Source organism: Brassica napus, chromosome A10 (assembly GCF_020379485.1).
Source record: "Brassica napus cultivar Da-Ae chromosome A10, Da-Ae, whole genome shotgun sequence".
Lineage (NCBI taxonomy): Eukaryota > Viridiplantae > Streptophyta > Magnoliopsida > Brassicales > Brassicaceae > Brassica > Brassica napus.
Genome location: NC_063443.1, coordinates 7,788,529 through 7,931,383, shown reverse-complemented (window position 1 = coordinate 7,931,383; position 142,855 = coordinate 7,788,529). Strand labels below are relative to the sequence as shown.

Below are 142,855 nucleotides of genomic sequence, written 5' to 3'. Positions count from 1 at the left end.
ACAATTGCAGTGAAGACATATATGTCTAAAGCCTATGACAGAGAGTGGAGTTTTATTGAAATGGTATTTGAACGTCTAGGTTTCAGCTCAACATGGATAGGATGGATCATGCAATGCATAACTACGGTGTCCTATTCATATCTCATTAATGACGTGGTGTATGGAGAAGTGAAACCATACTGAGGGATCAGACATGGAGATCCTCTTTCTCCTTATGTCTTCATTCTTTGCAGTGAACTCCTCTATGGTTTGTGTGATAAAGCTGGCAAAACGGGGGCACTCCAAGGAATCAGAGTCGCGAGAGGCAGCTCAAGAGTAAATCATCTGCGAAAAGATGATACAATGTTATTCATTATGGCTTCCCAAAAGAGCTGTGAGACCCTAGTCAACATCCTCCACGACTATGAGAAAGCTTCAGGTCAGATGATCAACAAAGGAAAATCCTCCATCATTTTCTCTTGTAAGACCCCACCTGAAATTAGAGAAATGGCAAAGTCAATATTGGGAATTCAGAAAGAAGGAGGCTTGGGGAAATATCTAGGCATGCCTGAGCATTTTGGCCGTAGAAAGAAGGATCTGTTCACTTCTATTATTGATAGGATAAGGCAAAAGTATATAAGCTGGTCAACCAAACGGGTCTCCAGAGCAGGGAAATTAACAATGTTCAAATCAGTGCTCAGCGCAATTCCTACATACACGATATCTTGTTTCCTCCTCTCCGTAGGCCTGTGCAAAAGAATCCAATCAATATTGACAAGATTTTGGTGGGACAACAGAGATGAAAAAAAAAAAAAATATGTTGTGTTGCGTGGAACAAACTGACAAAACCAAAAGCTCTAGAAGGTTTGAGAATTAGGGATATTCAGCTCTTTAATCGGCTCTCCTAGCTAAACTGGTGTGGCGTATCATCACGGTACCAAACAGCCTACTTGCTCGAATCCTGATGGGAAAATATTGTCATCGTAAAAATTTCCTAGAAGAAGAAGCCCCTCAAAGCAGTTCACATGGATGGAGGATCATAATACACGGGAGGGGCTTACTCATGACTAGCTTAGGAAAGGCTATTGGATCTCCCTAAAAAAACTATAAAACCGATGGGTCCTATCAAAGAATCAGCCCTTGATCTAACAGTAACAGACCTACTTACATCAGAGCTAAAATGGAATAAAGCAAGAATTGAGAAATTGTTACCTGAGTTTATCGACCAGATCCGTTGTATTCAACCAAGTTCCTTGGGCGCACAAGACACGGTGATCTGGAATAGAACCAAGTTTGGAGTTTATTCCACAAATTCAGGGTACTTTATTGCTTCCCTCTCCCCGTCTGATATAACACAAACAAGATCAAATACATATTTTCACTGGATCAAAGAAGTGTGGGCAGGGAATTTCTCACCAAAAATGAGGACGTTCTTATGGGCTGTCTTAAAAGACTCGCTTCCTCTGGGAGCTAACCTACACAGTAGAGGCGGAATCTCAGCATCATCATGTATGAGATGCCAACAAACAGAGACATCAAATCATTGTTTCTTCAGATGCCCTTTTGCTAAAAAAAAAAGTGTTGGAACATATACCTTTAAAGCAAACAGTTCACATAGCTGCAAACGCCTCAATACAGGAAGTACTAGTATCGTTTCAGAAAGCAGTGTGTCTTCTCCCGTCGGGGATCTCCTCCAATGTCTTACCATGGGTCCTCTGGGCCATCAGGACATCAAGAAACACAAGGATGTTTGAGAATCGAACCATAACAAAGGAAGATACAGCTCTTAAAAGTCTGTGACTAGCGAAGGAATGGGTACAAGCACAAGGAAAAGCAAAGGAATCAACACCCTACATTCATACACCTATAGATGGTCACGACAAGAGGAGGAAAGCGAATAAGACGGTGAATTTATAACATGTAAGAAAAATGCAGCTAGGGATAAGCTGAGTGGAAAAGCCGGCTTTGGATGGGTATTCTCAGGACACAGCCTTGAATCTCCAGTACACGGATCGATGAACCAAAGCTTCATCGGATCACCCCTCATTGCAGAAGCAGTTGTGATGCGAACGGCACTATTCTTGGTGATCTCTCTCGAGTTCTCAGCACTCAGAGTCTTCTCCGACAATTCAACGCTCATCAGAGCTATCACCGGCGACATCCAGTCTAAAGAAATCATCGGAATCATCTCAGATATCCGATCGATCTCCTCTGGTTTTGCATCAATCGTTTTCTCTCATTTCTCTGGATCAAAGAACATGGTTGCGGATAACCTAGCAAAAAGGCCCTTCAGGACCTTTCTTCTTCTACATTGTTGTAAACTTATTGAGTTGGGCCACCGTTTTGGGTCTTCCTCTATTTTTTCTTAATTAAAAGTTTTCTGTGACAAAAAAAAAGATGATATAGCTAATGTTGTCATTTTGTGTAGGATTGTGTTGGCGTTATTGATAGCACACACATTGATTCAATAGTGTCTGCTTCTAATGCACCGAGCTACCTTAATCGGAAAATAAAAATATCACAAAATTTATTAATTGCTTGTAATTTTAATCTCGAATTTTTATATGTTCTTAGTGGATGAGAAGGTAGTGCTCACGATTCAAAAGTACTATATATATATATATATATATATGCATTTTAAATAAATAATTATTACTTTTGTATTTTATATATTTATGTGATGTATAACTTTCAGGGAAATTTTATCTTGTTGATTGTGGATTTGCAAATCGTCGCAATTTTTTAGCACCATTCAAAGGTACAAAGTATCACCTGCAAGAGTTTAAAGGGCAAGGACGTGATCATAGTAATCAGAATGAATTGTTCAACCTATGACATGCATCCTTGAGAAATGTAGTCAAGCCGATTTTTGGTATTTTCCAATCTCAGTTTTCTGATTTTTAAATCTGCACCACCATTTCTTTTTAAAGTACAAGCAGAACTTGTATTAGCTTATGCTGAATTACATAACTTTCTTCGTACACACTGCCGGTCCGATGAATTTCCTCTTGAAAAGAAAAATGTGAACTCTTCGATCTCAGCAAAGAGAATATGCTAATAATTGAAGCGGCACACTAGCTGCTAATATGTGGGCAGATGCTACCCAGACAGGAAGTCAACAATGAAGCATAGTAGATTTTTTTTTTCTAATTATTAAACTGCATTTTTGTATGTTCATGTTATTTTGAGCGTTGTTACTTTTTAGAGTGTTACAACATTGGAGTTCTGAATCTGTGAGATGACTTTTGGAATATTTGGTCTCATGCGATGTTACTGCGTTGGCCTAGTTTATTTTTCATTATCGGAAGCTTTTCGTTTAGGCTTTGTGTTAAAATTTCGATTTACCACTTTGACTGAGTTTGGTGTTATTTATGTTTGGTGTTTTTACTAGTTGTGCAAATCGTTTTCCTTTCTTGCAAGAACCACCACCGATGGTGACATTACGGAGAGTGCGACAGAATCTTTGCAAAATTGACTGAGTCTGAATGAATATGATACATTTAAACCACCATCGATGGATATGTTACGATAGCAACCTCTAAAGTTCACTACTCCAATCGTTTTGCTTTCTAAACTACGACCACCCGACGGAGATCTTACGGAGAGATTCACAGCAGGTTTTGCAAAAGTGACGGCTTAGACAGGTTGTGAAAGAGAGACAGAAAGAAACAAAAGAGACCGAAGAGAAACAGAAAGAAACTTGATCTACTTGCAATACTTTAGTAAGCATATTTTATGAAGAAAGTTTTCATAAATCAATAATCTAATAACAACAGACTTTAAAAGATGACAAAATCAGTTACTTTAATTTTTTATTAAATAACATAAGATTTTTATGGACATAGTAAAATAATAAATCCAATAGCTAGATTTTTATAAGCTTCTAACTACTTATGGCCCATTTGTTTCTCTGTCTAGATGAGTCATCTGGATGAAGATGAGAGTTTTGTTTGTTTAGCCACTAAAAGTGCAACTCATTTAGACGAATCATCCAGATGACTTTCGAAAATTTAGGTTTAATTTTAAAGTCCATTCAGCTGAACCAATTTGGATCATTTGAATGAAGATCGTTCATTCAAAATGGTATAATGTATATTATGCTCCTGGTGTAATTCACAAATTACAAACCTAAACATGTTATCATTTTTGTCACATACGAAAAATTACAAAACTACAAAAACACGTTTTTCAGCAAAAACCTAAAAACTATTTTTTCACGCCAAAACCCCTCAAAAAGGCATTTTCCCGCCAAAATCGCAAAAATGTGTTTTCCCGTCAAAATTGCAAAAACGTGTTTTTCCGCAAAAACCGAAAAACGTGTTTTCATGCCAAAATCACAAAAAACATGTTTTCACGCCAACACCCCAAAACACATTTTTCTGCCAAAACACAAAAATACGTTTTTCCGCCAAAATTGCAAAAACGTGTTTTTCTGCCAAAACAAAAAAAATGTGTTTTCCTGCTAAACCGAAAATCTTGTTTTCCCGCCGAAACCAAAAAAAATCTCGTTTTCCCGCCAAAACCGAAAAATCTCATTTTCCCGCGAAAACCGCCAAAAACGTGTTTCCTCGCAAAAACCGTAAAAAAAAACACGTTTTCCCGTCAAAAAGTGTTTTCCCGCCAAAACCGCAAAAACATGTTTCCAGTCAAAACCGCATTTTCCCGCCAAAACCGCAAAAACGCACTTTCCCACCAAAACTGTAAAAACGCGTTTTCCCGCCAAAACCGCAAAAACGCGTTTTTCCGCCAATAACGAAAGTTCTTGTTTTCTCGCCAAAACCAAAAAAAATTGTTTTCCCGCGAAAATCGCAAAAACTTGTTTCCCTCCAAAACCGCAAAAACGTATTTTCCCGCCAAAAACGTGTTTTTCCGCCAAAATCGCAAAAACGTGTTTTCTCGCCAAAACCGAAAATTTGTATTTTCCCGCCAAAACCAAAAAATCTTGTTTTCATGCCAGAACCGAAAAATCTTGTTTTCCCGCCAAAACCGAAAAATGTGTTTCTCGCTAAAACCGAAAAATCGTTTTTTCCCACCCAGACCGCAAAAAGAAAACTCGTTAATTTTGAAATTCTAATTTAAATATATTGAACTAAATAATTAAATGCAATATAGTTAAAATTAATATCAAACATATGATTAAATCAACACAAGAGTATTTTGCTAATTTGTTTACTAAACCAATTTGAATGGAAATGAAAATAAAGAAACAAACATAAGATCCATTTAGATGATTCATCTAGCTGAGCTATGTGGATGGACAAACAAACAATTACAAAAATCTGAATGGATATCTGAATAGATCATACAAATGAATCATTTGGATGAAAATGACAGATGGTGAAACAAACAGCCCCTTATTAAAAATTCATAAACCAATAACATCAAACTTTAACATACTTTTGAAAAGCCTTAATTGAATAACACAAAAGTTGTTATAAAATCCAAATCCAGAAAACTCTTTAAAAATTCACAATCTAATAACACCCCCTAAACCCTTATAAAGTCTAAACGGATGTGAAACTTCTCACAATAATCACAAACTAAAGTAAAGAGACTTGATTGGCTAATGTAGTAGTAGTAGTAGTAGTAGGCAGCTTTCTGCTTATACCAACAACATAAGCATGGTCATGCGTAAGCGTAAGGCTCAAGAGTCACTTGCTCTGATGGTCTCAACTCATCCTCTAGCAGCTTCTTCCTTTCGTTCGAATACACTTCTTCTGGTTGCATTGTTAAGTGATGTATATCGGCCTGTATGAAGAATTAAAAACACTTAAATACTGACCAAAACTAAAAGAGAATTATTTGATTTGAATCAAGGGTCTCGAAGTGTTATTACTTACATTTATTATCAACGAAAAGTGACCTCTAGTTTTGAGGAAGAAAGATGCATTAAGAGCTAATATCATAGCCTGCATAGTATAGGTAACATACTACCACATATAAGTCTCGCATAGACATGAATCTTGGAAAAATGACTTACGACACGAAAATTCTTTGCTTATAAAGAGATTTAAAGTAGCATTATGGAGTATATAGAATTCAAATCGAATTTTATGATGTTTGTCTGCTAGTTTTGGATGAATACTTTTCAATGCAAGCATTATATAATATACTATACACAATGCAGTATGGTGATGATATTAGTAAATAGTTTGTGTAAGGTAAGATAAAACCTCATCTGGCTGAGCAAGATCAGCGCATATGACACATCAACCATGCTCACAAGCATTTTGTATTTAGCAGGATTTCGAGCATCTTCAATGACTGGAATCACATTAGGTCTCGTCTTTGCCATGTTCACCAACTCTCTTCCACTTTTCTCAGAAATCTCGATAGCATAAACACATCCCTCCTACCAACCAGAAAAGCAAGTATAAAGCAAACAATACAAAGAAATATAAAATCAAGGGTTAGGTTTAAGGGTTCACTTACGGTCCAACAATATCAGAAACATGAGAGACAATGGTTCCAGAAGCAGCACCAAGGTAAAGAACTTTAGCACCAGGTTTCTACAATTTTAAGAACCAAAGTCTTTATAAATAATATGTCAGAAAAACGATTATTGTTACTTGATGTTTCTTGATGAAATAAAAAAGGTATGGGACTTGCGATCCAAATGTTGTCAGCACCACCAACAACTGCAGCAGCTAAATCAGAGCGGAAAGGGTCCCAAACTCTGTATTCAACCTCAGTTCCATCTTCGTTCTACAAAATTCAAAGGGCTTAAACTATAAGAATACAACAAGAAAAATGCAACTTTTACAGCGGTGTCATGGAGAAATATATGAACAAGAACAAGAAATAAATCATCTGGTTCTAACACATGTTTCCATCAAAGACCCATTAGAGAGCAAATCATACCTGCACAGAGAGTCTCTCCTCGTTGTAAAGGGCTTTTCCAGGGACCAAGTTCTTAGTGAGAATAGTACAATCTCTACCCTTAGCAATCATGAACACTCCTGCGTGCCTGTGAGGAGTTACTATCCCTTCGTTCCCTCCCTCCGTTCTTCCACTGCCTCTAATGACACTCCTGAGCATAAACCATATACATAAACCGATATTAAACTAATCAGAGGAGAGTATTTTAAACCTTGCTCCCATTAGACTATTGGATTGAAGCAGTGAAGACTCAGAACAGTCTAACCCTAAGGATCAATTCAGCTAGAGATATTGCGATAACTAAAGCGAGTTTAGATAACGAGTATAGGTGTTGTTCAAAAAAGAAAGAAAGATAACGAATATTATTGGAGTATAAGTATGAAGTCGGTTTAGATTGGTTATGTTGTTAATTCATTTCCGGTTTAGGACCGTTGATTCGGTTTACTTTGTTCTATAAAAGTCAAACCTTGTAACTGAATCTGTAACAGAAAATGAATGAAGATTACTTTTTCATTCGATCATTCTCAAAACAGTAATATGGTATCAGAGCCAGGTTACTACAATCAACGATACGATCCTCCGCCATCTCCGCCGTTATATCTCTGATCGGAATCCTTTTTCCGATCAAACTGTCGTCCCTGAGCTTCTCCGGTTATTCCGCCGTTCTTGAGCTCAAATATGGTTACTCTACGCCGATCAACGAGACGAACAGCTCGTGGTGCTTCATCTGCAGCTCGTGGTTCGACTCGATCTCCTCCCGTACAAGATTCACCCGTTCCGGTGACTTTTGCGGCGAATCCGTCTTCTTCACAAGTTCCGATCTCATCTCGCGAAGCGTTCAACTTCGACGGGGTTCAATACTCACCATATTTTCTCACAAGTGGTGACAATCCAGGAACATCTCTCATATCTGAGGTACTTGATGGATCAAACTATAACACTTGGATCATAGCTATTACGATTGCGTTAGAGGCGAAAAACAAGATAGCATTTGTTGATGGATCTTTGCCTCGACCTATTGAAACGCATCCTCATTATCGTATATGGTCAAGATGCAATAGTATGGTCAAAGCTTGGATATTAAACTCTGTCACAAAGCAGATCTATGGCAGTATCTTGCGATTTCAGGATGCGTCTGAGATTTGGAAAGACTTAACAGTCAGATTCCACATCACAAACATGCCAAGATCCTATCAATTGACGCAACAAATCTGGTCTCTCCAACAAGGCAATACAGATCTTTCAACATACTACACAAAGTTGAAGACACTGTGGGATGATCTTGATGGAGCAGATTGTGTTAAAACGTGTCAAAGCTGTAATTGTTGCAAAGCTATGGCTACGAAGACAGAGCATTCTAAGATCATCAAGTTCCTTGCTGGTCTCAATGAGTCATATTCTAATGCTCGAAGTCAGATCATCATGAAGAAGAACGTCCCCAATCTTGGTGAAGTATATAATCTGCTTGATCAAGACCATAGTCAACGAAGCATTACTCCGATTCAGAATGCTACTGCGTTCCAAATAACTGCACCGGACAATGCTCAGCCTTTGATCAACGCAGCTTGCAACACTCAGAAACAGCGTCCTATATGCTCTCACTGTGGATATACAGGTCACACCGTCGACAAATGCTATAAGATTCACGGCTATCCACCTGGTTTCAAGCACAAATTCAAGCAATCTGAGAAATCTTCTCACTCTGACACACAAGTCAAACCTGTGGTTGCTCAGCTCGCTTTACAGCATTCTACAGTCTCAGAGATCAGTGTTCCAGAGATGATAAACACTTTGTCTAAAGATCAGATACAGAGTGTTATTGCTTACTTCAATAATCAGCTGAATGTGACTTCTGGATCTACTTCTGAACCTTCGACATCAATGGGAACAATCACAGCATTACCGGGTATGGCTTTCTCCAATTCTACATTATGTTTTGTGGGAATATTGAGAGCTACCAGTAACTGTTTGACATCTCAATCCTGGATCATTGATAGTGGGGCAACTCATCATGTCTCACATGATCGAAACCAGTTTTTAAGTTTAACTGATACTCTTGACAAATCAGTTACTCTTCCTACTGGTATAGGGGTTCAGATAAGAGGCATTGGACAGATACGTCTGAATGAGTATCTTATATTGAACAACGTTTTATTCATTCCTGATTTCCGTCTGAATCTTCTGAGTATTAGTCAACTCACAAAAGATTTGGGTTGCCGTGTCAGTTTTGATCAATCAACTTGTCTGATACAGGATCCTATCAGGGGATTGATGATTGGTCAAGGTGAAGAGATCTCAAACCTGTACGTCTTGGAAGCTTCATCGATAACAGAAACCTGCTCTCAAGATTTGAAATTTTCTGTCAATGTTATTCTTGATACTCCTCTTTGGCACAATAGGCTAGGCCATCCATCTGTAGAACGGATTACTGCAATAACAGATGTACTTGGTCTTAAGCAAAAGAATAAAGAACCTTTCCATTGTGTCATCTGCCCCTTAGCAAAACAAAAGCATCTTCCTTATGTTTCTCCAAATCACATGCGAGACAATGCTTTTGATTTGCTTCATATTGATCTTTGGGGACCCTTCTCAGTACCAACTTCAGAAGGATACAAACATTTTCTGACTATAGTGGATGACCACACGAGAGTAACTTGGGTGTATCTCTTACGTACTAAGTCTGAAGTGTTGCAGGTCTTTCCTGACTTCTTGAAGATGGTTGAAAACCAGTATCAAACCACAGTGAAAGCGGTGAGATCAGACAACGCTCAGGAATTAAAGTTCACTGACTTGTTTCGATCCAAAGGAATCCAGTCATTTCACTCATGTCCTGAGACACCACAGCAGAACTCAGTTGTGGAACGCAAGCATCAACACATCCTTAATGTGGCCAGAGCGTTAATGTTTCAATCACATCTCCCTCTTGAGTTTTGGGGTGACTGTGTTCTTACAGCGGTGTTCTTGATTAATAGGATTCCTACTCCCTTGTTACACAATAAATCACCGTTTCAGATATTGACCTCAAAGGTGCCTGATTACAGAGGTCTACGGGTGTTTGGTTGTCTAGTTTACTGCTCTACTAGCTCCAAGAACCGTCATAAGTTTCAACCGAGAGCAAAGCCTTGTGTCATGATTGGTTATCCTGCAGGATACAAAGGTTATAAACTCTTGGATCTTGAAACAAATAATATCCATATCTCACGAAATGTGGTCTTTCATGAAGATATATTCCCATTTGCTTCTTCTGATAAGGATTCTGCTTTGGATTTCTTCTCCCTAATGGATCATTCAAAGAAGATTCCGGATGTTGTGCGTACTGATTCCCTTAATGTGAAAGAACCTTCACAGGACAGTTCTTCAACGTCAACACAATCCAGTTCAGAAGATACTAAAAGGGTGACTAAACCTCCTTCATACTTACATGATTACTACTGTAATATGACTGAGACAAACATCCCGTATCCGTTGGCTTCTTATCTTTCATATAACCAGCTTTCTGATGGATATAAAGCCTATATCTGCTCTGTATCTCTATTCCCAGAGCCATCCTCCTTCACTCAAGCAAAGAAGTTTGATGAATGGATCAAGGCAATGAATGAAGAACTGCTTGCGTTAGAAGCAAATGATACATGGGAAATATGCTCTCTTCCATCTGGTAAACATGCCATTGGTTGTAAATGGGTTTACAAAGTGAAATTGAATGCAGATGGGACTCTTGAGAGATACAAGGCATGGCTCGTGGCCAAAGGATATACTCAGCAGGAAGGAATAGATTTTGTTGAAACCTTCTCGCCGGTTGCTAAAATGACTACTGTCAAGACTATTCTTGCAGTTGCAGCAGCTAAATCTTGGAGCCTCACGCAATTGGATATCTCAAATGCCTTTCTTAATGGGGATCTAACAGAGGAGATATATATGCGATTGCCTCTGGGATATACACCTAAAGACGGCGTTGTTTTACCTCCTAATCCGGTGTGTAAACTACGCAAATCTCTTTATGGTTTAAAACAAGCATCACGCCAATGGTTTCTCAAGTTTAGCTCAACATTGATGAGTCTTGGTTTTGAGAAATCATACACGGATCACACTCTATTCATCAGGAACATCAATGGAAAGTACATTGCCGTGCTTGTTTACGTTGATGATATTATCATCACGGCCAATGATGATGATGAAGTTACAAAACTGAAGACAGATCTTCAACAGTTCTTTAAACTTCGAGATCTTGGACCTTTGAAATATTTTCTAGGCCTTGAGATCGCTCGTTCGAGTTCTGGAATATCTGTTTGCCAGAGGAAATATACCATGGAGTTACTTGAGGATGCTGGTCTTCTTGATTGTAAACCTTCGAGTATTCCTATGGATCCTCATGTTAAACTGAGATCAGATGGTGATGAACCACTTCTTGAAGAACCTGAAGCTTACAGAAGATTGATAGGGCGACTGATGTATCTGACTATCACTAGACCAGACATCACATTCGCTATCAACAAGCTTTGTCAGTTCACATCTGCTCCGAGACAATCTCATCTCAAAGCAGCTCACAAGGTTCTTCACTATCTAAAAGGTACTATAGGACTGGGATTATTCTATTCTACAACGAATGATCTAGTTCTCAAGGCCTTCACAGATGCTGATTGGGGTTCTTGTAAAGATACAAGACGTTCCACTTCAGGTTTCTGCATGTTTCTTGGTGACTCTATGATCTCCTGGAAATCAAAGAAACAAGATACAGTCTCCTGTTCCTCTGCAGAATCGGAATATAGAGCAATGAGTTTTGCGGTAAAAGAAGTTGAGTGGTTGGTTAATCTTCTGGCTGAGTTTGGATGTCCTCAACATCAGTCTGTTGCTTTCTACTGCGACTCAACTGCTGCGATTCATATTGCCAATAACCATGTATTTCATGAGAGAACGAAACATCTTGAACGTGACTGTCACAAGGTTCGTGACAAAGTCATTGCAGGTTTGATCAAAACTCTTCATGTGCGTACGATGGATCAGCTCGCCGATGTGTTCACAAAAGCTCTACATCCGGGTCACTTTCATTCCATTATCAGCAAGATGTCATTACTTTCAATATACATGCCATCTTGAGGGGGGCTATTGGAGTATAAGTATGAAGTCGGTTTAGATTGGTTATGTTGTTAATTCATTTCCGGTTTAGGACCGTTGATTCGGTTTACTTTGTTCTATAAAAGTCAAACCTTGTAACTGAATCTGTAACAAAAAAATGAATGAAGATTACTTTTTCATTCGATCATTCTCAAAACAGTAATAAATATAGGTCAAAAGGAGCTACTGTGGATTAAGAAACAAGGAGAAACGGCGTTTACGGGTTCTTACTTCTTACACAAAGACAAGACAGAGGAGATCAGTGGCTATGTATGTTGCTGCTTCTGTAATTAGTTTTTCAAATTTTCACATATATCAAAAAATATTTTAAATTTTGATGATGAATGCATTGTTTTTTGGTGATTAATTGTTTCTCTTAACTTTTAACTAATCAAAATTCAATAAACAAAATTTATCAGTATTATCTAATAAAAACGCATTGAAAATATAAATATATATATTTTTGAAATAATTTTATAAAACATATTTTTCTGGGATGGAAGGAGTAGTCTTTATCTTCGTTATCCATGAAAAATAATCATCTTTCTTATTAAAACAGAAACATTATGTTAGATCCAACCCTTTTTAAGTAAGTTTTTAGATTAAATACACTTTTCTATTATAAAGTTAAACCACCCGAAATAATTAATACTCATTTCCTTATACTATTGATTGTTTAGTAACTACTCTCTACTTTATACAATGTTAATACTCGATGCACAAAGAAAAGATTAATACAATATTAATACTCATTTTATTATATAATGCTTGGTTTTTCAAAATTGATAATTAACATGATCGTGACATATGTCAATTATATATTTAAGATTGTGACATGTGTTAATCTATCTCATAATTAAATATATATACTAAGATATTAACAAAAATGAATTTTATTAAAAACTAATTATAAATATTATTTAATAGTAGTTTTCTTTTTTTTTTTAATTCTAAACAAAAATAATTGCAAAAGATTATTTGATAATATTGTTACATGTGTTTTAATGTATAAGACAAAATATATAAATATTTTAACAGAATTTTTTCTAATAACAATAAAATAGCTGTATAAAAATATAAAAGAAAAACTAATTATCAAATAATTAGTTTCCCTTTTGAAAGTCTAAATAAAATGAAAATGTAAAAGTAGTCTTCTTTTTCTTATAATTAACTAACTTTACTTTTTAATAATTTTGTGTTGAAAAAAATATAAACCAAAATTAACTTCAAATATTTCACCTGATATGATTGTGACATGTGTCAACTAAAAAATATATATTATGATTGTGTTAATAAAAACTATCATTATGTGAAAATAACCTCTTATTTTCCTAAAATCTTAAATAAAAGATATTTCTAAAATAACAAATTTCTAATCTTAACAAATTAAGATTTTTTTCTTTTTTTCTTACATCCTGACAAGAGAGAATTGTAAAATTTTATTTAATAGTAAGTTTTACTTAAAAAATTAATGATAAACATAATACTAACAATAATATAACAAAAATATTAAAAAGTAAAGTTAGTTAATATCTTAGTATATATATTTTTAATTATGGGATAGATTAACACATGTCACAATCTTAAAATATATAATTGTCATGTGTCACAATCATGTTAATTAGCAACTTAGAAGAACCAAGCTTTGTATAATAACGCAACGGGTTTCGTTTGATTTTTTAATTTAAAAAAAAAACATAAAATAATAAAATAATATATATACTAAAATAATAAAAACAATTTTTGTTAAAAATTAATTAGAAATATTATTAATAGTCTTCTTATTATTATTATTATTTATTATATTGTTTGTTTTATAAGATACTAAAGATAGAAATTATAAAAGATAAATATTAACTTTTAGGAAACAAATGTTAAACAGAAAACGAATTGTAAAATCCTAAAAGTACAATAAATTATTAATAAAAAACATGAAGAAAAACTAAATTTTAAATAAATAATTTTACCTTTTTTAAAGCCTAATTAAAAGAAAATTATAAAAGAACTCTTATTATTTTCTTATAAGTAACTAACTAACTTTCTTTTTTAATAGATAATTTGTACGTTAAAAACTTATGACCAAAAATAGCTACAAATATTTCACATCTATATTTAGGTTTAAGCTTTTACATATTATTTTTACAAAACACAATAGTATTTACATGAAAAGTATTACTTGAGTATTTTCTTTTAATTTCTTGATACAACTCAACTTCTTAGTATCTTTCTTATATCTTCTAATGCTAACATAATTTTTAATTTTGATGTTGTTGTCGTACATGAGTATGTGTATAAATATGATGAATATGTGTTTGTATGTATAAGACAAAATATATAAATATATAAACATAATTTTTTCTACTAAAAAATAAAATAGTTGTATATAAATCTAAATGGAAAACTAATTATAAAATAATTAATTTCCATTTTAAAAGGCTACGTAAAATAAAAATGTACAAATAATTTTATTTTTCTTATAATTAACTAACTTTACTTTTTAATAGTTTTGTGTTAAAAAAAATATAAACAAAAATTAACTTCAAATATTTCACCTGATATGATTGTGACATGTGTCAACTAAAAGAGTATATTGTGAATGTATCAATAAAAACTGTCAATTATGTGAAAATAGCCTCTTATTTTCCTAAAATCTTAAATAAAAGAGATTTCTAAGAAAAAAAACATTTCTAATCTTAACAAATTAAGATTTTTTTACTTTTTTCTTACATCCTGACCAGAGAAAATTGTAAATTTTTATTTAATAGTAGGTTTTACTTAAAAAATCAATGATAAACACGATACTAACAATTATATAATTAACAAGAAAAATTGTTTAAATATTAATGATATTGAAAAAACGAATATTTTGAATGGAAACTCTTAAAAAAATTAATATTAAATGGAAATAATTATTTGATAGTTTTTTTTTAAATCCTAGACAAAATATAATTGTAAAAGATTATATAATATTAATTTTCTTTTCTAATATCCTAAAAACCTGAAAAAGAATATTTGATTGTTGTTTTTATTTTTTTTTTTATAAAAGAAATCCTAGACAAAATAAATCTGTATCATATTTTTAAGTCTTAACCAAAAGAGAATTTTAAATTTTTATTTGATAATATTTTTAAGAGAGTATTTGATGATGAAAATTATACAAAAAAATTATTTAATTAACAAAAAAGTGTAAAATTATTATTAATACGAATTGTAAAAATAGTAATTTTAAAATTATATATTAATAACTAAAAATAATTATTTCATAGCAATTTTGTTTTTGAAATTCTAAAGAGAAGATAATCTTAATAGGTTATATGACAGTAATTTCCTTTTCTAAAATCTTAGAGAAATGTAAAATAGTTTTTTTTTTTTATTTTTTTTTGTAAATAAAAAAGAGATTTATAAAATATAATGTTTCCCTTTTAAAAAAAATCCTATCAAAATAAAACTTAAACACTTATTTAATAATACATTAAATTAGTACATAAGAACATGTATAATGTTGTCATTGACTCGATTGGTGTATTTGACTTTATTTCTTTTTACTTTTCACTCAATTTCTTATTTCAATTTCTTATTTCGGGTTGTGTTCAGTTTAAACGTTTAGGTATAATATTTTCTCTAATCCTATGTACAAAGTTTATAACAATTCATCTATGCACCCTGATTATAAAATACAAATATTAACTTGAAATTATATGTGAAAACGAGTTTTAATTATAAAATAAATCTCAAACAACATATGAAAAAAAACAATCATAAAACTATAATTTTATTTGCAACCTTATTATTAGTTGCAACCTTATTATTTTATGATTTATATTAAATTAAAGTGTTAAACAAAACTCGTTGCAACGCAACATGCTCATATCTTGTTCCTTATAAAACATTAATACTCTCTCCCGTATACTATTGATGATTTAGTAAATATTTGGTCTAAAAAAGTTTATATCGTTTGAATACTGGATTATATTTTATACTTTCCAAAACCCTAGCACCTATTCATATTTGGCCGGTCCACTTTCTTTTTCTCGTGCTCAGATCATTGAGTTTACTGGTTTAACTACGAATCCGGATCGAATATGAAAAAACTGAATAAAATCAAAGACGCATATAAAAATTATTTTTGATCATCCAGGTATCAAAAATAAATATTAAAATAAAATCCAAAATAGTACTTAATACCAACTAACATATTCTATCCAAAAATCAGATCCGTGCTATTAAGGGCGGGTCAAAATCTAGTTAGTATTACAAAAAAATAATTAATATCAGCTCAACATAATTATCATGGTATATATATATATAATATTAACTGGTGAAATTGGGAGAAATTTTAGTTGTTTACTACTCCCGTACCTTGAACTCTGTATTTTAATATTAACTAGATTTTGATCCGCGCTTATAAAATGCAGAATAATTTTTTAACTAAATCTAATTTACAAAATCAATATCTTGTAATATTTTTATAAGTAATTTTTTAACATTTTTTGTATTTTAAAACAATGCAATTATATTATTTTTATTTGTATTAAATATGAAATTATATAAGATATTACTTAATAAAATCTTTGTATTTGTTTGAATAATAATGTGATACTTATTTGATAAACTTTTAATTATAAAATTATTTGATGTCAACTTACCAAGCATAATCTTTCACATATATTCATATGCTCTTAAGAGTAAAAAAAAAGGCTTTTTGCAAAATTGACTTACAACTCAAAGTCAAACACAAAACTAACCTCTTTTTTTTTGGAAATGAGTTTTGTCCTATTCACCCCACAAGTTCATATAATTCACGAAAATGCCATCAAATTTTTTTTTTTTTTGAAAATGACATTTTTACTCTCTCACCCTCATCATCTTCAAGTAATTACAACATTGTCATTGTCATCAATACCATAACCACCATGAACAACCAATTTGAAGCTCTTAATGCTCCCAAAATCGATTTACCCTTCTTCTTTCTCCATTCTTATGAACTAAACACAACATCTCTCTCACTTTCTCTCCACATTAAGCTAAAAAACCCCAAGATTTTGATTCAACATTTTTATGGTTCATAGTGTCATAGAAGCTAATGATTCTGGGTGGGTCATTTTCGTTTGAGATTTTGTGTTCTTGGAGAAGCCTTATTTGTGCTAAAGTAGTTATCTCACCAATTTAAGGTATGAAATCGAGTTTTTTCCTAGATCTGGCTATAGACGACTTACCTAGAAGTCGCATGGTCAATGCAGAGGTTATTTTTGGAATTGACTTTGAAATCTGTTTTCTGAGACGAATGAAATATAAGTCGTCTGCTTTTGTTTGGTTACAAAATAATCTCCAAAGAACCTAGACGACTTACATGTAAGTCATCATAGGTTAGTTTTGCATTTGACTGGATTATTTCACAAGTTTGTTTCTGGACGACTTATATTTCAGTCGTCTGGTGAAAATTGAAATATCAATATTTTATTAAAATCCGATGACTTACATGTAAGTCGTCGTATGTTAGTTTTGCAATTGAAAAAAAAAATTCAATATCTAATTATACCCAGACAACTTATAATTCAGTCGTCCGCCCGACGACTTACATGTAAGTCGTCCAGGATTTTATTCCGAGATTCTGGTCAAACCTCGTAAATCCTGGACGACTTAGATGTAAGTCGTCGGGCGGACGACTGAATTGTAAGTTGTCTATATATAATTAAATATTGAAATTTTATTTTTCAATTGCAAAACTAACCTATGACCACATAATTGTAAGTCGTCGAGTTTTAATAAATTATTGATATTTCAATTTTTCACCAGACGACTGAAATGTAAGTCGTCCAGGAAAGTCAAACTTGTAAAATAATCCAGTCAAATGCAAAACTAACCTATGACGAATGAAATTTAAGCCGTCTAGCTTTTTTGGAGTTTTTTTTTAACAAACAAAAGTAGACGACTTATTTTTCAGTCGTCTCAGATAACATATTTCAAAGTCAATTGCAAAAATAACCTCTGCGTTGACCAGACGACTTATATTTTAGTCGTCTAGAAGACTTAGATTGAAGTCGTCCGCGTCGACCTAAATGGACGACTTCTCTAGAAGTCTACTAGACGACCTCCATGGATGTCGTCTGCGTCAATGTTTGATAAACTTGCATTTTCTCTAAAACTATAAAGACTTTTAATCATTTTCTTGTTAATTCATGTTTATTAATGAATATGTGGGTTACTGAATGAAATTTATAACTTAATTGATGATATTTATGAGGTTACCAACATTCACGTTAATTAATGTTTCTATCGATCGGAGAAAACTTCCGTGGATGTCTTCTATGCTAGTTTTTAAGTCTTCTACGCTAGTTTTTGAATAACTTGTATTTTTAAGAGTGATAAGTAACTTCAAGATGTGTAAAACTCATATTTTCAAAATATGTTTTCTCCCTTAGTTTTACTAAATTTGACTAAGTTTTTCAACACAAACTTATAAAAAAAATATGATATGCTTTGACTAGTTACTATTGTTTGTTTCTATCTCTTAAGTATTATTGTTATAGACACTAATGATGATTATTGTTATGAGTTGGAAGAAGGGTTAAAATACTTCTTAAAATGTTGTATCAATATGAAGCTACCAACATTCTTGTTTATTAAGATGAGAAAAAAGTCATTGGAGTTTATTATTGCATATGAGAGATCCAAAGATAAGAAAAAGGCTATTGAAGTCTATTATTTCATTGATTTGTAAATGTGTAAACACATTGTTAGCACATGTATTACATCTTGGGACACATTATTACTGATTTTACAAAAAAAATCACAACTAAAAGAGTAGACATGCAAATCACAAAACATACCACAAACAAAACTATTATAGATCATTCCTCCACAACTAGTGCATTATATTTTAGACGACTAACAGGTAAGTCGTCCCAGAAGTCTTCCAGATCTGAAAAATCTGCATATCAAATAGAGTTTTTAATAAATAAATAAAAAAGAAAAAAGATTTACCATCAGACAACGATCGTGGAGAAAGCATAATTAAACATTTATAATAAAAAGTAAATTAAAACATATATGATACAGATTGAAATATAACTTAAAAATAAAACAGAAATATGGGCGGTTAGACCAGCCACTTAAACATAAAGCATAATACTAAAACGAGAAAATGAAACAAGAAAAATATAATTAAAACTTTATTTATTAAAAACTTACTTAAAAAGAGATTGTAGCAATGTTCTCGATTACAAGGACTGGAGAGAATGTAAGAGGAGATATGAATGAAAGAGTAGGAGAATGGGAGAATGAGAACTTGGTTTACAACTGAAGCAAAGACTCCTTTATATAGGAGTTTACAAGGGTGAAATTAAGAAAATAAAAATAAAAATAAAAGTGGCATATATGGATAACTCCACTAGCAAAAGCTTGCTCCATTAAGCTCCATAATTGTTTGCTGTCTGCTGGAAGTGGACCTTGGTCTTCATGGCTACAGGAGAAAGCACTTATTTGATGTTTTGGATTTTTATCGGGTATTGCGACAAAAGATCGTGGAAAATATTCGTAACAATGTAACCGTATCTGACAGAGTTGCAACAAAGATACGTTTTGAATTTTGAGGAGATTTGCATTTCTTGGGGAGAGAGATTTAAACTCCACTGTTGCTGAAAATTTCTTCATCGATATCTGGCACTTGGGACCCTGAATCACTCCTTGAAGTACGAGAGATTTGATCTGACATTGACGGTAGAAATTGTAAGGAGATAGCCTTAATTTCTTCTTCAGATTTTGCACCTGCCAACATTGCTAACATTTTGGATTTTTGAGCCAAGAAAAAGGTTGTCTCTGGTGTTTGGTTCTGTGTTTGGTTAAGTGTTTGGATTTTTGAGTTTTGTTCTTTTATCCAGGTAAGAATATTTGACGGGTAAAGGTTTGAGGGAATTTTGTATTTATCCCACCACTTGACTCTGAATTTTCTTCGGATAACAGGAATTGGATCAGAAGTAAATTCTAGGGTCCATGAAAAAACCCAAGGAAAATGAAATTTTGAGTGGAAGAGGGCTAGTGGGGGAAATTTCTTTTCTTCTTCAGACGAAATGAAATTTGTCTTGAAGATTTGGAATGATTTTTGGATATTGGGTTTAAATATTTCTGTGACATAACCAAAGTAGTTCCACCATGGTATGAACCAATAGGGAGATTTGGATAAGTTACAGGTGGTGTCAAAGAAGATCAACCACGTGAGTTTGTGTTTAGGAGATTGGATCAAAAAAGAATTATACCATGCTTGGCAATAATCCCAATAGTTAAAGGGGACATTGTAACAAGGGAGATTTTTAAGATCTTCTGGAAAATTTAGATTGTCGTTAAGATCATATTCTTAATCACATGGCGCAATGATTTTATGGATTTTGAATGTGGAATAAGCAGCATCAGTGTGGTTTTCGTTTAGATAAAAATGTTTGAAGGACACTGAATCTGTAATTTCCAAAATGGTTTGAAAGAATAACACAGTTTTATCTGTATTATGTGGTTTAAAGAAATTGTTTTTGCCAAAATATTTTTTGATTGTTAAAAACGGGTCATTGTTCACAAAAAATCCCTTTTCGATATTTATAATATTTTGGTATGTGTGTTTTTCAAAATACTCCGATGGAGTGGTTTGGGAAATCTGCTTCAAAATAATTTGTGAATTATTTGAAGGTTTTGAAACAATTTTTGAGGTCTGGTTTTCTCTTGAAATCATTTTTGAAGGGACCTCGTTATTTTTTGAAATAGCTTGAGAAGGAAGGTTTCTGGAAGATTCTCCCGACACTTGCTTTGAAAAACTAAGCTCGAAAGCTTTTTGCAATTGTAACATTTGATTCATGATAGCTTCTGGAGATTGAAGAGATTTTGGGGTGGTTGGTATTTCTTCCTTTTTAGCACTCTTTTTTGTTACTGAGATCCAGGGTTCTGTTTTTGGGCTAGTGTTTGTAGGTTCGGGTTTTTCTGAGATTGGTTCCAGGGAAATTCCCTTGCCTTTGTCAATTATCTCCTTCGGAGGCATTGTACCTGTTTTGGAGAAATTCTCTTGTCAAGAAATCTGGGACAAAGTTTGAATCTCCTTTTATAAATTCAATTTCAAAATCAAAAATACTCAAAATCGCCTGCCATCGCGCAAAAATTTGTTTTGATGCAAGGTTTTTCACATCCTTTTGTAAAACATCTTTAGCACTTTTGCAATCAATTCTTAAAAGAATTTTTTTACTTAAAAGATCGCTTTGAAATTTTTGAATACATAAAACTATACTCAAGATTTCCTTTTTAATTGTAGAATAGTTCTTTTGGGTGTCGTTCCAGTGTGATGACGTAAATTGCACAATACTTTCGCGACCATCTAACTTCTTTTGTTTAAGAATACCCCCATATCCTATATCAGAAGCATTTGTTTCTACGATTTTCTCTAAATCCGGATCTGCTATGTGCAGACATGGGATTTCTAAGACCTGTTTTTTAATCCTTTGAACTATTTCAGTATGTTCTTTTGTCCAAGGAACTGGATTTTTCTTTAGACGATTGTGCAACGGTTTAGCTATTCTATTTATATTAGGACAGAAATCTAAAACATAATTGAGACTTCCAAGGAACCTTTGTAATTGAATTTTATCAATAATTTTATCTGGGAATTTACTTACAAATTCTAAAGATCTTTCAATAGGGGTTATCATACCTTGTGATATGTAATGACCTAAAAATCTGATCTTTGTTTGAAATAGGGACATTTTTGTTTTGGAAACAACAAGACCATTCTTTCTAGCAACATAATAGAATGTTTTGAGATTTTTGAAATGTTCATCAATAGAATGTGAAAATATTAGTATATCATCAATGTAGACAATGCAAAATTTTGAATAATCAGAAAATATATCATTCATGATTCTTTGAAATTCAGAAGGTGCATTTTTTAAACCAAATGGCATTACATTCCATTGGTACTGACCAAAAGGGACTGTAAATGCTGTTTTATAACGATCATTCTCAGATATCTGAATTTGGCAAAATCCTGATTTTAGATCAAACTTTGAGAATATGTGGGCAGAGTAAAGTCTTTGAAGTAAATCTTTTTTATTTGGTATTGGATATCTAATCCATTTTAAAGCAGTGTTTAAAGGTTTGTAATTAATTACTAATCTTGGGGTTCCTCTTTCAATTTCAGAATTTTTATTTACATAAAAAGCAGCACAAGACCAAGGAGATCTTGATTTCGAAATCAGTCCTTTTTCTAGAAGATCCGAAATTTCTTTTCTACAATGTTTTTCTAATTCTGAGTTCATTTGAATTGGACGAGCTTTTGTGGGAATCTCTTTTTCAAGAAAATTTTCATCATAAGGTAAATCAACAATATGTTGTTTTCGATTCCAAAAAGCAGTTGGTAAATCTGAACAAATTTCTTTCTCAAATAACTTATTTAAGTTTGAAAATTTTTCTTTTATCTCTTTTGAATTTAAGGTTTCTAAGGTTTTTTGAAGTAAAACTTCTGATTTTAAATGTTCCAGGTGGAAGGTTTTACTATGGATTAAAGAGTTTAGAAAGTTTTCTTGTATAGAACAAGCTTTTATTAAGTTTAGACTTCGCTTTTTTGGTGTTTCGAGAAATTTAAAAGATAATTTTATATTTTGATTTTTGAAGGAAATTTTATCATCCATAACTTTATATGGTGTGATCAAATTAATAAATGGTGTTCCTATAATAACATTTTGATATATATCATCCGTGAGAACGAATGCAGTTTTAATAAGAATATTTTCTTTTAATATTGAAGCTTCTGCTTTAGATGTTATACGAAGTTTAGAGTTATTTGCAGCAGATAGTTTTTCTTTAGTTTCTAGATGAAAACATTTTGGAACAAGCCCAGACTTGATGCAATTAAGATCTGCACCAGTGTCGAACAAAGCAATTGTATCAATTTTGTAATTTTCAGAAAAAACAATGGTGACTCTAATTTTATATTTTCGAGAAGTTATTTCTCGTAGAACGAAAAGGAAATCATTAGGGGCCATATCTAGAGATTGAATTTGTTCTTTGAGATTTTCATCTTGATTATTTAGGCAATCATTTTCTTGTTCTTCCGAACTAGATTCTTGAGGATCTTTGATGGAAGATATGATCGAGTGAAAATATTCAGAATCTTGTCTTTGTTTTTCTTTGAGGATTTTTAGATCATTTTTTACTTCTTTGATTTCAATCCTAAGATCTTGTATTGTTGTTTTCGAGGTGTCTTTCTTTCTTTTGTTGAGAATAGTGGTGAGATCATAAGAGGATTTGGAGGAACTTGGACCATGAGATTTTGGGGAATTATCTATGTTTTTATCATCTTTTTCGTTTAAAGAGGAAATAATTTTCTCAAGAAATTTCTGTTTTAGGCTTGGATCAGAAATGGAATTTAATATTTCAAGTTGTAATTCTTGATCTTTAGTGAGGACATAGATATTCTTTTCATTTGATTCTGAACTAGATGATGAGCTATTTAGTTCATCAACCTGAAGGGCTTTTTCAGAAGCCACAGATGAGTCAGAGTCATATGACGAAGAAGAATCATTTAGTAAAAGATTAGCTATTTTATTTGAAATTTCTTCTCCGAGGTTTAGTTCCTGGATTTTGCGATTAAAACGGCAAAACTTTGAAGTGTGACCTTTCTTATTGCATTTGAAGCATGTAAGATCTTTATAGAAAGGTTTTTTGGCTGGGGTTTCCTTTGAAGGGAATTTGTTTTGGGGTTTTTTCCATGAATTTTCACGACTTCTAAAACTTTTATAGTTTTTTTTTTTTGGGCAAACTTTTATAGTTTCTAGAATGTTTTCTAGACTTATTTTTAGAGTAGTAGTTTTTGTTACAATCTCCTACACAAGATTTACTACCTTGATGGGGGTCTATTTCAAATTGTTTACAGAATGATCCTAATTCTACTTTCGTTCTTTTGAGTTCCCATTTAAGATGTTTCTGGAGTTTCAGGTCTTGGCATATCCTAAGACCTTCTTGTTGAACAATACTGACCAACTCTCCATAAGTGAAATCATCATAGTCTATTATTTGGGTTCCCATGGAATCTCTAATTTTGTTTCTAACTTTGTCTCCTAAGAGAGTAGGAAGGCCAGCTAGGAATTTTTCTTTCCAAAAAGGTTGGTTAGAATCCTGACGGAGTAAGACTCTAGTAAGAAATGTGTTTTTGTACCATTGGAAATCACTTAGTTTTTTGCATTTAAGGTTTGAAAGGAGTTCAGCATTTTTATCTCGAAGGACCGAGGGGTCTCCTATAAAATGCAAGGTTATGGCTATGACTAAAGTAGCAACAGCATCTTGTTGAGGATTTCCGAGATTATCTAGGATTGGTACATTATCTTCATCCGTTTTAATTGAATCTAGGATTTCTGTTCGTTGCTGATTGGTTAGGTAATTATCCCACCATCCTTTTAGCTGTCCCGAAAAGCCAGCTATTAGGAGTTCAGCTACGGTTTTATCCTCATTTCCTATTTGGGTTCTATAAGCGTTTGTGGCCATTGTCATTTTTTGGAGAAAACTTAAAATGTTATATTCAGATATACCATCAATATTCCAGTCATAGACTGATGATGAGTTAAATCGAGATTGCTCTATTGGTTGGATTTGTCCTAGATCAGGGGCTGAGATTAATTGACGATCTTGATGGTTTTGCCAATCAAGACGGTTTATTTTTGGGACAGAATTTTGATCAGAACATTCACTAATGTCTGAATCATTGGCTAGAGTGTTTATTTGGATTTTTGATGTAGGAGTATCGGGGAAATCAGAAATATGTGGCATGCTACTATCTCCTATTTCAGCTTTACTTAATTGACTTTGGAGGGCACGAATGAATTCAAGGTTTGTGTCTTGGTAAGTTTTGACACTTGAATTGGAAATTTGGAAAGGTTTAAACATGAGACTTTTGTTTTTCTTTTCAGAAGGAGACTCCATTGGAATGGGGTTTTGATTTTGGATTGATTTTTCAATCCTATCAAGTTGTTTGCTTATTGTACCAAGATTAGTGTTTGAAAAATTGTTTTGAACAATGATATTTTTTATATTAGCTTTATCATCTTCTTGGGGTCGTTTAAAAGGAATTGCTTCAATTGGGGTTCCTAACCAATCTAGCTTTATCCCTTGGGGAGGAGGATGATTTGAGCGAATAATTTTACCATTAGCAAGTGTTTCCCATTCAGGAGTTTTATTGCGATTGGTAATTAGATTCACTGTTTTAGAAAAAGGAAAATTTATATTGTTCTTAGAAGCATAATCTTCAAACCAATTAAAAGATAAAATTTGTACCTTATGTGTTTGAAGATAATCATAAAATTCATTCTGAATGTTATTTCTTTCTTTTAAAAAGTTTTTGAAGAACCAAAGCCTTTTTTGACTATTATTTTTAGAGTAAAATTCATCTCTTAAAAACGCTTTGTCAATTGAAAATTCTTTTTGTAAAACATTTAATTCATTTAACATGTTATCTGTAATGGCTGAAAAAGTTGGACTTGTTGGCTCAGATTTTGTAATAAATTCATTTTGTGAAAGATCGTTTTCCGCAGAGTAAACTGGTTTTGGAATCTGTGACTGAAAATTAACATTTCTTAAAACAGAATTTGGAATATCCGAGGTTGAATAACGGGGACGGAATTTCATACTCTTTTCTTCTCTAGGAAAATCATGACCTAGTTGTGAGACTCTTCCTAAATCAATAGTTTCTGGGTTAGAAGAGGATTCACACATGTTAGAAGAAGATCCACACAAATATTCATCAATCCTATCTTGGTTATTTCTGATAAAAGACAGTTTTACTTTTCCATCACGATATTGTTTAATATGTTTTAAACGTGTATTTGGTTCTATAGATTCTTGGGGTGCAGGAATTTTTGGTTGGACCGCTCCTTCGAGGACCCATTCGTCTGGAAGATTTATATCTTTCCATTGGATGGATCTCGGAATAACGGAGTTGGATCTTGAAAGATCAGTTTGAAGCAACAGGGTCTCCCCTTTTTTGCTGGAAAGTTTTACCTTTGAAGAAAATGCACTTGTCATAGCTTTGTAATGAACTCTAAAGATCAAAGCAATTGGAATTGATCCTTCAATCATTTCATAGTTGTGGGTTTTAACTTGTAACACCAAAGATTTTAAGATATTTTTGTCATTTAGAGAAACAGTAAAGTTTGGATAGCAATCAAATGAAATTGGTCCAGTACATAAACTAGATTCAACCGAGCTTAACAAAGAATCTTCAAATACTTTAAATCGTGTGTCCCTTAAAATAGCTAATATTGAAGTATTTAACCCTTCTTTTGAAAGAGGTTTTATGCCGACTTGAACCAAGCCAATATGAATATATTTAAAGTTTTTTTCTCTATTCCTTTGTAAAGCACTTTCAGAAAATAAATGAATTGTCTCAAAAGGTTTTGTAAGTTGAATATCACGTTCCTCAGTTTTAATAGAAAAATTTGTTCTCAGAAAATTCATTTTCGAGATTTGGTAAATTTGATCTTTATGAACTCTTGGAATCTCCCAATTATCAATTGATCCTTGGAAATCATCTATAGTTGTTTCTTGACTAGTTACTATCTTTTTTGAATCTTTTATAGCTTTCTTTTCCGATCTGGAAGAAGAAGAGGCGGATTGGGATTTGTATGATGAAGATCTAAAATATGATTCCATTTTTTGATAATAAAGGTGTAAATCTAAGACTCCTTACAATCCTGTCTAAAGAGAGGTTTTGTTTTCCCAACACCTACGGGACTTAGAACCTTGTCTAGACCGGCAAAAACACTCAGGAGGACTAAGATTTTAACCTATAAGAACCAAAGGGAGGAAAAAGATTAATAGATCACCAACACCCAAAACTTTAGACGCCTACCCAACCATGGCTCTGATACCATCAGACAACGCCTACCAAACTTTAATAAATCTGCATATCAAATCCAGATTTGAAAAACTTGCATATCCAAAAACGTTCAAATGGCTTGAAAACAGAAAAAATGAGTGGAAGATTAGATAAATCTACCTTTACAGAACACACAAAAATACATATCTAAAATTAATATCTCTATTCTTTAAATGATTGGAAGATGAGTACCATATGATTAAAAACCTGCAAAGATGATAGATTAGTAAGAAAGACATGAGACAAAACTGAAAAATTCATATAAAGTTTGGTGTTTTCAAGTCAAAGAGATTAGAGTGGGTTTGGAGAGTTTTAGTTTGAAAAAAAAAGAACTTTATGCAACAAGAAGTTACCAAATGAAGAAAAATCAGACATAAAAATTTACCAAAACGCTCAGATCTATTGTGAAAGAGAGACTTCGTCAGAAGACTTCCAGGAAGTCCAGACGACTTCCATGAAGTCTTCCAGACGACTTCCAGGAAGTCCAGACGACTGAAATGGAAGTCGTCTGGAAGACTTCATGGAAGTCGTCTAGAAGACTTCATGGAAGTCGTCTAGTTCATTCTATTTTAGACGACTAACAGGTAAGTCGTTCCAAAAGTCTTCCAGATCTGAAAAACCTGCATATCAAATCCAGATCTGAAAAATCTGCATATCCAAAAACGTTCAAATGGTTTAAAAACATAGAAAATGAGTGGAAGATTATATAAATCTACCTTTATAGAACACACAAAAATACATATCTAAAATTAATAGATTTACCTTTAAATGAGTGGAAGATGAGTACAAACTGATTAAAAACCTGCAAAAAAAGATAGATTAGTAAGAAAGACATGAGACAAAACTGAAAAATTCATATAAAATTTGGTGTTTTCAAGTCAAAGAGATTAGAGAGAGGTTGAAGAGTTTTAGAATAATGAACATTACATTTTTATTGCAGCCATTTGAGAGGAGAAGAGAGAATGTGTAATTTTTTCTTTATATAGGGAGACAAAAAATCCAATTAGGTTAAATATTTTTGATTCAGACGACTTCCTAGACGACTTACTTGTAAGTCGTCCAGAAGACTTTAATATTTTTAGCGGGAAATTAAAATAATTTTAGCGGAAAACTAAAATAGAAAACTTCCCAGGCGACTAACAAGTAAGTCGTCTGGTTTAAATGATTTAAGCGGGAAAATAATTTAAAAAAAAATTTTAGGCGGGAATATTTGGACGACTTACATGTAAATCGTCTGTTTTAATTTTTTCACTAGACGACTGAAATGTAAGTCGTATAGACCCTAAACATAACCCCTAAACTTAATTAACTAACTAAACACTTCATAAAATGAAATAAAACTTCAAAAGTGTTTACTATACACAAAAATAAACACGTATAGGTAAAAATTTAATTTTTCAAAAAAACGTTCAAGCTTTTCAAAATCTAATCCTAAGAATACATACAATACTACAACATATGTTGCCAAACCCTATAGCAAAGAATACCATGATTCACTACCTACACTCATCTATGTTGAAAACAATTCAATTTTGTTATATTTTAATTTATATAACTTAAAACTATTTATAGTTACATGATTTTAATTTTTCGCTTATCAAAATATTTTTTAAAAAAATTATAAATTATTTTTAAGATCAGCTTCACCAGAAGACTTATTTTGAAGTCGTCCAGACTTCCAACATCTCAGACGATTTACTGGAGATATATTCGTAAAAATAGCTTCTGTTTTTTTGTTTAGTCACAAGGGGTTGGGCTGTAATTTCACAAGGCTTTTAGGTTAGTTTTGCATTTGATTCAAGTTTGGATATGGGTTTAGGGTTAAAATCAAGTTGTGGGTTAGTATTGGCAAATTTCCCAAAAAAAAAGTCTAAAACTAAGAATCTAATATGAAAACTATATTAAGTTTAAACGAGTGGAATTTTCAATGAAATATAAATAAAAAATCCATTAAATTAGTTAATTTCATATTAAATGAAATTATTTTATAGTATCTAAACCTACGATACATAGCTATATTTATTTTCAACTTTTTCATAATTTCGTTGAGTATTTTAGTCAATTATTTGACTTATCAAATAATTTAAAAGAACATAAATAAAACTTATTAAAAAAGCAGGACCTCATATATTTCACACAATATTATTAATCTCTTATATATTAAAGGAGAAACATTGTAATAAATGCGTTCACACTAAACTGGACACATGTCATGTATAGAAGCATTGTAATAAATGCGTTTACACTAAAATTGACATATGTCACATGTAGAGAACTTCTCAGCCAAACTCTACATAAATATGTTCACACCATGTACTTTATGTTTTTTAATAAAAGACTCACATGCATGGTTCTTCTTTACGTTATTTTTACAGTTTATGAATAGAGCTGGACAAATTATTCATAAATTTTGATTCGATTCGTTATCCGTTTCGATTCGAACCGAAAAATCTGTATATCCGTTACTCTACGAAGCAAATCAAATACTAAAAATGCAATGTCCGAAAAAAGCAAATCACAAATATCAATATTTATAGGAATGGATATCCAATTTGATCCGTTATATGCATATATATATATATATATTTAAATAATTATATATAAGTTATATATTATAGTTTACATAAATTTTACAATATTTTTGTTTTTAAATAATTTCATTTTAGGAATTTTATTTTTCATGTATTATTTTGAAACAATGTCATTTAATATTAATTAACAGTATGTTTATATATTTGTCAACCATCTTTATATACTTTTACATACACATACATGTGCATATTCACGTGAGCACCTTATAACTAAGTATTTACCACAACTGAAATATCTAATTTTTTTGAAAGTTAAAATATTTTTTTTTCTTAATGCTTCTTTCACTATTGACCAAACTGTAGTAAAATTATTTATCTTAATGAGTTCTTTTCTTTTTCTTAACTATTACCCGTTTAGAAACTATAATATGAAACCATTGGTTCAACATCACGACTATTTAAGATTCATAACATGAAAATAAACAAATAGTAATAATTTTGATTATCACAGAAAAAAAAAAAACAAAAACATCAAACATTTTAACCGAACAAACCAAATAAATATTGATTTAAAATGATGGTTATATTTTAGGAGTTTAAAAACCAAAAAAACAACCTAAAACCAAACTGATATTCAGATTAAACAGATTAATGTCTCCTTATTAAAAAATAACAAAACTAATAATCACATTCCGCGTAAGGCGCGGGTTATTACCTAGTTGTTGTGTTATTTGGAAACACATTTAGTAGTATAATGGTTGTTTCCATAATTATCTTTACTATTTTTATTAATTACTAATGACATTTAAAGTAATATAATGTATGACTAAAGCTTAGGTCCTAAGGAGTGTTTCTATTTTAATAAGATAGATTTAGGTTAAGCTATTGCGGGTAATTGATTTTTATAAAGTTCAACTACAATTGTTTTGATCGGATCTTCACTGTATGTGATAAACAAGTTATCCCATATCATTGTCATTTAACTCTTCAGTCAAATTGCTTGTGAAACAAAAAATCTAGCATCTTGAATTAACACTGAACTTTTGTTTATTGAAATATATATGGTTTTAAAGAGAGGGTTTCTGCTCCCGCTCAACTCAGCAGATATGTTCAACATATGGCAAATAATCTGCTGGAGAGGGTATCGATTCTAATTGTAACCAGTGTTGATTAAGGTACTAAACTACTAACAAGGTGGGATGGAACTATAAAATTTTCTTTTAAGTAATAATATATTTTTCACAATTTGGAAGCTTAAGCGGTTTAGCCTATGTTAAAAACTTTTAAAATTTTAGGGACCAATGTTATTGTTTTACTGGATTATGCTTAGATTCGGTCTTGACTACTAACAAGAGTCGGCTAGTTATTTGGGGTAATCTAGGGTGAATTGAGTCTTAAACCTTCGTCATTGTTTTCCAAGTGTTTCTATGGATTGTGTAGAGGTATATTCTTGAATATTGAATAGATGTTGGGGGTTTACTATTTCATTGAGCTCTGTTCTTGAAGTGAGATTATCATGAGCCAAGTAGTTGATAAAATACACTCAATATTACATATGTGCTTCTTTATCAAATGATCAAATACCCACAACACTAGACATAAGAGCATATATCCATCTTTCACTTAATACAACAAACAAGAATCCAACCACACTGGTCCACAAATATACAGAGCTTCTGACTTGGATGGTCTATACACACCAAGTATCTTTCTATGCAGCTTGCAGCCTTTTGTTTCTTTGGCATGCGGTAACCGCCCACAACACATGCATGGGCACGCTCAAAACGGCTCCAAAAGTCACTTGTTCTCCTGGCTTAAACTGCACTTGCTGCAGCTTCTTCGCCTCGCTCTGAAACTCTGCTTCTGCTTGAAACGTTGAGTCAATACAGTTCACCTGAACAGAGGCAGGATACAGTTTGATTTCTCTAAGAGACATCTCCAAATGAAGTGAACTATTAAAATTTAATTTGTGGTGCGAGAAGAATAAGATGAACGATTACAGTTGAGCAAAAATGAAGCGTTCAGTGCTAAGATTCTTGCCTTCAAGAGTTCGTAAAATGGGGTTCAATTAAAGAAAAAATAAACATAAAACCCGAAAAGATACAAAATCCATTGTTTTTCCCATATCTATGACCGTCACTTCCTCTTCCTCCCTAACTAATACATAGTTACCGCCACCGTAATCACCATCATCGTCGATGCCATAACCACCATCACTGTAACAATATATTTTATTTTATTTTTCATTTAAGTGATACATGATCTTTATGTGTTATCACCGTTAACCGTTTTAGAAAAAGGAAAAAACCGGAAAAAGAGAAAAAATTATAGAAAATCTAATTATGTCAACATCATTGTCATATTCTTAATTTTCTCTTAAAATTGGCTATTACACAAATTAACCCTTGGTTATTTGGATCCAAATATATATTTATTCCGAAGCCTAAAAGAAATTCTTAAAGCTGAATTTTGAAACAAATAAAAACATAGCCTACAATATGAGTGGGTGACATACACTAATTTATAATTTAAAGCTGCATGTCCTTGTGTCAAATAGCCGGATATTACAATTGACCAATATGAAAACAAATAAAAAGTACTAGTGCCCACTCCCCACACACCACACATCAGTAGAGAGAGAGAGAGACCAAACCAAACACAATAACCCCTTAAAGCATGAAAGATCCTTGTTACTCGTCATTATCTTTTGCTATTTATTTGCCTAGATTAAAAGACAATGAGGGAAGAGAGAGAAACAGGAAATAATGTATTATCATGGCCTCTAATCGGAGAGAAAGAGAAGAAAAGTAGTGTAAAAGAAGAAGTGAAGAAGCAGCTATGGCTATCGGGTCCACTAATCGGCGTCAGTCTTCTTCAGTTTTGCCTTCAAGTCATCTCTGTCATGTTCGTCGGCCATCTTGGCTCTCTTCCTCTTTCTGCTGCCTCCATCGCCACCTCTTTTGCCTCCGTCACCGGCTTCAGTTTCCTCGTTAGTTTTTTCACTTTCACTTTACATATATCTCATATTGATTTCTACTTAAGCATGTATCTTAATTTATTGAAATTTGATCATAGGAAATTAGCGAATTCTAAACTGATTGGCTAAAGGGTAACTTTATTTCCTTTCTTATGCACCTTTGGATTTTAATCTACCTTTTAAACCATTAAAGTTATATATTATGGACATATCAGGTCACTTTGTTTGAATATTCAACTTGCGTATGCATTTTTGCTACCACTCCTTTTGAATTTTAATAACGACAAAAACAATTGTCATTTTACGGACAAAAGTAAAAACGCCAAGCTATCAAAGTCTTCTTAAAACATTGTGCATAAATTTTTTCCCCTTTTCCTACTTAAACTTGAAGCCAATATGTAACATTAAAACAGTGAAAGATGTCATTATATCAAAGTTTAATATTCACGTATTTGTTTACAAATTGCGTTAACAGAAACTTGTGAAGCAAGAAAACTACACTAAATCCACCATTTTTCATTTCCTCATGAACAGATGGGAACAGCAAGTGCGTTAGATACCCTTTGTGGCCAATCATTCGGAGCAAAGATGTATGGAATGTTGGGGATACAAATGCAAAGAGCAATGTTTGTTCTTACACTACTCTCTGTTCCTATCTCCATCATTTGGTTTAACACAGAACACCTTCTTCTCTTCGTCGGACAAGACAAATCCATTGCTACACTCGCTGGCTCCTACGCAAGATTCATGATCCCAAGCATATTTGCCTATGGTCTACTTCAATGCTTTAACAGGTTTTTGCAGGCACAAAACAATGTGTTTCCTGTGGTCATCTGCTCTGGAATCACCACCTGTCTTCATGTCCTCCTATGTTGGGTCTTGGTTTTGAAATCCGGTTTAGGTTTTAAAGGAGCTGCTGTGGCTAACACTATCTCGTATTGGCTTAATGTCGTACTCTTGTTCTGTTACGTAAAGTTATCGCCTTCTTGCTCACTGACTTGGACCGGTTTCTCTAAGGAGGCTCTACACGACATCCTCCCTTTTATGAGACTAGCTATTCCTTCTGCACTTATGGTCTGGTAAGTGGTAAGTAAAAAAAATAACAAGAGATAACAAACTTTTATAAATACTCTCAAATAATTTCTAAAATAACATTTAAAAGTTAAAAAGGCTTTTATATAATATTTGGGTTTATGTTTAGTAATCAGTGTTTATGGTTTAGTATTTATGGGATGGTGGGATTAGAGTTTATAATTAAGAGTAATTTAGTTTTTTCCCCTAAAAATGAGTGCTATTTTTGAGATTTTGTCTCTTAAATACTAAATTTATGATATTTAAAATGTATTGTATTGGAGAGTTACCCGGAATAACTAGTCTGCTTGCGGTCAACGGGTCAAGAACGCCTTTTTGTTCACAAGTTAGATTTGTTTGAGTGCAGCTTAGAGATGTGGTCCTTTGAGCTTCTGGTTCTCTTATCAGGACTGCTTCCAAACCCGGTTCTCGAAACTTCTGTTCTCTCAATCTGGTAAGAACAAAACTTATAACTGAATATATTTATCTTCCTAATCCAAGAGTATTTAGTTAAATTTTGGGAGTAACTAAATTTTGTTTACGTGCAGCCTTAATACAGCAGGAACAGTATGGATGATCCCGTTTGGGCTTAGTGGTGCTGCAAGGTAATTAAACATATATAACCCAAATCACGTAACCTTAATATCAAACTCATTATAAAACTATATCGAATTTCCTTTAAAATACTTGCAGTACGAGGGTGTCAAACGAGCTAGGAGCGGGGAATCCAAGAGTGGCTAAGCTTGCGGTGCGTGTGGTCATTTGCATCGCAATCGCAGAAAGTATAGTGATTGGATTGGTTTTGATACTGATAAGGAATATATGGGGAATGGCTTACAGTAGTGAACCGGAAGTAGTCACCTATGTAGCCTCATTGATGCCGATTCTGGCCTTAGGCAATTTTCTTGACAATCTTCAGTGTGTTCTCTCAGGTTCCTTTTTTTCTTTGCGTACAAGTAGAGACACTTGGTTAAGTATGGTTATTGCTAATTAATTTTTTTCTGGTTTAATAGGGGTTGCCAGAGGATGTGGATGGCAGAAGATAGGAGCATTCATAAATCTTGGATCATATTATTTTGTTGGAGTACCTTCAGGCTTGTTACTTGGTTTTCACTTTCACGTTGGTGGTCGGGTAAATTAAAATTAAATCAACTCAAATTTCATAACCTTTTCTCCAAAATAACCATTAATTTTAACTGTAGTAATCTAAAAGAAAATGTGATAATCATTTTGATATGAAGGGCCTTTGGCTTGGAATCATATGCGCATTGGTTGTTCAAGTTATATGTCTTTCACTTGTCACCGTCTTTACGAATTGGGATGAAGAGGTAAGAAAAAAGCTTTGTTGTTCACTTACTGTTTTACCTATAACTAATATATGATAATTCTGTAATTTTAATGGATAGGCCAAGAAAGCAACAAAAAGAGTCGAGTCTTCTTCAGGTGTGAGGGATGCTCCTCCAATGGATCCATAATTGTTGTCATTCTGCTCTTCTTTGGCTTGGCCTATCTCACTCTTCGTCACTCACGGCCAGCTTCTCTCTGTTTTGTTAACTCTCTTTGTTATTTGTGTTTCATCATCCAAAAGCACACTCACTCCCTCACTCTTTGTTCTCACTTGTGTATAATCATAACACAAGCTCACACTCTCTCTTTACTCTCTAACGTTTCATCACTCACGGCCAGCTTCTCTCTGTTTTGTTAACTCTCTTTATTACTTGTGTTTAATCATCCAAAAGCACACTCACTCCCTCACTCTTTGTTCTCACTTGTGTATAATCATAACACAAGCTCACACTCTCTCTTTACTCTCTAACATTTTTTTTTTGTTTGTATAGAGAGAAGAGAGAACACTTTGTATGTCTACATCTTTTAAGTTTTTAACTCTTTTTCATTAATTCTTCTTCAAACACAACCATACATACTTATAGTAGATTTCTCTACTAACTCCACTTACTCTCCCTTACACTTATAGCTTTACCTACTCCCACTTGTCCATGCCTCTATATTAGGCCATAGACTAGTTCCACAAGCAAACTTATCTTATTCTAACAAATTCAACTTAACTTAGTTAGCTTTGCAACTAACTAGATATCTTATTCTTCTTGTTGTGTAACTTCTAGTTACACAACCAAGTTTTCTTCCTTGACTTCTTGTTCTTCCTCCTTTCTTGCTTTTCACGTTTCTTCTTCTTCTTCCATTCCTTTGCAGCTTCTTCTAGGCTACTCTTCTTATTCTTCTTTTGTAGTATTTAATCAAAGGTTCAATCTCAATATCCCCCCCCCCCCCACACAATTTGTGATATAAATTTTATCAAGTTTGCAGTTTTGCAAATATCTTCAAAGTTTCACTTTTTTTTTTCCAAATTTCTTAGTTGTACTGACCTCGAGAATTATGTTATGGTTGTATCAGTTATATTCAGTTTTCTACAATTATTTCTCATCTAACCATGTAATAATGTAGTTAATTCATGAAATATATAATTTTTATGGATCCACAAAGCCAATATTAACAGAAAGTTAAAGGTAATACTTGTAAACAAGCATCACAATTTTTAATAGAATTATTATTTTTAATAGATTTTGTTTTGGGCACCAATTCAAAATTTTCAAACCCCCCCCCCCCCCCCCCCCCCACACACACAATTTGTGATATAAGTTTTATCAAGTTTGCAGTTTTGCAAATATCTTCAAAGTTTCACTTTTTTTTTCCAAATTTCTTAGTTGTACTGATCTCAAGAGAATTATGTTATGGTTGTATCAGTTATATTCAGTTTTCTACAATTATTTCTCATCTAACCATGTAATAATCTAGTTAATTTATGAAATATATAATTTTTATGGATCCACAAAGTCAATATTAACAGAAAGTTAAGGTAATACTTGTAAACAATCAAACAAGCATAACAATTTTTAATAGAATTATTATTTTCAATTTAAATCACAAATATTTTTAAAATTATTATAATAATATGTGCATACTTGTAAACAAGCAAACACGTTTAGAATTTTATCTCCATTACTATTCTTTTTTTTGGATTTTTAGCAGTTTTACTAAATTTCACTCAGTTATACAACCATAAAAACACAAACATTAAAATGTATATCATGAACTGCTATGTGTTTTCCTCTTGAAGCTGCAGAGGAAAACACTTATACACAAACTTTTCTTTGAACCAGAGTGATGAGAGTTTTAGCATTTTGCATTTCCATGTGGAGTTTTCTACAATCATTTCTCATCTAACCATATAATAATAGAGTTAATTTTATGAAATATACAAATTTTAAAGTATTAGAAGGACAATATTAATAATGTAATCCTCAAAGTTGTTCACAATTATTAGAATTATACATGTATACTTGTAAACAAACAAACAAGTGTATAATTTTATCTTCAAAGTTGTAGAGTACGTTATAATTGCATTAACTTGATAGAAGTTCAAATTACATGTAATACCGAATCCCTAGAACTATGACAACATGGATTAAACAACAACCTACAACTATCCTTCCATTATTGGTTCCTTCAGTTCTCATGGTCGCTTTGAGAAGTTGAAGCTCTTCTTCTAGCAAACGAACTTGGTAGTCCAACTGTTGCATCTCATACTTGAATGCCTCATGGAACCATCTGAAGACATGATTTTTGTTCATAAGCTACAAAATAGAGAAATTAATGGCGGTTTAGACAACGTGAAACACTAATAACTAAAACTGAATGTTTTTTTTCATTTGAGTCGCATGGCAACATCGATAATATCGGCAGTAAGGGTTTGGATCGGATTTGGAGATGAGCTCGATGACACCTGAACCGCAGTAACACCTAATAGGGATCCCTTGAGTTTTGACTCTTGTCCAACCACCACTCGTGGAAGAGGAACCCGATGATTGCTCATTATGTAGAGAGAGAGAGATGAGATGAGTTTATAAAATTATTATAATATTTTGAATAAATTATCTTGCGCATGATATTTGTTATACAGTCTGACTTATATCTTTACTCATAAGTTTATAAAATTATTATTATATTTTGAATAAATATATACACTTTCAACATATTTCCGCTTTTAGTTTTTTTACAAAATTTTTACTTCTATGACTTTATATGATTTCGTTTCCACGTACCCGGTTCTGATTTCATGTAATATAAATTAATACTTTAGCTCTAAAAAATAGAATTTTAGTTAGATGTAAGTCATCTAACTAAAATGTAAGAAGAACAAAAGAAAATGAGTAGATTTGTTTTCTTTATTGAGTTAAAAGGAGAAAAAAAATCAAAAATGGAAAAGGTAAGAAAAGAGAGGTACGGAGTTCTTTTTTCGCTAAATTTTTTTTAATTCAATATTGTTTATCAAACACAATAACATAAAATTTGATATGATGCACACCGTCAACAGAGCCAAAACAAATTATTGAAAAACAATCTAACCCGTTAGAAAATATGATTTGACAAATATGACAAAAAAAAATCATTGATGAAGTCCAAAACAAAATTTTTGGATGTTGCCAATACATTGATATCAAAATGATCTTGTTCCGCGCTTTTTAACAATTGAAATTGTTTCCAGCTTCACAACGGGATGCAATCACTTCCATTACCTGTTTTTAGATGAAAATAGATCTTTTTATTTGGTTTAAATGGTTTCGGAAGAGATCCCTTCCGAAACAAATTATATGGAACTCTGCGAACAATTTCGATATCCGTCGACAATCTGCGATAAACATTACAACGAAGATCAGAACAAAACGAATATATATCTGATTTAAAAAATCGTCGGAAAATAAAAATATTCCAAAAAGTTTAGAAAAACACAACCAAAATGAAGTCATAGTAATTGCTGACAAAAATAAAATGAAGTCATCCCTTATATACTAATTGAGAAATATTACACATTGTTTTGTAGCCACGTGTCACCATGAGAATGAAATTCAGAATTCTTAGATAAATAGGTTGGTCCATCTTATTTAGATTATACTTTTTATTAAACTAACTATTCAATTGATAAATAGTATACAAAAGAATATTCTCGCACTTTCCTTAAATAAAAACTACGGAATTGCCTAATATGATTAACATATATATGATAATCAATAATTATGAATAATAAATATTTGATAATAATTTTGTATCTTAGCTTTTTTTTTTGTTTAATTTTATATTATTAAAAGATATTAAACAACCACATTAATCATATAATAAAAAAATTCTTATATGTTGTATTTTGAATTTATAAAACGACTATAAATTACTAAAATCGTTAAATGCCTCACACTAAATTTTTGTGATCAATGGTTTTACTTTTGTTTTGTAATAACAAGATACAAATGATCATAAATCGTATGAATATGAAGTATCATTTACCAGATATTCATATTATATATGTTTTAAAATTAAACATATAACATAGAAAAATAATTAAATATGATAATTTCTAAATTTGTATTGAAAAATTATTGAAACCTTAGTATTTTAATTTTGAAATTTGCATTAAAAAAATCGTCATTAGAAATTTTGTGCTTATCATATGAGTATGAATTCTCAATAATAAATATTTATATTAAAATATAATATCTATGTTCATGTCATTGAAATTTAGTTATATACCTTATAAAATAAATAAAATGATTGTTTTGATTTATCAAAAAAGTATTGTAAATAACAAGATGTATTGTTTTGATTTATGAATTTACTCTAATTTAATTATATACATAATACGTAAATAAATATAAATAAATAATAGTAGATAAAAATTAGTTATATATATAAAATTTATCCTGCGCAATTGCGCGGATATTAAGTTAGTAGTAATAAAATAACAGAAAAACTATTAAGGCCAAGTCCAATCGAACGCTATAACTGTAAAATAGTGCAACATTTGCAGTTTTCTCTCTCCAACCACACGGTAAAAAGAACTGTATTTTAGTGTGATTCCCTTTTCAGCTACAGTGTCATACTATATTTGGTGTTGCACTGTAGCAACGGCAAACTTTTTTTTTTTTTCAAAACTGTTTATTTATATATTATTTACCTATAATTTATGTATCTTATTATTTTTATAACTGGATATGATATTTAAATAAAGTAAATACGTCATATTTGTTTTGTTATCTTTTAAGTTTATTTAATATAAAATATTAATTTATTAAAAACAAATAAAAACTAGTTGAAAATATATAACAAAATTTAATTTAAACACTGAAAATTAAAACTAAAAAAACAGCATAAAAGATAAAACTGCATACAATCAGATAGCATAATCTAGCTTTTGTAAAGTTTTTTTAATTCTTAAATTTTGTATAATGTACTCTAGCTTTTATTATGTGTTTTTAATTGTTAAATATAAGAGTTTGTTTTAATAATAATATTTTAAGATAAATTTTGTCATGTAATATATTTATATTTAAATTAGAAATATTTTTTAAAAAGGTGAAATTAAAATATTATTTAAATTAATATTGTTTTAGGGCCAATTTGTGAAATAACCAAAAAAAAATCAAAATTAGATTTTTAGAGAGAGGGATGAGAGCTAAAAAATTATTACTAAACAATAAAAAACTAAGAAAATCTTGTTTAATAATATAATAATAAAAAATATTCCTTTTAGTGTAATATTTGGTGTTGTGGTTGGAGAGCTAAAAATTTTTAATGCTAAAACTACATTAAAATAGTGTAATCTTGACACTAAAATAGTGTCATGGGTCGGAGATGTCCTAAACGAATTCTAGCACCGGTGCTACAAAAGCCATTGGCGCGGACACAAAATAAATCTTTCTTCTTGGTATTATTAAAAAATATATATAAAAAGAGGTTCACACACAAACATGGTTTGGTTTGATTCAAAAGCCATCACGCCCAACTCACCACACAAAATGGTGTGCGCACGTGGGCACATTTATTTATTTATTTTTTTTTATCCGGCCTTTTTCCATATATGTAAGTTATTTTTCCCATTGACTATAAACAAAAGTTCATCAAACCATAAAGACACTAATATACTGTGAACTAAAAAGTAAAGTTTAGAACCAGAAGACAAAAAAACTGCAATTCAAAATTATTTTTTTCTCCGCGTGAAATAATGCAACAGACGTTAAAATGAAGAATAAGAAACACAAATTTAGATGAATCATATGGGTTATTATGAGAACCCGATCTTGGATCCGGCGTACGGCTGAGAGAGAAAGTAGATCCGATTTTGGGTTCGGCGTACGGCCGGTGCGTGAGCGAGCGTACCGTCGCTGGAACCTTTCGTTTTCCTTTGAGAAAATTCCCCTGCTTCTCCCTCGCCTCCTTTCCCTATCGCCTTGTCGGAACTCTGGTCTAGGCCTCATCCGTCGTCGTCATCTCGGGGAGTGAACCGACATCATTGGTGGCGCTGCGTCTGGAGTAACGACGCGATCGTGTGGAGGGTGGGTGTGGTGAAGTCGGTTTGTTAGATTAGATTTCGATTCCGGGAGGTGGAGGCTTCTAAAGCTCCATCACTGCCGATCTTGTTTCCGGGAGGTGGAAGCTTTCTCAGTTCTGCGTTGGCCGGCTTTAGTCTCTAGGGGGTGAAGGTGTTCTTTGCCTTGCGTCACTGGCTCTTGGTCGCCTAGTTTCATTTTAGAGGTTTTTATCTTTGTTTTTGCGGTTTCGGGTTGGTTTTGATGGAGGAGCTTTCGTCGGAGGATGATTGACGCTCTCCAATAGTTTATGGTGATGGTTTGTGCGAAGTTTTCTTCTCAGTGTTAGTGATTAATGGTGGCGGATGAGATCTCGTCTTTGCGATTGATGCTCTCCGATAATAGAAGCACCTGATTTGAAGGCGTTTGCGGTGATGATGGGGTGGAGCTGACGAGCTCTGATGTGTCCCGGTGGATCGATCGATGGATGTTTCACCGGGGGTGGCTTGAAGGGGGGGGGGCGACGTCGTGGCTTGAAGCGATGGTTCACGGGGACGGCGGCGACCTTTCGGTTTCTAGGGTTTCTTTAGTTAGGCTTGTAGGCCTTGTGTATGTATTTTAAATTTGTTCTTAGTGATGAGTTTTGTATTTTTTAGGCTTATCCCTTTAATTAAAAAAAATATTGATGGCAAAAAAAAAGAAAGATGAGTCACATGGGATTCCAATGATGAATCAGCTATAATCGGTCCCCATCCCAAATGGCATATGCAGTTCATAAGGCTTGGTCAACTCTTGGCAAAGTCTAATATTTTCTTCTTTTTTGACTAATATTCATCCATATGAAAGGTTTACATTAAGAATTTAACTAATAAAGAAACTAAAAATAGCCACCAGACAACGTTATGAAAGTTCTAGAAATATACTTACATTTTATTTGTAATTGAACAGATACAACTAAATTATGTTGTCGTTGTTGTCAATAATTAAGATTTACTAGCGGCAATTTGTTAGTAATCTATTCTATTAAAAGAGAAGTAATCTTAATAAATCTACTTATAAAGGTTGTTTAGACTCTTTCATTTTTTAGTCCAACCTATTATATATAATTAAATCTTATAACCAACCTATTTTATAACAACCAAATAAAAATCTCCTACATTTAAATAAAACATATTACTGTTTATTGACTTTAAATATTATAATCTAAACTGTCGATTTATAGCCTTTTAAATATGTACGTAGGTTTTGTATGAACCATTGTTCTATTAGTAATGTTTATATAATATGTTTGTATCGAATGATGGTATGAAATTATTATAAACCAACATTCTACCTCATATAACAAGACTTTAATGAACCATATATTAGATATCTATTATTTAAATGAATCAGTGTTTTCATCACAAAAATATAACAAATTAGTGTTTTCATCAAAACATTTTAACAACTTACATGTTTGGTAAAATGTTCATATCTAAGAGAAAGTTATATAAGAGTGTACATATATTTGAACAAAAAAAGAATACATACAAAATCTTAAATAAATTAATTCATGAATTATATAATTTAAATAAGTTATTTTTTTGACATCATATGATTTTGTAACATAATAATTTACAATATTTTCAAAATATTAATTCACAAATTTTGTATATAATCCAAAGAAAAACCCGCGCTTTGATCTAGTTGCTAGTTATTAAAAAACGAAAATGGACCAATACTCCAATAGTTACTTGAAGGCTTGAAGCCAAAACTCAACAATACAAATTCTGCAAATTAATTTTTGTTAAATTAATACATTTATTGGTTAAATTGGACTGAGTTAAAATATGAAACAGTTCAATAAATAAAAATAATTTTTTTTAAAAGTTTTGAACATTATTAAAATATGAACTAGTGGTTAATATATACAAATTTTATGTATATTTAATTAAAATTTATTTTTTATTCTTTTATTTACATTGTATATATATATGTTTTTATTACACCAAATATTTAATTAAAAACAAAACTTTTTAAAAAAAACTTTATCTTATTATAAATATAAAGAATTTATTTAATTTTTTTGAATATATTAAATTGAATTTTTAATAAATTAATAAAAAGTAATATACCGAGATTGTGCACAATGATGGAAATGATAAATCATTTTTTACATAAAAATAAGAAAGGGAAAAAGGAAAGCGCGTGGGATCGAACTGTGTATACTGATGACGTGGCAAGGGCATGTGGAAAATTGATTGAAAGCTGGACAAGATAACGACGGGAGAGAAAGAGTGGGACCCTTTCGGGAGAGATGAGAGAGCGACTCCCAAATCTCATATCATTCATTATACACAAACACTTTGCTTTTGATTTACTTTTTTTTGTTTTTCCTTCTAAGTTTAATTTAATTTTTCTTTCGAGATCCAAGTAGAGTAGCAGCGGTGTGTGAGTAGAAAATCTTAATGTGATTGTGGGTGAATCTGTAGTCGAAGATGAGAAACAGCGTTGAGACTGTGAACGCAGCCGCTACCGCCATCGTCACCGCCGAGTCTCGTGTTCAGCCCTCGTCTGTTCAGGTATTCTTCAATTCTTTTATTGATTTTCTGAGTTCGAAATGTGTCTCTCAGATCGTGATTCCGAGATCTGTAGCTTTTTGATTGAAAATTATTTGCACAGACTAAGATCATGATTTGTAGATCAGAGCGGGTAAGATTCAGTTTGCGCGATTTACTTTTATTTTCTTGGTGTCACGACTTTGTGATGATCTTTTACTACTTTATATCCTCGTAAAGGTTAAAAAAAAAAAGACACTTGTTTGATAAAGGTAAATTATTGGCCTTTTTCAATCTGATTGGCTTTACAAGGTCATAATAGCATTCAGTTCATGATTACAAAGGTCAATAAAGAGAAGTACTTTGTAAAGTTATGTTCATAATAGTTATTTCAAACTACTTTGGTGAAACAGTAGGGGGAATCTAATTTCTTGGTGTTTTTGACTTTTACAGAAGAGAAGGTGGGGAAACTGTTGGAGCTTAAACTCCTGTTTTGGATCTCAAAAGAACAACACACGGATTGGTAACGCCGTCCTAGTACCTGAACCCATTGCATCCGGAGCTCCGGCGATTTCAATCCAAAACTCAACCACTTCGATAGCACCTCCGTCATCTCCAGCTTCGTTTCTTCACTCTGATCCCTCATCTGTCTCTCATACCCCTGTCGGTCCACTCTCTCTTACAAGCAATACATTCTCCCCTAAGGAACCTCAATCCGTCTTCTCTGCTGGACCATATGCTAACGAAACTCAACCCGTCACTCCTCCGGTCTTCTCCGCATTGATAACCGAACCATCCACTGCCTCTTTCACTCCACCTCCGGAATCTTCACTCCATATAACCACGCCTTCTTCCCCTGAAGTTCCCTTTGCTCAGTTGCTTACATCTTCCTTGGAGCTTACTCGGAGGGATAGCAGCGGGACGAATCAAAAGTTCTCGTCTTCACACTACGAGTTTCGGTCCAACCAAGTGTGTCCGGGGAGTCCTGGTGGCGGTAACTTAATCTCCCCTGGCTCCGTGGTTTCAAACTCCGGTACTTCTTCTCCTTACCCCGGTAAATCACCCATGGTTGAGTTTCGTATCGGTGAGCCTCCAAAGTTCCTTGGTTTTGAGCATTTCACTGCTCGTAAATGGGGATCCAGGTTTGGTTCTGGATCAATCACTCCTGTTGGCCACGGTTCAGGGATGGGTTCAGGGGCATTGACACCAAACGGTCCAGGGATGGTTTCTGGAAACAACACTGCTTGGCCGCAGATCTCTGAGGTCGAGTCTCTAGCTAATTCGGATCATGGGTCTGAAGTCATTGTAGCGGATCACAGAGTCTCGTTTGAGTTAACAGGCGAGGACGTTGCCCGTTGTCTTGCTAGCAAGCTGAACAGATCACATGACAGAATGAACAACAATGACCGGATTGAGAAAGATGAGAGAAGAAGCATAGAGAGATTGTCAGGTGATAGAGAGACCGAGCAGCAGAGGATTCATCAGCTTAGTTCCTCGTCGGTTGGATCTAGCAAAGAATTCAAATTTGATAACACGAAGGAAGAGAATAGTGAGAAAGTCGCAGGAAACAGCTGGAGTTTCTTCCCGGGGTTACGATCTTAAAGTCAGCTAACAAAAGTAGCTTCTTTTACATTACCAAAGACTATATATATAAAAGAACCTATATAACTAAACAAAACCATTGAACATGGCTCAGTGAGATGGTGAAGACAAAGGTAAGAGAGTGGGTTCTGACAACTTATATTATACACTGAATAAATAAGCTAGTTAGCTTTGGTTTTGCAATTGTTGTAAGAACAACCTCTGTACTGATGTAATTAGGAACCTTGGAATATTATTTCATCTCGTTACATTGATATATCGATCGTTGTGAAATAAAAATTATATTTCGTTTCTTTTATGTTAGTATCCCCCTACGTAAGTATTTTGAACTCTCTATAAAAAAGAACTCTGACAAAAACAAGAATCAACTGAAACTGCCGAATTCATAAAAGATTGTAAAAGAAGAAAGATAACAAAAGCTGGGTGATTAAACCGGCTAATACATTATTCTAAAGCTACCAGGAGATAAACCGGTATCAGATAACCAAAGAGATTGAACAACAAAACCCTTGAATTCACTTTTAGATCACGGTTAATCCTACGACCAAACCGAACTAGTTAAACAACAAAAGCTGGGATTGATCTTCAACCAGACTCAATTCTCCTTGCTGGAACCGTAATACCTCTTAAAAGCTCTGGGTAGATAAACCGGGATCAGAACACCAAAGAGATTAAACGACCAAACCCCTAAGTTCACCGCCGACAAAACTTTCCCGGCAAACATCCGCCGCTCAGAAACCGTCCCCACCCCGGTGCCAGACGCTGGAGATTCCCTTGAGAACTCGTCCATAATCCACTCCACGAGAGTAAGGACCCTCCTAGCGTTGTAAACGATGGGTACGAGGATCCGAGCCGGAGAAGAGAAGCCAAACGTGGCCGCTAATCCCTCCATGAAAACCTGACTCGCCAGAAGGAACACGTGCGGAGCAGCTGCGCTCACACCGCGTTTATCGTCCTCGAGGAGTCCTTCGAAGATGTAGCAGATGGGAAGTAAGAGCCCCACGATCCCCGCGCAAGCTACATAGAAACGGAAAAACTTGTTGGTGGAGCTTGTGAGAGGCGCGTCTCGGTTCGGATTCTCGTGTGGAGGGAAGACTACTTTGGCGATGAAGAAGAAGTAGATGAACGTGAGGAGTGCGAATAGAAAATCTATTATTGTGACGAGACCGCTTGCGGAGAGGACGAGGATTATTGCAAGGACGTTTAGTTGCCGAAACGAAAAGAATCCGGTGGTTTTTCCAACAGCGTGATGGTGTTCGTCTTTTGGCAAGGCTATGTCGTTATAAGTCGGACCGACACCTCCAGACATGGTTTCGGGGTTTGTGTAAGGTTCTTTCTGAGAAGAGAAGATGCGTTTTGGTTTTCTTTTGTTCGGGAAAATGTGGCAAGTGAACAGTTTTGAGTGTCGAGGGAAGATAAAAGAGAGGAAAGAAATGGACACGTGGAGGATGAGTGGAAGAGGTTTAGATACGTGGAGGATCGCGCGGAACCGGTGGGTTTGTTTCTCTATTGTCTATTTTGGCCCTGTTCGTTTGCTTACCTAAGTGATTCATCTGGATGAAGATGCAAATTGATGTTCGTTTTGTGTATTATAATGCTATATCAGATGGATCACTTAGCTGAATTTTTAAAAACTCATCTCAAATTCTCACCCAAATGAAGCTGAGTCTTGATAGTGCATCTGGATGTAGATATCTCCTTCTAGTTCAATTCAAAATGATAAATGACAAAAATGACCTTTTAAAATCAAAATATTATTTTCAAACCGTAAATTCTATTTTTTTTGTATATACATTTTTTCTCTATAACCAAAAAATGCATTTTCTCACAAAAACTGAAAAACACACTTTCCCGCCAAAACCACAAGATGCATTTTTCTGCAAAAAAAAACATAAAACACACATTTTTATAAAAACACATTTTTCGGCTAAACCAGTTTTTACTGCACTTTTCGACCAAAACAAAAAAAAACGCATTTTCCCGCCAAGATCCAAAAAACGCATATTCACACCAAAACTCCAAAAAACATTTTCCAGCCAAAACCGCAAAAAGCATTTTCCCGCCAAAACCGGAAAAAACGCATTTTCTCGCCAAAACTGAAAAACACAATTTTCCCGCCAAAACCGGAAAACAAAATTTTTCCGCCAAAACCGGAAAACGATTTTTTTCCCGCAAAAACCGGAAAAATGCATTTTCTCGCCAAAACTGAAAAATATAATTTCACCGCCAAAACCGAAAATGAAATTTTCCCGCTAAAAATCGGAAAACGTATTTTCCCGCTAAAACCGGAAAAATGCATTTTCCCGCCAAAATCGGAAAAACGCATTTTGCCACCAAAACCGGAAAAATGTATTTTCCCGCCAAAATCGAAAAATGTATTTTTCCGCCAAAACCGGAAAAACGCATTTTCCCGCCAAAACCGGAGAAACACATTTTCCCGCCAAAACCAGAAAAATGTATTTTTCCGCCAAAACCGGAAAAATGTATTTTCCTGCCAAAACCGGAAAAATGTATTTTCTCGCCAAAACCGGAAAAATGTATTTTCCCGCCAAAATCGCAAAAAAAAAACTTTTCCCGCCAAAATCGTGAAAAAAAACTTTTCCCGTCAAATACACTTTTCCCGCCAAAACTTCAAAACACACTTTTTCCGTCCAAACCGCAAAACATATTTTCTGCCAAAACCATAAAAATGCACTTTTTCGCGAAAAACACATATATCCTCAAAAACCACAAAAATATTTTCGGCCAAAACCGTAAAATGCTATTTTTCCACCGTAACGTAAAAAATTATATTTAGTCATTTTATTAACAAGTCCACCTGGATGCAGATGGAAGTTAAAAAATGAAAAGCAAACGAACATAGTTGCATTCAGATGATTCATCTGGATGCATGGAGAAATGAAGAAACGAACAACACCCTGATGGAGCATCTGGATAAGACATTTAGATGGACCATCTGGATGCATCTTCCAGATGTACAAACGAACAGGGCTTTTAAAATGTTAACTGATAAGAGACTAACAACATGTGCAGCATCGGCATACTATAATCAACCTCTCATCTTTATTGGCTCCGATTATAACATGTAATATTAGCTTTGAACTATCATAAATATTATAATTCAATAATATTTACGGTAAATAGGGTAGAAACTATAGATTTGTTATGAAATAACTTACAATTTTATAGTATTGAAAAATTTAAATAAAAGCGAAATTTTATATCTGCATAAAGGAAATAACACTTATATAAGATAAATATTGACAGAGACTGTGTTATAAAAAGAAGAAGGGATGATGTATTACAATTGATCGAAACGATCGTTTATATGGAAGTGAAAAAGAAAAAGTTGTTGTGCGTGTATAGTGACTGTGGGTTCTACAAAGTAAATAATAACACAAAATGTCAAGTTTCGGTGCGTATTATTTTGACGTTGTTTTTTCACGTTTATAACACTTCCCCTTGGAGACCAAAGTCACCATCGTTTCTTGCTTAACGCCTTTGTTGCCTCGTTAAAAACATTTCCAGGAAAACCCAATGGGTAAAACCATAGTAAGGTTAAAAGTGTACAACTACGTAAACTCTCCCTCGAATGAGCAGTCATAGATCCTTCTGATGACGCATTCCAATGTTATGGACATGTTTTCTGAATACCGAAGTCAGAAGTGATTTTGTGAAGAGGTCGGCTGCATTGTCGCATGATCAGACATATCTTACTTCAATCTCTTTCTTCTTCACAAGCTCTTGAGTGTATGAGAAGAATTTCGGATGAATATGCTTCGTTCTATCGCTTTGATATATCCTTTCTTTGTTTGAGCAACACATGCTAAATTATCTTCATATATAATAGTTAGCTCTGTATTTCCGTCAATCCTATTGCTTGAACAGATGTGTCGGCTTATTTATCTTAGCCATACACATTCTATACTTGTTTCATGGAGTGCAATGATCTCAGCATGATTTGAAGAAGTAGCCACGAGCGTTTGTTTCTGAGAACGTTAAGATATAGCAATGCCTCCAATCGTAAAAACATATCATGTTTGCGATCGAGCTTTGTGTGGATCTGAAAGATATCCTGCATCTGTAAAACCGACCATTTGACCTTTTGAACTTCTAGGATAAAACAAGCCTAAATCAATGGTCCATTGGAGGTAACGAAAAATATGTTTACTCTCATTCTAATGTCTTCGAGTTGGAGATGAGCTGAATCTTGCCAAAAGGTTTACAGCAAATGATATATCAGACCGTGTACAATTTGCAAGGTACATCAGCGCTCCAATTGCACTTAGATATGGTACTTCTGAACCAAGTATCTCTTCTTTTGGTATAGTTCCTTTTAAAACGAAATGAAGAAACAACGACAACAAAACAAAAATATTCCGCATGTACACGCCGTCGTATTAAAAATCTCCCAGCTCATTTTGGTGGCGACTAACGAAAATCTTATCCCTTATATATTAAAAGAGAAGCATTGTAATAAATGCATTCACACTATAATAAACACGTGGCAGTCTTACAATGATTTGATAATAAGTATGCTAACACGTTCACACTATATTCATAAATGTGTTCACACTATGTACTTTGCGATTTTTTAATATAAAACTCACATACATGGTTCCAATAAAACTCTGGATTTTTCGATTCGAATAAAAATAGATAACGAATCAAAAGTCATTCTATATATATTATTTTTATTGTTTACGGATAAATCTGAGCAAAATATTCATAAATTTTGATTCGATATGTTATCCATTTTGATTTTAACAAAAAAATCTGGATATTTATAACTTTACAAAACAAATTAAATACTAAAATACAATATCTAAAAAAGAAGCAAATCACAAAAACCAATATTGTTAGGAACATATTTCTAATTCGATCTGTTATATGTATATATATATATATATATGTTATATATATTATACTTTATATCAGTTTTACAATATTTTTATGAATTAAATTTATTATATAAGGTACTAGAATTTTAAAAGTTAAATAATGTTTTATTTTTGTAATAAAATGTTATTATAATTTTTTTCAATTACTTTTAAACTTTATTTTATTTATGGATCAAATAGGATATTCTTTAAAATTCTAAAATATTTCGGATATCTGAATCACCGATCTAGGTGGCTAAAGATCGAATCGACACGAATGCTTCCAAATACTCAGATATTCGATCTGTGCCCACCCATATTTACGGATATAATTTTATTTTTTATATGAAAAAATGACTAATGTTAAGACCTTTTTTATTTTATTTTAAATTAATTTTAATTTTATCTTTCATGTATTATTTTGAACAAAAATGATATTTAATATTAATTAACAATATCTTTATATATTTGTCAACTATTTTTATTTACTTTTTACATACACATACATGTGCACCGTGATGTGAGCACATTGTAACTAAGTATTCACCACAGCTGAAGTATCTAATTTTTTTGAAAATTGAAATATTTTTTCTTAATGCTTCTTTCACTACCGATCAAATTGTAGTGAAATGATTTGTCTTAATAATTTTTTTTTCTTTTTCTTAAACTATTATCTGTTTATAAACTATAATATGAATATCTAAAATTCATAACATAAAAATAAACAAATAATATTAATTTTTGGTTTTTACCCGGAAAAAACCAAAATATCAAACATTTTAACCGAATAAACTAAAGTGAATATTAATTTAAAATAATAGTTATATTTCAAAAGATTAAAAGCCAAAAGAAAAAAACTTAAAACCGAACCGATATCTAGATTAAAAAAATTTAATATTTTTTTGTTAAAAATAATGAAACTAATAATCATATTTCGCACGTTGGGCGGATTATTAAGTTAACTAGCTAAAAATCTAAAAGGCGTACAAATTTCTTATATGTATACGCGATATTTGGACCCATTATGATTGGGCCGGGTAAAGCTAAGAGCATGAGCATTGGTGAACCCCTCTTTGGGGTTCACCAACATTTTTTATTATTTTTTCGTGGGCCCATGAACAGTTATGAACTCGGATATGCTGTTTTCTGCATTAGTGAACCCGAAGAAGGAGTTCATAGGAATAAAATAATAATATTAATTTTTTTTTAAAAAAATGTAAAATATTCAGAAAAGATGAATAAAATATTAAAACATATTATTAAAATTATGAAAACATTTTATCCAATACATTAAAAGTACATTACATAAATTGAGAAATTTTTCTAACATACATAACTTATTTATTCATCTTCATCACCAAACATTTGCCAAATATTTTCCACTAAATCAGCTTTCAAACGATGATGCTTGTCGCCATCTCGAACTTCTCTCCGCATGGCTAACATATCAGGGGTGACATTAACACTATCTCTGCTTCTCGCCTGCGAACTTCTGCTAGACTGTCCTGTCTCAAACTCAGATGTATCAATTGGAGCGTATCCGTCTCGTTCATCCTCTACTATCATATTGTGCAATATGACACAAGCTATCATTACTTTTCCTATCCTTTCCTTGTCCCATTGTAGAGCTGGGTTCCTAACAATTGCAAACCTCGATTGCAATACTCCAAAAGCCCGTTCGACATCTTTTCTGGCGGATTCTTGCATTTCTGCAAATTTCTGTGCTTTACGACCTTGAGGAAGTGGGATGGATTGGATAAATGTTGCCCATGGAGGATAAATGCCGTCGGTAAGATAGTAGGCCATACGATAAGTGTGGTTGTTGACCTTGAACTTCACTTTAGGGGCTCGACCATGTAAGATGTCATCAAAAACTGGAGACCGATCAAGAACATTGATATCGTTTAGGGTACCTGGTAAGCCGAAAAAAGCGTGCCAAATCCAAAGATCTTGTGATGCCACGGCTTCTAAGACAATTGTCGGCTTTCCCGAACCACGTGTGAACTGACCTTTCCAAGCTGTTGGGCAGTTTTTCCACTCCCAGTGCATACAGTCGATGGAGCCTATCATCCCCGGAAATCCCCGTACCTCTCCAATATCGAGTAATCGCTGAAGATCCTCGGCTGTAGGTGTTCGTAGATACTCATCCCCAAACAATTGTATTATTGCATCAGTGAATTTTGCCAAACATAAACGTGATGTACTGTCAGCCATCCGGAGATATTCGTCATACGTATCTCCTGACTGACCATATGCGAGCATACGTATCGCTGCCGTACACTTTTGAAGTGGAGATAGCCCGTTCCTTCCGGTAGCATCTCTTCTTTGCTGAAAGTACGGAACTTCAGTACTTAGACGGTCGACAATGCGAAGGAACAATGGCTTGTTCATTCGAAACCGCCGCCTAAACATATCTTGTGTGTACGTTGGATTATTACTGAAATAGTCGTTGCATAGTCGAATGTGTCCTAGTTCTCGATCTCTTTCAATATAAGCTCGCCTCTTTGGTTTGTTGGTTTGACCATCAATTATTGTATCGATGAAATTATCAACTACTTCATCGACCAATTCATCAAAAACTTCATCCGCTTCATCACTTGATGAGGAAGACATTGTTGATGATATTTATTGTAATATTTTTCCTACAAAAGGCAATAGGGAGGAATTTTTTAATAAACTTTTGTTTTGGGTTTTAACCTTAGTTTTTTGTTTAATATTATTTTGGTTTTAACCTTAGTAAAGTTTTCCATTAAAATTATAAATCAGTATATTTCTCTATTTCTCTTCAATTTTATTTTGGGTTTTAACCTTAGTTTTTTGTTTAATATTATTTTGGTTTTAACCTTAGTAAAGTTTTCCATTAAAATTATAAATCAGTATATTTCTCTATTTCTCTTCAATTTTATTTCGGTTTTAACCTTAGTTTTTTTTTTTTATTATTTTGGTCTTAAACTTAGTAAATATTTTCATGAAAATTATAAATCGGTTTATTTCTCTTGAATCTTTTTTTTTGGGTTTTAACTTTAGTAAATTATAAACCTTTTTTTGGTTTTAAATCTGATAATATAGAATATAGAATTTCATTATTTAAGGATGTGTTCATTACTTAGAATTTTGGGTTTTCAACTTACCTCTGTTGAATGGTAGAGATGATCCGTGGGGTTGAGGAGTAGTAGAGTTGATTCCTTGTGTTGATTGGTGATTCTTGTTTGATTGTTGTTGTGATTCTCGTGGTGTTGGTTGGTGATTACGAGATGGTGAGATAGTTTAGATAAAAGTATGGCTGATGGTAAGATAGTTTTGATAAAATGCATGAATGAGATAAATAGAATGAAACACATAGTCATTTATATAGAAAAACATTGAAGCAAGTAGCATGTGGGTACATACACCCGTGAGTACAAAAGCAAAGCTGTGGGGACATACCCTTAATTTGATACATAAAACGAGTGTAGAAAGTTGAAAAACACTACACTCTCCCGTGATTCCATCTTACATAACCTACCACTACAACCACCTACTACTACATTACCACCCGTGACTTGATTTGATACATAAAGAAACAGAGACCTGCAACCATCCACGCATCCTCCTCCTTGAACCCGTGACCTACAAAGCACAACAGTTACAATATCAATATACATCAAGGAAAAGATTTAAACACAAACATCATACACTGCATTTCCTAGCAACCTACTATAAATTTCAAAAAAAAATAACCACTCACCAACTTAAAGCAATTCAGATATGAGTTTGTTTTTTAGAGCAAGCTCTTGATCTGTAAGTGTATCAGCGTTTTTTCCTAGCAACCTATCAAGTATTTTCTGTTTGGATAACATATTCTTGGCTGCTAGAATGGTTTCGATCTGATCAAACGCTGCTTCATTGCCATGCTTCTTGCGTTTTGCTGCTTTGCTAGCCTTGACTCCGGGAGGTCTAACATCTTCCTCGCGACCCACCTCATCCGCAGTTTCCTTCCTTTTCTCCTTTGCACCATTTGATGTCAGACTGTGTGATCTCTATTTTTGATCAAACCGAAGCTCCCTCCAACAATGTTCAAGAATGAACTTGGATTTGTAGTCATTAAAGAAGATGTCATGAGCCACCTTCATGACATCATTCTCATTATGTCCACTCGCCTGCTCCTTCAGAGCAGCTTCATGACATCCCACGAACTTACACACCTGCTCATTAATCCTTCCCCACCTCTGCTTACATTGACTCCACTCCCTAGGAATAGAGCCAACGAGCAGAGGGCTAGCATTCAGGTACTCCTCTATTCTCTTCCAAAATGCTCCTAGCTTCTGCTCATTACTGGTTATTGGATCTTTGCTGGTGTTCAACCAAGCACTGATCAACACCAAATCTTCTTTGGTTGTCCACTTCCTCCTTTCCGGAGGTTTAGGAACCTCAGAAGATCCTATTTCTATTGGCTGAGTGGTCTGGGAAGTAAGCAGGTTAACAAAGCCGGGAGAGTTTAGGGGAAAAGGATCCATTTTGGTTGAGTATTGAAGTTTTTAAGTTTTCGTTTCTGTTTTAAGATGTCGATTAGCTAGGTTTTTAAACTACTTTTGGGTTTGAAAGTACAAGGAAGTAAACACCTTCTAACCACTAAAAATTGATGACACTTAACTTAACTACACAACTACTTCACACAGACCATTCAATAAACATCAAATCAGGTTTTCAAATTAATTATTTCAAGTTTAAATTTAGTTCTGGTTCAGTTGAAGTTTAAATCCAAGTTCACACAGACCATTCAAAAATTGATTACACTTAACTTAACTACACAACTACTTCAGTTCTGGTTCAGTTCAAGTTTAAATTCTACTACTACTCTAACCTACTCTAGTTCAAGTTCAAATTCATTAGGCAACAACTCTAGGGATAGTGTGGTTACCTTTGTGTTTTCAGTCGAAGCAGCATTTCTCCAAGTGATCCACCTGCACGGTCAGGTTATAAACCTTCCCAGTGAGCCTATCAACCTCCACAGTGAGGGCTTTCACCTCTGCCTGTACAAGGAAATGACAATGAGATGGTGTTAGTCACGGTATAAAATATAAGAAAAAAATTACAAAACAAAATTCAAAAGTGGGAAGTCAGATTACCTCCAGACTCTTAATCTTATTATTCACTTCCGGCAGCCACTTGATCACCGCCTCCACCTCCTCCACACGACTTGTGAGCCGTTCGATATGCTCCTGCACACCAATGACCCAAGGCTGACGATAATGAAAACCATCAGCCTTGGTAACAACACATAAACTATATCAGATTGTTAATTAAGAGACAAAAACAGAAGACATAATTTAAAAGACAAGAACCCGTTTTTTACCTCGTAGTTTATGCAGGTGAAGAAACGCTTGCCGGGGAGAGTGTCGTATTCCTCCTTCCCACGAACCTCGTGAATTATACTCCCACCACAGGGACACCTCGTCGGAATCCCGTGTTCTGAATCACACACGTATGAAAGCATATCGATGTGCTCATTTCTTCTCTTTGTGTCTCTTATCTCTGCTTCGGGATCCATCTGTATCAGGAAAACAAATAATTAGAACAGAAGCAACCGAGAAACAAAAAAAAAAAAATTGAAAGACTAACTAAAAACCCCCAAATCCAATTCAAATCCACGATGAACAAACAATAAAAGAAATCCGTATGTTGATTTAAACGAAGAAATTAAAACCCCCTTTTAGATTTCAAACCCTTACACGAAACCCCCAAATTGAAATGAAATCCACGATAAACGAACCCTAAAAGGAAACCGTATGTCGATTTTAACCAAGAAATCGAAACCCCCTTCTCGATTTACAACCCTAAGACGAAACCCCCAAATCGACATCCTTAACCTAGAAACCTCTCGAGATCAAATCGAAGCTATCTCGTCCCGGAGTGATTGAGACTCACCTGAGAGCGTTTACGAGTGACTCCGACGACGAATTGATCGAGAAAATCTCCGGCTCTGGACTCCGACACGAAATCGCCTCAGAGACGGAGAAACCCTAGATTTCGAAGAGAGAAGAGAAAATGGGATCTTTCACGCGATACCCTTTTTTCTCACTCAACACGCGAGATCGCGTAGCCATTCCCTCTGCGCCGCGTGGCATGACCCCGTATCATACGGGCTCACTTGGAAGACCCGGTTCACGGGTTGAAACCCATTTATTCATTTCTTTTAATCGAAAAGGCCTATGATACCGAGCCCATGACTCTCTCATAAACCCCCGATGCGGGTGGTCTAAGCATGCGCTAGAAACCTCTGCGTCTTTCACCGACTCTATCGTCGCCGGTTGAAATTAATCGGCTTCCTCTCTCTCTCTCTCTCTCTCTCTCTCTTTCTCTGCTGAATTGAACAATGGTGAGCCAAAGGCAAAGACTTGCGCGGAAGCTCACCCGGAGCAGTTTCCAAAACCAGAACCAACGTCGCCAAAGGATCCCGACAAGAAGAAGAGCTTGTTCAAGAAAAAGAAACCTGATCCCATGAGAAAATGCTCCTCCACGAGGCATCCTCTCCGAGTTCCTGGTATGAAACCTGGCGAAGGCTGTTATATCTGCAAGTCCAAAACCCATATTGCTAAGGTCTGTTGTAACACCCGTCTCCTCCTTTCTCGAGACCGACGTGTTACTAACCGAAAAATACCAAATTAAACCGATTTATAAAACCGAATAAAATGTCAAACATTTTAATCAAATAATTTCTAAATAAAACAAGTTTGTAATTTAAAACAAAATACATTAAATCAAAAAGTTAACTAAAACCAAAATAAAATACAATGATCCCAAGACACCAATTCGTCCACATATCCAACTACTCGTCATGCTCACCTGCAAAGGGAAGAAAGAGGGGTGAATAACAGGGGAGTTACTCCGTGAGGTATGGGATGCTAAACCGCAAACCACTAACTCAGTACATAGCACTATGACCATGTAGGCATAGCTCTAGCACGAAACAAACACAGTGTCTAATACACCACATAAAACATCCAATGCGCTGATAGTACATGCTACTCTATGCACCCCGCATTTCCTCATAAGGATATATGTATATCTCTAGGCGTACAGTAGTCCATCTCTGCACTCCTACAATCTGCGCGTCGGCGACTGATACAAACGTCTTTGTACCCCCGCAATCTCACTGCTCGTCGGCGGCTTACACAAACGTCTTTGTGCACCCGCAATCACACTGCTCGTCGGCGGCTTACACAAACGTCTCTGTGCACCCGCAATCACACTGCTCGTCGGCGACTTACACAAACGTCTTTGTGTACCCGCAATCCACACAAATGGACTTATATATTTATATACATATATATAGCAGTTTTAACATCACTCAATTCATTCAATTGTTGAATCCTCTATTATCCTATTTTCAGTTTAACAATCAATAATAATAATAAACAAACAAGACTCTCAAACAGACTCAATTCACAGAGACGGATCATGTTTCGAAACTAGACTTTCCATGATAGTAGTACTAAACTAGCTCGGGATTTAACGGAATAGCCCTCACCTTTGCCATATTGGAGAAACCAAAAAAAGGATCTGAAAGCAACAGAGTCTCGGCCACATCTTGGCACATCAATAAATCAACGGAGGTCCACCATACCTCTCGGATAAATATAAAAGTGAAAATAATTAGGGCTTGCAAAACTTGCTGCGCAAGAAACAAAAAGGGCAAGGCGCTTGAACCTTCACTTCACGGATTGTATTAGAGTCCCACATCGTGTGGGATGATGGTCCTTGGGCAATATATAAGTGTATGGGTAAACCTCCACTCTTGAGCTAGTTTTTGGGTGTGAGTTAGGCCCATCACTAATATGGTATCAGAGCCCATGGTAAAAGCCCAGCAGATGATTTCCCATATAAACAGTTTCCTACTTATGTAGCATGTACAAATGGCCCATCTTGCTGTGGTATGTCCGAGATGTTGGACTTGGGCTGTTTCCGATTGGACCGTTTCCCATCCACATCTCGAGAGGGGCTATTAGAGTCCCACATCGTGTGGGATGATGGTCCTTGGGCAATATATAAGTGTATGGGTAAACCTCCACTCTTGAGCTAGCTTTTGGGTGTGAGTTAGGCCCATCACTAATATGGTATCAGAGCCCATGGTAAAAGCCCAGCAGATGATTTTCCATATAAACAGTTTCCTACTTATGTAGCCTGTACAAATGGCCCATCTTGCTGTGGTATGTCCGAGATGTTGGACTTGGACTGTTTCCGATTGGACTGTTTCCCATCCACATCTCGAGAGGGGCTATTAGAGTCCCACATCGTGTGGATGATGGTCCTTGGGCAATATATAAGTGTATGGGTAAACCTCCACTCTTGACCGTATTAGTGATGGGCCTAACTCACACCCAAAAGCTAGCTCAAGAGTGGAGGTTTACCCATACACTTATATATTGCCCAAGAACCATCATCCCACACGATGTGGGACTCTAATAGCCCCTCTACTCGCGACGGCGGATCTCTTGACTCCTGCGATAGGAGCCATGTTCATGTCTCTTCTCACGGTCTACACCTCTTGGTTCTGATGCGTGACGACCTCAAGGAAAAGGCTACGGATCTTTGATAGCGGCGTCGATGCATCACAGCTCCTTGACATAGCTCCATGGCTGGTGTGATGAGGTTTCCCTTGAGATGATCGTGCATCACTGGTGGTATATCTCTCCAACGTCACAGCGGCTCTCAAGAGAAGAAAAACATCACTTTAATTATATAATTAGGTATGAGCCCACACGACACACGGTTAAGAGACAAAGGAAGGCTTTGGTTTAATAAAAATAATTGATAAGTGGAACAAACCAGACCGGTTAAGATCAGCAAAATAATTTAATCAATTAAAATTCGGTTCAAGGTAACCGGGTCGTTACATCTGTCCTGAAAAATCTGAGTGGGAGAGAAACAAGGTTTGCTTACTCTCTTCTTGATTGTTATCTTTGGTTTATGATTAGGGGTTTTTTTAGCTTCGATAGGTTCTCGTGTGTATACGGTTCAGACAGCTCTTGTCTGAATCTGTCAAGGGTTTAGTTGAGTTTGGAGATATGGTTTTGTTGTGTTTGTGGCATAACTGCGAGTGCTTTATCACCAACTTTTGTTTAGGATAAGAGCCTTCTCATAGTATGTCTATGTCTGGTTACCATGTGTTTTTGTAACTGTGGCTCTACTATATTCAATTGTCACTAAGGTTGCTTGCTGTTTTGATTTGTAGGAGGGACAAAGTTTGCAAGTTGTTTCATATGCAAAGAACACGGGCATATAAGCAAGAACTGTCCTCAAAACAAGCATGGAGTCTACCCAATGGTACAATGCTCAGTTCATATATATATATATATATTTTTTTTGAGTTTTGACATGTTAGACTAATATTATTGGATGAACTTTCATTTAACAGGGCGGTTGTTGTAAAGTATGTGGGAGTGTGGCGCATCTCGTCAAAGACTGCCCTGATAAACTCAACAGAGATTCAGCCCCCACAAAGAGCTCAAGTAACATTTTCTGTTTTAAGCGATTAAAGAGACGGTAAATGCAAATTTCTTTGACCTTATAAAAGATTATAACTATATCTCCCTGACAGGATTCGATGCTACACCACGAGGCAAACTCACCAAGTTCAGTACGGGGATGATCTTGAGGACGATTTCTATGAAGAGCCTAAAAGTAGCAAGAAGAACAAGACTTCTGATGATGTTATTACACCTGATAATGTAGATGAGAAGCGCATCCTAAAAAAGAAACAAGGTCCAACGATTGTCAATTTCTTTGGATGATCACAAATCAGCTAAAAGGGCTCTCAGTTTTGTAGTAAAGATCTAATTTTTTTTTGTTTGTTCTCTATCTGCCTCTCACAGCCATGTAGTGACAAATTGATTGCTATTTACAAGGTTCAGAACAATGTTATGTAATGGGAACCATACAGCAGCCAATTCTGTCTTAGATCCTCTTAACCAAAGATAAATGATATGTTCGATATCTACAAAGCTGTGTGTTTGAACCTCTGAACATGATTCTGATGCACTGTTAAGACAAAACCCAAAAGAAAGAAGCAAACATAATACACTTTCATCCCATTGTTAGTTCGCAAGATCTTGAACCCCTTGACACAACTTCCAACTCCTTAAAGATTTGAAGCTTGCGCTCCCACTCGAATAAATCAGGGTAGTAGATAATTGCAGTCACTAATCGGCTCGCATTCTTCAAGATATAAATCGCCATTTCTTTCTCTACGTCTTCTGTTCCGTTATAGTCTCTCCACTCAAAGGTTTCGAGATGGTACAGCAAACACTGAGGAACACAACTTGGCTGCGTCCAGAAAACTTTACGATCCTCAGTCACCGAATGGTTCTGCAATCAATGGTAAAAGTGCATTTAGACTTTTTAAAACGGAAACCAAAACACGATTGATAGATAGATTTGGGTTAGGAAAGAAAGTACCAGTGCAAGCTTGAGAACTTTTAGTTTAGGTGAATGTTGGAGCACACTCATAAGCATATTCATCCAATTACTTTCACATGAACAAATCTTTAAAAACACAAGCTGAGATAAAACAATACCAGTAGGGTACTGCACCTAACACGACACAAGCAAACAAAAGTTTCAGATTTTTTTCGGTACCAAGAAAAATCTAAAAAAAAAAAAAGAAGAAAAGCAGACTCTACCTCTTCAGGTAAGCATAAAGATATACGCTTGAGCCGGGAGAAAGATTCAAGAACCTTAGCATGGCAGGACACAGATAAGAGATTTGCCTCGACAAGTTGTGGCATATTATTATTACCAAACAACTTTAGTTCACCGAAGTAGTCCACAATTGTTAACTGCTTCAAAGAATGGTAATGTACCACAAACACATCGTTCTCAGTCTCCAAGTCTTGCAATGTATTCCTGATGGAAAACTTCTCCAGGGAAGGCACATTAATAGTAAAAGTCACCACATTGTCATCGTGACAAGTTTCTACAACCAAGTCTTCAAGAACAGGGCAATCTGATATAAGCCTCACGAAAGATTCTTCGTCTGCATACTTGACAAACAGCAGACGAAACGTCTTAAGAGATTGAAAGCTAACTCGAGATGGAACTTCCGAAATAACCACCTTCCGAAGTTCCAAAGTCTCTAGTGTTGCGCATCTGAACAGTGTGCTAGGCAGTCTTATAATCCCGTATTCAGGGAAAAACCGTATCTTCAAATCACGCACGAAACGATCAACTGCAAGTCTAACCCATAGATCAATCTCGGAAGCACTGCATCCTGAAACACGGTTGAGATGAAAACGTTCGAGAACCGGGGCTTTATGTAGTAGTAAAGTCCCATAAACAAACTGCGAGCAGCAGTGATCATTCTCACTAGCCTCTGCATCCTCCTCTTCCCTATCATCATCTTCCTCTGGGTAATCACCAAATATTAGTCTTGGCACTAGTGTCCAAAGAGAAATCCATCGTTTAGACAAAACTCTCATGGCAACTACCTCTTTTGTTGGGACTAGTGACAATATTTTTATGAGCAAATCATCTGGTAATTGACTTATCTTGTCCATATACTATAAGAACACGTACAAACAACTCCCGAAACTTGCACTTTTTTCAACTTTCACTTGTCTTCCGGAATCACAGATCGAAAAGATCAAGACTTTTCGATCTGATGCTAACCTGGAAACAAACCCAAATACGAAAGAACTGTAAATTTCAAAAGGAAATCGATTTTTCAAGCAAATTCAAATTTCTCACGAGAGAAACACAGTAGCAATAGAAAGACGAAACGACAAAGAAAGTGAAATTAAAACATTGTAAGTGGAACTAGAACCTCTCCTCTCAACCGTTGATCATTTGAGAACTGAGATAAAAGGGATACACCCTAAACCAGAATTGTTTTTTCCTGTGAAAACGGTTACTCAATATTGGATCAAACCCTAAAGTTATGTATGGGTTAGTGAATTTAAGCGAAAAGAACACTTCTTTTTATTTGTACAGTGTCTTGTCGGAGTTTTTTTTTTTTTTTTTTTTTTTTTGTCAGCTGCCATTTACTCTAAATCAAATGACCGAAGAGCAACTCCGTCTGATCGGGTTTGATTTACAGTATATAAAAAAAATATAGTCTCTGGTTTTTGCTTATTTTGCTAATGCATTATCCGCCCGACCATTCCTATTTCGAAAAATATGAGACATGCTCACATTCTCGAAATCCTCTTGTAATTTCTGGAACACCTCAATTTTTGTCGCAAATGTTGACCAATCTATCAGAATCTTGTCAGAGTTTAAAGTTTGCGTCTTTGGCTTTGTTAACTTTTTCTATCCGTCATCTCCAAATCCAATCAAATGATCCATCCGGATATTATTGGGATTGTTCTTTTCTTAATCGAAATGGTTCATTAGATGGATTATCTGGCTTTGATAAGCTATCGAAATGGCTTAGATAGCATCGGAGCTAGTCTCCACTCCTCTCGTTCATTGTTATTATTTGGTGTTAGATGTGCATGGATCGTCTGGCTTTCATCTCTTAATAGTTAGAGTGTAGCAATTTGTTGCTCCTATGGAATTAGGAGAGGCTCAGACTCTCCGATCTGGTCATCTTCTATCTTGCACTAATGTCGGAGCTCCGGATCCTTTCGATCGACGGTAGATTTTGTTTGTTTCTCTGATTTTATGTGTTTCAAGTGGGGATGGTGTTGCTGTTCTATTTATCTGTCCATTTGGTTTGTTCGTTGGTTCGTCATGCTAGTTATCTGCAGATTTTTTTCTCGGTTTGTTCGTTGGTTCATAGTATTTTTTGTTGGGTTTACTGATGACGAAGTTTCTTTACAGTGGTTTGTTGTTTATCATGCAAGCTATTCCTCATGTGTGGTATGCTCCCAAAATTGGTGTTTTAGAGTAAATTTTGTTATTGGAGACCGATGCTTCTGCGTGGAGATTTTTAGTGTCTTTGATCTAAATGGGTAAGGATTCGTTATTTAGAGTTGGACTTTGGATCATATGACGCTCTTCTCAAGCTGCTACTGTTGACAAAAATCAGAGTTTGTAGTTCTTAGAGTTCTAATTTTGGATTTTCATTCATTCCTTAAGTTCAAATTAAGCATCTTACAGCCTCCCTTCCTCTGGTACTCTTGCTCTACAAATCCTCCAGGATCTTAAGGTCATTGAAGATTCGGTGAGAGAAGAACCTGGCTGTGTCATCTGTTTCAGCGAGTGTTAAGACTTTTGTACGCAGTTGGATGTTGCTTCAGAAGATTCTTTTTTTACTCCACCATATGGCTGTTCAGAAAGCAATGATCTAAACCCATCTCAGCTCGAAGGGATATGTGGTACCATTGCCATACTCTTACCACAGTCTGAAATGGAATGACCTACTTTCTCTCCTTTGGTGAGACGTTCTGCCATGCTGCCCATTGGTGGTGTCTTGCTTGTTTTTCCTATGTTGTTCTCGTCATGTTTTTCTCTACGAGCAATGTCTTAACCGACCTTGTTTGACCCAAAAAAGGTATATTTGCTGGTGATGTTTGTTGGAATCATACAATAAAGAATCTAAGGATAATGATTAGATTCTTGAAGTTTAGGAGAAATCTTCATAGAATCCAAAGAGAAAAAGAACATCCAAAAGACTTTATTAATCAAAGATTGCATTACAAGAATGATTTCTAGTGTAAAGTGAATCAAATAATGTATAAAATCCTTATAAAATGTGTTCTAGATCTAAATAGAAAAGAGAAGATCCTTTCTAATAAGGAGGTAGCTCATTATTTATAGAAGAAAGATGTCTAGAGTTTCATAATGAAGTGGGCCTAATTCAATGTTTAATGGGCCTTGAGGGAGGATGTAAATCCACCCCCAACATACCTTTTGGTCCGGTTTATTTGCTCCCATTATGGATTGTAAACACTGAAACTTTCTTTGAATGAATGAAAATCCAGCGTTAAAAAAATATGGATCATCAAAATGAAATTCTGTCCGTTTGTTCATATTTATTTTCAACTAGAATACTTTAGTACACAAATTACTTATTTATTTATTTTTATTTAATCCTAGTTTATCTTTATTTAACTATATTAATTATTCAAAATATAATTATTTAAATTATAATTTTTGTAGGAAATATAATTTTGAGGTTTTGCTACTAATGGGAGATAGCAGATCGAGATGAATAGCATGTTACTACTAATGGGATATACATGTATAAATCTAGATATCAAGTAGAAAGAATGTATCTAGATAGAGATATGACGTTACCAGAGTATGGTCCTTTGGTAATTCCATTGAAGGCTTACTGCTGGAAGGTACGCTCTCCACCTAAGATGAAACATTTTATGGCAGATGGTATCAGGATGTATAGCGCTTAAGAAAAAATTAAAAGCAAGAAGAATACAAGGGGATACAACCTGTGCACAATGTGGAGCACCCGAAGAATACATAAATCATATATTTTTTAATGTGCAGCGGTTCAGGCTTGGGCACTCTCACGAATTCAATAGAACTCAGACATCTTTCCCACTGAATCACTTTTTGCAAACATGGATCATTTATTTTGGAGGGTTTATCCAGAATTAGAAGATCATCAATTTGCCTGGATTTTATGGTACATATGGAAAGGAAGAAACAAGAAAGTTTTTAGAAATTTGGATATTGATCCTATATATATTCTCAAATTGGCGGAAACAGAGTCTTTACTTTGGGCTGAGGCACATAATTCACTTACACATGGAATCGATCAAACTCGATTTCCAGTAGAAGAAAGAGACCGTCTATCCCAGGTAGATGGTGTTTTACGGATGGATCATGGAAAAATCAGGAAATTTATTCAGGACAAGAGGGGGGGGGGGATATAGAACTCTGGAAGGTTTTGATGATTTAATGGGAGTGAGGAATACAAAAGCGAGTCAGTCGCCACTGCACTCGGAGATAGATGCTCTCATTTGGACAATGGAAACATTTTTTTGTTACTTTTGCAACAGATTTTTCTCAGTTGGTGAAGATGGTTTTGGAAACAGAAGAATGACCAGTCTTTGCAAGTTATTTGGAGGACATACAAATCTTGAAGAGAAGTTTCAACAGCTCAGAGCTCATCCATATACCACAAACGCAAAATTCAAGGACGGACAGTCTCGCACGCAGAAAACAACCGTCGTTTGTTGTTCATATAGATGTGGAGCTACGAGTTTGGTTTACAGAGTCTATATGAGTCTGTTTATGTTGTTGACATAATAATAATAATAATAATAATAATAATAATAATAACTATTATTATTATTATTATTATTATTATTATTATTATTTTGAGGTTTTAGAGAAAAACAAAATTTTTTATTTTGGCGAAAATAAATTTTGCAGTTTCAGTGAAAAAATATGATTTTTGTGGCTTTGATTGAAACATGATTTTTTGATTTTGGCGGGAAAAATATTTTTTTGTGGTTATAGCAGAAAATATGTTTTGCGGTGTTGAGGGGAAATGTGTTTTGCGGTTCTGCCGAAAAAATAAGTTTTGCGGTTTTGCCGGAAAATGCATTTTGGGCGGGAAAATGCATTTTTGCATTTTGGCAAAAAAAACGTTTTATGATTTTGGGAAAAATACGTTTTTGTAGTTTTAGTGGGAAAATATGTTTTGGCGGTTTTGACGAAAAAGCTTTTTTGCAGTTTTAGCGAAGAAATGCGTCCTTTTGCAGTTTTGGCAGTAATGTGTTTTGCGGGTTTGGCAGAAAAATGAGTTCGTTAATATCTCAATAAGAAAATCATATGACAGTTGACTTGTATTGTCCAAAATTTCAAAAACTAGCTTTTTTCTTTCAAGTTGTACCTCTCAGTACCAGAAACTATAAACCAATGACAGAAAGATCAAACTATCCGAATTATTTTTATCCTGGAAACGACATCATTACAAAAAGAACAGTGAAATTTCAAAAGGGCATCAGTTTAAGGGATTAAGGGCAAAGCCTGAAGCAATAGAAAACGAAAAATGCAAATCAAAGTCAGAGACATACCCTTGTAAATTATCGACACATTCTAGGAAGCAAAGTCCACTTTCACATATTTCATTTGAGAATTGAGATGATAAAATCCTATGTCTTCATGTGGATCATAACAAAACGGAATTGAACCACCACCACTATATCATTGGACCAAAGATTTTAAAATCGGACAAGTAACAAAGTCATACTTTTATCATTAACGTAGAGCATCTCGTTAGAATAGTTATTTTGTTCAAAGCACTCTTAGAAAATGAAGCAAATCATGGGGGTGATTGGTTGAGCTGTAACAGTAGAAAATTTATTTTAGAATTTAGTCTGTAGGATTTTTGATTTAACTTTAACAGATGTAGTTTTAAAATTTCCTACAGCAAAAAAAATGGAGCTTTAGAAAATAAGACTTTTATAGCTATTTTCTTTGTTTTTTTTTTGCTGTAGCTTATATCAGGTGACTTTAATGACATCCTCAAAAACTCAGAGAAAACGGGAGGACCTGCTCGCGGAAGGTTCTTTCACTGCTTTCCGGACTTTCGTATCTCAATATGGACTTTGGGATCTAAAGCACTCCGGCAATCATCTTTCCTGGAGAGGTACAAGATACACTCACTATGTAAGATCGATGCTTGATAGATCCATGGTTAACTGCTCTTGGAATGAGCTCTTTCCTTTGGGAAGATGTCGGTATTTGAGGTTCGAGGGCTCTGACCATCGCCCTCTTGTAACTTATTTCAACAAATCGGGACCACAACGAAAAGGGATGTTCAGATTCAACAGATCACTTACAGATAAGAAAGAGGTTGAGGAAGTTGTGGAGTCCGAATGGAATGGCTCTCCCTTGGCTTCGGTTATCAGCAAGCTAAACTCCTGTCGAAGGGGAATTATTCAGTGGGCTCGAGAACAAAACTTGAAGAACAACCATATCATCCTCCAGAATCAAGAGGCCCTGGAAGAAACGCTTTCTGCAGCAACTCCGAATCAGGAACTCATTGACCAACTAACCAGCTGCCTCATAACTGCATACAAGGAGGAGGAAAGCTTCTGGTTACAACGCAGTCGCATTCAATGGTTGAAAAGTGGGGATAGGAACACATGCTTCTTTCACGCTGCAACTCGCCAACGCCGTCTGATCAATTCCTTATCTGTAATAGAGGACGATGAGGGAAGGATTGTATATGAAGAAGAGCAAATATGTACTGTGAACTCAGAATATTTCAATAATATTTTTAAGACCAACAGCAACACAGATTTTGGCAATCTCTCAGGGGTTCTCAGCTGCAAAGTCTCGGAGGAAACTATCCGCCAACTAACCCTTATACCGAGTGATTCAGAGATAAAAGAAGCCGCTTTCTCCATCAATAGTGGAAAAGCACCGGGACCAGATGGATTTTCTGCTAAATTCTATCATGCTTACTGGCACATCGTCGGGAAAGATGTATGTAGAGACATCCGAGAGTTCTTCGTCTCTGGCAATCTACACCCGCAGCAAAACGAGACTCACGTCCGACTGATCCCAAAGATCACAAGCGCTAGGAAGGTAGCTGAATATCGTCCCATTGCCTTATGCAATACACATTACAAAATCATTGCGAAGATATTGACAAGAAGGCTGAAACCACTCCTGCCTGGCCTCATCTCTATATCACAGTCCGCCTTTGTCTCGGGTCGAGCAATAGGAGATAATGTGTTGATCACCCATGAGATCCTTCACTTCCTTCGCACCTCGGAAGCCAAGAAATATTGTTCTATGGCCGTAAAGACAGACATGAACAAAGCTTATGATAGAATCGAATGGGGCTTCCTTCGCGCGGTGCTGGTTCAGTTGGGTTTCGATGCGAAATGGATCTCTTGGGTCATGAGCTGTGTCGAATCAGTCTCGTATTCCTTCCTCATCAATGGTACTCCGATGGGCTCAGTTAAACCCTCCCGTGGAATACGGCAGGGGGACCCCCTATCCCCCTATCCCTTTATACTTTGCACAGAGGTCCTCTCATCTATGTGTGATAAGGCGCTACTAGACGGCTCACTCCCGGGTATTAGAGTTTCCCGTGGTTCCCCACAGATTAACCACTTATTATTTGCGGATGACACTATGTTTTTCTGTAAATCCAGCCCCTCTAGTGTCCCGACCTTACTGAAGATAATGCGCACATATGAAGGTCTCTCGGGCCAATGCATAAACTTCTCAAAGTCTGCCATTACCTTCTCTGCTAGAACTCCCTCAGAGGTTAAGCTTTGGGTAAAAGCGGCCTTAGGTATTGATGCTGAGGGTGGGCTAGGAAAGTATCTTGGACTACCTGAGCACTTCGGGAGGAAAAAACGAGACATCTTCGCATCGATTCTAGACCGCATTAGACGAAAATCCCTAAGTTGGACTTCAGTATGAATGCGTTATTCTGCGTCTGATAACGAGTTGTGCTCCGGCCCCAGATACACTAGCTTGGCTCCTGGACAAATCTGGTGTATATACCACGAAAACAGGATATGGAACGGGTTTAAACATTGACGATCGGGCCCCTCCTGAGGTTGGGTTTAATTGGACTAAAAGCATCTGGAACGTTAAAACCGCTCCAAAGCTGAAAGATTTCTTGTGGAAGGTGGTCCGTAGAGCTATCCCCGTGAGTGCCAATCTGGAAAACATGGGAATTCTACCCTTTGGCTGCAAGACGTGCAACGCAAGAGAGGATGATCTACACGTGTTCTTAAACTGCGAGGTGGCAAAACTGGTATGGGATCTGGCTCCGCTATCTACTCGACCTTCCTCGCTGACCCCCTCCATTGCATCACTGATTTCTAATGCTCCCATTCTTACGAATCTACCCCCTATTGGTCTTACGGTGCCCCTATGGCCATGGATTTTGTGGAATCTATGGAAAGCTAGGAACAAACTCTGTTTCGAAAACATGATTTTTTCTAGTATGGAAATCATTGCAAAAGCTATATCTGATGCCAAGGAGTGGCAATCTGCTCAAAGCCAGGAGACGACGCAAGAGCTTACCTCAGCCCCTCAAACTACCCGACCCAACTCTGCCTTACTAAGCGATGGCCCTCCCCGCACTGTAAGATGTAATGTTGATGCAGTGTGGGATCAGAGATCAGGAAATTGTGGCACCCGAGCAATCTTTTCAGGTGATAATACCTACCCGCTATCGAGTCCTCGCAGCAACTCACACAGTCATATCTCATCGGCGTTAATGGCTGAAGCCCTCGCCATCCGTTCTGCGGTCATGTATGCCGCATCATCAAATGTTAAAGTCCTAATGATTCTGTCTGACTCCCTCTCCCTGGTCAAGTTACTGAAGGAAAGGAGGTCCATCCCAGCGTTGTTTGGAATTGTGTTTGATATCTATCACGTTAGCTCTACCTTTGATTCTGTCTTTTTTCGATATGTTCCCCGCTTGTGTAATGTGGAGGCTTATGCTGTGGCAAAAACAGCCCTTTCATTGCTTAACGAATCCTCCGTCAATGGAGTGTAAGACCTTTTTACTTGAATGAATGAATGAATGTTTGATAAAAAAAAAGTATGATTGGTGATTTTTAAGACTGTAGATAAAAATTAAAGCTAAAGTCACTTGCTACAGCCCAACCAATCACCCCCCATGTTCTTTAATGATTTGCTTATATTTTTATTCGTAAAAGAAATATTTTAAGCATGATATCCTTTTATTTATTATTAAGAGATAATTACTCAATTAGTATAGAAAAAGTTATTATATAACTAGAATAGCATACATTTTCTGAAAATTACTCAAATGTTGGTTACCCCTAGTGAATTACAATAAACACTCTTGGTTAGTTTTTTTATACTGTGACTATTTATAGTAAAAATGATTAAAATTATTATCAAATCCACGTCACTAATAACTGTAATCCACGTCACTAATAAATGTGATCTCAATTAAAAGACGTTTAACTTAAAAATTCCATTGATAAAAAAACTTAAAATTTCTTTCGTCGATTAAACCCTCACTGCCATTTGAGTCGACACTGTCTTCTACGAAATCATCTTCTCCGCAATCGTCTTCTCCGTAAGCGTCTTCTCTGAAATAGTCTTCTCCGCAATCGTCTGAAATCGGCTTCTCCGGTATGATTTGATACTTTACTTTGAATTTTCGAGTTTGTGCCTTAGTTTTATTTATGTTGTGGCCGAGTTAGTTTTTTGTTGCGGCTGATTTATATATGCAGTTGTGGCTGAGTTACTTCCTGCCGATCTCTGAAAACTTAGCTATAAGCAGATTGCGTTCCGAGGAGAAAAGGCATTTACATTCCAAAAACACCCAAATTGGTGATTGTGGGGGTGTATTCATTGACTTTTTTCGAGTGTATGATTGACAGTCCTTACTTTGCTTGAAGAAACGAGATTATCGGTGGTGGGTTATGATGATTATTGGATATTTGATGAAGGGCTACATGAGAAGAAGGAGAAGATACGATTGAGGTATGTCTCTTACTCTCTTTCAAATTTTGTATTGTTTGTGGTTTATACCTGTTGGATCCAATTTCGGTCAGTATGTAAATGGGCCACGATCAACTAAATGGGCCACAATCAACTAAATGGGCCGTGAAGAGTTAAAGCCCACAGCGAGCACTCGAGTTCCAAACGGAGACTTCGAAGATCCAGAGATCACATAATGATTGCTGAGATCGCAGAGCAGTTGCGAAAATCACGAGAGCGGCATGCTATAAGAGGAGGTGGACATATAAGGAAGAGGACACGTTGAAAACCCTAGAGAGAGCTACACCCACACTTTGACCTTGTTTTCATCGATCTTTAGACCTTTTCCTTGAACGATCTCATTGTAACATTCGATCTCGTTTTACTCATTGTATTCACTCTCATTCATCAATAAAAGTCCATTGTTACCTACCGGAAACTGATTATATCGTTGTGTTCTAAAGATATCGTTGCCTACATAATTTATTTTCTCCTGATTAAACTCACAATCACTATCAAATTCTTAGTGTAGATTTTAGTGAAACTCATCTGCTCGTGGCTCATATATTGTTGTTTCTACTGCATACCTCTCGTGATAGTGATCATCTGCCCAACTGCCAATTGAATAGTTTCCTTCTTGTGCATGGTCGATTCCATTGTCGATCGATGTGTAGTTGGTGATGTTGGTTGATGCTCGTGTACGGTTTGTCTGGTGATGATGAGTGTCGATCGATGTGGTGTAACCTCTGTCGATCGACGTCGCATTCCTTATCCTATAAGAATTGTGGAGAAGTTTATCTTCTTTTGTAAGAAAAGCATGATACTCCATAGCTCGTTCCTCCTTGTAATCCTCATCATAATCTTATGTATGCAGATTATCTAAGTCTGAAGGTGTTGTAGTGTCTATAGCAAAAGTGGAATTGTAGTAGTCATTCTCCCAACTGTCAATAGAACCTTCTGTAAAATCTTCTATGACATCGCTTGGACTACTGTCGATCGATTCTTCGAGGTGATTGTCGATCGATTTTTGATGGTTGAAACTGTCGATCGATGTTGGGGTGTGAGTCTCGATCGATTCCGAATAGTCTGTTTCGTACTCAGCTCCACAGTGACATGCTGCTATGAGTCCTTGATCATCTTTGATTCTTCTGGAGGACGTCTTTGGCTTTATAACTGGAATTGGATCATAGTATATGTGCAAGTCTATGAGGGTCAAGCACAACTGGTTGGTTTTCATGTTGCATACTGCTCTTACTGTTGACAAGAAAGCTCTTCCAAGTAATATAGAAGAGTTCCAGTTCAGCTTGATATCCAAGACATGAAATCTACTGGAACTAGGGCATTACCAACCTGCACCTCAAGGTCTCCGATATCTTCTCCTGAGTTCGTCTGAGAACAATCCACAAAAGTGATTCCCTGAAGGCTCTACCTTCAGACCTAGCTGGCCTGCTATAACTCTAGGTAGAATGCTGACTGATGCTCATGTGTCACATAATGCATGTGGGAACTCAATACCTTACATCAGACATGGTATTGCACACTTCCCATGATCACTCTTCTTCTTCAGTGTAATCCTATTCTTCATCTTATCTCTGACCTGATGGAACATTCTCCTAATGTCCTCTTCAGTCTCCTTGGTCTCTCTGAAGAACATCCACAATATGTGGGTAAATTAAGCCTCCTCAAATGGTGTCTCCAGTGAAATCCTAAGGACTCTCTTAAGAAAACTTTTCATCTCCTTCCCATTAGCTCCCCTCTTCAGATGCTTAGGAACCTTCTCCTTTCTTCTCCTCAAGGTTCTCCCCATAGTAGCCTAATCAACTTGCATAGGCTCTGGTGCATCTTCTAAATGTGTACTGGTGTTCTCTGGTGGGTTAGCTGAAGGTTTTGGTTGTGGCCTGAGTGCATTGATTCGTACAATGCCGATCTTTGGAAACTCTACTCGGAATGTGAGAGGTGCTCGTCGATTGATGGGTTATGGAGATTGTCAATCGGTGGTGGTCACTCGTTGTCGATCGATGGCTAGGTCAGTTTTCCGATCGATGTTGGCATGAAAAGGGCTGGGCGGATGTGGGTGTCTTGCTGCGAACTCCTCGTGGGTTATGATCCTCACAGCATTGCAAGATGCAACCGACTCTGTGGGTGTCGTTAATCGATGCTCTGAAAAGCTTGTCAATCGGTTCTGGTTGAAGTCCGTCGATCAATGTTCGAAGTTTGACTTTGATCGACACCAATACGATCCGCCAAAACTCATTAAACTTTCTACTTCGAAATCTACTTCTTACAGCTTCTCATGCTTCACCACTTGCCAGAAATCATCATCTATGATGGCATTCATGTGGTGCTTCATCACATCATCTCCTCTCCCCCTTGCTAAAGCTTCTTGCCTCTTAACAACTTCTCCTATCTGAACTACCTGCATTTCCAGCTTCTTCACATGAGTGCTCAAAGTCTCAAACTTTGTGTTCAGGTTGTTGTAGACAAAATCAATATTCCCATTGAAATCCACCGTCAGGGTCTGCTGTCCTTCAAGGACCCGATCAAGCATTGCTTCTATTTTGGTCTCTTGAGTTTGTGGTGGTGGTTTCTGGTAAGATGAGTTTACATAACTCCTGATTTTGTTGTTGTTGTAGTTATGGCTGTAGGGTTTTTGGTATTGCGAACTCTGGTTGAAGTTACTACTCTGTCCATTGCCATAGAAGTTTTCATTTCCACTCTGGTTTCCAAACCTCTAGAATCCAGTTCCACTGATAAAGTTCACATCCTCCTCTACTTATGATTTATCCTTTGTATCTACAACATCTACATCCTATACTAAGCAAACCTGCTTCCTGAGAAGCTTGTGAACACTGTCCAACTTTGCCTTCACCTCGTCCATCTGCTCCTTTGCAAGGATAGCTACAGATTTCCTTCTCTCAAAATCAGTGTTCTTGGTGCTATTGCTGGATGCCAAGTTCTCAATAAGTCTCACAGCCTCTTCTGGATTCTTAGTGTTGAAGTTCCCTTCACTAGACGCATCAAGAGCCATCTGATACTGCACTGTGATGCCTCTGAAGAAAGTGCTAAGCAGCTGCAATTTATTTAATCCACGGTGTGGACAATCTCGTTGGTAAGACTTGAATCTGATCCAAAAGCTTCTGAATGACTTTCTAGGCTCATGCGTAAATGTAACAATCTTGCTCTTCAAATCTTCAGCACGTGCCTCATCAAAGAAGTTACGCAGGAATGCGTTTTTGATGTCGGCCCAGGATGTAAGAGATCCTGGTAGTAACTGCTTAAGCCAATACGAAGCATCTCCAAGTGAGTCCTTGAGAGCTTGCAGAATAGGTAGTCATGAGGGACTCCATTGACTTTGATAGTAGATATAAGATCCTCGAACCTCTCCAGATGGTCCATTTGATGCTCGTAGGATAACCCACTGTAAGGTGTCCATCCCGCCAGTGAGTAGTACTGCGGCTTCAACTCGAAACCGCCTCTCTGGATTGCTGGAGGACGAATAGCTGATCTGTTGGCATAGAACTGATATGGACGGTTGTAATCAGCCAACGTTCTGGGGCGAGCAGCCTCATCTACAGGTTGAGGAACTCCCGTAGCATCAGTATCAGGCTCAGGGATTACAGTCCCCTGAGCATCTATCCTCTGACCTGCTGCATTACGCAGATGACCCTCCTGGTCATGCAGGTCTCCATTCTCATCTCGTACAAGAACTAAAGTTGCAACCATTTCTCGCGGCTCAATATCGATCGATGTTTGGGATGAAGTATCAATCGATGTGGGATAGAAGATGTCGGTCGATGGAAGAATAGTTTCGGTCGATGGTGGTTGGCGAGTGTCGATCGACGAACTAGTGTTGTTGTCGGTCGACGAGGAGCGTCTTCCTTTGCGGATCGAACGTTCCAAGCTTGCAGGATCTGATAAAAATAGCAATGGTGTTTCCTTGTTGTTTCTGGTACTGTTGGGCATGCAACTGAAAAGACAAGAAAAATTTTATGTTAGAAAGAGGTTTAAAGAAGTAACCTAGACTAAATCAAAGTAGATCTCACTCAAATTACCCTAAGGAGTGAATTACTCTCTCAAATAAGATGTTCAATTGTAGTACTTAGGAATCGAATCCACAAGGAGCTAGGGTACCTAATAAATATAATCAGAATGATTAAGCTAGGTTGATTATGTTTAAATGTAAATAGCAAGTTGTGAGCAAGGTAGTTGCTCGGTTGGTTTGATTGGGTTTTTGATACTTAAATGAAATAACTAGACTAAGGGTTTCTATTCAGGTAATCATAATTATAATCCTACAGATGCTTAACAGTTGTATTCATGATATTATAGAGCTCAATCACTTACAAACCGATCAGCGTTCGCTTTCTAGGTTTGCTTATTGACCAGATCTAATGGTCTCAACAGTAGGTCATACAAATTAGAAAGTTTTTCTTGAATCATCGATCAATACACCTTTTGCACCGCCGATCGATTATTCTATAGGAATATTGATCGACGCGCTCTTAGTCAAACTTTATGCGCATGTTGAATGATGCTCACTAGGCTTACTAGATCAGCTTTCGCCTTACTCTAACAATCCTAGCTCAATTATGACGGATTTAGGGTGAGATTCAAGTGTTAACTTGTGCCTACAACTCCTTGGTTAAGGTTCTAGTTAGCTAAACTAGAAAAATGCATTAATGACAATCATATTGATGAATATCACAACTAGCAATCTATAGTTAGGGCTAATCTCTCATAAGCTATTTGAACTCTAAACATAACAGTAGAACTACTCATACATAGTTAAGCAATTCATAACAACAATAAGGTATAAAAATTGCATAGATATAAAAAATATAAAAATGGAGTTCCAATCACAAATCTCTCTGGATCTTCTCTCCAACTCTACTAAATCCTAGAGAACCTTTTTGCTGTGAAAGCAAGAGAACAAGAAAGAACACTTTGCCTAAAACACATGGGCAAGCTATAAATATTAGGTTAAAAACTCGTCAGAGGCAGTCTTATAATTTGGTGAAATTTTGGACTCTAAGTCGGCTGGAACCAAACAGGCTTCTGCGCGCTTCGCCGTCGATCGATGTCACAAGGCGTGCATCGATCGTTTATTTCCTCTGAATGTCGACCTCTGGTCTTGCTCGATGGTCAGCTCGGGGGTTCTCTCCTTTTATCTCCAAAATGTTCCAAAGTCATCACTTTTTTCCAAATCACTCATGAACCTATACATATACTAAATTAACTCTAAAACATAATAATTAGTTATTAAAACACTTATAAACCATGGCTAAAAGTGGGTAAAATCCATGGTCTATCAAAAAACAAATCAACTGAACAACTGCCTTGTTCGCTTTGCTTGCTATTTACTGTTTTCATAATTTACCTAGCTTAATCACTGCTGATTAGGATCTATTGTGTGCCCCATATCCTTGTGGATTCGATCCCTAAGTACTACAATTGAACCTCTTATTTGAGAGAGTAAAACCACTCCTTAAGGTAATTTGAATGATATCATCATCTATATCCTTTCATTACTGTAGCTCAAGCAAACTTAACTAATGACGTATTTTCTGGATATGTAAAAAAAAAAAATTAAATATAATTTGATGACATAGGTAGCTAAATCAATTCTACTAAAAAAATTTCTGTATATCCGAATGTTACAATAGTGTCATGTAATGAAACCACATATCCCATCAGCTGCTTCATATAATTGCTAAAATGATTCAACCGAGCAAGAACCAATTGATTAAAACCGCAAATGGTTATCTCAATTAAATGATAGACATATATAGGCATTAGCATGGATGGATAAGAAGAAAGTAAAAATATCCTAAAAATAGAATAGAAAGAAGGGATGATTAAGCGAATTTGAAGGATAGAGAGGAAGAAAGGTGTGGGTTTGATGTTTAAAAAGAAGAGGGGTTGTCCGAGTTCCTCTCCATTGGCTTATTCAAATCAAACTATAGAATCTCCCCTCCCACAAAAGAGGACAAAAACAAAAACAAAAACAAAACAAAAAGTCCCATCTCTCTTGCCTCCATCAACCAAACACAATGGTGTGTTCTCTCATTCTTATTGTGGCGAAAGTTGTGTTATAGACGTTTGAACATTGTTTCTTGTTATGCCTCATACACTAACGCAACAATATATTTTGGAACTATGACTTATCTGTCTATATTTTTTATCTTAAACTTATGTTTTATATGAATTGAAAAGGCGAACGCGGCGTCGGGAATGGCGGTGGAAGATGAATGTAAGCTCAAGTTTTTGGAGCTAAAATCGAAAAGAAACTATAGGTTCATAATATTCAGGATAGACGGACAACAAGTGGTGGTGGAAAAGCTGGGAAGTCCCGAGGAGAACTACGACGATTTCTCCAATTCCCTACCTGCCAATGAGTGTCGCTATGCTGTCTTTGACTTTGACTTCACCACTGCTGAGAATTGCCAGAAGAGCAAGATCTTCTTCATAGCATGGTATTACAAAACCCTCATGAAACATAAACCTTTTATGTTATGAAACAGTTACATATATCATGCATAGTGTGGGTCTGAACATGTGTAGCACAAATCACTTAGACTAAATGTCATGGTTACATGTTGTCAAACATATAAAAATGACTGTATTGGATTATTCATGTACGTATATGGTAGGTCACCGGATTCATCGAGGGTGAGGATGAAGATGGTGTATGCGAGTTCAAAAGACAGGTTCAAGAGAGAATTGGATGGGATTCAAGTGGAGTTACAGGCCACGGACCCGAGTGAGATGAGTTTCGACATCATCAAAAGCCGAGCTCTATAGGTTCATTTATGCCTGATTTCTTATAATATATCCATCCATAAATGATCCATCATCATCATTTAAATTAAAGAACTTCTCCATGAAATGTAGTAATTTTCTTGCATGGTCTCTTTCATCCTTCTCCATCTTGAATATTTTCTCTCTTTTTGTTTTACATTTTAATTACGTGGGTTTAGTACTTTGCCTTTCGAGAAGATTAAAACCATGTAGCTTCTTGTGTAATAGTTGCATACTTTGGTTGTAAAATAAAATATATTACTTCTCTATCGCAATTTTAAAACAAGTCGATATGTATGAGCGAGACATATCCGTTATCGCTAGTCCCAAACGAATGTGCTCAACCCGCGTAACTCAATTATAGCTATGGGTTTAATACTTTGCCTTAAGCTTAAACGATGTAGCTTCTTGTGTACTAGTTGCATACTTCCGTTTTAAAATAAAACTTGAGTTTGACATAGTCGACTGTGCGGGTGTTTTTTTTAACTTTTTTAAGTAATTGTTTGTTTTGTACAAAATAATGGTATATATTTGACATTTATATGTATAAAATAATGTTTTAAATACGGTATTTCTAAATACACTAATTATAATAGTCTATAATGAATAATTTTATTTTATATTTTTGAGCCGTCAACTGTATCACCCATATTTCTTATTATATATTTATCGTATTAGATTTGACTGGATTATTATTTATATGAAATATGAATAAAATAATATATTGACAGACTAATTTATATTATATTCATATAATATAAATTGACTATTTATATTTTACAGTTTAAATGAATATAACTTCGCTGTTCAAAAAAATGAATATAACTTCATATTTATATTTTGATCATGGGTTTTTACATGTATGTTTTTACATTTGTAAGAGTGTGTAAATATTTATTTTGATCATGGTTTTTAACCCGTATATTTTGATCATGGTTTTAAATCAGGTATTCTATTTATGGTTAAATTGGAGCGTAAAATGCAAAATTATATGAAAAATATCGTACAATAGAACCTTTATATATATTAATAACGTTGGGACTTTGAAATTTTATTAAGTCATAGAGATATTAATTTATAAAAAAATTCTTATTTAGATTTCTTATTTAAATATATATTTATTCTAAGATAAGAAAAGTATTTGATTTTAGTGTATAGAAATTAATTGTTATTTTTTGAAATTTGACATTTATACTACTTATATTATATTATTTGGTATATATATATATATATATATATATATATATATATATTGCATAGAACTTAAATGTTATTTTAGATACAATATTACTAAATCTCATCAAAAATATATTAAGTGTTATAGAAATATATAGATATTTCCATTGTGAATATAAAACAAACAATATAATACTAGGTTCTTACTTATATAAAATATGTATAAATATAAATAATAGATTTATAGTTTTAATGAGACCATATTTTACATAGAATTTTCTAAAAAAATATTATCTTATTATTTTATCGATTTATGTCAAATTTTAAACCGATCCAAGTTGGGACCGGTAAAATTATTAATTTATAGAGTATTAATTTATCGAGTATTAATTATAGAGGTTTTACTGTATATGCTAAATCAGTGGTACATTAAATCAATTATAGAATTTTATTTATAAATAAGCTAAATTGTAGGAAGTATTTATTTTTCCCTTCGAAAAAGGAATGAGCATGATTTTTAATAGCTGATTTAGTTTTTAATAGTAGAGTATATTTTTAAAATTTTGTATGTTCAAAAATAATAGTTTTTGTTAAGAATAGAAATAATGTTTATCAAAAATATACAAATACTTAACAATAACTCTCAAAAAATTAAAATAAACACACATAAATGGAACTGCCGACGAATGGGAAGAAATGGACCATAAGCTATCTAAGGGAGATATGACATAAATATAAACCAATTTTTTTTATTTTTATCTGAAACAAAGCAAGATTCTGAATTTGTTCAAGATTTTCAATCACACTTTGGATTTGATAATATAGTCACAGTAGATCCAGTGGAGAGAAGTGGTGGATTAGCGCTTTTTTACAGTAATGAGTATCATATTAAGTTTTTATACTCTAGTAACAGAATGATAGATGTGGAAGCGGTGGCTCTTGGGAAAACGGTTTATCTAACTTTTGTGTATGGTGACCCAGTTCAAAAACTGAGGGAACAAGTGTGGAAACGTTTAACTAGATATGGGCTCTCGCGATCCGAACCCCGGTTCATCATTGGTGATCTAAATGAGATCACTGGAAACCATGAAAAAGAGGGAGGATCTTTAAGAAATACAGATTCATTTATTCCTTTTAACAACATGATAAGAAATAGTGGATTATTGGAGTTCCCGGCTCGGGGATACAAAATTTCATGGCAAGGGAGAAGAGGAAAAGAGAAAGGGGCAGTGATGATTAGATGTCAACTAGATCACGCTTTAGCAAACGAAGAGTGACACACTTTATTTCCCTGTTTTTATACAATATATTTAGGGATGGTGGCATCTGATCATCGACCGGTGGTGGCATATCTAGAAGATAATGTTCCCAGGAGGGAAGAAAAATTTCGATTTGATAAGAGATGGATTAGACAATAAGGTTTTATGGAATCAATTACAATGGGCTGATCAGATTATAGCGAAGGAGGAGCAGAGGGTATAGTGGCAAAAATTAGTAATTGTCATCATGAAATTGCTAACTGGAGGAAAAATAATCCACCTTTTGAAAAGGAAAAAATAAATGAGTTACAAAAAGCCCTCGAAGAGGTACAAATAGATAACACCAGGTCTCAAGAGGAAATTGTGGAGGTATCTATGAAGTTACAAAATGCATACAAAGGATGAAGAGGATTACTGGCATCAGAAAAGCAGGAATATGTGGTATTCATCTGGAGATCTTAATACAAAATTCTATCACGCGTTAACTAAGAAAAGACGGGTCTGTAATAGGATTGTCGGGCTACATGATGCTGCGGGAAATTGGATTACAGAGAATAACAGTGTGGAAAAGGTGGCAGTAGACTCTTTTGAAGATCTATTTAGTACCACTTCACCATCGGAGTTTTATAGTTTCCTGACAGAGGTAACACAGGGTATCAGTCCTCAGATGAATCAACGTTTGTTGAGGATAGCGACCAAGGATGAGGTTAAAGAGGCTTTGTTTATGATGCATCCAGAGAAAGTGCCAGGACCGGATGTCATGACTGCTCTTTCTTTCAGCATTTCTGCCATATTATTAAGAATGATTTGGTAGAAATGGTGAATATTTTTTTTGGTTTCAAGAGAAATGGATTCAAGGTTAAATATAACTAACATCTGTATGATCCCAAAGACGGAGAGGCCTATAAGGATGACGGAACTAAGGCCAATTAGTCTTTGTAATGTAGGGTATAAAATTATCTTGAAGATTTTGTGTCAGAGATTGAAAATATGCCTTACCTCCCTCATTTCAGAAACTCAATCGGCATTTGTGGCAGGAAGGTTAATTTCTGATAATATTCTTATAGCTGAGGAAATATTTCATGGATTGTGGACCAATAAAGCATGTCAAGGAAAATCATGGCAATTAAAATGGACATGAGTAAAGCGTATGAAAGGGTGAAATGGGATTTTATCAAGGCCTTACTACAGAAGATGGGTTTTGATCTTTGTTGGATTAAACTAATGATGGAGTGTATATCATTGGTTTAATATCAGGTTCTACTAACCATGTGGCCTAATTGTTCCACATAGAGGTCTACGTCAAGGAAATCATTTATCTCCTTATTTGTTTATTCTGTGCACTGAGACTTTAATTGCAAATATAAATAAGGCGGAGAGAGGGCGACAACTAAGGGGAATATAGGTAGCCAGAGCATGTCCATCGATATCTCATTTGCTCTTTGCAGACGATAACCTCTTCTTTTGTAAAGCTCAAAAAGAAGAGTGTCAAACCATTCTCAGAATTTTTAAAGGAATATGAGGTAGTATCAGGTCAACTCATCAATTTTGATAAGTCTTCGATTCAATTTGGACACAAGATCGAAGAATCTGTCAGACAAGAGTTAAGGGATATTTTAGGCATCCAGAATTTAAGAGGAATGGGAACTTACCTACGTTTTCATAGGTTTTTTGAGAAGATTCTCATGACACATTCATTTCTGGAACGAATTGGTCAACCAGAGGTGGATCTAGCTAACCATCGGGAGGAAAGTGTTCCTTTTAATGTGCACGATGCTACATCTATTCTCGAGTTTTCTTCGTCGCAAATGTTTTCGATACTTTTCCGTGACTCACTTGGTACAACGGAAACTGAAAGAAATGCTTTTGTGATTGAAGATTTCTCGTAGAAATTTTTAAACAAAACTGGCTTTCTAAAGCCGGAAAGGGTTTCAATACTTTGGCTAATCGTCGAATTTCAGTTTGATATTAGGACAGATTTTCTGTACGCAAGATTGCGACAAGAAATGATGTATAGTCTTTGAGATTATGTTCATGATCGTCTGGATATGTTGCTAGCGTTTAAACGAATTTTAGATCGTCGTTTGCCCATTTGGGATGATTTGCTTTGACGAAATCGTTTTCTTGACGATTTGCAAAAGTTTTCGAAGTTTGGGAGTATACGAGTATAGTATACGTACCTACTCCCTTTTTTTTTACGAAAGAAAACGGTTGAACCGATACTTTGAAGGGCTGTGTACGTTTCTTCTTCTGAGGTTTGGAATGATCAATAATCCGAGACGATTTGAAGACGACGCTTGGACTGTGATTTGGTTATTTCCACGTTCACGACTTGGAATATGTCGGTTCCGAGAAAATTGTTAGAAACGAATCGGTTTTAAGACGATGTTCATGTCTCTAATTTTTTCTCTCTTTAGGAAGCGAGATTGATATGCGTGGCGATCGTTTCTCAATTTTCAGAGAGTTTAGATCGGTTTGCAAGATCTGGTTGAACAGTTATGGAACTATATATCGAGACCGGAAAAATCGCCTAAGACTTAGTTCGCTAGACTATCCACCTAGGTTTTGCGTTCCCTAAAGTTTTATGGCAGTCTCAAAGGTGTTTTTATTTCTTAGTAATTCCTACAAAAATTCGTAGTCTGATTTCAAAAATTTCAAGTCGGAAATACCTTAGTTCTCTCGAAGATGCAGTTTTGTCTCTTCTCAGTTTTGCTTGCTTATTTCCCCTTTCTCTTCTCATGTATGTTCGCTATTTTCGATATTGGCATTTATCCTTTGAAACTTGACATTTATCTTCCGAACTTGACTGTTATCTTCTCCTTAGATACGACATCAATTTTTATAAAAAGTTTCAACGTAATCGTATAGTTGAGGCGGCTAAGGTGTTATGTTAACCGTTGCCGTTTTATACGATTAATTTGAATCCATGCGAGAAAACAAGTCTTTGCGGGCTTTTTATCGTAAACTTCAATGGTAACTCCAATCGAGACGACACAAGAGATGTTTCGATCGAGATTCGAAGGAGAACGCAAAGATGGAGGTAAGGGCGAGCAAGCCAAGGAGTTTAGACGAGTCTAATTTGTTTTCGTCGTAAAATCTCAACGGAAACTCCGGCTGAGACGAAACGAAAAGCGTTTTGATGAGGACTCAAATGAGAACGTAAAGGAGGAATATTCTGAGGCCTGACAGGTCGCTATGGAGCGAGTGGAGGTCTGACAGGTCGCTACGTAGCGAGTAGAAGCAAACCAAGAAGAGTCCTACTTGTTTTCGTCGTAAAATCTCAACGGAAACTCCGATTGAGACGAGACGAAAAGCGTTTCGATGAGAGTTCAAAAAAGAACGCAGAGTAGGAACTTTCTGAGGCCTTACAGGTCGCTATGTAGCGAGTGGAGGTCTGACAGGTCGCTACGTAGCGAGTAGAAGCAAGCCCAGAAGAGTCCTACTTGTTTTCGTCGTAAAATCTCAACGAAAACTTCGATTGAGACGAAACGAAAAGCGTTTCGATGAGGATTCAAAATAGAACGCAAAGTAGGAAATTTCTGAGGCCTGAAAGGTTGCTATGTAGCGAGTGGAGAGTTGGCTTGAGCTCGGTCGCTACGTAGCGACCGAGCTGTGTGCATGCTCGGTCGCTATGTAACGACCGAGCCGTGTACTTGCTTGGTCGCTGCGTAGAGACCGAGCTTGGCTGGAGCTCGGTCGCTACGTAGCGACCGAGCTGTGTGCGTGCTCGGTCGCTACGTAGCAACCGAGCCGTGTGCGTGCTTGGCTCGAGCTCGGTCGCTACGTAGCGACCGAGCAGTGTGCATGCTTGGTTGCTGCGTAGCGACCGTGCTTGGCTTGTCCGTGTTCCGATCGTTATACTCGAACTTATCTGTGGCTGTTTTAGATACGTATCCGTTACCTTGGGACAGCCGGTGTCTGATCCAACCGAGACTCGAACAAGGTTTTAACGCGAGATCCTTTGTTGTGACATTCTTTACGAAGCATAATTGTCGCAGAATGATACTCACACTCATTTTTGCGGAGGTTTGGACATTAACTTTGTCGTAACCGTTTTCGACCCCAACAGCGACCGAGCGGTACTCGTGCTCGGCCGCTACGTAGCGACCGAGTGGTACGCATGCTCGGTCGCTACGTGTGCATGCTTGGTCGTTGCGTAGTGATCGTGCTTGGCTTGTCTGTGGTCCGATCGCCATACTCGAGCTCGTTTGTGGCTGATTTGGATACATGTCTGTTGCCTTCGGACAATCAGTATTAAGTGGTTCAATTGAGATTTGAACACAATTTTACCGCAAGGCTCTTCGTAAAGATTTCTTTACGAAGATTACATTTCGTAAAAACGTTCATGCCGATTTTTACGGACTTTCGGATATTGATTCCGTCGTGACCGATTTTGACCCCAACACCTGACAATTCAGGTCAACCATGGCTTTCCTCACAAAGAATAGTTTGGATGCAAGCCTAAGATTCTCAATTCCTTCGTTCTTCACCTTTTATCCATTTGATTATAACATTCCCAAGAACAAGTGTAACATCATTAATTAGATTCTTGTCACTAATCATGTGATGACTACCCTCTGAATCTACTGTAATTGACTTATAGATAAGAGAATGAGAACCTTACTTCTTAGAGGAGATGATGGCTTTTGCAGCTTTGATTAGTAGCTCAATCTCACTCAAGCTGATGGGACCATCATTTGTCATTGCCTTGTTCCACATTTCTCCGCAATTGGATTCACTCATGAGAGAAGAGTAGGGCTCACGGTTCTCTCTATTACGACCAAGCAAATCACTATCATGTAACTTGTTTCCAATAAATTCGGCGTCGAGCCTCTTAGGCTTCATCTTCCTAGGGGATGACTTTAGCTAAGTTCAACTGAAGCCTTTCAGAACAGCTTTTGTGACTGAAACAAAGTTATATGAAAACAATTTTCATAAGGCTAAAGGAAGGATTATACGAAACACTAATTGTATGATAAAACCTAAATTGCACCTCTTTTTATACTATATATGTAGCCCCAATACCAAAACACATGCATAATTGGCCTAAGTCCTAGAATAAACTCTTTGGCCCTGTGCGAATTACACCTTCTTAAATTTCAAGAACCCCGATCCTGATTGCCAGGGAAGGCCTGAAATTAGAGCTTAATACTAGACTTTGTTATTATAAGAGATGAATCCTTTGGATCACTCCAACTACTCCGTGTATCTAAGGTGCATGTGACGTGTCTTGCGCCAAAGATCTTGGTATGTTGTGTAACTGTTTGACCGCGGATCTTAGTTATTATTTATTAGACCTGGAGCTCGCTACCTCTAGCTGTGAAGTACCCTTTTTAGGTAAGAATAGCTAGGCTTTGTAGATGATCAAGTGGAAACTGTAAATTTAGCCCATTGCGATTGGGCCTATATCAGATTGGATTTATATATTAAATCCTTCTATAATTAACTAAGCTTCTTCACACCCAAAAATCTTTTTTCTCTTACTTATCTAACATTAAAAAAAGAAAAAATATCTCAAATAAATCATGTCAAAGACGAAGTTACAATAATCTTTCTTCCAAGATTCTTTCTTCATGAGAAACTAAATTTACTTAAAAATTATTTTCCTCTTCTCTCCTTTTTCACAAATAAAGTAATCTTAATCGCAAGAATCTCTTTCCCATTGGTCATCACAAATGGTCCCTTTTACAAGTAGTTACATGTGTTTACATATTTAAGTAGAATATATTGGATAAATAAAAATCGAAGATGAAAAAAAATTAAGATTATGTCCTCAAAATATTTAGCATTTATATATAAAAATCTACTATATCTTTGAAAAAGGACCCACATTTCATTGTATTGATTCAAGCCACATAAAATTTTGTATATTGGATTCGAATCTTGTTAATGACACGTGTATACGAAATCAAACAACATACATTGTATGAGGTCCAACCGAGAGGAGAAAATTAGAAGCAAAGAAAGAAAGTATATCCTTAAAAAATTAAAACTTAGAGATGAAAATCTACTATTCGTATGAATGTTTACCACATGTCATTATGAATTGAAAGAGAATCGAAAGCGCGTGTACAACTTTATTATATAGTCAACACGTATATATATACACAGTTGTATATATTGATTTTATGATAATTGTTAATTAAAAGTAAGGAAAATATATGACCAAATTTGGAAAAAAATAATGTTAGAACTTCCAATGACTAATTTCACTATATAAAGCCAATGCTTAACCATACTTCTTCATCCCCTCCTGCTTCTATCTAACATAAAAGAGAAAGAATGTCTCAATCAAATCGTTTCAACGATGAAGTTACAGTACCACTTCTCCCAAATATCTCTCTTCACGAGAAACTACATTTACTTAAAAATTTCTTTGCGCTTCTCTCCCTCTTTGCAATAGATGCAATCTCCATTTTAAGAATCGCTTACCCATTGATCATCACAAATGTTCTCCTTTACTTTCGCTCCTTCATATCTATGTTTTTCCTGGCCGGTCTTGGTGGCCCCACTCTTGCAGGCGGCTCCCTCGCACTTGCATTTGCCAACATCACCGCTTACTCGTTCTTCTCCGGTTTAACCATGGGTGTAGACTCAATTTGCTCACAAGCAATTGGTGCAACAAACTATAAACTCTTCCGGGCAACAATCCGTCGAGGAATCATCCTACTCCTCGTCACAACTCTCCCTGTTTTTCTTCTATGGATAAACATCAAGAGGATTCTGAAATTGTTAAAACAGGACGAGGAGCTCGCATCCATAGCTCACACCTTTCTGCTTTACTCTGTTCCAGATCTCCTTGCTCAATCTTTCTTACACCCATTAAGAGCTTATTTCAGGACACAGTCAAAGACTCTACCTTTATCAGTATGCACAGGGATTGCGAGTGTTCTCCACTTTCCGATTACATTCCTCCTAGTGTCATACCTCGGTTTTGAGATCAAAGGTATTGCTTTGAGTGGTGCTCTGTCAAATTTCAACCTTGTCGTATTTCTCTTCATCTACATAGCTTTCTTTGAAGAAAAGCTAAGTAAAGATGAGAAGGTCTCAGAGGAGTCGTATGAACAGAGTGTGAGAGAATGGAAGAAGCTGCTTGGTCTCGCGGTACCCAGTTGTGTTGCAGTTTGTCTCGAGTGGTGGTGCTACGAGATCATGATTGTGCTTTGTGGGTTACTTATAAACCCTAAAGTATCCGTTTCTTCAATGGGTATTCTCATCCAAATCACTTCCCTTGTTTATATTTTCCCTCATTCATTGGGCTCCGCAGTCTCGACTCGTGTAGGAAACGAGCTGGGTTCGAACCAGCCACAGAGAGCGAGAAGAGCCACCTTTGTCGGACTTGGTCTCAGCATCGCCCTCGGGCTCATGGCTCTCATATTCACTTTCTCAGTCAGAAAGGTATGGGCTACGTTTTTCACGGATGATGAAGAAGTCATTAATTTGACTATGATGGTTCTACCAGTCGTTGGCCTTTGCGAGCTGGGAAACTGCCCTCAGACTACTGGATGCGGCGTTCTCAGAGGGTCGGCGAGGCCGATGACGGGAGCTAATATCAATATAGCGGCATTTTATGTGATTGGTTTGCCTGTAGGAATGGTTTTAACTTTTTGGTTTGGGTTTGGATTCATGGGACTTTGGCTTGGGATGCTCGTGGCGCAGATATCATGTATGATTGGTATGATGGTGTCGATGTGTAGGATTAATTGGCCATTGGAGGCGGAAAGGGCTAGGGAGCTAACAGCGACGGAAAGGGCTAGGGAGCCAAAAACGACGGATGGCGTCATAAGCTTCAGCAATGTGGAAGATATGGAGGTTGGAAGGTTGGTGATTAGAGAGGAGTGAGTCTTTAAGAGTGATAGATAATTGCTCTTTTAATATGACCGTCTTCTTTAAAATAATAATAATAATAATAATAATAATATGACTTTCATATTTAATTGCAAGTTTGGCAGAAGATTGCACAAACACTGACAGAATAATTAGTGAGACACCGTCTCCCATGCATTGTGATCTTGATAAATCATGTGTAATCTCTTTATGCTCCAACAGCTCACAGCACCGGCTGAACCGTAGCCATCTTCTGATGTTCTGACTCAACTCGCAAGTAACCGAAACAATCACAAGACGTCATGTCAAATGCATGACTCACCTCCACTTTTTCATTATCTTGCAGCTAACATAAGTATAATCACCACCAAGTACTCTCGTATCATAGTTACTACTCGTGCAAAGAAACAAGCTTTTACTTTGAATAGGATCGGGTGGCTTGCTCTTCCTCTGTCCATAATGACAAGAAAAATAAAATTTCACTTGTTTCTCACAATTGAGAGCTCTCACCGTTCCATAATAAAGTAAAATTCCATAATAAAGTAAAACTACTAACTCTTCCTCTATCCATAATGACAAGAAAAATAAAATATCACTTGTTTCTCATAATTGAGAGCTCTCACCATGCCATAATAAAGTAAAACTACTGACTCTTCCTCTGTCCATAATGACAAGAAAAATAAAATTTCACTTGTTTCTCATAATTGAGATCTCTCACCGTGCCATAGTAAGGTAAAAAACTACTGACTCTTCCTCTTTCCACAAAACATAATTTTATTTTATTTTACAGCAAAAGGCTAAGGAACTAAAAAAATCTCTGGTCCGAGAACCATTTCGGGAGAACTGAATCAACATAAACCATAGCAGCTGGCGAAGTCCTAACACCTCGTGCCAGCTTGTCTGCCAGAGTGTTTTGCGCCCTTGGGATATGTTGGATAGTAAAGTTGAGAAAGAATTCCTTACATCGCAGAAACTCCTCCATATGTGTAGTGAACGCCGACCATTCTGTTGGTGTGGACACTATTTTCACCAATTGAGAGCAGTCAGTTGCAAACACCACTTCTGAAACTTGTAGGGTCTTCATACACTCCATCGCCCATATCAAAGCTTCACATTCAACATATAAAGGTGATAGACTTCTGCGAATAGACATTGCACCCATCATAGTATCAGTGGATTCATTTTTCCTGTAGACCCATCCTTGTCTCGTGTAAAGATCATTTTCTTTCCATGCTCCATCAATATAACACTTATCGATGCCATTTGGCAGAGCTTCTCCTATAACATCTAGGGGTCCACGATTTATAGCCGCATCTTTCTGAGCTTCAGCCCATAAAACACCTTCTATCTCCGCAGTCCTGAGAATGTCAAAAGGGGTTCTTGTCTGATTCCTAAAAACTTTAGCGTTTCGTTTCTTCCAAATATACCACAGTATCCATGGAAAATAATTCAAGTCCGGTTCCTTGGGTAACCGCCAGAAAAGATAGTCCATATTTCTGAAAAGAAACGGGGTGGGGAAAACCCCCGGACATGAGGGAATATTAGATAAAGCCCAAGTTTGTAATGCCAACGGACATTCAAACAACACATGATTAATGGATTCTTCTTCATCTCCACATACTTGACACTGCATATCACATTTTATCCCGCGGTAACGAAGATTCTTAGTTACCGGAAGACTTCCCTATAATATTTCCCAAACAAAATGTTTTAGCTTTGGAGAACATTGAAGCTTCCAAGAATGAGCCAAGAGTGGTTTAGTATTTGGTCCCGAAAAACTATCATGAGCTCCACTATCCGGAAATAATGTTTCCGTTTGATAACCTGATTTAACCGTATATCGACCATGGTCCGTAAAATGCCAGCCATATGAATCCGGTTTTGGATTACGACTAATAGCTATACTCCGTATAATATCCACATCATCCTGATGTATATAAGCTTTGAGCAAATTCAGATTCCAAGAAAGATCTTCTTGATTAATCAAATCTTCCACTTTAAGTAATGGATTTAAATATTGATTCGAAAATTTTTGTATTGCTGACCTCGGGCGAGGAGTAGGGATCCAAGGATCATTCCAGACCGAAATGCTTGAACCAGTTCCCACTCTTTTGATTAGCCCTTTATTAACCAGAGATCTAGCTGATGTAATACTTCTCTACCCGTATGAGGGAGAATATGATCTGATTGGGTCCAAAGGATCAGATTTCCTATAGTATCTTCCTTTAAAAACTCTTGCGAAAAGAGAATCAGGTTTATCTATTAACCTCCATAGCTGTTTCGCTAATAACGCCGTATTAAAATTTTGAATATCTCTAAAACTAATACCACCATTCACTTTATCTTTGCACATTTTATCCCATGAAAACCAATGCATTCCCTTTGTATTACCACTACCACTCCACCAAAAATGGGAAACTGTACTCGTAAGTTTTTTTGTAACCGTTTTTGGTAAACGAAAACATGACATAACATGAGTTGGCATAGGTGATGCCACTGCTTTGATTAAAACTTCCTTTCCTCCTTTCGTAATGAATCGTATTGTCTAATTATTAACTTTATTATTAACCCTTTCATTAAAAAAAACCAAAAATTTGTGCTTTAGATCCCCCAAGACTCTCAGGTATTCCCAAATATATTCCCCTCCCACCAATTGTAGTGATCCCCAAAATATGTTGTACCTCTAGACGAACTGCGTCTGGAACCTTGTGGCCAAACTGTAAGGACGATTTTAGGAAATTAATATGTTGCCCCGACGCTCTTTCATAGTCTTTCAAGATCTGTAGGATAGTTTCATATTCTTGCTTATTGGCTTTACAGAAAAAAAAAGACTGTCATCCGCAAATAATAGATGTGAAATCACCGGACTACCACTTGCAACTTTTAGCCCCGTTAGTAACTTTTCTTCCTCCTTTTTCCTTATATTCGCTATTAGTGCCTCAGTACATAAAATAAATAAGTAAGGTGATAACGGATCACCCTGACGAAGACCTCGATTTGGTACAATATGCCCTTTTGGTTGACCATTAATCATAACTTTATATTGTACCGATGTAATACAAGACATTTTCCGAGATACCCACCTTTGTGCAAATCCCAGCTTTAGCAGCATCGCCTCTATAAAAGGCCATTCCACTCTATCATATGTCTTGCTCATATCTGTTTTTATAGCCATAAATTTCTCCTACATGAATTATTCGTCCTTAATCCATGAAACATCTATTGCGCAATCAAAATATTATCTGAAATTAATCTCTCAGAGACAAAAGCTGATTGTGTTTCTAAGACTAATCGTGGCAATAGTCTTTTCAAACGTTGGCAAAGCACCTTCGAAATAATCTTATATCCCACATTACAAAGACTGATGGGGCGCAATTCCGTCATTCTACTCCGTCGCACCGTCTTTGGAATGGGACAAATATTGGTCATATTTATCCTCTCATCCAAATATCCAGTCCTAAAAAACTCGTTAACCATACATGTGATGTCTGATTTAATAATCGACCAGGACTGTTGGAAGAATAAAGCCGTCATTCCATCTGGTCCTGGAGCCTTTTTTGGATGCATCATAAATAAAGCAGATCGTACTTCCTCCTCTGATGCCCAAGAAGTTAGAGATCTATTTTGATCCTCCGTAATCAGGGTAGGTACCTCCTTTAAAAATTCCTCATAGCCCGAAGGTGATGACGTCGCAAACAAATCATTAAAATAATCTATCGCCACACCTTCTACTTCAGATTCTGATGTAACCCAATTATCGTCCCTATTATGCAAGCCCACAATCTTATTTTGTATCCTACTCTGTTTAGTCAAAGCATGGTAAAATTTTGTATTTCGATCGCCCTTTTGCATGCCAAGTCGTTCTACATTTTCGTTCCCAATATAATTCTTCATCCCTATACGCTTTTTGCAATTTCCTGGATACATCTAACACTTCCTCATATGTCTTAGTATTATCACACTGAACTTCCTTCAAACCTTCTGAAGGGAATTAATCTTTTCCTTCCCATATGGAGGATTATTCTTCCTCCATGCCAAAATTTCATGTCTACAATTGATAATTTTGTCAACAATTCCCGAGTTCTGTCTTCGTCTTTTTGAAGACCAACCTTTCGAAATGGAGTCCATAAGGCCATCCATTCCAATCCATCTCTTATCAAACCTAAACTGCCTTCTTGTCCTTACAAGCTTTTCATCTAGATTTGTCACTATAGGCCTATGATTCCACCATTCCCAAATACTCTACAAAGGAGGACGGAAATAAATTGTGCCATTCCACATTCCCTAAAGCCCGATCCAGTCTACATCGTACCGTTTGTTTGTTCCTCGTCCCGCTCCATGACATAGTATTCTCCAAAGACGGGAATTCCAAAAGCCCACAGTTATCAATCATATTATTAAAATCTACAAAGGTGGACGCGTGTCTCAACACTCCCCCTTCCTTCTCATGATTACATGTTATTTCGTTAAGATCTCCTATAATAAACCACGGCTCCAATCTATTTATCCCAATTCGAATAAGACGTTCCCAAACTTGGTCCCGAAGATCCTGAACATGCTCCCCATAAACAAAAGAAATAAAAATAGTTTTTCCTTTATAACTTGTTTCAACGTCTATAATCCTATTACTTGAATAGATAATAGTTACCGGTGAATCATGGTTATGATAAAGGGCTAGTCCTCCACTCCTCCCAATTGGGTCCACCGTATGTAGATGTTTATAACCAAAATGAAATTGAAAATTCTGGACAAAACTAAACTGTTGTTTTGTTTCCGACAAGAAAAGAAATGTAGGTTTATGTTTATACCATATCTCTCTCAGATAACTAATCGTATATTTACTCCCCATTCCTCTACAATTCCAACTCAATATCTTCGTAATTAATTTCCTTGCATTATTTAAAAAAACTAAAATAAACCACCTTCCGATAATTGTAACCTTTACAAAAATCACCTTCCACCCACAAGTACACCAAGCATAGGGAATTAATCTTGTATTTTGATTAAAATTCTGAATCTCTGCATATTGTGATAAACCCTTTCCAAAAACCATTGTATATGAGCCGGATTCAGCTCGGTTAAACCATCTCCTTCGCTGACCAATTGCATTAGCCCATCTCCTTAACCAATAACATATCATTAAACATGAGCGAAGCAATGATTCCGCATAACCAAGTGATACACAAACACAAATTACAATATATAAAATATTATTAGACAAAGTATTCTAGTTCCTGATATATACCTCTATATAAATCCATTACACAGACCAACTTAACGTCCATAAATTTAACTTGAGGAAGTACAAAGCCGATAGAGTTAATATTGTCAAGCCTAAAATCCCAACAAACACCAGTAACAACCGGGACGCTCGTCCTATCTTCCTGACCTCTTATAAACTTGTATCTTAGTGGGAAAACCCATCGCCTTATCACATTGTTTGCGAAAGCATCACTGCCCCTATTGCTCCGTTCCGTAACCACCCACCTCGTATGTAATCGTCTGTATAGTTCACTCCACATACCCAAACACAACACACCCGAAGCATAAACGCCAAGCCCCTGTCCAATAAAGAAACACCAATGGAACCCCACATATTGACAAGCCAAACTACCTGTTCCAAACAAAATAGGATTGCTAATCATCCTTTCTATTAGGGATAAATGTCCCACATCAGATATTGGAAGGGATACTAAGCAATATATAAGATGGATGGGCCACTCCACTTAGCACCAATTGGTTTTAGGTTGGAAGCCCATCTAGCTTAACATGGTATCAGAGCCCGATCCACACAGTCCAATCCGATCCATTATCGATCCAGCCCAAAGTCGGCCCATCGATCCTTGCCCGAGCATTCCGAGATTGACGCTCAAAGAGCCATCATCTCGAGGGGGCGTATTAGGGATAAATGTCTCACATCAGATATTGGAAGGGATCCTAAGCAATATATAAGATGGATGGGCCACTCCACTTAGCACCAATTGGTTTTAGGTTGGAAGCCCATCTAGCTTAACACTTTCTACAAGCAAACCATTACACCCACAGCTTGTGACGCTAGCAATCAGCACACAGAACTTCTCCAAATCAGTTTGTAAGAACGGTATCTCCTCAACAGACTCCATAATAACCTCGATGGCAAAATGCCGATTCCAAAAAAACACTCTCCTCATCACTTGTCCCCATTTCTATGCTCCTAATAAACAAAGACCAAGATCCCATGTATCTCTTAACCAGAGAAAAGAAGACACTCCAATAACTGACCAAATACCATAGTCCCCGAGAAGGCATAGTCCTACACAAATCTAACCACCACCCGTACTCATAAGATCTCAAAACAAAAGAAAAACACTTAAATTTATTATTCCAACTCCCTGAAAACCTCAGAGGAAACTCATAGCAAAGATTGAAAGCAAAATCAAAACGAAATTCAAAGGGAATACTAGATCTTTCCCTACACTTATTCATTAAATTTTTGAGAACTTGTTAACTCCTTAATCCTGATCAGGATCTGCCTTGACTGAAGCCTTCTTTGGGGGTAATATACCCTTCTCCCCCCATCTTACTACCCTGCTTAGCCGTATGTTTCTTCCTTGGAGAGACGACACTCTGCACCAGCCGCTTCTTGAGCGTACCTCCCATCACAGCACCACATGGTTTCCCAAGCTTCTTCTTATTATCCTGACGTTCTTTGCCTTCATTAACATTTGCAGCCTTCTGAGTTTCTGTCTCCATCAGATTCTCCTCCTCCTCCTCCTCCATCAGATTATCATCCACCTCGTAATTTATGCTTTGAGAATTATGCGTTGCTTTTCTAGCTCTTCTTTGAGATCTTACTTCACGTTGATTTTAAAAGCAGAATCCAAAAAATTGGGGCAAATTCAGCTTCTGCAAATTCTATGTTCTCGTCATCAAATTCATTGTATATTGGATCGCCGTTCCAATTAGTGAAGATGTCTTTTGATGTGTGCTCCTCCTTATCAACATCATCATCATCGTCTGTGTCGTACCTGTCATATATTGGACCATAGAAATGACATGTAAAAAATTTATCGTCTTCTTCCTCAACACCATCATCAACACCATTGTTTCTTAAAAAAGTCTGGTCAAGAGAGAGAGAGAGAAAATTATTCTCTCGAGAGTCTCTCCTTCCCACTATCAAAAACCCTAGAACCGCCGCCGGATTCCCCTCTTCTCGCGGTGGCTGGTGACGTTCCGTCTCCGGTCACCGTGGGACAACGATTTCGAGTTCTCGTTCCAGCCTCTACCCTTTGCGGTCCCTGCCTTTTCTCTTCTCCTTGCTCGGATGCTCTGGATTTCTCTTCGAGATCTAACAGAATCCATGGGAGTCCTTGGCTTCTCTGGAGCTCCGGCGAGAAGCGACGAGTTGTGGGTCTCTCTGGGGCCTTGATTTGACTTGGATGCTCCGATTGTGCTCGGATCTGGGTCAGATTCGAGACCCGAGTCTCGCCGGGATTGTGCGTCGCGTCGCTGCCAACGCTGTCCTAGCCTCTCCGTCTCGCTCCAATCGCCTTCTTCCTCAGCTCGTTTCAAGGTTTGTTTAGAGCTTCTCTTCTCAGCTCAGATCTGAGTGACATGTGGTCTCGAGGCTTGCCACAGAGAACCTCTTTCTATAGGTCGAGAGCCAACCCCATGGCGTGCTTTGGCGATCGTTGTAGTTTCCCTTCTTGCTGGTTGATGTCTAAAGGTTGGGTTTTGAGGACGACCCTCTCTGAAGGTGTCCTTGCCTGAATGTGGAGTTTTCGATCCCCTCTTTGCCCGCCTGTTGTTGTGGAGTTCTCAGTCAACTCTATATGTACTTCATGTTCCCTTATTGCATATCTCCGGTTGAAGCGTTTGTGTCTTCCCTTGATGGTTCTTGCCGCATATTGTGGTCGCGTGGCCGGTTTGAGGAGCTTGTTTGTACCGCCTACGTTTGACTGGAGCTTGCTCTTCATCTTCAGCGGTGGACTGTCGGGTTTACACTTCCACTCTCTCCCGTGTTAGCTGAAGGCTAGTTTGATCGGCGTCCTCCTCCTGTGGTGCCCCGGAGCCAGTGCCAGCCGCCTCCGTTGAAGCCGCTTGGAGCCACCTTCAGGTGAGTGTTCGTCTGAACGGCCTACAGCTATTCTCTTGGTTCCTTTCGGTGATCGAGAAGTGGTATGTTTGGGAAGTCATATGTTGTCTCTTGTCCTAGTTCACTTATTAAGTTCATGGCTTACCTTCATCGGATTGCTTTGATCTTAATCCTAGTTCTTAGGGGTTTTTTTATTTTTTTGCGGCCCTTAAGAACAGAATGGCTTTATAAGCAAATTCTGGTTCAATCACAATTGTAACCAAATCTTCATTCACTGCAATGATATTTACATTCTTAGCAAAAAAAAAAAAAAAAAAAAAAAAAAAAACACCATTGTCATTGTAATCATTGTCAGTGCATCCCCGGCGAATTGCAGCGGTCACTCGTTTCGTTAGATCAGTCACAACAGTCACAAGAGCCGTGATTTGAGCTTGAAGGTCGGCAATAGATTTTTGGGTGGTAGGGGCATCGTTATCAGCTTGTTGCTGAGAACATTTAGGGTTTTAGAAACCTGTTCTTGGATTGATCAAAAAGTTTCTCGCGATTGCTTCTTTGAAACCAACTTCTCGAGAGATGAATTTAATGGATGACACAATGAAGAAGCAAAACTTTAAGTTTCTTATCAAAAGTCTGATTAATATGAGAGCGTAAGCTCTGTTTATATAATTTGAATAATAAGCTCTGTTTATATAATTTGAATAATTATCATGTTGGCGCCAATAGTAGAGATGCTGCTGAATCACCAACCTTGACATACTTGCTCATGATTGTACTTCCAGTCCTGAAATGAATAAAGGAGAAAAACCGGAGATACATATCTCAATTACGTCAAATATTTTTCTTCATCTTTGGAAGATCACGGTTTGCATCTTTCCCTGCAAACAAAGCATATATGTCCACCACCTTGTAATTTTGCAATGCAATATTCAAACACTATGTGATCGAGCATTTTATAAATACTTTATTAACCAGCAAACTCGGTTTTTGAGGTAATGAAACAAAGATTATATCATTGAAACTTCAACATCATCAGAGTAAATAATGGAAACAGAATCTACTCGTTCTTCACATCACTCTCAGCAGGAGTCTCAAGATTCTTATCAACAACTGTCGGTTCTTGCTTGATTACATGAGCGTCTCCGTCATCAGTCTCTGCGGGTTCAGACACAGATGCAGTTTCAGCTTCTGAAACGGTCACTTTGACAGTGCCAACAGTGGCATACTTGCTCTTGAACTTGTACTCCCAGTCCTGAAGAGCTTCAAGCTCAAAGGGACCAAGACCAGAGATATCCCAAGTCAGATCTTTCTCCTCAAACGACATCTTTGCAAGCGCTCGGCTTGCGTCTTTCCCTGCAAACAAAGCATATGGCCCTCCTGGTCCATAGAACATCCTATAAACCAACACAGACATCAACAACAGTACTCTACGCAAAAACAACAATAAGAATTTAGAAAAAGGATAAATCTTTACTAACGAAACAAATCTTCAAAGTGAACAACTTTAGGGTTTAAATGTATGCAAGTCCAAGTTCTTACAGAAAGGAGAAAGGTAATGTTTGTGTTCATTAGTGAAATTTAAAGAAAGTGACCTGCTTTGAGTTACGTCATAGATCTGATGTTTGATGGCCATAAGAAGGGGCTTTTGAGGATCGGAGCCATCGTACTGCTTAAGCTCCTCCTCTGTGATCTCGCCGACCTGAACAGGCTGAGGAATCGGAGGTGCTTCCTCTGCAGCCGAGGATCTAGCCCTCTGATGTCGGCGAACATCATCGAAAGGCGAAGCGAACCAGCCTGAGACGACTTGGTAAATGGAGAGAGCGAGGGCGAGGGCGGTGAAGAAGACCACCGGGGAGAGACCTGTGTAAGCATGTATCGCTTCTTTTAGAGTTTGCCATAGTAGTAGCGCCATGGTTTTGGCTTCGAGAGAAGGAAGAAGATTGATGTTGAAAAGGTTTTCGCACTTTCGTCTTTCTATGTAAAGTCAGATTTATTTTCTCACTTTACCTTTTCTTTTTTTTTGGGACCCAACACTTTACCTCCTCGAGTTGATATATTTTTCTTTTTTTTGGCCGTAAACATAGTATACAGTGTTTTTCGTAAATATAAGCAATATTAAATTCTTTGACCAAAAAAAAAACCAATATTATATTCTTGTTTTATCTTTAAATTTTTTACAAGGTAATTTTTGGAAAAAAATCATTTTAAAAATAATAAAATAATTATAATTGATTAACTTATTACTTCTATTTATTGATAAGTTTTAAATTGTCTTGTAGTTTATACAATAGAAAGACAAATATAATATTATTTTAAAATCATTATTTCGTTATCTTAATTAAATATATGATTTAGGGTATAATAATTTGGATCGGTTAAGTTATTTTTTGGTATAATGAGTTGGTACCTATTGTCCAACTGAATTTTAATTATATTAAATCAGATTATTTATAGTTTCATTTAATTCAGTTTATTTTCATAAATTTCTAAATATGTATTTATAAATCGATATATTTTTCTGACTTAAATTTTTGAGAAAATTTTTGAAGTGTTGATATCAGAAGTTGTATAAGTGAAAAAACTTTGCAATCTTTTAAAACACATCGATTATTAGAGTTTTGGAACATAATATTAACCAAATTACTTTTTATCAAATACCGCATTCACAAGAAAACAATTTGTTAATGGAATTGGATTTGAGATAATTACTTATTTATTTGTATAGATATTGAAACATTCATGTTGTATTAGGCTTGACAATCTGTAATTAGAAACATAAAAAATTGAATAAAATTATGCGAGAATTTGTTTAAAATAAAAGATTGATTAATTATCCAAAAAATACATTTTATTTTACAAATTTATAATTATGAAAAAATAATTTTATTTAGTGTATTAAAGTAAATACTGATTTGGTAACTAAATTGAATTTTTATTAAATTGAGATTTATATAAAAGAAAATTCCTTATTTTTAAATCACATGTTTTAAATATTAAAAATCACTATTCTCTTATTTTGAAGATATTAGTTTTGATACTAAATTATTTTATAATATTGATATGATTTTATTTAATAATATTGATAAAATGAAAAGATAAATATAAATAGATAATATTAGTAATGGCAATTAGTAAAATAGTTTATGACATTGAGTTTTACATAAAAGGAAATTCCTTATTGTCAAACTACATGTTTTAAATACAAAAAATTACTATGTATTTTTACTTTTAAGATATTACCGATACTATATATATATATATATTTATATATAATGAAAGAAAATAAAAATAGATAATAGATATTTTCAAAATATAATGATATTTTCCTTTTTTATTTAAGAAAAAAGTTATTAATAAAAGTTAAATAGAAATTTTTATAACAGTAACAAATATTATTAATTCATTAAGGTTACAATGTATAAGATCTATTGTGAGAATTGACGTGAGCGCGACACGTAATAAACTGACTTCTCAAATAATATTATAGATATTAAAAATATTTTTTAGTTTTATAAAAATGTAACTCTAAGTAATGATAATCTTCAAAATATTTATAATTATATATTTTACTAGATAAATATATACAAGATTTATCGTATTTTTAAAAAAAATATTATATTTATTGAAAAAAATATTTAGAATAACAACACAGTAAATATGAATTATTTTTTCATTACTTTTTGTCATTATTTTATTACTTTCAAACAAATATCTAATAAAATATGTAAATCACAACAACCCAAGACTGCTTTAAAATCTAAAAATAAAGTTAAAACAAAACTAATAATAATGTATAAGACGAATATCAAAAGATTATAAAATTTTTCTTTATGCTTCATTTTGTTAACACCAACATTGTTACTGACATCACTCAACACCCAACCTTTTATTATAGTTTTTTTTTTCAAAAATTGAATATTACAAAACATCATTAAAATATAAAAAAGCCATCACCCGATAAATCAAAACTAACATTAATGTTCTGAAATAAAAAGACTAAAACATGTTACGGTTGTGACTTTGTAGGTACGATTAAATGACATTTTTAGAGTAAATAATTGGAGTAAATTTATTTAACTCTATATTCTGCTTAATCATTTTTTTACAACGAACCGTTATTTTATTACTCAAACTTGAAGTATTCCGGGTAACCACCCCAGAATAGGACAACTAATGTATCAAAGCTCTCGCAGTCTTAGCTAAATAGTTCAAAATTTCATTTTTCGCTCTCGGGATATGAGATATCGTGATGTTTGGAAAACATATTTGCATCGTCTTTATCGCCTCCAATTTTGTCGCAAAACTTGGCCATGCTTGAAGCTCCTTTATCATCACAATCATATCCTTGCAATTCATCTTAAAGCTATAACATGTTGAATGTTGTAGCATCCTCTCTATTGTACATCATAGTACTTCCAGTTCTGAATGTAAGGCAGTTCTCTCCGTCTTAAGTTATGCATGCCCAAGTTAAATATTTTTCAAATTATCATTCCTAACTCATCCACAACAATTAAACTATGCTGTTGAAGTACATGAACCATCCACCATGCAGATATTATTCAAGCTCTTGTAGAATAGGGTAACCATCTCATTTGCATGTTAAATACAGTAAAAATATATTTACCAAATATATTAAAGTTACTTTCAGCTGAATATACCTTGAAAAGTTAAAAAAAAATCTCATTTGTCTTAACAAAAGAAACAGTTACGCAATTTCTCCTATTTTTTCTCTCTTTATTATTTTTTGTCAATGTATAATATTTTATTTATTTATTTGTATTTCACCATTTTACGTTACATATTATTGATATCTTGTGTTTTTGCATAGTTTTAGCAATCATTTTAGTTCTCAATTTATCCATTTAGATGCATTTAGAGTAGATATAGGTGCATTGCATAGACATTTGTCTCTATTAGGTGATGGAGATGCTATTTGGTGAGTTTGGAACCTTTGGAGATGGTTTAGAGACAAGAATGGTGATTTTGGTTCACAAGACAAGGTCCCAACTGTCCCAGCGGCCAACTGCAGCGGCCAAGCCAAACAGCTGGGAAAATGCACACGTCCCTGCCCCATATGTACTTGTTGCAGCGGCCAAATGACATGTCAAAAGCCAGCTGCGACACTTAGAAAAATCTGCACTTCTGTTTTTACCAACTTTTTACCCAAATTATCTTGGATCAACCCAGGCTTGTTGGGTCGATCCAGCTCGTTTTTAGACCACTATAAATACTTTTTAGACCTAATTTTAGGGGTTATCTTGTTTTATATCTAATCAAAAACTATTTTTGGGTGAAAGATCTAATCTTGATCATAATTTCTTATCTTTGCTTGATTATCTTGCTCTCTAATCATGTTTAACCTTGAATCATCCATGGTTTTGGAGTTATTCATGTCTATTAGTGAGTAGACTAATCTTGGATTCATGGGCTAGGGTGATTAAGGGTGATTAGAGAAGATCTAGGGTGTTTAGTGTTAGATCCACTTGTTTCCTTGCTTGTTGAGGGTTCTCAATGCTATTTTAGTCTTGATCATACTAAAATAGATCTCTAGGCATTTTCTACCCATAAGGTGTATGATGAAATGCCTAAACCAACTCTTCAATGCTTTTAGCTTGCTTTACCTAAGGGATTAGTTGCTAAAGGAGTTAAGATTGCTATTAGACTTGTTCTCCAGGTTTGCTTTAGTAACATTCAACCTAAGGGATTAGATGCTTGAGTTGCTTTAGCAAAAGAACATTCATCTAGAGATAGAGCTTGTTTAGCTTAGTGTTTAGGCATAAGAAAAATGTTTGATTGATAGCTTGCCACCCTTAGATTAGATCTACATCATCCAAGATCAAATGCCTAGCCCCATGAGTCCTCTTGCTTTGTATTGAGAAAGAAAAAAAATCATTACTTTATTGCATTAGCTTATTAGTTCTTAGTTCATACCATCTTTAAAATCCGGATTGCACTTAGCTTAAGCATGAACTTGCATTCCCTTTGCTTTAGAATCACCTAGGATTGGTTTGACAATCTTTTATACTATAACATTTGATTAGGAGCCTTGAAAACTCCTAACATCAAATTGGCGCCGTTGCCAAGTTCTAGGTTGATTGTGACATTGGGATTTAGTCACTTGCTTGAGACTAAGTCACTTTTTTCTTTTATTTTGTTACTGGTTCTCTTTCTTCCTCTCTCTCTTTGCATTTCAGGTGTATGAACTTGAGGAGCAGAGGTTCATCAAGCCTAGTTCCAAGAGTTGAAGACATTAGAGCACTTGAGAGGGAGATAGCAAGAAAGAGAAGAGAAGAAGAGCAACAGGCTCACTTTCAGAGATTGGGGTTTGAAATGGAGCACAATCAGAATCAGCCTCATGATGGAGTGGCCCAAGGAGCTGCAAACCTTAGGCCACAGCATCCACAACGCCAAGCTAGAGCCATTGGAGCCTATGATCAACCTCACATTCATGGTCATAGGTTGGGAATCAGAGCACCAGCTGTGGAGAACAACAACTTTGAGATCAAGTCAGGGCTACTCAACACCATAGAGAACAACAAGTATCATGGCTTTGCTGCTGAAGATCCATTTGATCACTTGGACAAGTTTGATAAGTATTGTGGCTTATCCAAGACCAATGGTGTTTCTGAAGATGCATTGAAGCTCAAGATGTTCCCTTTTTCTTTGGGTGACAAAGCACATCAGTGGGAGAAGGCTCTTCCAAGTGACTCTATCACAACTTGGAATGAGTGCAAGAGGGTATTCCTAGAGAAGTTTTTTTCTATCTCAAGGACGGCCAAGATCAGGAATGAGATCTCTAGCTTTCAGCAGAAGAACCTAGAGGGCTTTAGTGAAGTTTGGGAGAGGTTCAAGGGCTATTGGTCTCAGTGCCCACATCATGGCTTCACCAAGGAGAGTTTGCTCAGTACCTTCTACAGAGGTGCTCTTCCAGAGTTCAGGAGCAGATTAGACACAGCCAGCAATGGTTTCTTCTTGGGTAGAACTGAAGAGGATGCAGAAGAGCTGGTGGAGAACATGGCTAAGAGTGACTCAGTCTACAGTGAGGAGTATGATAGAAGCAACATAGGTGATGATCAGCACACCAGGAAAGAGCTGAAGTCTCTCCAAGCCAAGTTGGATCTACTTCTTGCAGAAAAAGCTAAGCAAGAGAAGATGAACTTTGTTGGTGATCAGAAACAAGAGGCACCTCCAGTGATCAATGAGGTTGATGGTTTAGAAGGCCAAGAGGAGTTGTGCTTTATCAATGCTAATGGCACATGGTACAAGAAAGAGCCCAACTTTCAGTACCAAAACAACTACCAGCAAAGACCACTCTACAATAATCAGCAAGGAGGTTACCAAGCCAACCAGTCTCCTCAGACTCAAGGAAGCTCTTCTCAAGCTCAAGCTCCAGATTCAAGTGTGGATTCTATGTTCAAGCAACTCTTAGAATTTCAGGCCAGAAATGAGAAGAACATGATTTATAAGTTCAAGAACATCCATGCAAAGATTGATGGGAACTATTCTGACCTCAACAACAAGTACATGCAACTTGCCTCTCATCTCAAAGCTTTGGAGAGTCAAGTTACTTCTATGCCTTCATCCTCCAAGCAGCCAATGGGGTCTCTACCAGGGAAACCAGAAAAGAACCCCAAGGAGTCTTGCAATGTTGTTTTCTCCACTACTTCTCTAGAGATTGAGCTGAGTAATCATAAGAAAGAGGAGGATGAGATTGAAAGACTGGTATTTGGAACTGAATTTGGAGAAGTTGAGAGATTTGTTGTGGCCACAGCTGAAGCACAAATTGTGAAGGACGCTGCTAGGAAGGTTGAAGCAACGAATCTGCAAAGAGTTGAGCACAAGGCTGCGAAACAAGTTGAGGAGAGAGCTGACAACAAGCTGAAAAAGGTTAAGCTAGAGGAAGCCACTGAGGTTGAGCCATCACCCTATGATAAGCTCCCTTTCCCCCAAAGAGTTCTCACCAAAGCACAGAAGAAGGTGCTCTCCAAGTTCAGGAAAGATCTTAGTGATGTTGGGATCAGACTTCCAGAAATCTCGGGTATGCGTGAAGCTCATGTCCAGATGATGCTCATCAAGGACATTATAGACCACCAAGCTGAAGTGGCCGAGCTTTTGGACATCTCCATTATGAAAATTGATCCACCAATCCCTCCAAAGTCCCTCCCTAAGCTTGAGTTTCAAGGGATGTTCACCTTGCCTTGCTACCTTGGTAAGCTCACTTTTGATGATGCTCTTGTTGATTCTGGTGCAAGTGTGAATGTGATCTCAATGGAGATGATGAAGAGTCTAGGGATTGAGAGCATGGAGCCAAACACATCTTCCCTACAGTTTGGAGATTCCTCTTCTACAACTCCTATTGGTCTCATCAAGGATTTCCCTTTGAAGATTGGAGAATGCACCATTCCTATAGACCTCACTGTTCTGAAGATGGCAACTGAGAAGAGAGACCCATTGATCCTTGACACTCCATTCCTTACAACAGTGGGAGCTTGCATACACTTTGCCAACAAGAAGGTCACACTCCTAAATGTGAACAAGGCTGTCTCCTATCCACTACAATCCCCAAAGATGAATGATGAGTATTGTGGAACAATCACTTGTGGAGCATCCTCCATTGAAAAGACCAAGGCTGAAGGGGTTAGTATTAAGAAAGAAGGTCTTGCTGGAGAGTCCTCTAAAGAGCTGTGTGATGAGCACTTGGAAAGTGCTAAAAAGAAGGAGGTGAGTAGAGCCACAAAGGCTGCTCATGACAAGAAAGAAGATTGTGAAAGAACCTCATCCTCCACCTCTTGATAAGACTCCTCACACTCTTACTCTCCACCCAATGAAGCTTAAGGATGGGGTCATTGAGTACAAAATCAAGTGTAAGGGAAGGTCTAAGCCATTCTCAAGTGCAAGGGCCATCATCACTCCTCAGCTCCAAAATGATCCAATCAAGTTTCAAGAGCTTCTCTCTCAAATCCTCACCATCACTCTTGATAGTGGGAAGGATCCTCCTCCTCCACTCTCCGCTTGAGGTACCACTCCAACCTTTCCATTGTATATACCAGTTTTTCTTTGCATTTATTCTTTCTTTTGGGTATCTCTTTCAACTTACCAACACAGAGACTGTGTGAACTAAGTTTGGGGGAGATACCAGGTATTTGATCATGTTTTCTTTGATGATATTGCATTGAGTCTTGCATTGTACATAATTATTTGCATAGAAAATCCACAAAAATTGAAAAATTTCAAAAATCACAAAAATAAGCATTTAGTTGCATCATTTGCATCTTTAGAATTGAGTCTAGAAGCATTTAGATTGCATTGATGCATTAGGAGAAACCTTGTAAAGAACACATGTCTAGAACTCAATTTGACATCCTAGCTAAACATATCAAGTAGCTTAAGCATCTCTTGAAAGCTTGCATGCTTCGAGCCTTGAAAACTCTTCTTAAACTTGTTTGTTTGCTTGATATTGACATTGTTCTTAAAATCAGCTCCAAACTGAACTTGGCTTGAATGAAATTAATCTCTCTTGCATATGGGCATTTGCATACTTGATCATGGATCTCATACACATTTGGGTTATCTTATTCCTTCATACCTATCTTTGTTAACCCAAATGGCACTCCTTACCCTAAAACCCTAACCATTCTTTGAGACCAAATATTGAATTGCATGAGTGAGGCCTCTTTTGATAGCTTGTCATGTGCAAAATCTTGAGAGTATTGGAGGTGACATAGGTTGATTCTCATCTCTTGCTAGCACAATGAGTTAGCATTTGGGGATGGTGAGAGGGGTTTGTGTGTTCTACATTTCATATCTTGGGTTTGGAGAGTGAGAAAGATGAGAGATGAGCAAAAGAGTATGAATAGAAAAGAATACTCTAGGGATAAAAAGAAAATAAGAAGCTCTTGATTTTGCAACAAAGGACCTTCCCCTTAAAAAAAAAAAAAAAAAGAGAAAAGAAAAGAAAAAGAATCAAAGAGAAGTTGGGGAAGGAAATGAAAAAGAGTTAGAGCTTGTAGAAAGTGAATTAAAATCCCTAGCAGTTGAGTCAAAAGAAAAAAAGAGTTGTTCATTGGGTGAGTGATGTGAGGGGTTTAGATTGATTTTGAGATGATGATAAAGAGGGTAGAACTTGTGATCACTTATAACAAAAGGAGGTAGAATGATGAGAATGAATCTATGTATGCATGAGTTGCTTCTAATCTTAGATAAATTTTGCATAATGATCAAGCTCCTTGTTTTGAGTGATAACCACCCTTAAATAAAAACATTTGAACCCATCTCTTCATTCATATTAGACCATTGCTTACCTAGCCAAATGATTGAGATCATGTGCCCATTTGTGAGAGTTCACCTTGTGTGTGTGTGTGAATCAATGTGAGAGCTGATTGAAGGAACTTGTTGGTAAAGAGTATTGCAACTTGAGTAGAGGCAAAAGAGTATGGATAGGCCTAGAGAAGCTAGAGTATACTAAGGAAGTTGCTCATGCTATTTGATATGTTTTCTTTAGGATGTTACATTGAAGGTTAGAAAGTGTGTCTTTTGGTTATGAGTTCTCATTTTCAAACTTTTCTTCTAATAGACCTTGAAAGTTTACTTGTGGACAAGTAAAGTTCTAGTTTGGGGGAGTTGATATCTTGTGTTTTTTGCATAGTTTTAGCAATCATTTTAGTTCTCAATTTGTCCATTTAGATGCATTTAGAGTAGATATAGGTGCATTGCATAGACATTTGTCTCTATTAGGTGATGGAGATGCTATTTGGTGAGTTTGGAACCTTTGGAGATGGTTTAGAGACAAGAATGGTGATTTTGGTTCACAAGCCAAGGTCCCAACTGTCCCGGCGGCCAACTGCAGCGGCCAAGCCAAACAGCTGGGAAAATGCACACGCCCCTGCCCCATATGTACTTGTTGCAGCGGCCAAATGACATGTCAAAAGCCAGCTGCGACACTTAGAAAAATCTGCACTTCTGTTTTTACCAACTTTTTACCCAAATTATCTTGGATCAACCCAAGCTTGTTGGGTCGACCCAGCTCGTTTTTAGACCACTATAAATACTTTTTAGACCTAATTTTAGGGGTTATCTTGTTTTCTATCTAATCAAAAACCATTTTTGGGTGAAAGATCTAATCTTGATCATAATTTCTTATCTTTGCTTGATTATCTTGCTCTCTAATCATGTTTAACCTTGAATCATCCATGGTTTTGGAGTTATTCATGTCTATTAGTGAGTAGACTAATCTTGGATTCATGGGCTAGGGTGATTAAGGGTGATTAGAGAAGATCTAGGGTGTTTAGTGTTAGATCCACTTGTTTCCTTGCTTGTTGAGGGTTCTCAATGCTATTTTAGTCTTGATCATACTAAAATAGATCTCTAGGCATTTCCTACCCACAAGGTGTATGATGAAATGCCTAAACCAACTCTTCAATGCTTTTAGCTTGCTTTACCTAAGGGATTAGTTGCTAAAGGAGTTAAGATTGCTATTAGACTTGTTCTCCATGTTTGCTTTAGTAACATTCAACCTAAGGGATTAGATGCTTGAGTTGCTTTAGCAAAAGAACATTCATCTATGGATAGAGCTTGTTTAGCTTAGTGTTTAGGCATAAGGAAAATGTTTGATTGATAGCTTGCCACCCTTAGATTGGATCTACATCATCCAAGATCAAATGCCTAGCCCCATGAGTCCTCTTGCTTTGTATTGAGAAAGAAAAAAATCATTACTTTATTGCATTAGCTTATTAGTTCTTAGTTCATACCATCTTTAAAACCGGATTGCACTTAGCTTAAGCATGAACTTGCATTCCCTTTACTTTAGAATCACCTAGGATTGGTTCGACAATCTTTTATACTATAACATTTGATTAGGAGCCTTGAAAACTCTTAACATCAATTATTTTACTTTTCCTCTCACTATGTGTGTGATTGGTGACAAAAAAATGTAAGACAAAATAAAAATAAAAATAATATAATAAAAAAAAATATTAAATCAGCGCAATACATGTTTTCTGTGGATAAACCAAGAGAGAAGAAATAAACAATTTTACTATATTTTAATAATGACAACCAAATACTAGCAGAAATCAAAGTAAATATGTTTTCCTCTTAGATATATTTCTAGATGTGTAAAACAGTCGTAGCCTCTGTGTGTCACATATAACGATATATTTATGGAGCAAAAATTACTTTCACTTCTGCTACCATTAAACCAATCAAGTGAAATCTATTCTACTTACTTTTTCCCCCATAAATATTCAAAAATTGAAAAATGGTTTATACTTTTTCTTCTTGTTTTGAGTTGAGAAAAAAAAGTTGCCATGTGTTTAAGTTCTTTTCTTTTTCTATTACTTTATTTTCTCTTTAACTTTTCACTACAAAAAAGAGTATTGAATTGTATCACTTAAATGGAATCACAAAAATAAATGATAGTATTTTAAATTACTTATTTATTAATAATACAAATATTTATAATATAGAATCGATTGTAATAATTGATGTTAATAGTAATTAATTTTAACATCAGTTTACCAAATTGATATAATTTCTTATAATTTATATCATTTTAACATAACTGATTGATACCACTCAAATTACCCTATTGAGTGAATTACTCTCTCAAATAAGAGGTTCAGTTGCATTACTTACGGATCGAATCCACAAGGATCTAGGGATCCTACTAAATCTAGTAAGGTTATTAATTCTAGGTGTTTGTTATTTTATGGGTTTTAAATTAAATTCAATCCTAATTGAGCAAGTCTATTGCTCGACTAACGAGATGATTGGGGGTGTAACTTATTGGAAGATATTAGATGCATGGTTTCTATTCAGGTATTGGAGATTATAATCCTATAGATGCCTAACAGTTGCACGCATGATATATTAGAGCTCAACTCCTTAGTCACAGTGATCAGCGATGGCAATTTTCACTGGTTAACTAACTAGATCTTGGATCTCAACTGTCGACTTTTGATTACAAGAAAGTGTCGATCGATGATCCTATAAGGATATCGATTGATACACTTTTCACAAATATCGATCGATTGTCAGAAGAAAATATCGATCGATGCTTCTAGCTAAGCCTTAGGCGTGGGTTGATAATGCTCACTAGTCTCCTAGATCAGCGGTTAGCTCTCTCGAGTAGTCCTACCTTGACAGATTAGATTCAGGACAAGATGATCAAGGATGCTTGACACATGCTAATTCCTAGGTTCATGTTCTAGTTAGCAAGACTAAAACAAGCAATAAGAACAATCAATCAATAAATATCACAACTTAGCAAATCTATAGTTGGGGCTAATCCCTCTAACCTATTTGAACCATGAATCTAACAAGTAAACTACTCATACATAGCTAAGCAATTCATAACACAAGATATGGATAAATAAAATAGAATAGATGAATCAATGGAGTTTCAATCACAAATCTCTCTATGATCATCTCTCCTCTGAAAAATAAGAATACAATGGTGGCTGAAAACTCTCTCTCAAAGAAAGCTCTCCTTGCCTCCTAACACTTACGCAAGTATATAACTATTAGGTTAAAAACTCGTCAGGGGTAATCTTGTAATTTGGTGAAACCTTGGGTTGAAAGTCGGCTGAAACCAAGTTTCGCGTCTCGTCATCGATCGATGGTACATGATGTACATCGATCGATTTCTTCTTCTTCGTATCGACCTCTAATGGTCATCTCGGATGAAATCTCTTTTAAGCTCTTAAATGCTCCATAATCATCACTTTATTCCAAGATACTTCTGAACTTGAAAACATACGTAATATGATAGAATATATAATATATAAATAGTAAAACATTTATATACCATAGATGAAAATGGATCAAATCCATGATATATCACTGATGTTATTATATAAATTTTACATCGATTAAAGATTTGATACATTTACGTTTTGCTTAACATCATTTATTGAAATGATTCACATTTTACATCATTAATAAACTGATACTAACAAAAAATAGGTAACTATATACTCCCTCCGTTTTTTAATATAAGTCGTTTTAAATCTATGCACATAGATTAAGAAAAACATTAATTTCTTATATTTTCGAAACAAAAACATCATTAATTATTTACCTAACCACAATTCAACTAATAGAAAAATAGAAGATATATTATCATTGGTCAGATAACATTAATTATTAATAAATGTTACATAGAAAACCGAAAACGACATATAATTTGAAACAAAAAAGTTTCTCTCAAACGACTTATATTGAAAAACGGAGGGAGTATTCGTTTAGCACTTATTCAATAAAAGTGATGGTATCTTATTTTAATTTACATCAATTAAAACATATGTTTAATTTTTTTTTTTTTGAAACAACCTTATATTACGGGATGTGGTTACTATTTTCAAGGCTTTAATTTAATTGATCCCATGTTTTTCTATAACTGTTTTATCTTAAAAGGCATATTAGTTTCGATCCTCATTCATTCTTTCATCCCTCTTCTACTCTGTTTGCTAACTTTTTATCTGTTTGAACAGTAAATTTTGGGAAATTTGACTTATAAAGAAAAAGTAACAAGAAGCGATCATCTTTTTTTTTTGTAACTGAAGAAGCAATCATCTTCTCTCTTGTTTGGTACTATGAAGCAATCATCTTTCTAATGAGTTATGATTTTATTAGTCTTACGCATGATTTGAAAGAAATCTAAAGTCTTCTAATTACTCTAAGTTACGCTAATGCTAACAAATTAAATCCCCATAGATATATAACAATAAAAATATATTTTTATTTTTTGAAAATAAAAGTGTAAAATATACCAAATACATACGTATTTTGAATTAAATCGACTATATGTTGACAAAAAAAGAATTAAATCTACTGTATTTGATACTTTTATTGGTTAGAAGAGAGAAACAAGGGGTAAACCTCTTTAAAAAGTGGATATTTAGACCATTATCAATGCAGATTGACCTGCAATTTTTTTTCTCCATTCAACTTTTAAAACAAAGAACAAAAGGAAATCATAAAATAAAAAAAAATCTGCATGCAGAATAAATTTGATCATTGATTTAATGATCTGCAAGAGAGAAAAGAAAGACACCAAAAACATGCCGAGGGCCGATGAGAATAATTTGTTTTTGTTTTTCTTTTCCTGCTACCAATAAATATATTCATTTAATTTGTTTCTTTCACTTTTAAATCACATAATATTTCATTTCAAAAGTACATTTAATATATTGTTACAGCTTTTCGTTTTATTAGTATTTTATTTTTAAAAAATTTATAAGCATATAATATATGTTCTATCAATATTTTAATAGAAACTTATGTATATGTTGATTACTATTCACAATTTTATAGTTTTTAATTAATAAATAGTCATGCATATTATTTTTTATATAATCTAAGAATATATGCTTATACTAAAGAATTATATAATGTTTAGTTAAAGAAACATATATGTTATAGTTTATTTTTTATAATTGACAATAATTAACATAAATAAAATAATATTAGTTTTATGGTTGAGCAAAATGATATGAAAACCAATTTTCGGATTCAGATTATATCAGATCGGTTTGGATATACCCAAAATAAAATTTAAATTTAAAAGAAAACAGAAAATATATAGTTATTTACACATAATGAAGTATTTAAGATACTTATTTAAATTTTAAATATTTATTGATAGATATCATATCAAAATAAATATGAAATTTAATATTTTAAGTATATATATTTTTTTTAAATATTTATATTTTTTATAAATTTGGATATTCAGATCAGTTTTTTCATATATTTTTCACGCGTTTGGGTTATGTTTAATAACATTTTCGGTTCAGATATGTTTTATAACACCCTACAAAACCCGTTTATGTATTTTTTTTTACATTTTGGACTTGGTACGAGTCAGTTTTTTTGGTTCGGGTTCGGTTCGAAATTCAGGTTAAAGATTTTATGTCCAGCCCTAATTAACGTCTTTGGATCCTAATTAGATTTTAGTTTGGACTATAAAAATAATTAAAGGGACAAGGAATACTCTTTATCATTTTAATGAATTTTATAGAATTTTTAAGCTTCAATATATTTATTAGAATGATAATTGTTTTACGGTTTTTTTTTGTAATTGTGTTTACCTTTTATATAATGTTTAAAATTTCTTTGTATTTATTAAATTAATAAAAAAAATTGATAAGAATTTGTATTTTCGTTTTAGATATTTAATTAAAAAAATTATTTTAAACATTTGGTTAAATACACTAATTCGATAAACTCGTTTAACAAGTTAGATCTGCATTTGTTCTGCATGATCTGCTTGATCTGCATTTGTTCTGCTTGATCTGCGTTTTAAGTTAAATCTACGTATTTTTTATCTGCGTATTTTTTATCTGCTTACCATTCGAAGCAAGGTTATGAATGGAAGGGCAGGACAAGTGCAGTTCTCCTGCACGTGCAGTTCTCCCGCAATACATTCACCATTCACGTTTTTCTGTTTGCAAAAGCAGTTTAAGTGGAGGATCTGCATCCAATTCAATATTTTTGTCTTTTTGTGGAAAAATGGGAGATCTGCATACAGATCTCATCTGCTAACATTTGGTGGTGTTGATCTGCTTTTTTTTCTTTTTGATAATAAATAATTTTGTTACAAACACTTACCTTTAAAGTATATTTATCTGATTTTATAAATATTGTAAAATGATTAGCTCAAACTATAGTTTACAGTAATACTGTTTGTGTTGTTTTACAATTATAAGCATGACGTTCAATCGCCGACAAAACACAACATTTTCAAAGGAAAAAGATATAATTTTTCCTACATAAATATCAACAAGGGTAAGTAGTTAATACTTTTTTATGTTTTAAAATAGTTAACATATAGGTAAATGATTGAAATTTTGTAAATATATTGAGAGAAGACAATTTTAAACAAAATCTTAACCGAGAACGTGTATTTATTGAGTTGTACGATCAAATAATTTTCTTGACTAATTACCGTTTCAAATATCTTACACCCACTGGTAGAGAGTTTCCCGGTGGTAAATTTTACCAAAAGTTCAATATTAGTGTAACCTACCGATTTTCTTAAGAAAATCTTGATCACCTAAAAAGAATATAAAAGTAGTATAAGTATCTTATAAAACATTTCGGCCGATCCTATAGTATCTAAGATATTTGTTTAGATATCTAGGTGTAATTTTCATTGTTTTAATATATGATCTATAGTTTTGAACTGATTTTTTCATTCATAAGATATAATAAATTATTTGAGCGGTTTGATATGCTTTTTTCCTGCACGATCCGCTTGATCTGCACTTGTTCTGCTTGATCTGCATGATTTGTCCCGCTTGACTACTTTTACCATTCGAAGCCTAGAACATGACGCATGAGAACTGCTTTTGCACAAAAAGACAAAAAAAATAATCAAATATGCAGTTGTCGTGCCTTTTACTTTTAGAAACATAAATTATAGTGAATGAAGATTTAAAATCAGATCTCCTGCAACACATATTATCTGCCCTTGTCCTGCCCCTCCCATTAATAACCTATCTATTACCTCTCATGCTAAAGCACGCACGACGGCACAGGTAAATTTCATTAGCTTCCAAATTATATGATTTTAAAATAACAATGTCTTATCAAAAATAGCAGGAAATGCTAAACATGTGATGATGGTTAGGAAATAGGGTTTAGATTTTTTTTTTTTTGCAGTTATTTGAAAAGATATTTTAGATCAAAACATGCTATATTTTTAAAAATTTTGTAAACAAATTTTATGTGTCACTATTTGATTCGCCATGTGACATGTGTTTTAGTATGTAAAAGAAGCATAAGTCACTCAACCAATCATATATTGCCACTTCTTTTTGTTTCATTTTTAAAAGAAAAATAATTAAAATACATGAGTTTATTTATTTTCTACCTAAAATGGAAAGTGAAAATTGTTTTAAGGGTCTCAGCTGTTACAACCACGATCTCCACATCTTCTTACATAATATCAACTTTAGATGAACACCATAATCATTTCTGCAACAAATTTGTAGGGAAGTTAAATCAAGGGCCAAGGCCTAACCCTCTCTTGTTTAATATAAACCCAACCCTATTTTAACTCAGCTATATTTTAACTCAGCCCTATGTTAACTCTATTTTAATCAAGGATTAGGGATGATACCAGGGTTAGCCCATTTAAGCAGTTTAGGGTTTGATTGGTAAGAACTTTCGTTTTAGGTTGTTGCTTTAGACTATTGGCTATAGAGATTTTGCTGTTAAAATTGTTAGTATTATTTTACCAAAAATAAAAATTATTAATCAAAAATAAAAAAAAAACAGTAAATAATATTTTAAAGTTTTCATTATAAATACACAATTTCGCAAATAATAAAGAAAAAACATATATGAAACCAAAATTTATACAATATGGATCTCAAAATAAAATGAAAAAAATGATTATTTTTTAAAATAAATTTTATAATAAAATTAATATAAAGTAGAATAAGTACTTTAGTTATTGTGGAGAAGAGGAAAAAAATATTTTTACAATAAAAATAAAAGAGAAATAGAAAATGGCGTTGAGAACTTTAGAACCATTAAAATTATAAAAGCCTGATTGGTGAAAAATGAAATTTAGAAACTGTTTAATCCGAGTCCTAACATTCACAAAATAACCGATACTTCATTTTCCATTTTTCTTCCACTGATCCACAAAATAACCGATACTTCATTTTCCATTTTTCTTCTCTTAAGTTAGTTTTTATTCTATTAAAAAGACTAATCTTGAATCTAATAGTGGCGGTAAAGTTTTTGAAGTTGCAAAAATGATTGATATTGTGTACAAAATAATTTTTGAAAATATTAAGGGAACCTTATAGGATTTCAGAAATTATGCTATACACGAGTTCATATTATCTTTTGTTGTGTAGTTTTAAATTCCTTTGTTTTTTTTTTTGCAGAGGAATTGTCGTAAAGGTCAATCCATACTACAAACAAGGTAGGATCAGTCATATTCTAAATGTCAATCCATACTACAAACAAGGTAGGATCAGTTTATGCATCCATGTATCTTCTGAAGAAACAAAAATTCTTGATTTATTAGAGAGGCTTCTTTATGTTGATGAAGAACCGGTTGGTGTAAAGGTCAATCCATACTACAAACAAGGTAGGATCAGTCATATTCTAAATGCACGGGCAGAGGATAAGGTCGATGTTATAAGAAACTCACCATTTAGTAAATTCTTTGAACTCGCTTATATCATTCTAGGCATGTAGGGCGATATCTTATATTCTGACAGCTTAAAGTTAAGAAAAAGTATGCGTAGTGATTCTTATATTCAGAGAAACCTATCAGGTTTTCTTTGCGAGAATATGATATCATTACTAGCTTGTCTTGTGCAAAATACCCCAAAGTTTCCAAAAACAAAAAATGAAGAATCTATTTTGGAGAAATCCTATTGACGCTTATTATCTGATATGTTAAAGAAATTTAGTATTGCATCTGTGTTGAGAATATTGAATAAGAAGACTCTCACTTACAAAGAGATTCACATCAAATATGCTTGGCTCGCCATGCTTTTATATGCCATTTTACCTACCACTCACTATCCGAAGATATTAGTCATTTATGCAAAATAAATTAAAAAAACTTGTTCTGCCATTGTTTCTCCCTCATTTGCTTGAAGTTCCTTTCCCACACGCCATTAAACAATCCTCCATGATCTTCTTCCAATACACTATATAATTTTTCAAAACCGTCAAAGCTAGTTGATCTGTTTTCATCATGAGTTCTAACCATTAAGTCCAAACCTACGTCTCCAGTGGGTACATATTCACTTTCACATTATTAGGTAAATATAGAACATAACCAACATAATATTGATTATCCTGATCAAGTGAACAATAATTAAATTGTTTCAATACTCTTAGTTGTGTTGGAATTCACATGTTTTGTGTTGACTCCATTAAATCCTAGAGTATCAACCATTTCATCCTCATCATCCATCTCTTTTCCTTTGTTTCTCATCATCTTCACCATTATTTGTGGATGAGCACTTGGCCTAGTCCAGTTCTAGGGCAACCCGGTTCAAAATAATCATTTCCTCCACGCTAAATATATCTTCCAACACCTTCATTCTACAAAAATTCTGGTTTCGTTCATAAGTCTTGCAGGAATTTTGTATGTCATGTAAATCGTATGTTTGTTATTACTAAATATGAACTTACTATCATCGCATGTTTTCCATATTCATCTTTCTCCCATCAATGATAATACGTTCTACCAACAATAGATTTCTCTCAGCTATTAAAACGTAACATTGCTATGTGCACCGACAGTGACACAAAAATTAAGTTAACTGAACCAATACGGGACAGTCAATATGACTGCAATATGTGATGTTGTTTGAACACTTATTAGATGTGTCTTTCTACCCGCTGGGACCAGCGTACACTCGGCAGTTGATAGCTAACAACCACCAGATTCCTCTCCTATAACACATAACACATACGTACAATACTTATTAACATATCAAATGACTCGTTCTTTATGAGCATCACGCCGAAACCTTTGTCTGCTACTAAAACTCAGTCACCATTACACTCCTTTTCCCAGTCACTACGCCATAGACGACAAGCTTCACCATCTGGAAAATATAAACCAATATTTTGAGAAACGGCGTAATAATTAGTTGCTATTTAATGTTTCAACTTCAACAAAGATATCACCATAAACAACCAGAAACAACTAAAATTTGTATTTAACTAAGTTTTCTAGTATACCTTCGGTTCTTCTAAAAGGAGAAATGCTATTTACCGAATTATTCTTAGTCGAGGTTAGATGGAGAAGTACAAGAACTTATGGAATAATTGCGATATACATTAGCCGGTTATATTGGGTATTATATAAACTGTAACCACTACATCATATATCTCATGCATATTTGTATACACCTATATGTATATGCATAAAATATTTCCCGGATTCTACATTTAATGCCGCTGAAACCAAATAGAATCGTGTTGGTTATTTTTTGTTTATCGAGGGTAATTTGTTAGTTACACATATTATATTGGTAATTTTGACACATTACATCCTATAAATCCAACATTTGATCCTATGGTTTCCTTTTTGATAATTTTGTCATTCTTATAGAATAACTACCTAAATAGCTCTTAATTATAATTAAGTAAAATACATATTTCTAAAAATGTTCAACTAATATTCAGTACATATATTAGGTAACAGCTTTTAATCTCAAATATGTGTGTTTCAATATATTTCTTTCTCTCTATTTATTTTGTCGTAAAATTATTTGTTATACAAAACGTAAAAATAACTATTTATGTATAACTGACAGAGACATTCAACTTATTAAACAATAGCCTCAAATAGTTCCAACATATATTTTTGTTCTCAAACTAGCATACAAGTGTCAAAATGAACAAAATAAATTTCATTAAAGAGGCAAAATCACCAAAAATAGATTTGCACATATTTTTTCAAAGTTATTTTTTGAAAAACTTTTTTCAAATTAAAGAATGCCTTCATAAATATCTAATTAGGCTTCCTGAATGTAACTTGTATGTCTATTTAGGAAGGCCTTTGTAAATGTGTATGACATCTTTCTAAAAACTAGAAAATCATTTCTAAAGTATATATTTACATATTTTGATTTTCATTTATACAACATCTATGAATGTTTGCCTAAATTTTATAAATATTGTATACATATTTAGAAATATTTTCGTAAATTTTAGAAAATAGTATATATTTAGTAATATTTTTCTAGATATGCATATAAGTCAATTCAGAAATATATAATACACAGAAAGTTCTAAACTTTAGAAAAATGTTATACATATTCAAGAATATCTTACTAAATAGACATGAATTCATATTCGGGTTATTCATAAAGGTTTTACAAAATATACATCTAAGAATGCATTTTTAAATACACATTCATGAAGGATTTTCAAAAAACAATTTGACCAATGACCAAAGAAAGAAATAAAAAATCCAAAACAGAGGAAAATTTTCTATTTATTTATATAAATCTAGTGTTAGATTTATTCATTTCGGACAGTTGAAAAATGGAACAAATAACTAAAGTTTACAGTGTTCCAAAAAAAAAAAAACTAAACTTTACAGAGATAAAAATGAAAAAACGAAGTAAAGTTTACAGTGGATTTGAGAAATTTAGCAGGAGAAGAGAGGTTTGACAAAAGAACAAAAAAAAAAAGAGAGAAAATAGTGGATGTTGTGTCCAGAAGACTCGCAATGCTGGTGGTGGACTGAGTTTGGTGTTCCTCTCAAATCGGGAATCACACCATCGAATCTCTTCACTTGTACACGTGTAAACCCTTTCCTCTCTTCCTCCCCATTAAACCTATTTTCGTACTATTATTCAGCTTAGTGGAGGGAGGGACAGAGAGAATAAAAGGGGTTCCGATCTTGATGACGTTGAATTCGTGATGGGTTTTGGCGTTTTGAGTTGAGAAAAAAAGGAAGTGGTTTTGAGGCGAGAAGAGATGGATGGAGAAGGGATCTCTGATGGGTTATCGGCGGAAAGGAAAGTGGAAATCAGAGTAAATAACAAGGGGAGAAAGGTGATTTCCACCCTTTTTCTGACTTGTCTTCTGCATGTTTGGTTTTGTTTTTAGCTCTTTTGCAGTGTCTTATTCTTTGAATCTCGTTCACTCTTAGTTTCTCATGTTATTATGATTATGTAATCATGGCAAAATGTGAAATCTTTTCTCATCTCCTGCATGCAATGCTTTAGCTTTACTGAATCAATTTAACTTAAAAGGGGTCCTTTGATGGTGACTTTGATACGTGTTTTTTTCTTAAAGGAAAAAGTCTCTCTGTCTAAGTGATACAGGTTATAGTTGAGAAATCTGCAGCTGAAGGGTTACCTGAAGGATGGATCAAGAAGCTTGTTATATCAAACAGATCAGGCCGTAAAAGAAGAGATCCTGTTTGTACTCTCTTTGTGTCTTTTAGCATTTTCTCCTACATGGAAACTCCTCTTTTGACATTTCCTTTTTGCAGTTCTTCATTGACCCTCAAAGTGAGTATATCTTCCCTTCCTTCAGAGCTGCATCACGTTATGTTGAGACTGGCAATATTGGGCATTATGCACGCAAGTTCAAGGAAAGCGATACTGAAGAAGATGATTCCGGAAATGGCAAGAACGTTGTCAGTTACTTACTCCCTTCTTTTGTATTGTATAGTTGAATGGTTGATTTTGTGATCCTTTTTCTTCATTCGGTTTTAGCTTCTTCTGGAGTCTGCTGATGCTTTACTGGAAAAGGAGAAGAACATTGATGTTAATAATAGTAAACGGAGAAGAAACTCATCTTCTTCTTCTGGTGAACATTCCGAGAATTGTAAGCACAAATGCTTTCTTTCTCTTATGGAGTGAGTAATGTTAAATGTCAACATTCTACTATACTTGCAGGTAAAATGAATTCCGAAGTGAGCAGTGTAACCTCACAAGTTCTTGAGGATTTGGGGAAGAAGAAAGATGTGAATGAGCCCATTGCGAAACGTGTTACTAGGAGCCAAACTAAAGCAAATGAGACTGAGGAAGTAGACGTACATGTAAAACCCAGACTGAGAAGTGCTAGTTCACAAAGTTCACAGAAGAGATCTGTGATGAAGGAGGAAGATGTAAGAGATTCTGCTGAAAAAGGGATCACGAGGAGTAAGGGTTTAGTGAAGAAGAATGAGTTAGCTAATACTGTAGCAAGAAGAGCATCAAAACGATTAGCTGGTATTGAGCTTGAACCTACCCCTGAACTGGATACAAGAACCAAAGCTCAACCAGTAGCACCTCCTGATGATGATGATGGCACAGCCGGAAAGTGCATGCAACCTGTGGATCCTATTGCTGTTACCAGCGGATTGAAAAAGATGGATATACCTCTCACTAAGGAAGAAGCCAAAAGCTGTAATACTGAACATTCATCTCCAAAACCAAATGCTTCTTCTTCTTCTACAAGCATGAATCGTGTGAGTGCAGAATTAGAATTGGAAATGCATATAGAAAAGATCGGTAAATCTGGAGACAAGATGAAGATGAAGATGCCACAGGTGACATCCCAGGTGGAACTGAATCCAGTTTTTCGTCTTGAGGGTTACAAGCAGAAGGAAGAAATGTCGCCAGTGTCACCATTATCTTGCAAAACTTCTGCAACAAAGCGTGAGAAGACAGCAGGAGGCAAAAGATTGGGACGGTGGAGTGCAAATGCTAATAAAGTTACTAGTCCGAAAGCAAATGAGATGTCATCATCAAATAAAGAAGAGCATCCACATCCGCATCCTTATGATAACGGAAATGTCACACAAAGGAGAAATAAACTAAGCAACAACTCATTTGAATCGTCTGTTGTTAGAGGCACATTCTCAGAAGTGATGGAGAAGAGTAATAATACCAACAGCTTCTCCTCCTCCTCTGCAGCAACTCTTGCAGATCTTTGGAAAGATCCTTGCATTGCCTTTGCTATCAAAACACTGACCGGAGACACGCTGCGTCTTCCCAACAACACTGCATCAATCTCTTCTGATGCCAAGCAGAAAGGAGTCACATTTCTCCCAGAGACGCCTCAAAATGCCAAAACAAACTCTGGAGTGTCTAGTGAATCAGCACCGGGTATGGATATCTGGAAAGACCCGTGTATCGACTTTGCTATAAAAACCCTGACAGGGGCAATCCCTGTAGGGTCAAATGAGCCGGTTGTAAAACCAAAACATGAAGGGATGACGATGACATCATCATCAGCAAGACAGGAACATGAAGGTAGGCAACTGTGATTATGTAGTTCAACAGTGTAGTAACAAGACCATGGAGAAACCTGGAGGAGATCTAAGACTAGGTTGTTTTCCCTTTGTACTAGTATTAGTAGTTTAAAGACGCCATGGATATAAAGTAAGATCCATCATCCATGTGCAATGCCTACTTCTTTGTGTTCTGTATATACAATATGTATTAGTTTGATATATCGACAGAACCTGGAGACTCATAAAAGCTCGTAAACGCATGCAATGATCTTGTTTTTTTTTCTCTCCCTATGTAACGATGGAAGCTTCTTTGACTTGTTACTAGAGATAATTGTGACGTCATCTAAAACGGACAAAGAAGCCCGCGAAAGATCTGTCTTTTGCCGCCAAAAAAGTAACATATATATATAAAAAAAAGTAATATAGAAGTGGAAGAAGATGGAGATTAGAGTGAAGTGTGGGTGTGGAGAAGAGGGGTGTAGCGAGTGGACGATCGTAGAACTCCAAGGCGTCGTGGAAACTCAGTCTTCGTTCCAAGGTTCTGTTCAGAATCTCGAGATCGGTCGTCTCTGTCACTCCGATTCCTCCCAGGTTCTCTTCTTTTAACTCAGTTCGTCTTCGTTTCAATCGTAGCTGTGGATAGCCGTGGAGTGAATATCCTGTTGATGGTTGCAGGAAAGTTACACGTTCACGGTGGGTTACCATGAACTCACAGGCTCCAAGGTGACTCTGAAGAAACCATTGTTGGTTTTGAAGAAGCTTCAAAAGTGCACAGATGGTTCTTCAGAGAAAGAAACGGAACTGCAAGTTGTCGGGATTATAAGGTCAAAGATCTTGTTTAAGACCAGACCTAAGCCTCTCTTTTCAGGTATAACCTCTCTCTTCTGTTCTTGTTTGCTTCTCTGAAACTTTAAGCCTCAAACTTGCTCTGACATTTCTGAGTTACTTGTTTGATTCAGGAACAAATTAGGCTGCAAGTGCAAAGTGATACCTCTGGATTGCTTCTTAGTTCTGCCTGTTTCCTCCTGTCTTGTAAGCTATGGAAGAGATAAACTGATGTACTCTGTTCTTTGTTTTCAAGAAACTTTATTACAACTTGGGAAGTTATTACCTTAAGTCTCAATCTGAATCATAGCATTAGTAAGGATGTAAAGGCAATATAATAATGATATTACTAGCCCTACTTATCAAGTGATCTGATGCTAACACAAAACATTGCACGATTCTGGTCCATTCCTTTTTTTTTTTTTTTTATCTACAAATGTTTCTCACAGAAAACAGTTTAGTTGGTTTGAGAATTGAGTTTGTGAGCGCTCCTTTCCAAGTCTAGGAAGTTGGGACAGGAACATATCCTGAACGGGCTCTTAATGCTTCCGTTCTTTTGCTTCTCTCCATCACTCCCACCAGCCATTCTATACTCTCTTTGATTCCTCGCCTGCTCAAACAATAACATTTAAGCATCATCTCTAACAGAGCTACAAGGTTCCTGCGCGTAGCTAAAGTCAGTTTTTACTTACCCATCGTATCCAGAAGCTGCTTCAAACATGTACACCCTTTCGTCTAGTTTCTTTAGATCCAGGTATCGGTCTAGCTCCTCAGCTGAGACAGCATTTGGGAGATCCTGCTCACCGGTTACCAGATTCAAGACTTATCAGAAACAACATATTAAGCAAACAAAAGGAGGCAATGCAGTTTCTTACTTGCTTGTTTGCCAATATCAAAAGAGGCGCTCCTTGCAAATCCTCGTGCCGTAGTGCTTTTTCTGGTGGAAAGGCAAATTAACTGCTGTTTGAAGTCAACTTGAATGTGCAAAACTCACCTAGAGCAGATTTTGAGTCTTCAAAGCGGGATGGGCAAGCTGCGTCGATCAAATATATCAATGCGTGTGCTTCTTCATAATACTTCTCCCAAATCGAACGCAAGCCAGGCTGCCATAAGGAATGATTATTATTAAGACAAAAGTGAAGGGATTGAATATTTCCAACTAACCTGACCTCCAAGGTCCCAAAAGACGATTTTAGCATTGGCGACTTCAATACGACCAATATTAAGGCCAACAGTAGGAACAATCCGATCATGTGGGAGACCTTCTGAGATTGAGTATATCGTTTTCAACTTCTCCAGAAACGTCTACACCAGTCCAAGTACTGCATTAGAGATGAGCCTTTTTTGAAAGAAGAGATACAAAAATAAATACCGTTTTGCCAGCTTTGTCGATACCAAGAATGAGGACATGGAACTCAGTTTTGCTGAACATGTAAGTCCACAATCCATGCATTAGAGAAAACATCACTTCCTTTTGATCTTTCACCCAACCAAAAAAAAAAAAAAAAATGGAGCTAGGAATCAGCATATCATTCTCCGAGAAATCAAGAACATAACTTGGCTTCCTTATCAGAGTATAAACACAAGAAGAAAATGAATACACAAACACAATGCTACACTAGTTCTAACACATTACCCCCAAGTAGCAAGAGACATCAAATAACCAAAACCAGACAAAATCATTACGAAGAGTTAGATCAGAGTCCAAACACAAATCTAAACAAAATAAAAATGGGTAGATCGCTAGAAAAAAAAAGAAGGTGAGTCACACTATCACCCAGTCGCATTATCGAAACATGATCAGGACAAAGAGAAGCTCCCTAAAATTGATAAAATCAGCAAAGCAAATTAGAAGATCCATACATGTCTGAGGAAGATCTGGAGAAGGAGAATGAAAGAAAGATCTGGTTTTGCACTCAACTCTGTTGTTGTTGTTGGTCTTCTTCGATTCGATCTTCGTCCCTTCAAAAGCCCGAATTCCAAAACTACCCTTACTCCAACGCGTTTCCATCTCGAGTTGTAACGTGGTGACACGTGGCGAGATCTAAAGAGCAACAATACTAGTCAAAAGTCAAAGAAACAGACGGCTGCTTCTCTTAACACCCCGCCTAGGTCTTCAAAACTTTTGCTTCGCGATCGAGAAATAAAGTTGGTTGAAGTTAAAAGAAGATGGCTGATTCAAAAAAGTAAGTTCCGTCTCTTTGCTCTTTGCTCTTTGCTCTTCTTCAATTCCATCTTTAATAAGTGGTAGCTAGGGTTCGATTCTCTTTAAGATGTTAATCTTGAAAAGTTAGCAGATTGGATTGTTTATTCGCTTGATTAGCTGGAAATAGAGTACAACCAGCTTAGTATGGAGTATACGTTTCTCCTTCTCTGCTTTCTCTTTTGCTTGCTTGCTTGCTTGCTGATTCAGAACCTTACCTTGCATAAGCGTCTATGAGCTTTAATTTCAGCATTTTTGTGGGCAGGGGGCGTGTGCAATGGGATGAAGCTAATATAGTGGAAATTGAATCTAACAAGCCTGTTAGGCAGAAGATCACTGAACCTAAGACACCCTACCACCCTATGATCGATGATGATGGTTTCTCTACTTTTCTTTCTTTTTATGTCTATATATACATATATGTGTCTGTGCACAATTTCTGAACTATGCTACTCTTTTGAGTATCCATATGCTTATGCCAAATTTGCGTATTTATGCTTGTCGTCAACTTAACCTAATCAGATCTAAAGCATGTGTAAGTGAATATTATATGAATCTAGGAAGCTAAACAATTACTACTCTTTTCTGGAGGAAACTTGTGCTTGCGCTATTGGTTTCTTGATTTGAAAATTTGTCTTTCTAGGTGATATTTTTCAATCCGCGAAACATAATTTAAAATTTGTCTTTTCTCTTTGTTGGTGTTTCCTGATTGATTGTGTCAGGTTCTCTGTCTCCTAGAGGCAGGTCGTTTGACGAATGCGTTGATGATATGCAACGTGCCGAAGAACTGAGGAACGTTCTCAACGAGGCAGCGGCTTCCTCAAGTAGGAATACTAGCCAGGGGTCTGGTTCTGGTGGCTGGAGCTCGTCTGAGGAGGATGAAGCAGATCCAATGGATCAAGATGTTGAAGGTGTTCCTCCTCGAAACCAAACAAAATATTAACTTTCATGTTTTTATTCTTTTGTTTCATCTCATCTCCATATGTTTCTGTTTTTGTGCAAATGACACAGATGTGGATGGTGAGAAAAACGCACGTTTCAACGAACTCAGAAGAGTACATTACGATGAGTTTCGGAAGGTGAAGGAAATGAGGTCTTCAGGGTCGTTCTATGAAGAAGAGGAAGAAGATGATGGAGCAAAAGGCAGTAAAACAGTGGCAACTACCTCACGTCACACTAAAGGCGTTAAAAAAGAGGTCGATGCAGCCACGACAGCTTCATCCTCGAGTTGATATCAACCTCTGCTCAGTTAAATGTGTACTCTCTGGGGTTTACATTAGTGTTTAGCTTTTTAAAAAGAAAACAACAAAGAAAAAGAGCAAAAACAACATTCTGAGTTATTTGTCTTTATGTAGCATTTTAGAGTCCAATTGCTGTTGAACAAAAAAAGAGAGCCCAATTGCTTTAAAATCACTTTGATTCGTCAGTATCATCGTAATACTTTTTGTTTTATCAATTTCTGAAGGTTGTGTTTTCGTTTAAAATTTACTAGGTTAAGATCCGCGCCTTGCGCAGAATGAACATTATATATATAAATTATTTTATATATTATATGTTTATAACATATTATGAAATAATAAATATATATTGAATAATTAAAAAGTCATTATCTACTACTTATATAATTAAATTGATGCGAACATATAAATAAATTTTATAAATCGATTTTTTTTCTATTTGATATGATATATAATTAAATTTAAATGATAGCAACATAAATATGGTATATTTTAATATTAATATTTATTAGATGATGCTTTTTGCTCATATTTTTTTTTATCATTTGTATCTGTTATAGCAAAAAGTCTAAATTAGTGATAACAAAATTTTCACTGTGTAATTAATTAATGGTTTAAGTAATTTATAATATTTTAAAAAATTAAGTTCTCAATATTTTTTCAAAATTTTTATCAAAAAAATGTTCAAAGTAAATTTCAAAATTAAGATATTTATGTATTTTTATATGGCATATAGTTTAATTTAAAATGATACATATATTTATATATCTTTTATTCTTGATACTTATTAAATGAGACTTTCAACTTATATTATTTTTTAATTATTTGTATCATGTCATAACAAAAGTTTTAAATGATAGATCACAAAATTTGAATGTGAAAATTTTAACAGTTTTAGTAATTTATACTCGTTTTTAAAAATTCAAAATATAATATATCAATATTTTTTTAATTTTTATTATATGGTTACTGTGATTGTTTAATTATTTTAATAGCTTAAAATTGAACAAATATAATTATAATACACACTTATTTTTATCAAATCTTTATTATTCAAAATCATTAATTATCATATATACTTTAGCTACATTAGGAAATTCCGTAATCTTATTTAAGGAAATAATGAAGCACATTAATAATGTATTTATTGTGATTTAATAAAAAGCTTATTATATATCTAGATGAACCAACCTATTTCTCTAAAGATTCTAAGAATCATTCAAGTGATAACATGTGGCTACAAAAAAATGTTGCAATGCTTCTCAAATAATATATAAGGGATGTATGAATGATGCCTTTTAATTAAAACTAGGTGGACCGTCCGCATGCATGCGGACATTAACATTAATATTAAATTGATAATTACATATTTACAACTATAAAATACTTGTGTTACATGTATGTGGTTAATATGAAAGATTTGATGTTACATATTAATATTTATACTTTGTTTATATGAACAAAAAATACATTAGAACGTTTAGATTAAAAATTTCAGTGTTTCGTATAAACAATATGAATTATGAAAAATACAAAGTACCTTAAGTCCATAAAGTAGAGAAACCAGACCTTAAGACCAAGGCTTCGAGTTCTTTCTAGATTAAAGTAAAACCCACACATCATATAAGATCATATTTCCCATGTCTTGAGCGCTAAATCATCATGAAGAGTGCTCTCGATTTTCTTAGCACCAACATCTTTCCAGTATATTGAAAGCACTGTCCCATTAGATTCCACCTGTTGATTGTGCAAAACTGCAAAAGAGTCAATCAAAATGCCAAAACATTGTAATCTCCATGAGAGAAGAAAGACTAAATATGAATATAGATAGATAGATACTCACAAATGATTTGCTCTAGCACTCCTCATATCCTCATCAGAATTCAAATATATCTCACGGAAGAACTTGTTCAAAGCAGCGTCTCCTTCAAGCTCATCATCCTTCTATTTTTCTTCACTTCAGCTTCAAGCTTGTCATAGTCCTTTACTTTCTTGGAAGAACGATAAGCCGGTCTCATTGAAACCTCTGCACCATTACACAAACAAATAATATAAATTTTAAAATGTCAAGAGTCCGTGATTCAAACTTCTCATCAGGTGAAACTAAATAAAAAGAAAAAAGAAAGTAGAAAACTTGTTTAAGAAATTCGGGTCTGGCAAAACTGCTGGTTGTTTGCCATGTTCAAGAGAGGCCCATGTGATTATCTCTGCTTTTAAAATACTTTTCTTAATTTTGGTTGATATTACTTCATATATGCACTTCACTACTGCTATCTGAATACACACCGCAAGGGAAAAAAATCAATACAATGTGTACAACTCAGAACATGGCATTGTTTGCGTTTAAAAGGACTGATTGGTACTATCTAATAAAACGTATCATTTATATCTGATAAAGTGTATCCTTTAGATACATAATTCTTTGAACTGCTTATAGGTTAAGCATAATTATTCTGTTAGTTCAAAAAGTTAGAGTTCAAAAGGTTTAAAAGGACTGCTTGGTACTATCTAATAAAATGTATCTTTTAGATGTCAATTATCCAATTACATCTTTAAACCAATTACCTTTCCCAACAATCTCGGTTTGAGATGATACGCTTTCTCTCTTGGAACATCAGTCATAATACTCAGATCTAAAATCACTAACATAATTGACACAATTTACATAGAAGTGTTTATCATGGAGTTGTGTTCTGAGAATGCATTATGCTTCAAACTATCACATTTAACACTAATCTTAAAACATCAGAAAAATATAATTGAGAAAAAATAAATATTTCACGCATAACCCCAATAAAAAAATCAGCCATGAAATATAAAAGAGAGATTTGAATTACCTGAGATTTATTATCATTGGTTTCATCGTAACATCAGAGATGATTTACGGATTCCTTCTCTAAGCCTTGAGTCAAAAAAGAGGTAATTCTAACAAAAATATTTAAAGATGTAAACAATCCCCAAAAGATAAGAAATTATATAATTGATAGGACAATATCAATGAGTTTCAAAGTTTTTAAAAAGCTTTGAGATTACCTTTGGCTCTCAGACGTACCGAAGATGATCACGCACAATAAATAAATTGCACTTGATTAGCATACATATCTTATATTATATTCTTGATAAGTGATTTAACTTTATAAAAAAAAGAATTACCTTTTTAGAAAAGGATGATCAGTTCCTGGATAAACAGAGTCGTCTCTTTTTGTTAGTTGAACCACTACAGATGCAAAAATATAGATAGGGACACAATATGGAGAGAAAGAGAACAAAAATAAACGGAGAAGAAGAATCCCCAATAAAATTACCAGTAATGGTGTTTCCATCTATGAGTTACTTATTGATTATCATACATCTGCGCAAGATCACAAAAGTAGAATTTAAATTAGAACGATTAAAAACATATGAAAACTTAAAAGATAGATGCGTGAAACTAACGGGGGTGGCATGATATTTATATAGAGTTCAAACAGTTGAAAAAAGTTAATCATGTTTTCAAAAATAGAGTTTGAAACACAAAATTCTTTAACTTTGTCAAAACCAAAACGTTTCACATCTTCCGAACTGATCTTAACAAACATTTCAGGCAGAGAATTAATCAAATCAAGTTTCTCACAGTGCTCTTGAATATCTGTGGACAAAGGCGTAGGAGTTGTGTCGGGATCAAAGCAAAGTTGGTTCTCCATGATGATGGATGTTACGCTTGGTGCTTCTGCTTCAAAGGTTGAACCAGGTTCGTCTTTCTCATCAAAGATGGGACCTAGATCATCGTCCATGGGTCTCCTAGTGCCAAGAAGCGGTTCTTGATGCGAGTAGTCGAATGGCTCTTCCTCAAAATCATGTGAAAATAGTACAAGACTACTCGGATGCTCCGGTTCGAAACAAGTTAGTCCATTGGTCTCTTCATCATCAAACATAAAATCAGATTTTGAAGAAGGAAGATCACATTCATCCTCACAAATGATCAAACTTTCAATCAGCACTTCATCATATTCATCAAAAATTGGTAAAGAATCTGAAAAATCTTTTAAATCTTCAAGGTTGTTTTCAGATTTACCTTTGGGTTCTTCATTCATGAATATTGATGGTTCAGCTACTGGTGAATGTGTGGTTGTGATCTTCTTTTGGATCTTGCTGACGTCTTAAGGGTTTTCAACATCTCCTTCTCAAAGTTATCACAAAACTCTTGGACATCAAACTGAAGGAATCACCTCCTTTGATAAGCTTCATCTCTAGACGATTTGAACTGCACTTTGCACCTCTTGTTTGGCATCTTATGTGGTCTTCTCAGGGTTGGCCTTTACTGCACAGTAACAAAATTATCAAAAATATTCAACAAATTTCGAGATAAAGATTTAAAGATAGTTTGCTGTTGGGATTTTTTGTTGCTACTCTTCTTGTGAAGTCCAAACATCTTTTTTCCCACACAAGTGTTTCTTTCGGATTTTAGTGGTCACTCAAGAATCTCCTCTCAAAGTTCTAAGAGAACGAATCAAGTAACTCAATGGCTTCTCCAAGCAAACAAGAGATGAACACAAGATAGGAAGATAAGAGAATTAGTTTTGAAATCCGTATTAACTACTCCTAGGCTGGATTTCTCCTCAGCCAGCAGAATTTCTCTTCCACCACCTAGCCAATTAAATCAAACTTTTGTTTCTCTTTTTTCTTTGATAGATCTTTTTCTTTTTTTCCTTTTTTTTCTTTTTTTTATTATAGAAGAATGGCGATAGGTAAGGTAGTGGCCCAAATTTGAGATAGAAAAAAGAAGATGAAGTGTTTAGAAAATGAAAGATGAGAAGATGGATAGATAGCACCCGTTGAGTGACTTTGATACCACTTGATACGTCCTAAATAAGGGAAGGATCACTCAGCCGGATTAAGGGGATATGAACTCACCAAAAAGGAAGAACTGATGGATTGAATGGTGACACAAGAGGGGCGGAAAGTCTCTTGATACTACCAGACTTTAGTTGTTGCTTGATATAGCCATCTCTCCCACCGACCACTGTCCTCTCTATCTCTCTCTTAATTCAACGGCGGAGGAGGACAAGTATTCTTCCTGTTTGAGGCAAAGATACCTACAAGACTCTGCCTTTAAACATATTTTATCCAAGCACAAATAGATGTAAGTTTGATTTTTTTGTCTTCTTGTTACAAGCTTGTTCATGAGGTGCTTTTTGGTCTTCTATTAACAACGACAAGTATCCCTCTGATGGCTGAAGCATACAACTCGATAGAAGTCAACTCCAGTGACTAGGTGATGCGACGACAACACTCAGGAGGTGGATGCTCTGGAGGCTGGAAGCTAGTGGCGGAGGATTAGGGTTGTAGGCAGAGGCTTAGTTTAGGTTAATTATGTTTTGGTATAATGTTTTAATTTATTTTTCGTTTAATGTGTTCATTAATTATTTGTATATTGATTTTAATTAATAAATAAAATTGAACTTTTAATTATCAATTAATTTTCTATTCAATTTTGAATTATTTAATTATGTTTAGGTGTAGTTTTTATTTTTATTTTTAAAAAAATTAGTTTGATTTGGTAATTTTTTAAAATAAATTTTTAAGATAATTTAAAAATAATTTAATAGCACGAAACATTAGCTATCGTTGCTAATTTAACTATAGCATACAAGAAAACCAATATTAAAAGTGTCGGACCTATTATAACGAGCGCTGTCAGAACGGCTAAGAAAACGCTATTATATAGAATTCATAGTGTTTTCCGGCCGCTATTACTACCCATATATTTCCTGTAGTGAATAATGGAAGATTTGTAACTGCCCAAAACCTTTAACCCAAATTTAACTTTGGATTAAAAGGAAGCCCGCTGAGCATAGTCCCATTAGGGATAAAACTAGGGTTTTCCTTTCTGTTTTTGAAAATAGAAATTCCCCATCTCTTTTCTTCCCCATCAGAAAACCAAAGAAAACCTTGCAAGTTTCATAGAGTTTAGAAACAAGAGAGAGAGAGTTTAGAAACCCTAGCCGTCATATATTCTCTCTCTCTCTCTCTTTCTCTTTCTCTCATCGGCCTCTCTTTCTCGTTTTCTTGTGTGTCCCTCTCTCCTCGCGCCCGAGCCGGCGTCTCTCTCCCCTCAGCGCCGGACCGCCGTGACATCAACAGATAGCTTCCGGTCGTCCATCCCCTCCAGCCGAGCTGAGATGTCGTGTGGTGTTGTTGTTTTTGCTGCTCGGTGTTCCTTGTTCATGTTGTTCAGATCTGCGTACTAGGATATTAGATGCATGAAACGGATTAGATAAATGGTTGCTAGGTTCAGACTATGTGTTGTGTGGTTGGTCCTTAAAGTGTTGAACGATGAAGAGGAAGAGTGTGAAAAAATGGTGTGATGAGATGTGTGTGAACTGCCGTTTTGTATTCAGCCGGTTGTCTCTTAGGTAGGACAGCAATGGATGTGTAAAACGTGTTAAGATGAAGAAATTCAGTTACTTTCGGTAAAATTGTAAAAACCAAAATTAGCCGAAAACCAAACGAATTTTTTCTGGTTCACTTCAGTGATACTGTGAACAAACCAAAATAACTGAAACCAAAAATGCCTGACCGAATAAACAAAAAAAAAAAAAGTGTAACCGCAAGACTAGTTCAAATAGCAAAAATAATCAAGTATCATGTTCAAAAGAATTAATATTTAATAGTCAGTAACTGGACTAAAAATTTGTGATTCACAAGTTTACTTATGTGTATGAAATACATTAAAAACTATAAATTAATAATATTGGGACTATGATATTTTATTAAGTTATAGATCTATTAATTTATAACAAAAGATTTCCTTTTTAGATTTTTCTATCTTTGAATATTTCTATTTATAAAATAAGAAATTCTTTGACTTGACTGTATGTACATTAATTAAAGTTTAGAAATTCGACTTTCATATTGTTTTATTATATGATTTGGTGAATATTTTATGTTTTATAAAATTTAAATGTGGTTTCGATATAATTTTACTAAATATTATCAAAATATATAGAAGTTTTATGAAAAAATAGAGGTATTTTCGTTGTGAATATAAAACCTACAATATAATGTTTAATTTGTACTTATCTAAAAAATATATATATAAACAGATTATTAATTTATAATTTTAATGAGACCATATATTTACATAAAACTTTCTAGAAATTATTATATTAATATTTTATCGATTTGTGTCATATTTTGAACTAGCCCACTTCAAGATCGAAGAAAATTATTAATTTATAGTGTCTATTAATTTATCGATTATTAATTTATAGAGCTTTATTGTACGTATAATTAAGGATACAACTTCCAAAAATGTAATCTTAAATCAGTGGCCTTCAAAATATTTTCGGTAGCCAAAAAGGAAAGAAATCTACAAATATTATCCTAAAATCTAAAAAAATTATATACTCTGAATTTAACTGGTCCAAGCCTTAAACATCAGATTTTCGAGGGAAAAAAAAAGACTTTTTTCAAGTTTGTGAGTAATTTTTAATAAAAATATTCAAAGATAGAAAAAATCTAAAAAAGAAATCTTTTTTATAAACTAATAAATCTATAACTTAATAAAATCTTTGATTTGACTGTATATACATTAATTAAAGTTTAGAAATTTGACTTTCATATTGTCTTATTATATGATTTGGTGAATATTTGATGTTTTATAGAATTTAAATATGGTTTCGATATAATTTTACTAAATATTATCAAAATATATTTGAAGTTTTATAAAAAAATAGAGGTATTTTGTTGTGAATATAAAACCTACAATATAATGTTTAATTTGTATTTATCTAAAATATATATATAAACAGATTATTAATTTATAATTTTAATGAGACCATATATTTACATAGAAGCTTCTAAACATTATTATATTAATATTTTATTGATTTGTGTTATATTTTGAACTGATCCACTTCAAGATCGAGGAAAATTAGTAATTTATAGTGTCTATCAATTTATCGCTTATTAATTTATAGAGTTTTACTGTAATCTTAAATTATTGGCCTTCAAAATGTTTTCGGTAGCCAAAAAGGAAAGTAATCTACAAATATTATCCTAAAATCTAAAATTTTTATATACTCTGAATTTAACTAGTCCAAGCCTTAAACATCAGATTTTCCAGAGAGAAAAAAAAGGACTTGTTTTCAAGTTTGTGAGTAACTTTTTTTTAAAAGTATGGCTATGGAAAGCACGAACCAGCAGATTGTTGACGCAACGATCGAAGACGCGATATATTGTCACCAAGTGATATACCTTCGTCTTTGTTTTGATATTATGATGAAACTTAAAATGGATACTCGTCCAATTCTGCGTTTAGATTAAACTTTTTGTCTTGTCATTTGAAGTTTTATTTTGATAAGTGGTCTTTATTTTGCAGTGTCGTCACAGGAGATCGGATGCTGTTGGAACTTGCGTGACTAAGGAGGGAACCAAGACATGTGGGTTGAAGTTTTGTCCTAAGTGCCTGTTGAGCAGGTTTGGTTTTGATGTTTTGAGATTTATGTCTTTTGTTATGAGAAACGTGCAAGCTCTAGTGATATGTATTGGCTCGAATTAATAGGTACGGAGAGATCGGGGAGGAGGTTGCGCTGAATGATAATTGGGTTTGTCCCAGATGTAGGAAAATTTGCAATTGTAGTAAGTGCATGTAAGTCAAAATCATCCATTATATATATATATATATATATATATATATTAAGGCACTTTTATTAAATTTTGTTTTCTTTTTTCTTCCAGGAAGAATAAAGGTGAGAAGCCTACTGGAATGTTGACAGCCACAGCTAAGAAAAATGGTTGTTCCAATGTCTCTGAGTTCCTCAAAAAAGAGGGTTCTGAAAAATACTTTTACAGGGGGAAGGTGAAACCGGTACGAAGCTATGATCCTTTGTATTGTGTCGATTATAGCTTTTATGTCTTGTTTGATGATATTGGTATCTGCAGGAAAATGTTATTGGACAAGGGAATTGTGCTGAAGGGATAAATGATTCAACTGCTGGCTGCAGCGAGGAGAATGCTGCGGCAAGAACCAAACCCGTTCTCAAGGAGAAAGAGGAGTTTCAGCTTGCGGAGGTTAAGCTACCACAGGGCATCCAATCAATCACTGTTTCAAGTGTTGACTTGCACCCTGAAAATGCTGGAAGTGTGCTTCAGTTTTTAGAGTTCTGTTTAACGTTTAGAGAGGTATCATCCTTTGAATATAATTAAAGATCACTAATAGTTCCTCTCACTTCATATGACTTTATGAATAGGCTCTGGGTTTGAGGGACGGGCAAGCTCATTCGGTTGTACATGAGGTTCTATCTGAAAGAAGCACGAGCCAAGAGCATTCTATGCTTACCCAGACGATAATCCAGTTACTGACTCTTATACTAGCAGACAGAGGAGAAATGTAAGCATCGTTTTTCTTGAAAAGTATCAAATTTTCTCTAATAAATTTTGTGTACGTTATCTGATTAGTTTTTTTATTTTTAAAATAAAATGTAGATCGGTTGGCATTAGTGCCACTGATGATAGGTGGTTCACTATTCTTGGAGAGTGTCTTGCGGAATCAGAAGTTAAGCTTGATGACTTCCCTCCTGAGATGTTTCATAAAGGCATTTCTGAGTATGCGGAGATGGATTCATCACAAAAGCTTAAGCTTTTGAATTATTTATGCGATGAAGCGCTTGGCATATCGTACGTTATAGAGACATATTCATACATACATACATACATACATATATATAAGAGGGCTTAAATGCTGTGATAAATTTATCAGGCTGATGAGGAATTTCATCGATAACCATGAAAACCCTAAATATGTTGAAAAGAAAAAGAGAGCAGAAGAAAAGTTGAATGCAGCAGAAGCTAAGGTAACCATAAAAAATCTACTTAGGTTTTTACAGTTAAGTTTAATAACGCTTAGATTCATTCTAAAACATTTCTGTTGTAGGAGAAAGAACTGTATCAGAAGATAAAAGATGATTTTTCCAAAACTGAAGCAGATAATAATGGGGTTGCATTAACAATCGAACAACGGGTTGCAATTATATCGCAAATGTCTGCTGAATCTGAAGAAGTTCATTTTGAAAAGAAAAAGGCATTAGAAATGCAACCTAAAAGTATAAATTTGAACTCATGTGATTGATTTTTATAAAAATGTACCTAATCTTATTGTTTTGCATAGGTCAAGAATATAACGATGCTCTTAGAACCAACCCTGTTGAACTGGAAGACAATGGTCTTATTCTCTGGAATTTGAAGTCGTACAATGAAGAACCAACCATTTTGCTTCAAGGTGTGAAAGAAACATAGGAATTATCCGTTTGTTGTGGCAAAGGGTATGTACTGACTTTAATCTCTTCTATTTCTGTGTGCAGATTTGGGAAGCTATAGTGACATATGTCCTCATGAAAAATGGTATTCTTTTAGCTCCGAGCAGAAACCACAGGTTGAAAAGTACATCACTTTCAAAAGGTAAATCATTTCATTCTCTCTCTCTTAAAGTGTTTAGGTCAAGGAATAAATTTTAAGGATTGTGAAAGTTTAAAACTGCTTTTTAGGTCAATATTTTTTAAATGCTTTTAAAGGTTTAAAATTGCTTTATCAATCTTAAACCCAAAATTTATATATAATATATACAATACTTGCAAGTTGCAACTAAAGCATGTATAATAGATTAAACTGATTCTTCACTCGAAATTACAAACTTTGGAATCTTTCTGTGTTACTATCAAATGCTTTCTGAGCATGAAATTCAATTGTGCTTTTCTTGAACTTCAATGTGTACGTGTTTATTGGTTTCCCTCTTCTGTTGTTTTGCATATCATTTCTTATTTTTCAATAATATGTTTTGCGGTACAAGTAATCAACTCATCTGCATGGGACTGCACTTCTTTTTATGGGGGTGGGGGGGGGGGGGGGGGGGGGGGGGGAGGAGGGGGAGGGGTTTACTTGTTCATCTCAATTTTTCTTTTGAATCATGTGATAATTATGTAGGAAGAAAAGTCTTCTAGAAGAGAAGAGAAAGAGGAAGGAGAAGAAGAGGAAGACTGTCTTTGAGTAGTAATGATGATTTTTTCCATTTGCCTTTAAGCACATATTACAAAAATGGTGTCTAAGCAAGCAAAGGTAAAAAAAAGTGGACTCGTGCATTCTTCTGACATGCAATTTTTAAATTGCATTTGAATATGATTTGTTGTCTTAATTACATTTCTGAACAATCCAAAAACTTTTTTTGTACTTTTATGCTAAAAACATTTCCAACATGATTGTGAACGAATAATATTTGTATCCATTTTATGAGTGTGATTGGTTACATCATAAATTTAGAATGCGGGAGTATTGTAATTTTCATATTGTTAGTAATCATACATATAGTATAATTTTAATATAGATTTTTTGGTGGAATTTTTGTTTTATATAGCTTTACAGAAATGAACAAGACAAATAAAGAATGCATTCTTATTGGAAAAAAACACTAGTAAAAGATGGCATAAGTTTTGCATGTTAAATAGTGTCATACAAAAAAAGACGTTATACAAGATACTTTGCTCACCTTCCTGGAGGAAAATCCAAGATTTTTCTTCTATTGGATAATTACATTAAGATGTTACTTTGTAATAAGTATTCTAATCATGGTAAAAAATCATACACATTTATGTTCATAGTTACAAAAGTTGAAAGAACTATATATACACTTTCTCATGATTTTCTTAATCAAACTTTTGTATGATTAGGATTATCATTCTCACCAAATACAAACATGTAATAAGTTTGGTATTTATGAAATATCTACAGTATATGATATATGATATATATATATTTTTTCATATCACAATAAGTTAATGAAATTATTATTTTTCATATCACAATAACTTTCTTGTGATTTATTATCGAACTTTCTTACGATTAGAATTATCATTCTCACTAAATACAAAAATATAATAAGTTTTGTATTTATGAAGTATCTAATGTATAGAAATATTTTCAAATCACAATAAGTTAATGAAATTTTTTTTTTTATTAAATAAAAATTAGTAACAATGCTTGATTTCAAATAAATATAAGTATATACAATATTGTTAACAGTGACGCGGTGCTTGTTGCACCATTTTCATATATCAACATATTTTCAAAATTTATAAGATTTTTGTTAAAGGCTTTTGTATTAAATATATTTTGTGTTTTTTTCTACAAACGAGACAACTGGAATTGAAAAGACATAAAAGGAAAGTAAAATTAAAAAAAACCGAAAATATATAAACTGGTTCAAACAAACGGAAGACTTTGAACAAAAACTCCCCAAAATGGCAAGAGAGCAAAAGAGAGGGACAGCCGGCGCTGAACAAAAACTCCCCGAAACCTTCCTCAAAGAGGCACCATGTCCTCAGCGAACTATCGCCATTAGTCGGAGCTCCCGCAGAACCATCAACTGGAAAGCATAACCACTTCCACAAGAAGGAAGGCCAAGAAAACAAGGTGGTGACACCCCCAAACGTTACGAAACCTGAAAAGAAAACAAGTTAGTGCAAGATCAGTGAAGAAACCACCTGACTGGAAGGCTTCGCCGGTTCGGAACATGCTTGAGGATAAGCCTAAGCCGCTCCCGACACCCACTCGCCTCCACCTCCTCCAAACCCTCCTCTTGACCGTCAAACCACCGTCCTCAACCAGCCGTTAGCCTGTCAGAGAGTCACCAAGAGTCCGTATCCGAGGATCCAATCTCATCTACGTCAGGCCGCTGTCCCAAGGAGACCTGTCACATCACGCCGCTTCACCGGAAACCACAAAACTTATATGTTTGTTTCACCAAGAAATTGTACTGATATGCGTTAATTAGTCAATGTATTTTTTAAAAAGAAAAATCTAGTTGGTTTTGCTGAATTCGTAATCCCCACATCATATGTATAGCTAACCTAAATCTTTTCACAATTGTCAGCAACTATGTTAATCAAATGAAATTTAATTACTGACATCGTTGTAATTACTGTTATATAACGTATTTATATTAACATATTTCATTTATTCAAGCTTCCAACATGCTAAAGAAAAAGCAAACACATTCGCATAGGCCATAGACCATTTTCTCCATTAAATAAATTATTTTTATATCTTCACCGACTTCTTTTTATTATTAGATGTTCAATTGATGTTAATATGTTAATGGGTTTCCATGTTCTTAGTTGCATCTCAAATTTTCTTTTGAATCATGTGTTTAATATGTAGGAAGAAAAGTCTTCTTGAAGAGAAGATGTAGAAGAAGGGAAAAACTATTTTTCAGTAGTAGTGATGATTCTTATCATTTGCCTGTGAACACATAACACAAAAAGGTTTTGCTTAGTAGAGGTAAAAAGGTTGAGTCATGCACTCTTCTAAGATGCCATTTTAAATTGAATTTGAATGTGATTTGTTGTTTAATTAAATTTGTGAACAATCAATACTCCTTTTGTATATCTTTATGCTAAAAACCTTTCCAACATGATTGTGAACAAAAATAGATTTATTCAGACTATGAGTGTGAATGTGTGATTATTCAATGAAAAAAAATATCACACTATTAAGGTGATCCAATGGAATCAAGAAAGTGATATGGAAGCTCATCTTCAGAGTCATGCAGGAAGTACAGAAGTCAGAGGTGCTAACATACAAAAGGTACTTCCAGATGACTCAATTTATTATTGCAAAGTGGACGCTTCTTGGAAGAATGCAAATGAGGTAGGAGGTATTGGATGGGCCTTATACAACAAAGAAGGCGTCCAAAAACTCCAAACTCTGCCTCGATAAAACCAACAAATTCCTCAGTGGAAGCTGAAGCTGAAGCATTGTTAATGGCAGTGCAACAGATCAGGAGGCTTGGATACAAACAAGTTACTTTTCTCAGTGATTGCAAGCCAATGGTAAAAGAGTTGGATCAGTGGAAAACTGTAACAACCATCAAAGACAGTCCATAACATAGAGACAACCTCTATGGTACAGGACATTGTAGATCGTTTAAGTAAAAATGGTTTTCTTTTTCTTATGTTTCTAGATCATATATCAATGAAGTTGATGTATTAGCTAGGAATGCTAGAAGCACAATGAAAAACTATATTATAAAATGGTTATCTTGATCAATAAATGAAAACGTTGACAAAGAACAAAAAAGTTACATTATAAATTAAAATGTGGGAGTATTACAATTTTCATGTTGTCACTATACATATAGTATAATTTTCATATAGCTTTTGTTGATGTACGTTTTTCATATACTCACTCCGTTTCATATTAAGTGTCGTTTTAGAGAAAAATTATCGTTACAAAAGAAGTGTCGTTTTCAATTTTCAATGCAAAATTTATTAATTTTATGCATCAATTTATTTTTCTATTGGTTGAAATATGGTTAGGTATATAAGTAATGATGTTTTTGTATAGGAAATGTATAAAATTAATTGTTTTCTTAATCCGTATGCACAAACCCAAAACAACACTTATAATGAAACATAGGGAGTATATTTTGACATAAATGAACAGTACAAATAAAGAGTGCATTATAATTGAAAAAAAACACCGGTAAAAGATGGCATAAGTTTTGCATATTAAATGGGGTTGTACAACAAAAAAAAAGACGCTATATACAAATACTGTGCCGGTCCTATTATTTAATGGGCTGGAAGCTAAAATAATATACTAGGCCTTTAGATTGACATATTCAAGAGAGTATAATCAAAAAAAGTATTTATGATAAGAGGAATACTCGAACACTGGACCTTTGCTATGGTAATAGTAATCACAACCAACTCGACTAACAAACAAAATTATTAAAATGTGGCCGAAATTATATTTATTATTTGTCGGTCGGAAGCAGCTGCTTCTGTTACTTACCTTCAAGACCGGCTTCAAGACCGGCTCTGACAAGATACTACCTTCCTGAAGGAAAATCCAAGCTTTTTCTTCTATTCGATAATTACATTGACATGTTACTTTGGAATAAACATTCTAACTATGGTAAAAATCACACATATTTATGTCCAAAGTTAATTGTCAAATGATTAATATCACAACTTAACAATCTATAGTTGAGGCTAATCCCTCATAACATATTTAAACCCTAAAATCTAACTAGGGAATTACTCAAACATGGCCAAGTAATTCATAACAGCAATAAGGTATGAAAACTGCATTAGAATAGTAAATAGATATCAATGGAGTTCCAATCACAAATATAACTTTGGATCTTCTCTCCAATCTATCAAAATCCTACAAAACCTTTCCTGTGAAAATCGTAAAACAAGAAAGCACATTTTGCCTCTAACATGTTGGAAAAGCTTATATAGTTCGGTTAAAACTCGTCAGGGGTAATCTTGTAAATTGGTGAAGACTTGGGCTTCAAGTCGGCTGTGACCAAACGGGTTTCTGCGCGCTTCGCTGTCGATCGATGTCAAGATGTGAACATCGATCGATTATTCCTCTTCAATATCGACCGATGGTCGAGCTCGAAGGTCATCTCAGGTGCTTAGTCCAAATATATCTAAATCCTCCAAAAACATCACTTATCTCCAAATCACTCATGATCCTGTAAATATACTAAGTAGACTCTATAATATAATAATTAATAGTTAAAAAAACTTATAAACCATGGGTAAAAGTGGATCAAATTCATGGTCTATCAACTCTCCCAGACTTACCCTTTTGCTTGTTGATACCACTCAAATTACCCTAAGGGGTGATTTATACTCGCTCAAATAAGAGGTCGAGTTGTACTACTTAGGGATCGAATTCACAGGGAGCTAGGGAACCTAAGAAATCTAATATGATTTGTTAAGCTAGATGGTCTTAGAGATTTAAATGTAAATTGTAGTTTTATATTGAACAAGTGTTTGTTCAATTGATCGGTTGAGGTTTTGGTGCTTAAAAAGGAAATAGTTAGACTTAAGGTTTTTATTCAGGAAACTTGGGATTATAATCCTACAGATGCCTAATGAGTTGCATGCATGATAATGTAAAGCTCAACTACTTAGTCAACAAGTCTATCAGCTTTCGCATGTTTAAACTTGTCTATTAACTAGATCTAATGATCTCAACTATCATATGTCGACCAATTAGAAAGTGTCGATCGATGATCTTATAGGGATATCGATCGATACACCTTTCGCTCCGTCGATCTATTATTCAATAATGATATCGATCGATGCGCTTCTAGTTAAGTTTTATGCGCATGTTGAATGATAGCTTACTAATCTCACTAGATCAGCTCTCGCCTTACTCATACCAAGAAACTTAGCTCAGTTAGAATGTTTTCAGGATGAGAATTAAGCTTTCGCTTTTATCTATCAATCCTAGGGCAAGTTCTAGGTAGCTAATCCAGAGACATACATTAATGAACAATCCTAATGATAATTACCACAACTCAGCAATCTATAGTTGGGGCTAATCTCTCCTAACCTATTTAAACCCTAAAATCTAACAATGGAACTACTCAGACATGGCTAAGCAATTCATAACAGCAGTTAGGTAAGAAAACTTCATTAGAATAGTAAATAGATATTAATGGAGTTCTAATCATAAACTATAACTTTGGATCTTCTCTCCAATCTATCAAAATCCTATAAAACCTTGCTGTGAAAATAATAAACAAGAAAAACACACTTTGTCTCTAACATGGTGGCAAAACTTATATACTTAGGTTAAAACTCGTCAGGGGTAATCTTGTAAATTGGTGAAGACTTGGGCTTCAAGTCGGTTGTGACCAAACAGGCTTTCTGCGCGCTTCCTGTCGATCGATGTCAAGATATGAACATTGGCCGATTATTCCTCTTCAATGTCGACCGATGGTCATTTCGAGTGTTTGCTCCAAATATCTCCAGAATGCTCCAAATATCTCCAGAATGCTCCAAAATCATCACTTATCTCCCAATCACTCCTGATCTTATAAATATAATAAATAGACTCTATAATATAATAATTATTAGTAAAAACACATATAAACCATGGATAAAAATGGATCAAATTCATGGTCTATCAACTCCCCCAGACTTACCATTTTGCTTGTCCTCAAGCAAAACAAACATGCAGTCTCTCTGAAAGAGGTTTTAAAACGACAGGGACTCACATGATTTAAAATTTAGAATCATAACCTCTGCAATATTGCAATCTACATCTAAAAAAACAATTGTGGTTTAATCGTCTAGAACCACCACCCGTCATGTCATGCAATCATCTTCAATACTGTCTGAAGCTGCTAAAAACAATTGTGTTTACAAGAATATGACAATCAAACCATTGACTATCCATCCACTTACATCTCTGACAAGGTATAACCAGTGGCGGAGCCACCTTGGAGAGAAAGTGGTCAATTGACCCATGTAAAACCTATAAATATTAGTTTTTAGGTGTATTGACTATGTTGTTTCTGTGGTAAATGGGTTAAGATGCTTAGATTTGACTCATATGTAATGGGTTCAACTCTCATAGATGTACTTTTTATGTATAGTAATTAAATTATGACCCATGTGGAACTTAACAGCCAGAAACTTAAAATGACAAAATATTGTATCTTGATGCAATTGACCTATACGGAATTTATGTTTGCCCCATTCAAATATATTATCAGTCTGCTACCATAACTATTTGTGTATATCTACTTACCCGAAAAATATTGTTAGTAAAATGCACATTTCCATTACACATTATTAAACACTAGAGAAGTAGAAGAAACGTAGCACATACCCAACATATAAAAATTTATAACTTTTATTAAGAAATTCCATTACACTTTAAATATACAAGTGTAACTACACAAATAGAAGACACATCAGTTGAATTAAAAATTAATCGATAATAGTTCTAAAAATGTAAATAACAAAAATATCAAACAATTCGTGACATTAGTTAGATAAAATAAAGAAAGCTCATATCCAGGTGTAGCCTTGACCTAAAACCCGTAGAGCAAAAGCTTTGAGCGCCAGAATAAATAAATAAATTATAGACGCCAAAATTTCTAATTGTCTCTTTAGTCTAGTGGTTTCAGCTAACAATATAAATGAGCTTCAGACGAAGTCACGGGTTCGATTCCAGCTTGGGCTAAAATATATACATATATATATATATATATAATCATTTCATAATAATAACAGTTATGACACCTACCGCTGTAGGTCTTTTTTCAATTCTTCTCAAGCTTTTTCTTTTTTTTTTCTCTGGAAAAATTGTATCATCCATGATTATTTGATTGTTGATGCTCATTGGAATTGTTGCATCTTCCAGTATTTCATGTTAAATTTTTCCTCTTCTTCTTTTTTTATTTGTTCTTTATTCATTTTTTGGAATTTTTATAATCTGTATTAGGTTTTATGGAATTTGAACAAACATAACATTATCATAAAGTTATGTTTCCGAAAATTATTAAAGTAGATAAAATTATGCACATTAAAGTTAATGTTAGTTTGAATTGATAATTAAAATTGCATTTTTTTTTCTCTTCTGTGTACATTATAATTGTCTTTCAATCACTAACATTTCTCTGATTTCAGGTATGTATGCAGAATTTTAAAAATAATTAAACAAACTGAAGA

The 142,855-nt window shown here is 34.9% G+C and overlaps 15 protein-coding genes, 1 long non-coding RNA gene, 1 other non-coding gene and 2 pseudogenes across 23 annotated transcripts; 10 read left to right on the top strand and 9 right to left on the bottom strand.

Moving 5' to 3' along the window:
• Positions 1-5,604: 5,604 nt before the first annotated feature.
• LOC106403372 (rRNA 2'-O-methyltransferase fibrillarin 1-like) lies at positions 5,605-7,444 on the bottom strand. Its single transcript, XM_048742132.1, has 7 exons — positions 7,365-7,444; positions 6,841-7,009; positions 6,589-6,684; positions 6,432-6,488; positions 6,203-6,331; positions 5,820-5,888; positions 5,605-5,727 (listed from the first exon to the last, which is right to left on the bottom strand). The coding sequence occupies exons 1-7, from the start codon at positions 7,442-7,444 to the stop codon at positions 5,605-5,607; spliced, it is 723 nt and encodes a 240-aa protein (XP_048598089.1).
• Positions 7,445-32,024: 24,580 nt separating this feature from the next.
• Positions 32,025-35,125, top strand: LOC106405622 (protein DETOXIFICATION 16). The gene is made up of 8 exons (XM_013846141.3): positions 32,025-32,389; positions 32,912-33,456; positions 33,816-33,902; positions 33,997-34,053; positions 34,142-34,380; positions 34,462-34,580; positions 34,690-34,776; positions 34,855-35,125. Exons 1-8 carry the CDS (start codon positions 32,138-32,140, stop codon positions 34,921-34,923), a joined length of 1,455 nt encoding a protein of 484 aa, XP_013701595.2. The 5' UTR covers positions 32,025-32,137; the 3' UTR covers positions 34,924-35,125.
• An 8,017-nt stretch (positions 35,126-43,142) lies between these two features.
• LOC106406548 lies at positions 43,143-45,256 on the top strand. Its single transcript, XM_013847241.3, has 2 exons — positions 43,143-43,385; positions 43,815-45,256. The coding sequence occupies exons 1-2, from the start codon at positions 43,302-43,304 to the stop codon at positions 44,961-44,963; spliced, it is 1,233 nt and encodes a 410-aa protein (XP_013702695.2). The 5' UTR covers positions 43,143-43,301; the 3' UTR covers positions 44,964-45,256.
• Positions 45,257-45,330: 74 nt separating this feature from the next.
• LOC106406549 lies at positions 45,331-46,366 on the bottom strand. The gene has a single exon (XM_013847242.3). The coding sequence runs from the start codon at positions 46,270-46,272 to the stop codon at positions 45,559-45,561; it is 714 nt and encodes a 237-aa protein (XP_013702696.1). The 5' UTR covers positions 46,273-46,366; the 3' UTR covers positions 45,331-45,558.
• Positions 46,367-51,188: 4,822 nt separating this feature from the next.
• LOC125578969 lies at positions 51,189-52,456 on the bottom strand. The gene is made up of 3 exons (XM_048742131.1): positions 51,853-52,456; positions 51,288-51,756; positions 51,189-51,192 (listed from the first exon to the last, which is right to left on the bottom strand). Exons 1-3 carry the CDS (start codon positions 52,454-52,456, stop codon positions 51,189-51,191), a joined length of 1,077 nt encoding a protein of 358 aa, XP_048598088.1.
• Positions 52,457-52,741: 285 nt separating this feature from the next.
• On the bottom strand, positions 52,742-58,073 carry LOC106368156. The gene is made up of 3 exons (XR_007317118.1): positions 55,179-58,073; positions 54,744-55,089; positions 52,742-53,452 (listed from the first exon to the last, which is right to left on the bottom strand). It is a non-coding gene; the product is annotated as an uncharacterized LOC106368156 (long non-coding RNA).
• Positions 58,074-58,764: 691 nt separating this feature from the next.
• Positions 58,765-59,767, top strand: LOC106403375 (annotated as a pseudogene).
• A 17-nt stretch (positions 59,768-59,784) lies between these two features.
• On the bottom strand, positions 59,785-61,814 carry LOC106405371 (F-box/FBD/LRR-repeat protein At5g56420). The gene is made up of 3 exons (XM_048742758.1): positions 60,505-61,814; positions 60,281-60,415; positions 59,785-60,190 (listed from the first exon to the last, which is right to left on the bottom strand). The coding sequence occupies exons 1-3, from the start codon at positions 61,375-61,377 to the stop codon at positions 59,909-59,911; spliced, it is 1,290 nt and encodes a 429-aa protein (XP_048598715.1). The 5' UTR covers positions 61,378-61,814; the 3' UTR covers positions 59,785-59,908.
• A 14,296-nt stretch (positions 61,815-76,110) lies between these two features.
• On the top strand, positions 76,111-77,120 carry LOC106395550 (actin-depolymerizing factor 7). Its single transcript, XM_022693009.2, has 3 exons — positions 76,111-76,275; positions 76,436-76,695; positions 76,873-77,120. The coding sequence occupies exons 1-3, from the start codon at positions 76,273-76,275 to the stop codon at positions 77,021-77,023; spliced, it is 414 nt and encodes a 137-aa protein (XP_022548730.1). The 5' UTR covers positions 76,111-76,272; the 3' UTR covers positions 77,024-77,120.
• An 8,531-nt stretch (positions 77,121-85,651) lies between these two features.
• On the top strand, positions 85,652-87,376 carry LOC106391693 (protein DETOXIFICATION 50-like). Its single transcript, XM_048742757.1, has one exon. It carries the CDS (start codon positions 85,738-85,740, stop codon positions 87,295-87,297), a length of 1,560 nt encoding a protein of 519 aa, XP_048598714.1. The 5' UTR covers positions 85,652-85,737; the 3' UTR covers positions 87,298-87,376.
• An 8,918-nt stretch (positions 87,377-96,294) lies between these two features.
• On the bottom strand, positions 96,295-97,376 carry LOC106390513 (membrane steroid-binding protein 1-like). The gene is made up of 2 exons (XM_013831002.3): positions 96,946-97,376; positions 96,295-96,747 (listed from the first exon to the last, which is right to left on the bottom strand). The coding sequence occupies exons 1-2, from the start codon at positions 97,263-97,265 to the stop codon at positions 96,411-96,413; spliced, it is 657 nt and encodes a 218-aa protein (XP_013686456.2). The 5' UTR covers positions 97,266-97,376; the 3' UTR covers positions 96,295-96,410.
• Positions 97,377-102,001: 4,625 nt separating this feature from the next.
• LOC106420319 lies at positions 102,002-104,369 on the top strand. Its single transcript, XM_048742130.1, has 3 exons — positions 102,002-103,562; positions 103,644-104,074; positions 104,184-104,369. The coding sequence occupies exons 1-3, from the start codon at positions 102,002-102,004 to the stop codon at positions 104,367-104,369; spliced, it is 2,178 nt and encodes a 725-aa protein (XP_048598087.1).
• LOC125579629 lies at positions 102,131-102,237 on the bottom strand. Its single transcript, XR_007317689.1, has one exon. It is a non-coding gene; the product is annotated as a small nucleolar RNA R71 (small nucleolar RNA).
• A 13,123-nt stretch (positions 104,370-117,492) lies between the features above and the next one.
• Positions 117,493-120,388, top strand: LOC106390515 (annotated as a pseudogene).
• A 42-nt stretch (positions 120,389-120,430) lies between these two features.
• Positions 120,431-121,197, top strand: LOC106390518 (chromosome transmission fidelity protein 8 homolog). The gene is made up of 3 exons (XM_013831010.3): positions 120,431-120,665; positions 120,750-120,942; positions 121,034-121,197. The coding sequence occupies exons 1-3, from the start codon at positions 120,513-120,515 to the stop codon at positions 121,042-121,044; spliced, it is 357 nt and encodes a 118-aa protein (XP_013686464.2). The 5' UTR covers positions 120,431-120,512; the 3' UTR covers positions 121,045-121,197.
• Positions 121,126-122,910, bottom strand: LOC106390516 (ADP-ribosylation factor-related protein 1). The gene is made up of 7 exons (XM_013831007.3): positions 122,763-122,910; positions 122,272-122,378; positions 122,064-122,204; positions 121,894-122,002; positions 121,775-121,836; positions 121,592-121,695; positions 121,126-121,509 (listed from the first exon to the last, which is right to left on the bottom strand). The coding sequence occupies exons 1-7, from the start codon at positions 122,908-122,910 to the stop codon at positions 121,401-121,403; spliced, it is 780 nt and encodes a 259-aa protein (XP_013686461.3). The 3' UTR covers positions 121,126-121,400.
• A 14-nt stretch (positions 122,911-122,924) lies between these two features.
• On the top strand, positions 122,925-124,558 carry LOC106390517 (protein phosphatase inhibitor 2-like). Of its 2 annotated transcripts, none has more exons than XM_013831008.3 (4): positions 122,925-123,085; positions 123,368-123,480; positions 123,825-124,013; positions 124,114-124,558. In XM_013831008.3, the coding sequence occupies exons 1-4, from the start codon at positions 123,069-123,071 to the stop codon at positions 124,332-124,334; spliced, it is 540 nt and encodes a 179-aa protein (XP_013686462.2). In that variant the 5' UTR covers positions 122,925-123,068; the 3' UTR covers positions 124,335-124,558. The 2 variants fall into 2 exon arrangements, with proteins under 2 accessions (XP_013686462.2, XP_013686463.2); XM_013831009.3 differs by lacking the exon at positions 122,925-123,085 and adding an exon at positions 123,088-123,254.
• Positions 124,559-125,969: 1,411 nt separating this feature from the next.
• Positions 125,970-128,413, bottom strand: LOC125578968. Its single transcript, XM_048742129.1, has 4 exons — positions 128,395-128,413; positions 127,879-128,319; positions 126,299-126,366; positions 125,970-126,077 (listed from the first exon to the last, which is right to left on the bottom strand). The coding sequence occupies exons 1-4, from the start codon at positions 128,411-128,413 to the stop codon at positions 125,970-125,972; spliced, it is 636 nt and encodes a 211-aa protein (XP_048598086.1).
• A 3,235-nt stretch (positions 128,414-131,648) lies between these two features.
• Positions 131,649-134,781, top strand: LOC106393605 (cell division cycle-associated 7-like protein). 6 transcript variants are annotated; one of them, XR_007317115.1, is made up of 6 exons: positions 131,649-132,569; positions 132,703-132,800; positions 132,886-133,713; positions 133,809-134,425; positions 134,491-134,601; positions 134,684-134,781. XR_007317115.1 is itself a non-coding variant. In XM_048742756.1 (6 exons), the coding sequence occupies exons 1-4, from the start codon at positions 132,501-132,503 to the stop codon at positions 133,303-133,305; spliced, it is 498 nt and encodes a 165-aa protein (XP_048598713.1). In that variant the 5' UTR covers positions 131,649-132,500; the 3' UTR covers positions 133,306-133,713; positions 133,809-134,601; positions 134,684-134,781. The 6 variants fall into 6 exon arrangements, 3 of the variants coding, with proteins under 3 accessions (XP_048598713.1, XP_048598711.1, XP_048598712.1); XR_007317116.1 differs by having other exon boundaries at positions 132,703-132,972; positions 133,062-133,713; XM_048742756.1 differs by having other exon boundaries at positions 132,886-132,972; positions 133,062-133,713; positions 133,809-134,601.
• Positions 134,782-142,855: the final 8,074 nt, after the last annotated feature.

Bases quoted from the DNA above. Each gene is read 5' to 3' on its own strand.
- LOC106395550 (XM_022693009.2), top strand. The intron at 76,696-76,872 runs GTATTACAAAAC...CGTATATGGTAG, and splicing joins AAGATCTTCTTCATAGCATG to GTCACCGGATTCATCGAGGG.
- LOC106390513 (XM_013831002.3), bottom strand. From the start codon at position 97,265: ATGGCGCTACTACTATGGCAAACTCTAAAAGAAGCGATACATGCTTAC. The intron at 96,748-96,945 runs GTCACTTTCTTT...GTTGGTTTATAG, and splicing joins TATGACGTAACTCAAAGCAG to GATGTTCTATGGACCAGGAG.
- LOC106405371 (XM_048742758.1), bottom strand. From the start codon at position 61,377: ATGGACAAGATAAGTCAATTACCAGATGATTTGCTCATAAAAATATTG. The intron at 60,416-60,504 runs GTAGAGTCTGCT...GTGTCGTGTTAG, and splicing joins CTTTATGCTTACCTGAAGAG to GTGCAGTACCCTACTGGTAT. The intron at 60,191-60,280 runs GTACTTTCTTTC...CATTGATTGCAG, and splicing joins AAGTTCTCAAGCTTGCACTG to AACCATTCGGTGACTGAGGA.
- LOC125578969 (XM_048742131.1), bottom strand. From the start codon at position 52,456: ATGTCTTCCTCATCAAGTGATGAAGCGGATGAAGTTTTTGATGAATTG. The intron at 51,757-51,852 runs GTCAGTTCACAC...TCGGCTTACCAG, and splicing joins CTGCCCAACAGCTTGGAAAG to GTACCCTAAACGATATCAAT.
- LOC106406548 (XM_013847241.3), top strand. From the start codon at position 43,302: ATGAGAAACAGCGTTGAGACTGTGAACGCAGCCGCTACCGCCATCGTC. The intron at 43,386-43,814 runs GTATTCTTCAAT...TGACTTTTACAG, and splicing joins TTCAGCCCTCGTCTGTTCAG to AAGAGAAGGTGGGGAAACTG.
- LOC125578968 (XM_048742129.1), bottom strand. The intron at 126,367-127,878 runs GTTTTGACAAAG...GTAATGGTGCAG, and splicing joins GGAAGATGTGAAACGTTTTG to AGGTTTCAATGAGACCGGCT. The intron at 126,078-126,298 runs GTGAAGAAAAAT...CACAATCAACAG, and splicing joins ATGACAAGCTTGAAGCTGAA to GTGGAATCTAATGGGACAGT.
- LOC106406549 (XM_013847242.3), bottom strand. From the start codon at position 46,272: ATGTCTGGAGGTGTCGGTCCGACTTATAACGACATAGCCTTGCCAAAA.
- LOC106390518 (XM_013831010.3), top strand. From the start codon at position 120,513: ATGGAGATTAGAGTGAAGTGTGGGTGTGGAGAAGAGGGGTGTAGCGAG. The intron at 120,666-120,749 runs GTTCTCTTCTTT...TGATGGTTGCAG, and splicing joins GTCACTCCGATTCCTCCCAG to GAAAGTTACACGTTCACGGT.
- LOC106405622 (XM_013846141.3), top strand. From the start codon at position 32,138: ATGAGGGAAGAGAGAGAAACAGGAAATAATGTATTATCATGGCCTCTA. The intron at 32,390-32,911 runs GTTAGTTTTTTC...CCTCATGAACAG, and splicing joins TCACCGGCTTCAGTTTCCTC to ATGGGAACAGCAAGTGCGTT. The intron at 34,581-34,689 runs GTAAATTAAAAT...TTTGATATGAAG, and splicing joins ACTTTCACGTTGGTGGTCGG to GGCCTTTGGCTTGGAATCAT.
- LOC106390517 (XM_013831008.3), top strand. The intron at 123,481-123,824 runs GTTTCTCTACTT...TGATTGTGTCAG, and splicing joins CCCTATGATCGATGATGATG to GTTCTCTGTCTCCTAGAGGC. The intron at 124,014-124,113 runs GTGTTCCTCCTC...CAAATGACACAG, and splicing joins AATGGATCAAGATGTTGAAG to ATGTGGATGGTGAGAAAAAC.
- LOC106390516 (XM_013831007.3), bottom strand. From the start codon at position 122,910: ATGGAAACGCGTTGGAGTAAGGGTAGTTTTGGAATTCGGGCTTTTGAA. The intron at 122,379-122,762 runs GTATGGATCTTC...GTTGGGTGAAAG, and splicing joins TCCAGATCTTCCTCAGACAT to ATCAAAAGGAAGTGATGTTT. The intron at 122,003-122,063 runs GTTAGTTGGAAA...TCCTTATGGCAG, and splicing joins TTTGGGACCTTGGAGGTCAG to CCTGGCTTGCGTTCGATTTG.
- LOC106393605 (XM_048742756.1), top strand. From the start codon at position 132,501: ATGGCTATGGAAAGCACGAACCAGCAGATTGTTGACGCAACGATCGAA. The intron at 132,570-132,702 runs GTGATATACCTT...TTTATTTTGCAG, and splicing joins ACGCGATATATTGTCACCAA to TGTCGTCACAGGAGATCGGA. The intron at 132,801-132,885 runs GTTTGGTTTTGA...TCGAATTAATAG, and splicing joins CCTAAGTGCCTGTTGAGCAG to GTACGGAGAGATCGGGGAGG.
- LOC106403372 (XM_048742132.1), bottom strand. From the start codon at position 7,444: ATGGCGGAGGATCGTATCGTTGATTGTAGTAACCTGGCTCTGATACCA. The intron at 6,332-6,431 runs GTTTCTGATATT...TCTGGTTGGTAG, and splicing joins CTGGAACCATTGTCTCTCAT to GAGGGATGTGTTTATGCTAT. The intron at 5,889-6,202 runs GTGAGCATGGTT...TATACTATGCAG, and splicing joins CTGCTAAATACAAAATGCTT to GCTATGATATTAGCTCTTAA.
- LOC106391693 (XM_048742757.1), top strand. From the start codon at position 85,738: ATGTCTCAATCAAATCGTTTCAACGATGAAGTTACAGTACCACTTCTC.
- LOC106420319 (XM_048742130.1), top strand. From the start codon at position 102,002: ATGTTCCCTTTTTCTTTGGGTGACAAAGCACATCAGTGGGAGAAGGCT. The intron at 103,563-103,643 runs GTAAGCTCACTT...TGAAGAGTCTAG, and splicing joins CACCTTGCCTTGCTACCTTG to GGATTGAGAGCATGGAGCCA. The intron at 104,075-104,183 runs GTGAGTAGAGCC...CACCCAATGAAG, and splicing joins AAAGTGCTAAAAAGAAGGAG to CTTAAGGATGGGGTCATTGA.